General features: G+C 40.1%; 1 protein-coding gene, 1 long non-coding RNA gene and 2 pseudogenes across 2 annotated transcripts; 1 reads left to right on the plus strand and 3 right to left on the minus strand.

Moving 5' to 3' along the window:
• Positions 1-6,453, minus strand: part of LOC124965343 (DNA damage-binding protein 2-like) — an 18,988-nt pseudogene extending 12,535 nt beyond the window's left edge.
• Positions 6,454-15,661: 9,208 nt separating this feature from the next.
• On the minus strand, positions 15,662-72,495 carry LOC124965476 (uncharacterized). The gene is made up of 6 exons (XR_007105184.1): positions 72,095-72,495; positions 61,337-61,372; positions 60,308-60,385; positions 43,350-43,410; positions 40,024-40,088; positions 15,662-16,100 (listed from the first exon to the last, which is right to left on the minus strand). It is a non-coding gene; the product is annotated as an uncharacterized LOC124965476 (long non-coding RNA).
• A 1,459-nt stretch (positions 72,496-73,954) lies between these two features.
• Positions 73,955-75,148, plus strand: LOC124965344 (dnaJ homolog subfamily A member 1-like; annotated as a pseudogene).
• A 30,078-nt stretch (positions 75,149-105,226) lies between these two features.
• On the minus strand, positions 105,227-105,518 carry LOC124965665 (protein transport protein Sec61 subunit gamma-like). The gene has a single exon (XM_047526765.1). It carries the CDS (start codon positions 105,483-105,485, stop codon positions 105,279-105,281), a length of 207 nt encoding a protein of 68 aa, XP_047382721.1. The 5' UTR covers positions 105,486-105,518; the 3' UTR covers positions 105,227-105,278.
• Between the last annotated feature and the right edge of the window lie 38,661 nt (positions 105,519-144,179).

Genomic DNA, 144,179 nt, shown 5'->3' on the forward strand with positions numbered 1-144,179 from the left:
AACTATGTCATGAGCTAATACAATGTTTATTTCCTTAATATCTAAACTCTATGTGACCTAAGACTATTCTTATTATTTTCACGGTCAAAGCGATAGACAAGTAATCTCATGTGACCATCTCTACTAGGTCCATCTGGTTAATATCTAAATTGCTGAGTTAAGGGCTACAGGAGGGCAGCGGTCCCAATGGTTCTAGTGGCCAAGTTTTTTTACTGAATAGATTACCTTGTCTTATGTAGCTTTTTTTTTTTTTTCCAGAACAGGGCATTGTGCACCAACGTTTATTATAGGGGTGACCTATTCTTTGTAGGAAGGAAGGAATGTTGTGAAACCTTATTCTTCTACCCCACCACCATCGTTAGAATTTAACTAGCCTGTTGGAGACAAAGGCAGATCTATAACTATTTTCTCCAGAGGCTTTCAGGGACTCATTGCACGGTTGCAAAATTATTTTTGATTTTGTTAGTGGTAAAGACCCATTGTTTTTCAGATTGTAGGTAATATTTTCTGGAATTTTTGTTGTATTCCCCTCGTCCCCTTAAGCAATCCATTCAGACTGAAATGAGTAATATATTATCAGAAAGACACAGCAGAGAAAACACCATGCTCTGGAGCAAAACATCCGGCAATTCCTTTTAGGATGAGCCTTTGCAATCATCCTCCAGAGGATCTTTGTCAAGCACTGGATGGAATTCCAGACACCCCTGCAGCTCCCCCTTTTTTATTTTGTAAAGTGAAGAGGGCTTCTTGAATTTTTATTCTCTTGACTAGTCTGAGGATTACTTGGAGGATGACTGGAAGACAAAGAATTAAAATTAAAATACATACTCCAATCAAGCCATATTGTAATATTGTATTTAGGAATGTACTATTAAATATAGTTGTTTTTATATTATGAAACATTTGGGAGGCCAAATTATCTGCTGGAACAACCGAGAGATGAGCCTGACTTAACATTTTTATTTGTAGTTGTAAAGCATTGATATCTGGTGCTATATTAGTATTATTCCAAACTCCTTTAAGGTGAGTTTTAACTTGTTCCCAATTAGTATTATTATCAACCTTTAAGGGAGTAATACAAATCCATTTGTAGTTAGCATGACATCTAGTGGTCATTCTAGTTTGAATATTTTGAATCTCATTTCCCATAAAGAGAATAGCTTCTTCAAGAGCATTAATTCTTGTTTCTAATTTTTTATCAATTTGTTCTTGTGCTGCTAAAGCCACAGAGACATTATGAGATAAATCATTTACGTGTGAAGCAGTATGAATTTCCTGTACAAGCGCTGTGGTCGAGAGAGCTAAAGAAGTGATTATACTGATAAAAGCTGTTATTCCTAGGAACAAAGCTGCAACAAATCTTTTTGGTCTTAAAAGTTCATTAACTGTTTTTAAAATTTCAACACCTGGGTCATCATACCAAGATTGTGTAAGATTAACTGGCAATATAACATAATTAGGCTGATGTACAATTAAAAACACCTTTAAATCTTTAGACATGGTTGAATTAATACAATTAGTAAGAAGACAATCATGGCAATAAATGTTATAAGCTTCCTTATTTTTAGTGATATTGAAATTATTTATGGTAGACATAAGAATAGCATGAGGAGCATTTATACAAGCACGTACTGCAAAGTCATTAGGTTTACTTAACTTAGGTCTTTGTAATAATACTATATTAGTAGCTGCTAATAGTTTATACAACTCAGGAAAGTAAGAGAATTTACCATTTATAAGGTCACTCCGATAGATGGGTGTTACCCATCCAGGAGTAAACCATCTATGAATAGGCTCATTGGTAAGAAAAGGGTTAAAATTAAAATGTAACGTTTTATTCCATCTTATCTTTAACCAAAGTTTATAATCAAAATCAGGAGAAGACACAGAATAATCTGTAATAGTAGTAGCAGAGCCTTGTGGCTTAAACTGTAGTGCAGTATGATGAAAACCACATTCAAACCATTTTGGGAAATCTGTTTCTAAATTGAGTAGATTCCAAGAGCTGTCTTTACGACTGTTAAAGTCGTCACACAGTTTGAAAGGAGGCGGTAAAGCCACTGAAATATTTGTATCATTATAATTAGCATATCCAAGTGAGGTTATCTCTAGGGACCATATATCTCTTTCGTTGTCTTCTTCTCCTGGAGAATCAGTAATGTAAGTCCTATAACTTAAAGGGAGACATCCCAATGGCACATGTAGATTATCTGTACTAAAGCACATTGGTGTCTCTTCAGTAATTCCATGAAATGTAATTGTAGATGCTATTTTATGTGGTATTAAAGAATCTGAAATCCCTCCAAGTAATTGAGGCTCATTAGTAAATACTTTAATATTAGATCTACTCCAAGTAGTTGGATGCAGTAAGGGAGGATTTGGAAAATAGGTCCAGTAAGCTTTCCCTTCATTATCATAAGCATGAATAGGCAGTACCTGAGTCGAAATGAGAGCAATCAATGCAAAAAACAAAGCCTCTGGGGTTTTAGGTTTTCTGGAGCTGTTCACCATGTGTTCAGCAGTGGCAGTCAGGCGTTTCATTTGTCCCCTAGTCGGCAGGTTTGAGTTGCGAGTTGTGGATGATTGTGCAAGACGCAATCTTTTCATCTTGAATACTAGCCCGTCTTCGTCCGTTTGATTGGGTTGGTAAGGGATCCAATACTTTTTGTTCTTCCTCCTTCGAATAGGGCTCATTGTAGTGACGTATCAATTTGTCTGGAATCCACAAAGGTGTTTCAGCATCCTGTGGAAATACACAAGCATAGCCTCGACCGAATGTCAGCAAGACATCAGGTCCTCTCCATTTACCAGATAATAAATCTTTCCTTTTTACTAAACTTTGTTTTGACCTTTTACTTTCCCAATGTCTCATCATTGTAGTTATTTCCCTCCTTGTCAGTATTTAGATGATTTAAAACAAATAAAGCATGTTGTAAAATATGATGTGGAGAAGAGTATTTAAGCTCTCCCTCTTTTAACTTATTTATTTGTAGTTTTAATCTTTGATGGCTCCTTTCTACTATTGCTTGTCCTTGTGGGTTATAAGGAATTCCTGTAGAATGAGAAATATTAAATCTGGAACAGAAATCTTTAAATGGTTTTGATGTATAAGCAGGAGCATTATCAGTTTTTAATTTTTTAGGCATTCCTAAAACAGAAAAACAAAGGAATAAATGTTGAATCACATCCTTGTAGGCTTCCCCAGTTCTGGCTGAGGCCACAATAACATGAGAAAAGGTATCGACTGTAATGTGAACATAAGACAATTTTCCAAATTCTGATATATGAGTTACATCCATTTGCCATAAGACATTAGGTAAAAGTCCTCAAGGATTAACTCCCATCTGTGAAGGAGGAATAAATTTAGGACAAACATGACAATTTTTAACAATAGTTCTAGCTTCTTCTCTAGAAATATGGAATTGTTTTTGTAAGGCAGATGAATTTTGATGATGATTTTTGTGTGATATAATAGCTTCTTCTATAGCTGTTAAAATAAAATTTTTAGTTAAGTGATCAGCATGGGTATTCCCCTGAGCAAGGGGACCAGGTAATCCAGAATGTCCCCGAATATGACCTATAAAGAAATGTGAAGTTCTGTTATGAATTAGATATTGAAATTCTTGTAGCCTATGTATAATTTTAGATGAAAAGGAGAGCGTTGCTATTTCTATGGTTGGAAACAGTTTAACAATGTATAGTGAGTCTGTGTACAAGTTAAAGGGTTGAGCAACAGTCTTTTTTTTTTTTTTTTTTTTTTTTTTGCGGTACTGGGGATCGAACTCAGGGCCTTGTGCTTGCACTCTACCAGCTGAGCTATCTCCCCAGCCCTGAGCAACAGTCTTGAAAGCATAGACGACTGCTTCTAATTCAGCTCTTTGTGCAGAAGTTTCTTATGTCCATTGTACTGTGGGTTGAGAATTAATTATTGTAACTGCTTTTCCATTTGATGACCCATCTGTAAATATTAACATAGCATTGTTAATTGGAGTTGAGGAGCACCATTTAGAAAATATTATTTCTGTTTGAAGTAAAAAAATGTAGTAAAGGATTATTGGGCAAGTGGAAAGAAATTTTTCCTGTAAAATTTAGAAATGCAATAGCCCATTGATCATCAATTTGTAATAATTGGTCAAATTGTTCTCTTGTGTAAGGAATAATTATTTCATGCATTTCACAAGCAAACAATTCTTTACTTCTAAATCTGGCCTTTAATACCAAAGAAGCTACCATAGTAGGATAAGACATTAATATTTTCTTTCCTGATACTGGTAAGTGTATCCATTCAAGTGGATCATTTTGCCATAAACAACCTGTTGGAGTATGTTTCGTTTTTAGCACAATAAAACCCCAAGGCAAGTTATAATTAACTTGTTGCAAGTAATGTTTTTGAATTGCAGTTTCAACAACTTGCAAGGCTTGTTCTCCTTCTTTAGTTAATACTCTACTTGAGTTAGGATCTGAATCACCCTTTAGTATTTCAAACAAAGGTTTTAAATCGTTAGTTGAGAGTTTTAAATAAGGTATAATCCAATTTATATCTCCCAATAATTTTTGAAAATCATTTAATGTTAATAATTTGTCTTTTCGAATTTGTAACTTTTGAGAACTGACACAATCTGTTTTTATAGTTCTTCTTAGATAATTATAAGGAGGTTCCTGTTGAATTTTTTCAGGAGACACTATCAGATCCCACCTCTGTAAATCTTTAATTAAATCCTGTAATATTATTTGTAACAAATGGCTTTGAGAATGTGCAATCAATATATCATCCATATAATGAATCATATAGCAGTCTGGATACTTTTGTCTACAATTAAGTAAGGATTGATCTACAAACTTTTGACATAATGTAGGACTATTTTTCATTCCTTGAGGTAATACTTTCCATTGAAATCTTTGATAAGGCCTTTGTAAGTTAGGCAATGGTAAACTAAAAGCAAAACGCCATCTATCTAGTTTAGCTAAAGGAATAGTAAAGAAGCAATCTTGTAAATCAATGATTATAATATGATAGCCTTTAGGGACAGCCACAGGAGAAGGGAGGCCAGGCTGAAGTGCCCCCGTAGTCTCCACTGTATTATTAACTGCTCTTAGATCCTGCAGTAATCTCCATTTTCCTGATTTTTTCTTTATAACAAATATAGGTGTATTCCATGGACTATTAGATGGCTCTATATGTCCTAACTGTAATTGTTCCTGTACTAATTTTGTGGCTGCTTTGAGTTTTTCTTTTGATAAGGGCCACTGTTCCACCCATACTGGTTGGTTTTCCTTCCAGATAATTGGGTCAGCCTGCCTGGTACCAGAGGCCCCTATGAAAAAGCTGTACTTTCCTCCTGTTCATCAGTTAAAGTAATATTAAGTTGTTCCATTAAATCTCTTCCCCATAACGTAAAGGGGAGAGAAGGAACAACATATGGTTGAAAAGTCCCAGTTTTTTCTTTGTCTCTCCAATGTAACATAACAGAGCTTTTTGCCACATTGGAGGCTAATCCAAGCCCCATGAAAGTAGAAGGGGATTTAGTAGTTGGCCAGCTAGGAGGCCAATCATGAGCTGCAATACAAGTTATGTCCGCTCCTGTATCTAGCAGTCCTTTGAATCTTTTGCCATTTATTTCTATAGCTTTCATAGGTCTTTGTTCTGAATTTTTTTGTATACAGGCCACAGTATTAGTTGGTCCAAAACCCTCTTTCCTTTCTGGGGCTAGTACTTGATTTGGAAGTTTAAGATAGGGTATTAACAATAACTGAGCAATTCTCTGTTAAGGAAAAATCTGTACTGTCTTATATGGGGGATAGGCCATAATTTTTATTTCTCCTAAACAATCTGAATCTACTACACCAGGTATTACCTGGATTCCTGCTTTTGCTATAGAACTTCTTCCTATTATTAGGCCCATACGTCCCTCAGGCAAAGGGCCAAATATGCCTGTTGGGATTAAAGTAACCTCTGATTCTGGAGTAATAATTAAATGCTGAGAGGAAGGCAGATCTAATCCTGCACTTCCTGGGGTTCCTCTGGCCAGGTCATTAATTGTTGTCCTACAAATGGATTGGGGGATCCCCAATTGTTTGGAGGGACCTGGGGAAGGCCCCTCATCCCGTTTTTTGGATAAGATTTATTGGCTTGAAATCCTGGATAATTTTGCCTTGACTGTTTTATAGGAGGCATGTTTGAACCTCCTTGTCCTAGTCCATTAAGCAAATGGCCATCTTTATGAACTCTGGATCTACATGCACGAGTCCAATGAAATCCTTTTTGACATTTAGGACAAATTGTTTTAGGAGGAGTTACAGTTCCCCCGGCAGTATTCTCAGGGGCCACTGGAGCTGGCACAATTGGATTCTTAGGATTAGGACAATCCTTAGCAAAATGCCCAAGTTGTCCACAAGAAAAACAATTACCTTGAGGCCTGCCAGGACGACCAGCAGGCCTAGGAGCATTAACATTTTGATTAATACCTTTAAGATATTGTGAATAAGTTTTTCCTTGTAAGGCAGCAGCCATAGCCATTCCTTGAATACGAGCTGGGCTGCTGTCCATACAGGTTTTAATATAGTCTGAAAGAGAGCCAGTTCTTCTAATTGGTCTTAATAAGGCCTGGCATGTAGGATTAGCATTTTCAAAAGCCAATTGCTTCAGTAATATTTCAGCTGCTTCTGAATTAGTAATGATTTTAGAAATATTTTCCTCTAATTTTGCAAAGAAATCTTCATAAGGTTCCATGCTACCTTGTTTAATATTACTAAGAAAGGTTGTAGGAGCATCAGCAGAAGGCAATCGCCTCCATGCCAATTGAGCACATTTAGAAATTTCCTCTAAAACCTTTCTATGAAGTTTAATTTGTTCTGCAGGAGTAAGCCAATCCCCTGTTCCTGTTAACTGTCCTAAGGTTATTCTATCTCTTCTTCTGTCCATCTGTGACTGTACAGAGGCTTTTGCTAATTTTTTATATTCTGTCTTCCAAAGTAAATATTGCCCTGGTGTTAAACACAACTTTGTGGTTTGTTGCCAATCAAAAGGCGTCAGCCACTGTGAGCTCACATTCTCCACTAGCTGCAGAGTATAAGGGGAAGTAGGTCCTAAATCTTTTACAGCTGCTTTTAGTTCTTTTAACATTTTAAAAGAGAGAGGCTCCCAATGAGGCTCTCCTCCCTCATCTATAGCCCATACTATAGGGCAACAAATACTAACATCTCCCTGTTTTTGTGCCTCACTAACAGCACCTAGAAATCCTACCTTTTGGACTTTCCTTTTTATTTTATCTGAGGGTTTAGGAAGGGCCTGCACAACAGGAGCCACCAAAGGTGGATCCTCATTATGAAATCTGATAGTGGCTTCTTCCAAGTCCTCCTCATCAGACGTGGAGAGCTGATCAGGTAGACCTTTCTCCTCTTTCCAGTCTTCATCATCGTCTGATTCACTTTCACTTTCACTCTGAGTTTCCTCTGTATATTTTTTAACTGAGGCTGTCAGCAAAGCCTCCTTTTCTGACGTTTTGTCTGGTGATCTTACCCTTTTACTTAGCTGCTCACTTTCATGTCTAGTGTCTAAACAGTCCCTAAAAAGATTCCACAACGCAAAAGCATCGGCAGGGACTCTTTCATTGCCATATAATCTATGATGCGCATGCATAGCATCGCCTACCTTTTTCCAAGTTTTAACATCTAAAGTACCCTGTTCAGAAAACCAAGGGGCACATGAAATGAAAAAATCTTTTTAATTGAGCTGTTCCTACATGCGTTCCTCTTTTAGTTAATAAGTGCTTAGCAATATCAATAAATAATGCTCTTTCTTTGCTTTCACTACCTCCCATGGTAGCTGTTCTGTCTATCCCTGCCTCTCCTTTCTCGGCCTTCTCTACCGAGGGGTCCACAGCACCCCAGGCAGGATCCTAGCTGTCTCGAAAAGGAAAGAAATTAATATTAATAAATGGGGGGTTTACCAGAGTGCCCCACGTTGGGCGCCACTTGCCGGGGTCCAGCCCTAGCAGGAGTCCATGGGTTCCACACAGGTAAACGGGGCACAGGGAGACAGCATTGGCGATGGATGGAGAATGAAAGACACAGACTCTAGTTCTGGTGCAATCATTCCCACTTTATTCTGGGGAAGGCTGAGTTTATATACATTTTTCTTCAGGCTATAATGACAGTCTTGTGGTTAATATTAAAGAAGTTTCCAAAGCATAAGCAGAAAACAGCAACCTTACAGATTATCCTTACCTAATCACAATTGTTTTAAGAATATCTAACTACGTCAATGAGCTAATACAGTGTTTATTTCCTTAATATCTAAACTCTATGTGACCTAAGACTATTCTTATTATTCTCGCGGTCAAAGCGATAGACAAGTAATCTCATGTGACCATCTCTACTAGGTCCATCTGGTTAATATCTAAATTGCTGAGTTAAGGGCTACAGGAGGGCAGCGGTCCCAATGGTTCTAGTGGCCAAGTTTTTTTTTACTGAATAGATTACCTTGTCTTATGTAGCTCTTTTTTCCAGAACAGGGCATTGTGCACCAATGTTTATTATAGGGGTGACCTATTCTTTGTAGGAAGGAAGGAATGTGGTGAAACCTTATTCTTTTACCCCACCACCATCGTTAGAATTTAACCAGCCTGTTGGAGACAAAGGCAGATCTATAACTATTTTCTCCAGAGGCTTTCAGGGACTCATTGCACGGTTGCAAAATTATTTTTGACTTTGTTAGTGGTAAAGACCCATTGTTTTTCAGATTGTAGGTATTATTTTCTGGAATTTTTGTTGTATTCCCCTCATCCCCTTAAGCAATCCGTTCAGACTGAAATGAGTAATATATTATCAGAAAAACACAGCAGAAAAAACACCATGCTCCGGAGCAAAACATCCGGCAATTCCTTTTAGGATGAGCCTTTGCAATCATCCTCCAGAGGATCTTTGTCAAGCACTGGATGGAATTCCAGATGCCCCCGCATAAGCTGGTCTTCCATGGGGCTGTCTTTCATATGCTTTTCCAACATTTGCTGAGAGCCAAGAGCAGAGTGGAAGGTCCTCAGGCAAAGGGAGTGACTAAACACAAAAATGTTCCCCCCAAAATATTCTAGATTCAATTCATGGATAATTAAAGCAAAACACAGGAGTCATTCATTCTAGACCAAAATAACCTTTTTCTTGCTAAGGAACTTTAAAAAAAATTTTTTTTCAATATTTACTGTCTGAAAGAGTCTTATAAAGATTACACTTCTTGCATCCGGAACGTGCACAAACTCCACAGGTATAAATGTCTCGACAGTGAATGTGCTGCACGGCATGCTATAATCATAGTTGGCGAGGTAATTTATGTTGCTCAGGGACTGTAGTTTTTTAATAGATTGAACTGTTAGTTTTCAGGAGTTTTAATGAAATATTGAACCAGATGCCACTGATCTGCCATGGAAGTGGGACTGTGAGAAATGAGGAAGTGTTCCTTTGTGAACAGCTCGGATTTTGTGAGTGGGGGAATAACTGGGGGCTTAGTGAAAGAATCAGAGCTAAGAGAAAACATGGCAGGTTTGCTGTAAATGTGTTTGCTTCTAAGTCCCATGCTCATTTGAAATGGAAGGCTGGGTTTAGCCTGCGGCACTTTTAATTATCTAAAAAAATTGTCTAAATCTGGAGGTAGGTAAGTGAGGCTGAAGTTTCTCTGAGTCAAGTGTTAATACTCTGAAAATCACTATTTCCACTAGATTTGCTTTTGCTGTGTTCCCCGTCCAACAATATCACCAGGAAAAATGGTATCTGGATTGATCGACAAGATTTTTAAATTCTCTTTGGAATGAAATTCTTACAAATCACTTTGTGAACCCTGACAATAAGTCTGTTTTACTAAAAGTTAGGGCTAGTTCTCAAAAAACAATTAACATAGCAGTTCAATTTTTTTTTTCCCTATTAGGAAAGAGACTTTTAGAGAGCCACCTTCTCTTCTTTGTAAGTAGTTATTCCAACAGTAAATACTTTTAGCATCATCCTGTTTGTTTAGCTTAAGATTTTTAAACTTTGACTTTTTAAATGTACCTTTTGTTGTTCTTTTTAAGAAAACCTCTTGTTTTTGTCAATTCTGACCAGTACCCAAGAGCACTCAGCAGAGGGTCACATGCCAGAAGCAATGAGAAGGCTGCAGCATGGTTCTTTTCTGTACTTTATTTTTGCTCATAAAGCAAAACTTGTGGGAATACATTCCAGTGTATAAGGATTCGGGTCCATGAGAAGATTCTGTCTAGATAACTGAATCTCTACTGTCCCGTGAATTAGCTCTTAACTATGTGAAACTGAAAGTTGTCAGTTCTCACAAAATACTTTTGAATAGAAGTGGACAATCTTTCATTCAATAGCAGTAGTTGAAAGCCTTGCTTATTTAGCCCCATCTGGTCCTGGGCCAACCCTTTGCAGCTCATCATAGAAAAGAAAGGGGTTGAAAACCAAAGCAAGGGAGATAGTTCCTCTTGGCAAGTTCCTAGTGAAAACCCTGGTGTCTGCTCTGTGCCTTTTTATTTGTACCCATTTTATAGGACAGTAGTTAACTACAAGAGAACTGGTGGAAGGAGAATGTTAAGATGTTTCTGAAAGAAATACTAAGCTTATCCTAGTTTGGGAGAACAGGCCTTGGGCTGTGTCCAGGGTCCTGGTGTTTACTTCAGCAGCGTCACTAAGTCAGTCAGTAGCAAGTCCCGGGACACTCATGATTGATCAATTCAAACACTAAATTCCTTAGCACTGTTAATTTATGATTCCATCATTACCAGCTTTGATCTTTACAACAAATAAATAAGATAAACTAATGCATGGATTCCTTCTGGGAAAATTCTCATTCAATTATTTGATTTGTTCATTTCTATGACATGCACTCCAGCCTGTCAGATGGGCATCCTTAAATTAATAAAACTTATTTTTTCTTACATCACATTGTACACAATGGCTACAAATACAGTTTGAAATCTATTTTGTATTCTCCAAGACCTCTGACCTGGCCCTCAGCTACTCCTTTTACAGAAATAAGGACTGAATGTCACCCCTATATCATGCACATCATTTCATCACCTTAAAGGAAAAGCATGAATTTATAAAAGAAGGATTAATATTTTCAGACACTTACCCTCTGTCACAAAGATTTATGTGATGGATGAAAGATGACAAGTGGTACAAGTTAACGTGACTTTTCCTGTGTAACACTTCAAGTTTTGCCCTATTTGCCCTATAGACTGACCCACTCCCTGCAACACATTGGAGGTGTGGTCCTCCCAGCTTTGTTTTGTGGTCTGCTGCTATTCATAGCCCATTCACAGCTGTGTACCCAGTGCATTAGGAAATTCAACTTTGTGCAGGACAGAGCTGTTCCAAGACACAGCAGTGTGTTCCTCATAGTGTTCTGGAACCCTCTGCTTTAAAATCACCTGAGGTGCTTACAACAGTGACTGTTTCTTGGTCATACCTCCAGGCACAGTGGATCAGAATGTGGGGCAGAGAAGGTTGGCCCCACGAGTTCCCTGTGTGATAGTGTTCCTTAGAGAAGTGGTCCTTACAGATATTTAAGAACCACTGCCCAGAGGGTCGGGCCAGCCACAGACATTCCCACGTATTTCAGGATCCTAGCTGTGAGGAAGCTTCTGAACCATAGAATGTTGGCTTAAACACAAGGACAAAAATATTTCTACCTCGTCTCAGGAGAGCACATCTGAAGCAGAAGAAAGATTTCGAGGGAACCTAATTCTGTGGTGCTGATTCATTTCCACTGGTGCTCCGAGACCATCCCATAGCAAACACCTGTTGGTGTAGTCTTAAACAGAAGGCAGATGAACTAACTAATCCAGCACTGTTATTACTTGTACCAGACTGTGATGATGCATAAAACCAAGCTTGGCATGCCTGTGTGTGCACTTATTTATGTATTCACACACATACACACCCTTTTTCTTCATTTGTGATACATTTAATTTTCATTCCTTTTAATAAAGGGCTTTGTTCAGGTCAGGGATCAGGAGTGGTAGAGGCCTGGGGCTGTGACTCAGTGGCAGAGCACTTGGCTAGCACTCATGAGGCACTGAGTTTGATCTGCAGCACTGCATACAAAAATAACCAAATAAAATAAAGGCATGCTATCTACAACTACAATTAAAAGAAGTTTTAAAAAGTGGTAGAGAGAAAATTTGATTTATTAATTGAATATTGAGATACTTAATTCTTCAAGGACGTAAGCCCTGTGATGACAAATATCAGACTGAATCTCAAAAGTATTATAGTGTAGTAAGACACAAGCATATCCATAAAGACAACTTGAGGGTAAAATTATAAAACAGGGTAAGATGTACAGATAAAGGCTCTGATAACTCAGAAGGAAAACTTGCTTTTAGCTGGAAGAATCAGAAAAACCACAAGGAAGAAGGGAATCTGTGCTGAAATTCTCAGCTGTGAAAAATGCAAAACAGATGATATATGTGCCGTTCAAGTAAATATTATTGTTAATATTTCCATAATATTTTATTACACTTGAAATAAACAGAGCCCCCAGCTTTCTTCATTTCCTATTAGTGCCTGTGCTGAGTGACACAAACAGGCCAGGAGAGGAAAGTACTGTTTTCAAACAAAGAATATTGGTCCATTTATAAAGCAAATAAAAAGATTTAAGTGCAATTTTGGAAGTAAACCTAAAGACCAAAGTGAAGACACATGGATTTGTGATTTTACAACATAAGTGGGTAGAATTCTCACCATTTTATTTCCTGTGTGACAGTGAACAACGAAGATAATGATTATGACAATATCTTTATCAGGAATGGATGGGGTATCCCCTTGCAGGAGGGTGATGAGATTAAATAAAATAACATAAACACAGACATGTGGCCCAGGGAGAGTCTAGCTGCTGGCTTTGTTTCTGCCCATCCTGTGCACCACACTCAGTGCTTCATACTGAAATGAACTTGCCCTGTCTCTAATGACCCCAGCCACTAATACAAATCCCATCCACTTGTGGCCTTTCAGAGGGCCTGAAGTGCCACAGGACAGTTGCCAAGAAATCGCTCAAGATGCCAAATCAAGGGAAGAGGGGCGACAGGAGTGTCTGTTACTCTAGAACCTTCCCTCCTGTTAGCCCACCAACCCAATGGTTCCTTTACCCTTTTTTGCACACTACAATCACCTAAGGAAAGTTTGCAAACATGCCCCGGTTCATATCCAGTCTATTCCACAAATCTAGAAATCAGAATTGCTTTCTGCACCCAGATACCTTCTGGTGCCAGGGCAGAGTGGCAAGAAAGGAAAAGTAGGTTTAGGTCTTGCAGAACTCCTGCTATCCCACTTACATGGAAAGGTGACCACCTGACCATTCTCCATCTGGAAGCTCCCTGGAGGCCAGCTTCATGCTCTGCTAACTCTGCTGGATTTCTCAAGGACCAAGTGAACTTGCTAGACCTCAGTGTTGTGACAGGGCAAAAGGTATCTTTGCCAAGAGCAATCCAGCCCATGCCCACTGGAACATTGCTACTTATGTTACCACAGCACTGTACTAAGTTCTTTCAGGAAAATTGTTTTCCAACAGTGTAAACAGAGTACTGCCTGAGAGCCCCTAGATTACCTTCACCCTTGAGATCTTGAATTAAGTGCTTTTCAACTGAATCAGGACATTAGGAACCATGTTTTTCTTGCCTGTTAATTGGACAAACCAAACCATTTTGAAAAGTGCATTGAGAAATATTTTCCTGTGGATATTTCCCTCCATTTAAACAAGGTTCATAAAGAAAAAATGATTTTGCCCAAAACAGATGTGTAAAAATACGTGTTTGCAGATTTACTTTTCTATATTGTTGGTGTCCTATTTGTTACCATATTAGAGTCACCTAGTAATAAATTAAGAATCTATTTGTTAAAATAACATGGAATCAGGATGGAGGCTATCATTTCTATCAATAGCAGCACGCATAGTCTTTCCCACCAATCCAGAGTTCCCCAGCATTCTTGGAATTTAATCACCTTTGCTGTAGCTAAAGCTCCATCTTGTGGTTCTGGACAGTATTAGTTACTAGAAAGTGAACTGCTCTCAGCATCTCCCAGAATATCAGCATTCAAAATCCTTGTTGGTAATCCATGAAAGCCCTGTGTTCCCAAGGCATGATATAAGTGTTTTTAGAACTCTTCTGAATAAGTGGAAGAGAAAAATATATAAATAACAGGTAAAGAGGAGGTCAGGTGTAAGAGCTGATGAGAACTTTGGGAAATCTCTGTGGCTTCAGGAAGAACCTGTTCAATCTATTCCTGGTCCTACACAACCAATTAAATGGGTAGGCCAAGATAAAAGGCCACCTAGCCTTTTCTATGTGACAAGAAAACAGTAACATTAGATATGAGACCTTTCAGAATTGGCAACGATGCTTAAGACCTGAAGCTTGGCTGCCTCTGGGAAAAGAAATTTCACTAGGATATGTTAGATCACTGTTTTAATGTTTCTGTCAAACAGTGTAGGTCCGGGCGGGGATTGTAGCTCAGTGGTAGAGTGCTTGCCTAGCATGCATGAGGCACTGGGTTCAATCCATAGCACTACATATAAATAAATAAAGTAAAGGTCCATTGACAACTAAAAAAAAATTTTTAAAAGCAGTGTAGGTCAATGTCAGTGTTCCAGAATGTAATATTTATAGTTCTGCCTTTTGCCTGGCATTATCTTGCTTTTAGGGAGACAAACACTGCACTGTCTGCGAACATGCTCTATGGCCTTTGGATTTGATGTATTCTGGTTTGAATGACAGCTGGGTTTGTTAATTATGACTGCTCTGTATCTTGGAGGAAATCTAATAAAAAATTTTGTCAAATCATTTAAAAGAAATGGTATGGTGGTTTCTTGAAACACTTGGAATAAGCTTGAGACCTCTAGCAGAGAATGAATAGTTTGAGCTCTATAATCACTTTGTAGGTAGATATGAGAATGATTGAAATTTTTTATTAACTTTTTAAAAAAGTTCAATATTTGATATAGGTGTTTGGAAACCAAAGTGACTAAAAATGTTGAAGGCACTTAGAATTCTGGGATATCTTTAAAGAGGTTGTGTATAAAAATCAATACATGTTCATTACATAAAATTGAAACAATATAAAAAGATGATAAATTACTTCTATTTCTACTGCTATTAACATTTCATGTACTGCTTTCAGTTTTTTTTTTTTTTTTGCTTTCAGTTTTATTTTTTGTCATCTTATGTACTATGGTCCTGCCTTAGGCTAGATTACACTTTTTACAATTATCTGCAGCCAAACAAGGTCCAAAGCTATTAAATGGAAAATTCCAGGAATAAATAATTCCTAAGTTGTAAACTGCATGCCGTTCTGGATAATGTGGTGAACTCTTTCTCCAGCTGCTCAATCCCTGCCCAGGACATGAAGCATCCTTTGTCCAGGATGTTCACACTACCTGCCTGTTAGTCACTTTGATGCTATATGGATGACCAGGTCTAATGTCATAATATCAGTGCATTTGTACACATAACCTTTTTTGACCTAAAGGGCCCCAAAGTGCAAGAGTGTAGTGATGATAACAATTTAGATGTGCTAAAAAGAAGCCATTAAGTGTGTCCTTTAAATGAAAAGTGAGATTAAAACAAGATATTTTGAAAGAGAGATCAAATTCACATGATATTTAATTCAGTATAGTCATAATTATTTTATTTTATTAGTTATTGCTCTAGTTTGAGACCAGTGGTCTCTTCATGGGGACATTCCCTTTGCCAGCAGCCTTCTTCTCAGTCCAGGTCAACAGCCTCTGCTGCTTCTGTTTCATCTCTGGTCTTGTGGGTAAGCTTAAGCAGCTGGGTGGTTGTTTGGAAATCCACGTCCTGGCTGAACTGGTTAATTGCAGAGGCACTTTCAGCCTCTTATAGAGAACAGCCCTTTGATGCTGCAGGCAGATGTACTGGGGTCATTTTACAAAGTGGGTAAGGTCCCTTTTGGGCTACAACTCCTGCCAGTGCCAAAGTTCTATGCCTCTTCTTGAACAAAGGGTTCACCAGCTTCTTGGCTTCCTGCTTCTTGACCACAGTGGGGGCCAGGGCTACCTTCTTCCCCTTGGCCTTTTTTCCTTTCAGCATCTTGGGCAGCTGAAGAGAGGAGAAAGAATTGTGGGTAATAAATAAGCAGCCACAGATTACCTTGTTCTTTTTTTCTTTTATTGGCACATTATATATAATAGTGGGATTTGTTACCTGTGTCTGTGCACACAACATAACAACATAGTTGGCTCAACTGTTTCCCCTAGTACCTCTTTCCACCATTGCCCTGGTGACCTTCCTCTACCCCACTGGTCTCCCCTCTATTTTCATGAGATTTCAGCTCACTTCCCTTTCCCACTTTTTCCTCTCTAGCTGCCAAATATGAGAGAAAACATATAAACTTTGTTTTCTGAGTCTGCCTTGTTTCACTCAACATAATGCTCTCAAGTTCCATCCATTTTCCTGCAAATGCTATAATTTCATTCTTGATGGCTGAATAAACTCCACTGTGAATATATATACATCATATTTTCTATACCCATTTATCTGTTGATGGACACCGAGGTTGGTTCCATACCTTGGCCATTATGAATTGTGACTGTAAATTACTGCTATAGTAATATAATTATCTTCAATAAATACCGAGAAGTGGCTGGGTCATACTGGTTTTTAAAGCTCTCAAATTTCAAATTATTACTATAACAATAATGTTGTAACTATATCAATTATGATATTATTATTAGATATGTTGAGTTAATTATATATTATATTATGCTGTATGTATTGTAACAATTATGAATCTCAGGTAGTGAACTCAGGTTTGGAAGCATCTGAATGATTAGTTATCCAGGAAGCCTAGGCAAGGATCCTGCAGTCATGTAAATGAGCACTGCCCCAGGATGTGGCCAGCTCTCACTGTCACCTGGTCAGTGACTGTATCCCACATGGTGGGCCCTTCTGCATTTCTTCTCTCCTCAGTCAGAGGAGGGTGTGAAAGCCAGATGGCCACAGTGATTCAATGATTCCCATCTCCTGGAATCTGTCTAACCTTTGTGTAATCTCCACCCTCACTTTACCAAGATGGTCAGTGTGACCAATACAACAGAGCATACAATAAAGTGACTATGTCACTTTCCAGATCAGGTTATAAAGCACACTGTGACCCACCCCCTCACCCTGCAATTGGGTCACTAGCTCTGTGTGGAACCAGTTACAGTGTTTTGAGGACACTCAGTCAACCCTGTGGAGAGGCCAGTGAGCAGTGGAGGCCTGCCCACACCACTCAAGGGAGGGCTCAGTTGACTGCAGCTTGTGGCAGAATCAGCCAGCTACGCCACCCCTATTCCTGACCCTCAGGAACCTGTGTGAGAGAACATGTCTGTTACTTGTTATGGTTTGGATCCATAATGTCCCCAAAGTCTCTTGTGTTGAAGTCTTGTCCCCAGTGCAGCAACGTTCAGAGGTGGGGCTTTTGGAAAGTGATTGGATCATGAGGGCTCAGATCTCATCAATGGATTAATCGATTCTCAACTGAATGAACTGCTGGGAGGTGGTGGGACCTGCTGAAGGAAGTACGTCACTGGGGGTGAGACCAGGAAGGTATCTCTTGTCACCTGTTCCTACTCCTCTCTTTTAGCTTCCTGGCAGCCATGAGCTCAGCAGCTTTCCTCTGACATGCCTTTCTGTGATGCTGTTACTGCTTTGGAGCCTGCTGACTGAAACCTTGTTCTAAACAGCTAAATTTGGGGGTAAATGGACACAAAGCAATAGGTAACTAATATAAAGATATATTCATCAGTGAACGACTATGCCCTTCGCTCCCTCAGCCCCCACACTCTGTCCAGGTCACTTTGAGCATTCTCAGGCACACAACTCATAACCGAAAATGTGTCCTCCGCCCACTGAGGGCACTGAGAGCTCCTGTAGGTCTGGGGCCTTCCCCTGTCACGGGGTTTTCTCTATTAGCACAGAGTGTGCTCTCAGTAAATGCTCAGAAACTGTTTGCTTAGTAGATCTGGGTATTTGTTTCTTTCCCAGAGCCTGAAAAATTGTGCTTTGCTCATAGCAAGCACCCAGTAGATATTTGTTGATTAAGTAAACAACCTATAAAACTTACTGCCAATTCAAAATTATCACTCACCCCTTCGATATGACACTGATCAAACATTCTTCATCTGATAATCTGAGTATAAAAGTACTTTAAAAAATATACACTTCTTGTTATGCAAATTAATACTTATAGTTAATTAAAAATCAGAACAATTATAGGTGGAATTCTGTCACGTTCCTTCTGCCCGCAGAGAGAGACACGACACATCAGTTGTTCATCAGAGCTCTTTATTCTTCTCTCTTCCTCCTCTGATCATCCTCTGATGATTCTCTGATGATTTTACAAGGCAGTTACAGTCATATTTATATGAATCATGAGCCAATCAGGTTACAGAGGATGTGGGGAGAGCAAGATTACAATGTAGTATAAAGCGGGGTAAAAAGAGGGTACACGGAAGAACAAGATTTCAATTTAATGTATCAAGAGAGTTCATGATGGGCATGGGTCACTTCGTCCAATCAGAGCAATTCTTTTTGGTACTGGCTTAGTGCCGGGGCAACTTCCTTAAGCAGTGTTAGCAGTTTGTTGCAAACCAGGTTGCCCCGGCTCAGTGTCAGTGTGGAAGTCCTTGTCAGCTGTTTGTTGCAAACCAGGTTGCCCCGGCTCAGTGCCAGTGTGGAAGTCCTTGTCAGCTGTTTGTTGCAAACCAGGTTGCCCCGGCTTAGTGCCAGGTTCCGCACTGAAGTCCTTGATGTTGCAAACCAGGCCGCCCCGGCTCAGCGCCAGGTTGCCCCGGCTTAGTGCCAGACTGGAAGTCCTTGATGTTGCAATCCACTGTCTCGGCATTAGGGCCACACTGAAATCCTGAAAGCCAGGCTAGGATGGGGTCTGCAGGCCCCAACAGAATTCTATAATGAGAACTGTCTTTCATCTTTTCCAGGAAAATATAAACATTTTAATATACTTTATAAGGTAGAGTCACCTAAGCTAAGGTTCTCCAAATTACAATCATCAAGAAAGATTTGGCTTCTGTCCTTTAGAGGGCCATACAGGAGAGAAAACATGATTGCCATTTCTGAAGACTGTCACAGTGAAAAGTTCAAATGATGGTCATGTGTGTGCATGTGTGTGTGTGTGTGTGTGTGTGTGTGTGTACACCCACGTGTGGAGTGACAAGAGGCATGGGAAGGGTCCAATCAACTCACTTCAGTGTCTGCTGCCTGCCTGCTGTGTGCCAGATGCCCTGAAAGGTGCTGAGGTACAGAGGAGCAGATAGTGTGACAGATTCCACAGATACACACTAAGCCTGCTTCCTGCCAGGCCCTGTGCTGGTATTTGCAGAGTTCACTATGGAGACGGAGAAACAGACATGGATGCAAAACCATCCTGAGGTCACAGCCATTTGAGTAAGGAGCCTCTTCTGTGGGACGCTGAACTGTGTGACAGACCACTGAAAGAAACACTGTCCCAGAGGCTGGCTGTGACTCCTCACATGCTCACTCAACTGACAGTTGCTGTGCACTGGCTATCCAACACTGTCCCTGGCACACACAAGTGCACACTCAGAAGTGGTTCAAGACAAATCTGCCCACATGGAGCCCATGGTGTAGCCAGCAAGACAATGAGTCATGTCATTGGAACTTAGAGAATAAGTATGGGGGTCAAAGAGGTATTTGGGATCTCAAGAACAGGGTTTAAAAAAGCAATGAGTGCTGAAAGGCTGCAAGAAATGTCCCTGTTGAAGGAAGTGACAGGAGAGATTAGGTGTATACAGCCTGGAGCAGGCAAGTTTGAGATCACCTCTGAAGTAGTAGCAAGGCTGCCACAAGAAGGCTGCAGCGTGTTTCCACAGGGCAGGGTCAGCATCCCCTGAGCCAGCAAGGAAGCTGAGACATTGCTAGAGTGCAGCGGCAGGGGTGCCGGGGCCATGCCCATGTTGTTCCTCTGAGCTTAGCACCGAGCCTCGCACAAAGTAGGCGCTCACTCACTGGACAAGCACAGGGGGTGAAGAGTTTATAGAGTGGACTGGGGCCTGTGGAGATCCAAAGCAGCCTAGAAAAATAGGTCTGACTTTCACAATGTCACCTAGATTCTCCTCTCTGAGCAGGACACTGTTTTCAGAGCAGGGACTGCACTGTGGTTTGATATGCAATCCCTAACCTAAGTCAAGATTGGGTTTTCTATGCAGAATATCAGTCCTCATGGAGATGAAAAATATTGAGCATTAATGTCTTCATAACACCTCTCTAAGGATTGAGGCTCCCACGTGCACTTTGCTTGGCCCAACAGTTCCACCTGCGTCCCGCCTCATGACGAGGACATCTCACAGTCTTCTCATGAGGCTGGCAGGACAAGATGTTCCAGTGTTGGCCCACTGACACTTGGTGTTAGGTAACCTTTCTCAGAAAGAGTTAAGCTACTTATTTAGTTCCTTTGTTCATTTCTTCCTTCTTTTCCTGGCCCTTCCCACAAAGGATTTGGTTTCATGGGATGGGCCCAATGTTATCTCAGTGTTTCTTTTCTGTTTTCTTCTAGGAACACTGGAGACAGAAAAAGATGCAGTCCCAATCTCAGAACAACAGGTTCCTGCAGGCAGGCCAACCAGCAGTGATGAAGAGAACAATTTCTCATGAACTGGCTCAAGTAGGTGCTCACAGGAACTTTCTCAATCTCCATCTTCTCTATCACCACAGGTTGTGAGCAGGTCCCCTCCAGAACAACCCCAGTGCCAGGGGTTTATTCATTGGCCCCATTCCAATCTTAGTAACAGAAAAAAGCTAGAAGTTATTGCAAAGGCCACTTTTGTACAGGAAACCTGAGGCTGCCCAGGGAAGGCCAGGCCAGGTGGAGAGAGGCCATGCATGTGCCAGACTCAGGCCTGGCAGCAAAGGCAGGGCTGCAGAGGCAGCCCTGTCATCTGCCTGCAGGGACCTCTGAAGATCTAGCTGTGGCAAAGCCAGATGGCTTTCTGGGTCACTGGGTCATCTTGCATTTTGCAGGGAGGAGGGGCTCCGAGAGGATGATGAAGTTTCTCCCTGGTACCCTGGCTGAGCTCTTCCTCAGAGGAAGGCCCAGGACTCACTGACAGTCCCCATAGAGTCAGCAGAGGGACTCTGGGAATCCCCAAGGTGGGTTGGTGGCAGCAGTGATTCAACATAGTGATTATGGGAGATGGAGGAAGGAGGAGCCAAGAGAACTTGATGGGACAGCATGGAGACTATGGAGGGACAGCCAAGGATGGCAGAAGTTGCCCTAACCCTCCAACTGAGAAAGTAGTCATTTCTCCTCCCTGGAGAAGCTGAGTCCCAGAGTTGGGGCAGTACAAAAGGGGTTGGGTGTGCCACAAGGAACCAGTGCCTTACTGAGGTTGCAGGATAGCTCCCATGTGGGTGAGGTAAAGGGATCCCATCAGAGGGATGGGCTGGCTGTGAAATAAAAGCTAAGAAATTTGTATATCAGAAATAAAGACAAAAGGTAGGCATATTTTTGAAGCAGGGACATGACATTTTTTAAAATATATTTTTAGTTGTGGGTGGACACAATATCTTTATTTTTTTATGTTGTGCTGAAGATCAAACCCAGGGCCTCACGCATGCTCAGTGAGCACAATACCACAACCCCAGCTGGGGGGATGTGACAGCTGAGCTGTCCAGAAAGGTCTGGCTCTAACAAAGGACCCCAAGTTTGCTTTATTTATAGCGGTACAAATCAAAGGGGACCCATAGGAGCGTCTTCACATAAAACAGGATGGGGGGTAAGCAAGCCATTGACTCTAGTGGGTCACTCCCAAATCCATCCGATGCTTTTATTTGAACTTGAAGGGTGAGCTAACGCAGGATTACCACATGACTCAGGCATTCTTGAAGAGTCAATATCCAATTCTGAGTTCCTGAGGCCAGATATTCCTGGTTAATGGCTCAGACTAGGCTCGCTTCTCATACAAGTCATGGATGGCTTCCTGAAGAGGAGTCAGGAGGACTTGGTGACAGTATGGAGACTGTGGGAGGGGCAGGCAAGGATGGCAGAAGGGCCCTGCCTCCGGCCCAGGTGTCCCTCATAATCATGATAGTGATTACCTTCTGAGCATCTGTGCACTTGTCCCTGGCCCTAAACCTCCAAATGGGGAGGCAGTCATCTCTCCTCCCTGGGGAAACTGAGTCCCAGAGGGTGGGCAAAGGACAAAAGGGGTTGGGGGTACCATGAAGAGCCAGTGCCTCATTGGGGTCAGGGAGACTATAAGAAAGGGCCTCTCAGAGTAGAGAAGAGTTCTCCCAGATCCTAAGCATTCCAGCCTCTTCCCCCACTTCTCTTCATTGTCCCTATGGAGGGTGACAAGAGGAGACCTGCCCTCAAGACCTAGGTCTTCATCCAGGGTTTTCTCATGGAGCCTTGAGCAAGTCACTGAAGCTCTTGGGAGTTTCTGGATTTGTTTCCATTTCTGCAAAATGGGATAACTCTAGCCTGCTCCATGGCTGTCAGGACAGAGGAGCTCAGAGGGGCTTGGCTACCCACCCATCAGGCCTGGCCTAGTCTAGAACTTCAGTCTCACTGCAGAGTTGAAGATGCTGCAGGGGCCTAGCAGCCACTCTGGAAGCTGCCTCTGCCTGGTCCCACCTCATCCCTTTCTGCAGTGTAGTGGTGGTGGAGGTGGAAGCTTCCTGGGGTTAGTCACTGGTGACTGTTATTATTCATTGCACAGAGGCCTTTTGGAAATTCCTACAGGAAGGCATTCTATAGCACATTGGTTGGTGGCTTTCAAGAGCCACAGGGATCCGCATCAAGCAACTTGGGAAAGAAAAGCCCATGGTTAACCCTCACAAAGAGATGCATCAAATGCTGCACTGCAGAGCAGGGAGTGGGAGTGGGGGAACACCACACATACAGCTGTGTGTACTGAAGACACAGCAGGCAACTGGGCAATCCATGAGTTAGACACATAACAGAGACTTGCTTTGCCTTATGGCATGGAAAAGAAAAACAAAATACCAACAACACAAAGTCAGGTGTGATTCAGTCTGTACCAACAGCAAATGTGTACACAAGGAACACACAGGGGCTGGTTTCCAGCCAGGAGCCACCCACAACCACCAATGGGCTCTGGTCAAGACACTCCCTCCAGTGAGAGAGCCTGTCAGATATTCCTCCCCATCATTACTCTCTGGGTGTTAGCAGGTACCTCTGAGAAACCCAAGGGAACTTGTGACAGTGTCCTGTTCCACTTTAAATGCAGAAAATACCACTAAGGAATGAAATCCCAGCAATGCCCAAGAGAACCTCAGCATGGCTCATCCCAGTATGCCATTCCAGGGATGGAGAAGCTGCCTGTCTCCTCTAGGGCCACTTGCACTCAGAAAGGCTCCACCCTCAGTGGCCTCCTAGAGCCTCTTCTTACCTCAAACTATAGCCAGTTCATGGTTATGTCTGGCCCATGATTGGCACAGCACCACCTCAGATCCTCTATACATCAGTTGCTCTGATGCTTTGTTCTAGGTCATGGTAAATGATTTTGTAGGTAAATCAAGAGATGGAAGCATGACTGTGTAAAAGGCAGAGGCCAGATACCATTGTCTCAGGAGCCACAGCAGGCCCCAAGCTCCCCACAGCCAAGCTAGTCGATTCCCCAGACACAGATCAGGCTGGAGGAAGATCACCTGGCTACCACATGCACAGATACCCAGCACAGCTTGGCTTCTGACAAATAAGCCTTGACTCAAATCATTTGGTAGTGAGCTTTGCTCTGTGTTGGATAATGCCTGAGGGCCGTGTGGATGCCACTGTGTGGTCCCACTGAGTCAGGTCCAGTAAACGGAGAGGCAACTGGATAGTGTAGAAAGTCCCCCATCACCCCCAGAAAGCCTGAAGTTTTATGACCAGATATCCAAACACACTATTCAAAGGTCACCAGAGCGGCAGAGCCCAAGAACAGAACACAACACTGCTGCCTTGGGACCTTCCCTAAGCAGCTTCAGCCAGCAACTCCCAGGATGCAATAGCATAGACCATGAATGGACCTGATGATTTCACTTATGATCTATATGGCTGGCAAGTCATTTACCTTCTCTGGGTCTCAGTTTCCTCCTCTGTTGAGTGGGCATAATGCCTCTTTTAAGGGTTGAATTGTCCTCCAAAAAACATGTGCTGGAGTCCTAAACCCATGACTTCCAAGTGACCTTATGTGAAAACAAGGTCTTTAAAAAATATACAGATCAAGACATTAGGGCATCCATTCATGCAATAAGGGATTATTTGGGTTCAACCCGCAGAGAAAAAAATTGGGGCTCAACCCACATAGAGGGAAGATGACATAAAACACACATGGAGAGATGGCCAGGGGACTGGAGTGATGTCACCACAAGCCAAGGAAGCTGAGGATTGGTACTGACACCAGGAGTTGGAGGAGGCAGAGGGATCCACCATAGAACCTGCACATGGAACTTGACCAAGTCCATGACTTGATTTCAGACATCTGGCCTCTAGAACTGTGAGATGATAAAGTTCTAATATTTAAAGTTGCCCAGATTTTGGTACTCTGTGATGGCAGCCTAGAAAGTGACTATAGCACCTTCCCCAGGGTGACTGGAAGACTAAGGGAGACAAACGATGAGCATCTGACCTGCAGCCCTGTGCCAAACATGCATGGCCAGAGTCCCTCCTCACACAGGTGAGCTGGACCCAGCTGTGGCCCTGGCCAGTTGTGCAGCAGTGAGCTGGTTATTTAACCTCACCTAGCCAGTATCATCATCAGTAAGATCAGGACAATGCTACATACTTTACAAGTTTGTCATGAAGATAAATTGAATGGTGGCCCAAAAGGGGCACAATAATTGTTGCTTTTTTATATAGAGAGAAGACAAACAGATTGGAATCTCCTATTAAAAACAATTGACCTGCAATTCATTTCTAAATGGTTCTGCCAGATGGACAGCAGTAACAGAATTCTGCCATTACCCTGATCAGTTTGGACCACTGCCTTAATCCACGCATTGTGGAACCAGAGACTAGGAACGAACACAGAATAGCACAGTTCCTGTGTCACTTGGAGCCACCCAGAGGTCAATGGGCAATCTGGCAACAAGGATAAGAAACTAATAAAGGCATCTGCATAAACCTGTCCTGAGGACACATCTGGCCCGGGAAATGCTGAATTCATCCAACCATGGTGGCTGATGACCCCCTCAGGCTATCCAAGCCCTGAATAGACTCAATGACTTTGGGTGCTTCTTGTAGAAATAGTAGTACTGGTACCAGTTGCAAAATTGGGAGAAAAAGCCAAACGAGAACAAACTGAAATCAATACTTTTCAGTTGTGCAAAGGAACCTGTCACCAGTAGACAATATCCAAGTTAAGGGAAATATTGTTAGAGGAGTGCTGGAATTTTGAGCTCTACCCCTGATGTGCAGTCCTGCTTCTGTTTCCAAGCCTGTGAATGGTTAAGGAAGGGCTAAATCTAAAAAGAGCACATGTAAGCAGTCACTGGTATGGCCCTGAGTAAATGTCAGCCACATGGAACTAGAGACCTGGGGTACCAGCTGTGGATGGCAGCAGCAGGAGTTCCTGGGAGTGTGGGAGGGGGCTCTACCAGTGAGGTGGCCAGCACAACAGACCAGGTGAGGAACCATCTGCAAGAGGGTGGTGCCTCATTCAGCTTCTTGGCCAAGTTTTCCTTGAAGGCTCCCATGATCTGCTTGTGAAAGCCTTTAGGCCAAGTCTAACCCTAAACCCCTCCCCACCGATTATATCCTGAAGACTCACTGGGACAGGATAAGTCTCTGATCTACCCAGACCACACTAATTTTACCCACACTGCTGGCAATGCATCCTATTCTCTTGCTCAGCTCACTCACTCAACACTGTCACTGTCAAGGACAAAAAGGCAGAAGCCCAGTTCACCAATTTATTCCTTTAACAGTTGCTGGAAAATTTCTGAACCATGCAGATTCACATGGCAGTAGGGTGATGGTTGATGTCCTTGACACCTGATGGAGTCAAACTCTTCACCATACAAGCACATGAGTCCCCTCTTCCTTGGAACACATGCTCATCTTCTCTTTCTCCTCTGGTTCTGGCCCACCTGGCTCTCCCTTTGCTTTAGAGGCTTAAAAGGAGACTAAAATTTGGCTCCAGGTTTTGGGGAGTTGAAAGTAGCACCCATAGCTCAGGTACTAGAAAGCCAGGCCCGTATCCCACCAGCAGTACCTCCAGCTTCTGGAGAATTGAAAGACACGTCTATAGTCGTGTCACCAAAACCTGCTTCATGCGTGAGAACTCTCAGCTCTTCAGCAGCTGTCCAGGGATGCCTGACCCTGGTTCTGGCTTCTGGGGAGTTGAGAGAATCTCCCATAGCCCACTAGTGATAATTTCCAGTAGCTCTACTGCTGTGATTCCAGCATCTGGGAAATTGAGAGTTCCTGTAGCTGAGTCACTGGATCAGGGATACTTGGTAGGAGCCCACATGCTGTAACTTGTGTTTTTGGTCTTTTCCTTGCTCTTGGGCCACATCATCCGGGCTCTTTTCTCCTATAGGCTCATCCATTTTATCTTATAACCTTTCTTTCTAGCTCTGCATATGTAGGTTGATATTTTATTTGTTTGGCATATTTAATTCAGCATTTCTTGTAAATAGTTTCTGAGTAAATCTTAGGCTACAATCATAGGATTGTGAAGGCTGTTAACAGCTCCCCACTTTTTTTTTTTTTTTTGACTCCCCCTCTCTCTCTGCTACTTTTAATAATGTGATTTCTTCATCATGGTCATTTCATAAATCCATTATCTCAATCCTAGCTAGAATGTAATATTTACAAGTTAATTCATATGTTCATTTGAAACAAGAAAAAAATTTTTTGAAGGTGCCTCTAAACTATAAGCCCCTGTAAAACCATTTTTTTAATGTCCACAGGCGGAACTTGACTGATTTCTTTCAAACCTGACACCCTAAATAGATCCCTCTGAGGTCCAGCCTCTGGTATGGTAGGCTGCTCTTGTCCATAATCAGAGCCCATAGAATGAATGTTACCACTTTCTTTATATGGACACTTGTTCCAGGGATTGACACCCCTCCCCAGCACCACTCATTGTGGGACACCAAATTTACAGCGGTCTTCAATACAGGAAACACTGACAGCAATCCAAAAAAGTCCCTTTTAGGTTATCTATTTTATAACTGGAAAATATTTAAACTAGATGACCTAAAGAAAAATATATGTTTTTCTGCCATACTGCTTGGTCTCTGCTTGTGCTTGATGGTCAAGAGGGATGAGCTCCTAGTTTCAACACCCTTTACTACTAGATCCCTACTGCAAAAGACAAAGAAAATGAACAGAAGGCCCTTATATGCAGGCCTTTATAGCCTTCAGTCAGGATACAAAAAACGTTACAAAAATATGCCAGTTAGTCTCCTATGGCCACAATGGCAATGGGAATAGCCTGATTGTCCCCCCTTGGAAGACCTGGCCCCTCTTATTCTCACTGCAAAGTAATTCCTCTGTGAAGTGACAGGGTCCAAATGCCCACAGGGGTCCAGGAACCCAGACTATCATCATCAGAGTCATGTGGCATGGCAGTGTTGAGAGCAGGGTGGTATCTGTGCTGCTAACTGTCTCAAGGACGAACAGGACTGCTGGGCCCCTGTGCTTACCAAGGTTGTTAAGAGATATTTGTCCGAGGAATGTGCGGTTGCCTGGAGACCTTATCCATCAAGGATGGGAGCGGGGCCTAGCCCCGACTCATCTCCTGCATAGTTCACCCCTTCCCTCCTCCCTTCTTCCACTAGGACCGTTCAGTTCTGGCAGGACCCAATGAGAATCAAATAGATTGGCCAGACCCAACCAGAGGAGGACTAATGTTTAGCTGTTCAAATGTTAACCAATTAAAAGAACACTGTAAAACTGCTTGCCTTTCATTATAAAAACCCTGCTAACGAGGGCTCGGGGCCTCTCTTAGCGTCACTGGTAAAGGACGCAGAGGACCAGGTTCGAACTTGCTAATAAATGACTCTTTGCTGCTTGCATTGATCGTGGTCTCTGGTGGTCCTTGTGGGGTCTCGAGTCTTTGGGCACAACATATGGGGGCTCGTCCGGGATGCCCCAAGCCCACCCAGACACCTGATCATAGAGTCATAAGTGACACCTTCGGCCGGTGAGGAAGGCATTGCCGTGTATTTTCTGGTCTGGATTGCCTGCAGGTTCTGGTTCTGGGCTGGCATAGTCCAGGCGGACGCGCTATAGGACCCCAGCAGGGTCTCGGGAGATGTCCCCTCAACCCGTCGGGCGACCTTGTCGCATCTGGTGACTCTGTCACATCTGGGCAGCTTTTGCGCTGCATCTGGGCGACTCTGTCACATTTGGGTGACTCTCACATCTGGACAGCTTTTGTGCTGCATCTGGGCAGCTTTTGCACTGCATCTGGGCGACTCTGTCGCATTTGGGTGACTCTCACATCTGGACAGCTTTTGCGCTGCATCTGGGCAGCTTCTGTGCTGCATTCAGGCGACTTGTCGCATCTGGTTAACTCTTTGTCCCATTTGGGCATTGTGTTGCGTCTGGGCAACTCTTTGACACAATCGGAAATTGTTTTTGTTGACAAAGTACCAGCTAGCCAATTTTTGATTTAGCGCGCTACGTGTCTGTCTGTTTGTGTATTGTAATATAAGAGTAATATATTACTCTTGCCTTCTATTAAATTCTTCATTGTGTTAATTCGATCTTAGGCTTAGGGATACTCATTGCAGGGTACTTTACTGTCCTTCTCCTTGCTCCTGAGAGATTTGTTTACTCCAATCCCCCTAGGCAGAGAGCTCAGCAGCTCCATTCCTCAAAAGTAGTAAGAAATAATGTTTTGTGATTTTCTGCATTCAAACCTAACCTGATTTCTCAACCAGGAAGAAAAAGGGTTAAAAAGTCCTGGGTGATCCTCCCTCCCCCCTGCCTGGCCTTGCTGAAGCCTGCATTGGAATGTAGGCTGCAGCAGTCTCAGCGGGAAAGGGAGGTAACCTGAAGATAAGAAGAAAAGAAAAAAAAGGTGTCCGTTTTAAACTTCTGGGCTGCTACACAGAACTAACTCATTCTCTAGGATTCTTGTTTTGTTTTGTTTTTCTCTAATGCTGTATTTTTGAGCTCATAATTTTGATCCTGCATACCTAGGTTAATGATTTTTTTCTTTTTGATCAGTTCTATTTTTATTCAACTAGAGTTTTTGAATATCTGTTACATTGCAATGGAGATTCACCTATAAAGTTACAAGGCCTTTGATTTTGTATTATTTGTATGTCGTGCTAATGTCATGTTTTGTCTGTATCAAAACTGAGCGCTCCTAAAATTAAAATTTAAAAATGGATCCAAATACTTTTATTCATGTGATTTAAAAGGGTTCAATTTAAATTGGGTAAACTAATAAAAGTAAAATGTCTTTAGAAATAACTCGCAAGTCTCTAGGTGGTCAAACTAATGGAATGTTGATGTTAAACAATGTCTAATATCAATTGTTTCTAGGACTTTTCTTCAACAGGAAAAAGACAGCAAATACTGTTCAGGACACTTGTCTAATATCTTGGTTTTTACAGAATAAGTGAATTAGAGTTAACATGTATGGGATTACTCAAATGTGTTTGTTGGAGACATCTGATTAATTTGCAAAGTTAAAATGCTCATTGTTAAATAACATCAAGTACTTTTAACTCCTTAAATTACATGGGGTAACATACTTAAACATTATTGGTGTTTTCATAGGTTGGTAAATTAATAAGGGTTTAAAATTGCTTTGTGTCAATACTAAAAACAAGGTTATTAAGAGTTATGTTCTAACAGATAAAACTTCAACTCGGAGGGTGAGCGTTCCATCTGCTCCCTTACTACTTCCCCCTGCTCCCCCTCCAGTTCTGCAAAGCTCCAAGGAGCTCTTAGATTTGGATTTAGAGCTACCATCTCCCCTTTCACTGTGTTTCAGTTAGAGTACTATAAACCACAAAGTATTTTATCTTGTTAAATCGGAGTAATTTGTCTAAATTCAGAAATTTCATAAGAGTTGTTTCAGAATGTGGACAAAAAGGGGTCAACAGATAAGAAAGAGAAAATAAAAGGTTCTGGGTTTGGAAATATATTTAATAAAAAGGAAAAGAAAATGTTTCTGGGTAAGAAAGTGCCTGTGTGATGGAATACATGAGGGTCTAAGTAAGTGCTAAGAAAGTTTGTGTGTAAGTAAAGGGCAAGTTTCAACAAGTCTGTGTGTAACTAAGTTGGTTGTGTGTATGTGAGACAGCTAAAGCTATTTAAGGTTTTTCCTAAGGTGAAATACTAATGTTGTGATATAAGCCAAAGTTTAATCTATATGGTAAAATGACATGGTAAAATAACAAGGATTGTTTAGAAACACTAATTTACTCTTAACTTTGTGTCTATTAAGTTTTATTCTTTAAAACAATTAGTTTTAAAAATTGGGGTTTATACAATTATGGTTAAACAACTGTTAAGAGTATTGTACTATGTTACAGAGTCTAAATTTTTCTTTAAAAACTGAATTTAGTAAGATTAAAGTGTCAAGGTAATTGTGAAATGGTCACTCCTTGTATATTAAATGTATTCATATTTTCCAGGTATACAAGTTTTTAAAGCAGGAAATTTGTCAAGCTGCTATTCTCCAGAATAAACTTGTCTGTACTGGTAATATTAAACTTAAAGAGTACATTTTATTGGGGATTTATTTCTATCATTTAATTTTCTATTATGGGACATATTATCAGTAAGGTATATGTAAAATTGGTTACTTATTTCACTGAGATAAAAATGTAAATGTAAATGTATATCTAAGAGTTAGTGACAGCCTGATTTGTTTAAAGGTTCATATTGTAGAAGGTGAAAGCATTTTGCTACACAAAAGAAAAGTTAAAAGCTCTCTCAGCCTTTCTTTGATTGATTCCTGTTTTGGATATAATGTTAGACTGTGTTAACTAATGTTCATATGGACTCAGAAATCAATATATGTAAACTTCTTAAAATGACATTTAAGAAAGAGTATAATGCACTATAGCAAAAAATGGGACAACAATGACTGAGATTGGGGTTCCTGACTTCATGACTGTAGCATGCCTGGTGTCTGGGAGTGTTCCTGTGTAGGAGTGCAAGATGCCTAACTGCTGTGGCAGTAGCCTCCCTGGGGAGGCTCTGTACAGGAGTCCTATCAGCTCTTACATTGATATCAGGCACATAGCTCTTGGGCAGAAAGAAATTTGCTAGATAACCAGTGTTCATCAGTTCCCTTCTCTAGTTCCTGCTCACCTTACAGTAACTTTGGACAGTGGACTTCTTTGAGAGCTACACGGAGTTCCCAACATTGTACTTTGCAGTTGTGGGAAAAAGTTATGTAGATGGTCTAGTCTCTGTAACTCTCCTGAAAACAAAGAATAATGCTTACATAGTCTTTAACCTAATAATAAGACATGTATAAATGTTGCTAACATAACTCTTTAGATCTGCATTTCTACCAGAGAACAGAGCTCCATCTGATCTCAGCTTAATCTTCAAAATCTGTGTTTATAAACCTTTATTTTCTAATACTCCTTTGACCCTCACTGAACTTGAAAATTTAGTCATGCTGGTCATAGCAAAAGGGGCAAAAATTAGTTTTAGGATTAGAACATTTTACTTAAGACTTGTGAAGAGCCCTGCCTTACCTGAGATAAGGCTCTGCCTCACCCTCCTACATGTTAGAATGACTCCAAAGTAAGCCAGACTTCAACTCATTTAAAGTTGTGCTCAAAAGTTTGATGTTTGTTGTAAAGATTACTGTGATCTCAAACAGGGTATATAATGTAGAACTCAGCCAAAATTCAAGATAACTATTATACAAGCTAAATATGTTTTTACTCTTGCTAATTTCATTTTGTAAAACTGTTGCCTGTTACTATTTTGCAGAAGTAGCTGCTTCCAGAACATACAACCTAGGTAACTTGTGATAATAGGCCATCACCTTCAAAACAGATAGTATGTGGTAGTACTTTAATAAAAGGGTAAATGACTGTAAAGTTATGGACATTAAAGTTAAAGCCCAGTACTCTTACTGTATGACTGGTGAGACTGGCTTGCTGGATGATTAAGATCAAACTTAGAAATTGGAATTAAATACAGAGGCCAAGAAAAAAACAGTATCTTGCCCTCATGGTCAGCCTGAACCCAGGGAATAAGAGGACTTCTCTAAGGAGCGCTGCAACTCTGGGTCACACAACCTCCTGATCAAAGAGATTGTTGAGACTAGAGGATGAGAATCGCTCAGTGCATCTGCTGCAGAGGAGGGTCATGGAAAAAGGGAGACACCCCTAATGCTTTCAAGGAAAGCCACCTCATCAAGAAGACCCTGCCTAACCAATGGCACTAATGGAGCTAAGAAGCTGCTCTTAAGTTCTCTATGAGTGACTCCTGTGGAAACTCAGCTGACTCTTTAACAAGACAGGAACCAGGTCAATTTGACCAGCTTGGTCTTGGACACCCAGAAAAACAGTTAAAACCAAAATATAGCCATTCTTGAGCATTTAAAAGAAATAATAGTTAAAAGTAACTTAAGATGTACACTTGTGTTAACCCACTAAAATTAAGAGTGGAAGCTACAAAAGAAAGATTCTTAGGCAAATGTGCCTGATAACTATCAAGGGAAACTGCCAGAGTCAGAAGATTTTAGTCAGTTTAAGGCCTGCAGTCACAGGTAGGCTTTATCTATGTTTGCTCGTATGATTATCTATCCCTAAGTAACAGAAGTATAGAGATCTCTACTAAACACAGGTTATACCAATAAAGGGATATTTTACAAAAATCAGATGACATTAAGTAGCTTAACTATATTTTCTGGGGACCTCAATGACATTAAGAGTTAAATATTGTGTTTACATTCCTGATAACCTGGACAATGTTAAAGTCCCCAAATAAAGGCCTTGTCCTCTCCAGCCTTTGCTAGGCCTAGTTATGGGAACAATTTCTCAGTTCTTCCACCTCCTGGTGAGAGATTGACTTCTGTCATTTTCATGATACTCAGTGGCATGTTTCAGATGCTGCAACATTTACTTTGTACTAATCTCATTTCAGTACTCATGTCTTTTGTTTCTTCTATCATAGAAGCACCCACCCCCAGATGAGTTTACAACCTCCTCTTCCCCAACCAGACTTCTACCTTGGACCCCTCGATTGACCTGATTTTTAAAAAAAGGAACTCCAAACTGCTTGCCCCTCACTGCCCCCTTTCAGCTTCGAAGCAGCCAGAAAGATCGACGCTCCCTTTCTTTTCCTTACAGCAGTTAGGAGTTCCTAAAGCTAAAGGGGGGAATGAAGCCAGAATTAAGGACAGGTAGTTAGTGTAGAAATAGGGAATCGGGTCAATTTGAGGAAATGAAGCCATGAAGCCATCTGCCTTTGGAAGTTGGAGACTGCCCCTGGAAGAATGAAATGTCAAGGATCTCCGGAGCTCATTAATTACCAAATTTACCTGCCTTTAAAGACTGTAAGCAAGGAGGTCTATGTGCAGCTCTGGGAGAAGAATGTTGGTTTTATGCTAATCATTCTGGAGTAGTGAGGGAATCCATGGCAAAAGTCAGAGAAGGACTAACAAACAGAAAGAACGGGAAGCTAGTCAGAACTGGTTTGAATCCTGGTTCAATTTTTCCCCTTGGTTAACTACTCTGGTGTCCGCTACAGTGGGACCCCTAATATTGTTGTTACTAGCTTTAACTATAGGACCTTGTATAATCAATAAGTTAATTGCTTTTGTTAAAGATAGAATAAATACAGTACAGCTAATGGTGCTAAAGGCCCAATATCAGCCCATTAAGCAGCAAGAATTAGAACAATAGAGACCCAAGATTGGCTCTCTAAATGTTCTTGGAAAGGGGGGAATGTTGAGAGCAGGGTGGTATCTGTGCTGCTAACTGTCTCAAGGACAAACAGGACTGCTGGGCCCCTGTGCTTACCAAGGTTGTTAAGAGATATTTGTCCGAGGAATGTGCGGTTGCCTGGAGACCTTATCTGTCAAGGACGGGAGCAGGGCTTAGCCCCGACACATCTCCTGCATAGTTCACCCCTTCCCTCCTCCCTTCTTCCACTAGGACCGTTCAGTTCTGGCAGGACCCAATGAGAATCAAATAGATTGGCCAGACCCAACCAGAGGAGGACTAATGTTTAGCTGTTCAAATGTTAACCAATTAAAAGAACACTGTAAAACTGCTTGCCTTTCATTATAAAAACCCTGCTAACGAGGGCTCGGGGCCTCTCTTAGCGTCACTGGTAAAGGACGCAGAGGACCAGGTTCGAACTTGCTAATAAATGACTCTTTGCTGCTTGCATTGATCGTGGTCTCTGGTGGTCCTTGTGGGGTCTCGAGCCTTTGGGCACAACAGCAGGTGATTGACATGCCTACTTTAAGACATTTTTGGTTAACAATTTAAAAATAGTCCTCTACTTGCAATACAGGGATCACCTACAAATTTTGGTGATTTTTCTCTCTTCTGAATCTCTGCTTGTACTAAAGATATGGCTGGCCAGCCAAGGCTATATTTATCTTTGTTGGATGTTTGAGGAATGCAGTGGCTACTGTTTTCTGCATTTCACGTATGGTGACTCTTCCTGTTTTCTCTGACAATGAAGCAACTGAAAATGACTAATATCTTGATTTTCATGGGTAATCTACAACCATTAAAAATACATTCAATGTAAGATAAATATTTATAAAACTACTTATCATATAATTTAAAATCTGAAAACTATGAGAGAGGTAAAACAGTTGAGTCATTTGTAAGTTAAAATGTTTTTAAAATATCCTTGAATATATTCAACTAGAATGGTAAGGCATTTTCCTACATAAAACATTATGTTTTTCCCACCATTCCAAAGGAATTGAAGAAATAATTTTACAGGGAAGAGCCCAGATCAGTATGGAAGTGAACACCTTGTGGCTGATGAACACAAGTTCCAGGTCCCTGTGTGGGTGCCGAGGCTAAGTCTCCCAGGAAAGCCAACACCACTCCCAACTCAGCCGGCAGTTCTTTCCTGCCTGGGCCTAGCCAGAGGTTCCAGTCTGCTCTACAGAAGAGCCCCACCAGGTGCAGGCCAGGTGGTGGGCAAAGCCAGTGGACAGCAAGGAAGTGGTGACACTCAGTGACACCACCTTATTTCCTTGCACTGGACTAAACTGAACACTTAAGTCTGGCTCTGACTGGTGCATCCTCTGGCAGTGTCTCAGTGCCCACGCTGCAGTGGGTCGTCAGGAAGAGCTCAGTGGGCTCTCTCCCTAACAGTACTTGGCTACAGGGTCCTATTAGGTGTTCTTGTGCTGCACACTCTGGGAAGAGGTCCTGCACTTAGCCAAGCACAACTGGAAGTGATTTTCACTGCCATGAAGAGGTTCTGGAATGCTACAGCTACCCCGTTGAGGAAGCGCTCCAGGAGAAGTTGCTTGTTGGGCTGCAGGCAGCAGGACGCACAGTATTGGTAGGTGCTGCAGCAGCCATTAGTCAGGCAGCTATCACAGCAGTACTGCTTTGTGCTGGGGATGCTTGACATCACAGCAGCCACTGGTCAGCAGATCCTCCCTTTCACCTATGTATCCTAGGTCATCCATGATGAGGTGCTAATATTGAAACCATAATGAACAGCTTCACCTACCTTGAGGTAACACTAATATTGTGAAAATAGAAGGACATTTTATTTATTAGCTAAGCAGGGAGGAGTTTGTGCGCACTTAAACTCTACCAGTTGTACTGGGGTAAACCCCTCAAGATAAGTAGTGGTTAATATTAACCCATTATGTCAGTTGTCCTATGTATTAGTTTTTAGGTGTCTTATACCTTAAACTGAGCAACCAACTGACCACTTATGGTTAACTCTGATATAAATATTGTGTTTTTAGAGTGTTATTCTTTTGACAAAGGTCACTGATGAATGATGAGATCATTTGAAATATTTAAAAATTTATTGTGAAAATAACATAATCTACTACAAAAGTTACTTTTACTAAAATGTTCAATGGAAGACCAGTATGTACATAACAGACATGTAATATAAGAAATGCATTCATGAAAATATTTTCTTGAAGTAGTTTGTCATTTTATATCTAGGAATGTGCTATTTTTCAAATTATTGATGTTTAAAAATAACTGTCCCATAAGCAGAATACTGGGACTATGCATATTGCTTAGAAATGTGTCACACTGCTGCCTAGCAACTACTAACATGTTGTCCCTTGCGTTCTGTGGTGGCAGAAGTGCTCAAGAAAGATCTAACAATGATCTTTAGCACAGGAGTAAGGTGGTTCTCCAAATGCTTGAAGTGGTAGAGAATCTACTGTTCACCAGTTATGACTTGTTGACATATCTTCTAAAGACTGGTTTTGGGGAAGACACTGTCTGGAAGAGGCAAGATAGGCCACACAGGTATTATCTAAAGTGACAAGAATAATGTGAAAACAAAGGCATATGATTATATTTGATGCAAACAATGAAACTGTCTTTGTAAAATGGTAAGATTGTAAATGCTTCCTTGGTGTAACAAACTATGATACAGTGGAACAATCTGGCAATATCTCACCATGAATAAAAAGAGTGGAACCAATATGCTTCAATATTCTTACAAGTAGTGGGTACTTGTAATAATCTCAATGGTGCTGTGGATAAACATGATTGGTTGGTTTCCAAAGGGTATTAGCCTTTGTTCACTCATATAACTGGCAAGGTATTGTAACTGCAGAGATTGTTCACAAACTTCTGAACAAAAACAACTGTCTCGTAAATTGGTAGAATTTCAAAAGAGACATCTACTTAGGCTACCTAGAACAATGCAATGAGAAACCACTGGGAGGAGAAAGCGTAATACTCCCTGCTACTGTGCAAAATGATATCAGATTTGACAGGAGAAATCCTACTGTTATCAAACAGCAAGAAAGATGAAGGTGTCACAATAAGTCATGTCATGTAAAACTGACATGTTCTCAAACCTGTATTATAACCCTTTGAAATTTTTTGCTCCTTCCCACCAAAAAAATAAATGGTAACAAGTCATGGGGGTAATATTTTATATTATGCAATGTATGAAAGAATAGCAATTTGTCCTATGTATAAGATGGCTTATAAATGTAACTGACACTATATTGTCCTAGTGCCTTAGAGAACATTCTGTATTTTTAAAAATGTTTTATGTAGTTGTAGATGAACAGCATGTCTTTATTTTATTTATTTGTTTTATGTGGAGCTGAGGATTGAACCCAGTGCCTCACAAGTGTGAGGAAGTGCTCTGACCCTGAGCTGCAGCCCCAGCACCTGTATTTTTGTTCGTAATGATAATCGAGGATATATGAGATCTAGATTATGGGATCCATAGAAGGCAAATGCCAAATGCTATCTAGTCAGTCTCACCTGGCTTCTACTGCTTTCAGGGCTGTTAATTACCATTATCACTTCTGATTTGGGGGTCTTGCATAATGAACATAATTGTTGAGATTTATGTCTTCCAAACTTCACTACATCCGAGACAAGCTTATACTTTTCAACATTCCCAGACCAACAGCCAATCTTGCCCCCTTTGCAATTAGGCAGGGAGGGATTTTCCAACATCCATATGTCATCCTGAAGTTATAGGAAATCAGAGTCTTCCACCTCTTTCCCCTTACTTAGGATAAGCATAAAATCTCTCAGGGGGAATGAGACTGTAAGAGACAGAATAGGGGACAAAATGGCAATAAACTCTCAAACCTTAATTGATAGTGCTAACTCATCCATTTTCTGAACATGTATTCCATGAAGAGCCATGAAGTTTCCTTATGCACATGTAGTCCATTCATGACCTCACCTCCATGCCTTAAATCATTCTGCTGCTTTATCTCCCAAATATTCCCAAGCCATACCCTCAGGAAGGCGATTGAGACTAGGGTCTCTTTCATACTTGCTCTTTTGCAAAACTTGTCTTACTCATCAGCATACTGGGCAGCTGGCAAAATGGGCCTGGTTAGGTAATATCTGGGCATAAGGAGAATTCAATATCCAGTGACCAAGGCCAAGTGTTTAGTGAGCAGAGGGCAGGAACCCCACCTAGGTCTGTTTCATAATTTTCTTTTGTTTGTTTGTTTCTTGTTGGGTTTTTTTTTTGTTTGTTTGTTTTGTTTTTTTTTTTTGGTACTGGGGCTTAAACTCAGGGGCACCCAGCCACTAAGCCATATCTCCAGCCCTGTTTTGTATTTTATTTAGAGACAGGGTCTCAGTGCATTGCTTAGCACCCCACCATTGCTGAGGCTGGCTTTCAACTCACAATCCTCCTGCCTCAGCCTCCCAAGCTGCTGGAATTACAGACATGCACCACTGCGCCCGGTTTTTTGCTTCATGTTTTAAAGTCTGGTTCTTAACACATTTCAAAGAGGTACACGTGGAATACTAGAAACAAAACAACTTCAACATCATCAGTACAACTATAGACAAAATACAACTGGGTTTCAATACAATTTGTAGATAAAACCCAAATTTGTATTAGGTGTACTTGTGACAATAAAGGAATTAAGACATCAAATTATAACATAAGGGGAAGAAAACTCTCAAATTGTGATCAGTTCTATACTAACACATCTTACCCCAAATTGCTCTGCCTTCTAAATGTACATTTGGGGTACACATATCCTAGAGGAAAATACAGTTTACATCAATTGTGCTGGCACAGGTTTTCTGTATAAAGTCAATCATGAATCAAAGGAAAAATCTCTTGTTCAAAAAGAGGATCCAAAAGACATCTATGATGTTGAGGGCAGATGGCCAGCCGAGGGCCCAGGACAGCCCACAGGCACCACAAATAAGGTCATCTCCTCAAGTGCACAAAATGAGCATCCAAGTAGCCTTTCTGCAGAAACATGAGTGTCCTATATTCAATAACATGGTAGCAACTGGATACAGCAGAATGAGCATGTTTGAGCTTCAAAATCAGAGAGCAGTGTACCAGAATGAAAATCTAGCTTTACTATTTATCAGCTGATTCTGGTTAATTTAGATCTTCACTGACTCACCTATCACAAGAACTAAATAATGGGGTCTGTAAAATGAATTAAATGATGTTTATTTTGCAAAATCAGGCTCCCTCCTTCTGTTTCCCTCTTCTTCCTTTCATAATGATTGATATCCACAAACAGAGATCACATTGGACAGAAAATTGTGACAAATCATCAAATATCTACTTCGTAGTGATTTAATACACTAATATGATCCCCTTGGCACTTCTGTAATAAGCTGAGGTAATGCTTTTGAACCTCTCCTGACCTGCTGTGTCCCTAGGAAATAGCAGCAAAAATCAGTTCCCAAACAACAGTCAAAGCAAGCAACTCCACAATCCAGGGCAAATATGTATTCTGTTGCTGTTTCTCTATGAGGAAAGAGAAACATGCCTATCCTCCCACCCTCTTTAGCCAGGAAAAATCCCTCTGACTGAACTATAGGAGATACAAAGTTATCTTTGCACCTGCATGAACAACTAAATCAGATATATGGTGCTGGATTATGAAGCAAGACCAACAAACTATACAGAATAACCTCCTCTGTAAAGTCAGAGAATCAGTCACAATCAAAATACATGATAGTTTGTTTTTTCAAAGTAAAACATAGAAAATGACCTTTTTAAATATGGCATTTACAAAGCAACCACCAATAATCCATCATTTCCCATTTAAGATTATACCCTAAATTCCATCTTTTTGTACCTGACTTTGAATATTGGAGGTGGAAAAGCATATTCCCAAAATATCTCAGTTCAGAAACTCTTTATTTTCTATTGCTCTCAAAAGCAATAGAAAATATATACTATATTTCCCTTATACACTACATTATATGTTATCATGTCTGGGCAAAGGATAGGGTAAATGAAATGTTTCCATTCAGCAATTATTTGTTGCACCATAAAAATTCCACAAAATTAAATTTAAATTTCAAAAAATAAATGATTAAATTACAAAAAATGTAATGCCAAAGTAAAGCACAATTATACCTTTCATTCTGTGAAGATAGACAATCTTAATATTTGTTCTTTATCTCCATGAACTTGAATTTTCACTGTAATGATAAAAAGATGATTTACAGAAATTTGTAGTTTAGTGATACCAGCTAAATCATCATTCATTACACCAGCATTTTCCAAATAGAAAACTCCTGCAATTCTGTTTTCCAAGATTGATATATAGCAATGCTTAAAGGATGCCAAGATTCTTACTTGCTGCATCTAATATGTTTATTTAAATGATATAGTTACTAATTTGCAGGGCAAAACCCAATTTTACCATATGAAATGTTCCACTTCTTACAAGCAGAGTATTAACTGATGCCAACCTAAGAACACCAGTTGAAACAAATTACCCAGCAGTGAAGACTGGGGTGGTAAGATGAAGCACTTTAATCCTATGCTTCAAGGTAGGAGACATATTTCACGGCTTCGGTCCATTGGTCCATTTAAACACAATGACTCCATGTTCACTGTGAATAATTTCCAAGACAGCATTTGGATATACATCTATACATTGGTGAAACTATATGTTAGTCGATACATTTTGGCAACACTCACATTGAAGTTCTTATGTACACTCACGTAGAAATATTTCTCTAGAGAAAAGAGAAAAATGGCCCTTTTTTGACCAACACAGATAATCAAGGAACTGAAAAATGTGGAAATGATAAAATGTAATACAGATCTGTGACAAAGACAACAGCAGCTTTTGGAACTTTTAACTTTTAGAACTCTCTCTAGAGTAAATATTTGCTTATCTTGGTTATAAACAGAAATGACTAGGAAAAAAATGCATTTGTTCTAACAAGCCCTTCTGAAAACTGACAGGTCATGTGTCTGTGGGTGGACAGGGTGGGAAAGCAGAGCTTGGCTACTATCAGCCCAGCACAGTCCCATGTTCCCTTGAAGAGCTGTTTCTGACTCCACTGTCTGCTCCCACATCCTCAACCAATGACAGTGAAACATAACCACACAACTGCGACAAAACACTTTACAACAGCACAAGGATGGCTCTTTTCTCTAAAACAAGCCATGCATACAGGTCGACAAGCCATGCATACAGGTCGAGCGTCCCTGAGCCAAAACTTATATGCCCCCAAATCTAAATCCCACACCTGACCTCAAGTTGTAGTCAAAATGTAGGCACACTAAAAATAGTACTTAAAATGACCTTCAGGTTAAACTATGGTTAAGGTGTATATGAAACATAAATTAATTCCATGTTCAGAATTTGGATCCCACCTCCAAAGTGTCTCATTATGTTTATGAAAATATTATGAAATCCAAAACACTTCTGGTCCCAAGCATTTTGAATGAAGGACAATCAACCCACATTTTAAATAAGTAATAAGAATGAGAACCATGATTCCATATCTCCTTTTTATCTACTGCGTGGCAAAAATGAAGAAAAAGGTTTTTCATCTTTTTTTTCCTTTGTTCTTTTTTCAGTGCCAGAACCTTCCTTGTTAGGTAAGTTCTCTACCACCAAACTACAACCTAGCACATTTTTTTTCATCTTTTATATAAAATTTTCAGAGTATAAAAAATCTTATTTTTTTAGCGATTATATGATTAACAAAGTGGTTGGTATATTGTGGATATATATTTCATTGTTGAAAATCACTTCAAGAAAAGACAAGTCTACTTCCTAACCGAATCACTGGAATATTCCATGTAGAAAACTTGCAAATCAACCTTTCAATCTAATGCATCAGCTCATTGTTCCTCTATCTTTTTACTTATATATTTAAATTTTTAGTTATTGATGGACTTTTATTTTATTTATTTATTTATATGTGGTACTAAGAATCAAACCCAGTGTCTCACATATGCTAGGCAAGCGCTCTACCACAGAGTCACAACTCAGAGCCCGCCATTATTCTTTACCAATTTCATGTTGACAGGTGATAAAGTCAGAAGAATGAAGAGTCAAGAGGGAAGCAAAAGACTTGTTTTGAAGAATGCTTTTCCTTTCCTGGAACCCCACCAGCACTCTCTTCTCTGTGGACTGGAATTTTGAAGGAGGGCCTGCCTGCATCAGTCAAAGGCACTGCAGTCAAACTCCAGATACATCCAGTGCCACCAGTACAGTCTTGGTGGGCCAAATTCCAGGGAAGTACCTGCACATTTGCACTTATTTTGATGGGCAGCAATGTGAAAAATAAACTTTGCTGCCTTTTCATGGGCTAGTATAAGAAATTCATACTTTTTTTTATTCGCCATTTTTAAGACTTTAATATTGCATAATCAAATCTAAAACAAAAACACAACAGAAAACAAAACCCCTAAACCCCTCAGTGTGGGTTATGGAGTTGCAGATGGCCAAATGAAGGTATCACCTCAGACACCTCTGAAGGCGAGCAATACTGGTTTAGCTCCAGTGGTGGCCTAGACAGGGACATGGATGAAGGATGGAGACATGTCACTAACATTCAAGCCTTAGATGAGCGGCAATGCCACAGGTGAAGCAGCAATTCATTAAACACACACACACAGATGGTGGACAGTTAGTCAGAGCTGAGGGTGACCTACCAAGAGGAGTTAAGCTGAGGGCACTGCACCGGCATCATGGAAAACAACAGCATCCTCAGCACAGCTCAGCTGCACCAGTTCTCAGCTCCACCAGACCAGAGCCTATCCTTTCTTCCAGAGAGTTCTCTCACAACCTTATGTACCTCTGTACCTCTGAAGGGTATCCTTGGGTTGGTAATGGAAAGGGAAAGCAGTGAGCGCCGAACACAGTTAAAACGCCAAAAATGGTTAAAATGCAGCTGGTTTGGTCTCTCTTTCTGATGAGCAGAAAAAGGAGCTTCTTTTCAGGAAGGGGTTTCTGGACCACTTCTGGCAGGCAAAGGGGGCACCCACAGAACAGCTAGAAGGGGTGTGCCTACCCATAGTGCCATCCTGAACTGTCCCCAGGTGGTATGCCTTCACCTCCTGCCAATCTGGTTGTGAACACAGTGGGCTCTCTTTGAATACTACCACACAAAATAAAGATATGGAGACATGTATTTCAGCCACCATGTTAGTGATGGCAGTTTTGAGATCATGTCAAGTGATTTAAAAACAGAGGCGTAAAGGCTCCCAACTAGCTCTCATGAGAGCAACACAACACCTCGTGTGCAAATGCAGCCTCAAATAAGGAGATGCTGCTAAATTCTCCCTTGGAGGAAGAGCTGGTCATCTGATCTGACAATGAGCCAAGGAGCAGAAGGCAGGGGAGGTGGGCCAGCTCACACAGTTCATTTTAGTAGACAAGCATATGGACTGTTAAACATACACAGCACACTACTGGGGCATACTCTGCCACTTACCAGATCTGTAATCGAATTTTCTTTCCTCTTAGCGCTACGGTTTTGATTTTAAAATCAACACCTGGAAAAAAAAAATCAATATTAAGAAAAACAAGAAAGATGCAATTGGTCATTGAAAAAATCCTATTTGTTTTGGTATCATTACCACAAAAATAAAAGAAACAGCATCACAAAGTTCAAGGACAGGGCTGAAGTGCCCGAGGATCTGCAACTCTGGGTCACCCGCACATTTCACATACAACTGGCAAAGTCGACACCTGTTGCGTTTCTCCCTAGCATCTGTTGACAATATAATTTGTGACTACCACAATTCAGTATAAAAGTCATTTTAAAGTCACACTTAATAATTACATAAGCAAAAGATGCTATCTTGAGGAAATTTCCTAGAGGGAACACTGGAAAGAAACTTGATTTCAAACAGACTTCACCTGAATTTAGAAATTAACATATTAAAATTTTCAGCACTCACAAAATCTTTGGTGAATAGGACTTATTTATATATTACCCATAGAAAGCAGGAGAAATTGTTATTAAAATTTACTTATACAAATATATCAAGTTTAATTTTTATTCATCAGGCATCATCTTCCCTTTTGAATTTGGCCCATAAAGCTTTAGACACATTATTTAAAACCAAATTTTTATTTGTGTGTGTTACCTTATATGCCTTTTGGTTATAGAAAACAAATATTTCAAGATAATTTTTTTAAACAAAATTTTCACAACTAAGAAAAACAAAGGGGATGCTGACTGAATGTGAGCACTAGAAACAGATTCCCCACAGGTTCTACTTCTTGACTGCTTCCTCAGGGGATGACCACAGTCACTGACGGGGGAGGGGGGGCCCATGTGTCAGTGGTGTGGCAGTAGCAGCAAGCATGGGGACCCTGCCTGTCCCCTTGATCCTTCATCTGAGACATGAGGCGGAAGTAGTCCGATGAGTTCTGAGTGAAAAGAAAGCCATGTGACTGGTTTTATTAGTATCCACTATAGACACCAGTGCCAAACAAAGACATGTTTATAGCCCTGTGGGTGGAGGGGAGACCCTAGTCTGTATAATAAAGATAAGTTGCACAAATATGAAACATCACAAGAAAAGAAAGCTAGAAGCCTTGAATACATCTCAATTCTTAATTCCTCATACCAGACCCAATTTCAAATGTCAATGGACGAAAGCTGGTTAATTCAATTTCACTCTCATTTCTGGAGCCAATTTGCTTTCCAAACTCAAATGACACATCGCCTTGAATCTAGAAGTGGGTCTGTGTACAACAGAGTTCCTTAATCTTCACTACAAGGGAACAGCAAACCTTAAAGTGATGTCTCTCAGACCCAAGTAACAGCGAACAGACAACTGTTATGTTCTACTTTTAACAAAGGAACAGCTGAATGACAAACACTGCCTGTGTGATATTAACCTAAAGTTAAGATTTCTTTGCTGTACTGTTACTTTGCAATGGAATTTACAGATCAAATTCATATGATTGCAACTACTATTCTATTGCTCCTTTATTTCCCCATACTTCAAATGAGTTAAAATTTCAGTTGAGAGAACTATAACTTTTTAAAACCTTGTCACACTGGCTGCTACCTTACTGAAAACAACTGGCAGGTGACCCTCTTTGAGTTCTGCTTCCAATCAACCAACAGAATCCCTGGAGACCTCTAGAGGGGGTCCATGGGGTTTTGATTATGCCATTTTCTCTGTTAAGGGTTACCGAATCTGAACGTGTGGGACACTCTCAACCAACATGAACCACTTATCAATTTTCAGTAGTCCTACCTGAGGATTATTTTTGAAACCAAAAAGTATAAATAATAAAAATAAATGATAGGGAATTAACCTTCAAAATCAGGAAATAAACAAAGGTCATCTCAGAGTAAACAGAATTATGAAATCTGTTAGTGAGCGCAAATACTATGTAGCTTAAGTGAGTAGATTAAAGACAATAACATCATCACCAACAAAAGAAAAATACCCGGTGGCTAAGTCTAAAATTCCACAGAAGAAAACAGCACATTAAAATAGTCCTCTCTTAAATGCAATACTCAGTAACACATCAACCCACTCCTAATAATGTGTAATGACTAGAAACTTGATCTAAATATGGCATAGAAACGTATCTTTGTATCACAGCCAAACAGTTCTAAAACTCTTCTTACATCAAAAATATTTCAACGCTGCTTATTTGTAATATTTGCATGTCATAGAAACAGCCTCAAATATTTGACATCAGCTTTAGGAAAGGTCAGCACAGAGATAGCCCCTCACTGGGGAAGCAACTCCTAGGACATTTAGGGGGTCAAGGGTGTGGCTTAGTGGGAGTCCCTGGGTTCAGTCCCTAGCAGCACCCCCCAAATAAAAGACAAAAGCAAGGGACAAAAAGGGTATCACCTTCATTCCCATCTATAATCTTGCGGAAAACCACTGTCCCACAAGACTTTTGACTACCAGGGAAGCAAGTAGTTTTTGCCACCCTACCAGTCAATGGGAACAGTCCCTCGTCCCAAAAAGCTTAGACATACTGACCTAAATTAATACACCATGTGCTTGGCCATTAACTGCCTTTCTTTCCTGTTCCTTTTTAGGGCACCTCCTTGTCTGCCCACAAACCTTTTAAACCCTAGATTTCCCACTGAAACCCTTCTCCAACCACACCCACTCCATAAGCCCACACTCTTCATCTATGTTCCCAGCTTGTGGACCTGAACTCTTCTAGGTCTTACTGCATGGATCCTTCATTGGCCTCCCCCAAAGTATATGTGCACCCTGAGGATCAGGCATCTTTGGTCCCCTGAAATCTAGGACACTGCCTGGCATTCAACAGCAACCCAATCAATTGGATGACCCCCAACTCCTGTCCCACCACTGCCCTCTCCATCAAATGCTATATATGCATGGAAAAATGCTGAGTATTTCTGGAAAAATTAAGAAACTTCAGGACCGATCAATTTTTTTAAAAAGGCATGATCAGGAGACAGGGCGGGCATAGGTGGAACAGAAGAGTGAACACAGAAATGTTGTTGTGTAAAGACATTATTTCACTTCTCATATTTCTTTAAAGGGGCTGTCAATTTATAGGCTCATCTTCTCCCTATGTACCCTTATCCCAGTGGATTACTACCCCATCACTTAGACGGAGCAGTGGTCCACTAAGTAGATTATTCCAGTAGCAGAAGCTTACCCTTCTTTAAGGACACCAATTTTATGAAAGTCTTTCTTATATTTTGGTGAGGCTTCCAGAAAGGACCCAGGTTAAGATGTTATCATCCCTGTTATCAATGGACTTAGACTGCTGTATTTGAGTCAGTGTGACTTATCTTTGACCTTAATTTCCTTAAGCAATAGGATAATGGATACCTATCAAGCACTCTGTCTTGCATCCAACCCAGTCAATACTTCCAGCAGCCCAATTAGGTGGGCATTACACATCAACAGAGAGAGACAACAGTGCAGAGACTGTGCAAAGTAATCTGCCTATGGTTAAAGCAAATACTAGCGGAATAGTAAAATCAAGATTCAAGTTTATACCACTGCTCACAATGGAAGGCTCTTACAGTAAAAGTCAGATGGGTGAAAATGATGAAATGTGAAACGTTCTGCAAATGACCCATGATCATAATCGCTCATAAAGAGAAAGCTGTGCCTTCCTCTTAGTTGTCTTTCATAAATCTTGCAATAGCAGGAAGAACTGGTATACTTAGCGGTGATAGGACTTCTCAGTCACCCTCAAGACAAACATTTCCAAAAGCTTAGTTTCTTTTCTCTGGGCCATAAGAAGTTACAAAAATGAAAATAGCAAACACTTTTTTCCACATAATCCTTTTCAGCAAAAACAACACTATAGCCCACGTCTGTGAGTATATCTGAATGAACAGCCTCCCTCTTTTCTTCTAGGCCCATTTCCTGTCTCCCTCACCAAAGACCTGGAGTCTGCACCAGACGACAGACTTAACACTTTCAAACAACAGGATTCTCAGATTCAAGTAGGTCTTTACTCCAAGAGTGGCTGTGAAGTTACTGCCAATTTTCAGTAATCATTCTGTTGGTATAGTGGCCTTTCTTCCAAGGTTCTATCTTATATAATGTCATCCATTTGGGACATGATATTCCTTAAGGAGATGATTTCAAGCATTTTCAGTAAGTTGACAATGAGAAACTTAATTTAAAAATGAGTCAAGAGAGAAGTGAATCTAACATTAGAAAACAAGTGACCTGAACCTGAGGCCAGTGATATGCCCAAACTACACCACCTAGCAGAAGAATGCAGACTGAAAGTGCTCCTTCCAAAGGAAAAGGCAATGCCAACTTACTGCTACCAGACCTATCCTTCAATTCCTGTACCACCCTCAGCAAGTACCCCAATGAATGAAATCCACGGATTTATTTTTTCTCTGGTTTTTCCTACCTAAACTGTGTGTGAGGACTAAATGAAACACAAACTACTATTCAATGAAACAAACTAGTTTAGTATAATTGTAAAATATTTTGATCATCTCACAAGCAGGTACTATTAAAATAGTAAAACCACCATGCGTCATTTCAAATGCTAGACACGTCAAGATATCACATGTCCATCAAAGTTTAATAAAGATCCATCCCTCTTTCATTCTATGCTAGGCAAATATAGGCCACCTTTATCTGTCCCTGAGATGCAGGAGCATAAGGAGAGAGACAGCCTTGTACTTGACCTGAACACACAATGCACACACAGCACCGATGGACTGCATCAGGCAGGGTGAAGTTGGGAGCTCTGAGCACCTGTTTTACCCGGAGACCATCACATCTCAACAGTAACATTTTGCAGAAAGTATACATGTATGAGATAATTTCAGAGAAAGGTGTTTGTTGCCTTCATAAATAAATAGACGAAGAGCTAACTTGTTTTTGGTGCTATTCTAAGAGATTAATGTGCATTATCTCATTGCAGTGTGTTCTCTGAACCACTTCATGCGGTACAGGTTATGACTGTCCCCATTACATAGATGAAAAGATGGGAAGTTCTCTGATTTGGTAGGTTGCCCAAGGTTGGGGCCTTGATAAGTCTTCAGAGTGAAGACTGGAACCTGCTCTAAGGGTGCACTCGTCTCATTCACCATATAGATAAGAAAGGAGCGGAGAGAAGGCACAGGGGTATGGACACATATTTAACATTTCAAGAGAACTTTGCTTTGCTAATCAAGAATATACAGGTAGGTACTTTCTCTGACTGGCAAGGGTAGATTCAGTCTCTGCACCAGGTGGCCTTCTTCTCTCCTTGGCTAGAGAAAGATTCTATCTGAAAGGCCACCATCCATCATTTCCAGCTATTGATCAGAAAAAAAAAAAAAAAAAAAAAAGAAAGAAAGAAAGAAAGAAAGAAAGAAAGAAAGAAAGAAAGAAAGAAAATATTAAAAGAGGGGAAAGTTGTGTACGAGGGGTGGGAGACATATTCTCAGTGGATCATGAACAAGTTCTTCATATGCAAAAAATACTTATTTTAGTACCACTCAGAATGGGTCCATGACAACACGAGTGCTGGCAGGAAGACTGTATATTTGTATATTTTGCCGAGTTCATGAGTTTAACTTTTTGGGGGGTGGGGGTTTCAACCAGGGAATGAACTCAGGGGCTCTCAACCACTGAGCCACATCCCCAGACCTATTTTGTATTTTATTCGAGACGGAGTCTGAGTTGCTTAGTGCCTCGCTTTTGATGAGTCTGGATTTGAACTCTCAATCCTCCTGCCTCTGCCTCCCAAGCTGCTGGGATTACGGTTTGCCACCACCGTGCCCGGCAACTTTTGATATTTCATATTTACCTGCATACATCAGTATATGTCTTTAAAGGATAAAGTTTTGGAAAGGGGGGTTTCAGAGTTTCTACATTTACAGTATAAATTAGAAGAGGATGATAAATAATCTTTTCTGGGCCAGGTACCTAGGACACTGTATCCCCATTTATTCCTGTACAATGAGAGAGGAAAGCAATGTAAGCCTCACTCCCACCACCCCCTTTCATGAATGACCTGAGGTAAGTCACCTGCCTAAGGACACAGTGACAACTTCTGCAGGGGCTGGAAATGCAGCCTAGCCAGAGCACCTATGCTTCCCACCGACACCACCCAGGATGGGAAAGGGTATGATGGCCAAGGAGAAAGTTGCATGTGTTACTTTCAGAATGAAAGATTAGAAGTGAGATCATTCGTCCTTTGGTTTTTTGAGATTGGCTTATCTCACTTAGCATGATATTCTCCAATTTGTGGGAGGGGGGCAAGAATGGAGGAGGACGGACTATATAGACGGAAAAGAGGGGTGTGAGGGATGGGGGGAAGGGAAAAAATAACAGAATGAATCAAACATTACCTTATGTAAATTTATGATTACACAAATGGTATGCCTTTACTCCATGTATAAACAGAGGAACAACATGTATCCCATTTGTTTACAATAAAAAAAAATTTTAAAAAAGAAGTGAGTATTTGATTGTGGGTGTGTGATTCTTTAGCCAGTCAATAGGGTGTTGGGCTTGAGGAAGGGAGACAAAGCGAGTGAAAAACAGCACAGATCCTCACCCACAGGTCCCTGCACCTTCAACCCTCCAGGCCTGCAGCAACCAGGCTTCGGCACTAAGGGCTGGGAACAGGCCCTGCCTCTCACCTCCTTCCTCACACACCTGCCTGAGGTAGATTGTTTTGTTTTGTAGACAAAAAAAGGTATTGCCTAATGATTGCAAACCAAACAATGGAGTCCATCAGATTTGGGGAGAAACAGGAAAAAAGTTTTCTTTTGTTTTTTAAACATTGTTTTTAGATGTTGTCAGACCTTTGCTTTTTATTCATTTATTATATGTGATGCTTAGAATCAAACCCATTGCCTCACACACACTAGGCAAGTGCTCTATCACGGAGCCACAACCCCAGTCCACGAAAAAGTTTTCTATGGAATGTATAGTGTTTGTTGAGCTTGCGTTGTGCTTCCTGTATTTAAAGGATAAGGATTAAAAATCATCATCATCTCTGGAAAGCAGCGTGGAGACTCCTTAGAAAATTTGGAATGGAACCACCATTTGACCCAGCTATCCCACTCCTTGGCCTATACCCAAAGGGCTTAAAATCAGCATATTACAGAGATACAGCCACATCAATTTTCATAGCTGCTCAGTTCACAATAGCCAGATTGTGGAACCAACCTAGATGTCCTTCAATTGATGAATGGATAAAGAAACTGTGGTATATATATACAATGGAATATTACTAAGCCATAAAGAATGATAAAATTATGGCATTTGCAGGTAAATGGATGAAACTGGAGAATATCATGCTAAGTGAGATAAGCCAATCTCAAAAAACCAAAGGACGAATGATATCGCTAATAACTGGATGATGACACATAATGGGGGGTGGGAGGGGTTAGTGTTAGGGTTAGAGTTAGGGTTAGGGAGGGGGGCAAGAATGGAGGAAGGAAGGACTGTATAGAGGGAAAAGAGGGGTGGGAGGGGTGGGGGGGAAGGAAAAAAAATAACAATGAATCAAACAACATTACCCTATGTAAATTTGTGATTACACAAATGGTATGCCTTTACGCCATGTACAAATAGAGAAACAACATGTAAAAAAATAAATAAATAAATAAAGTAGCAAACCAGGGAAAATATACAGAAATAAAATGCATAGATCATAATATCTACATCATGAAAAAAAAATCATCATCATCATCATACTCAATTAAGGGTAGTATTTTCGGTCTGCACGTTTGGTTTTCAAAATACTTTCCAAATGTCAAACTGTGCAATGGAACAAAAGGAGAATGACCGGTTTCTTACTCTGTTGAACTACAAAGGTGTTCACCTCTTTTCCATAATTTCATCATGACTCTCTCCACGACTCACATTCCTTCTGGAAAGGGACAGGCCCGATAAGCTCTGCACCCTATAAAATGGCTAGCAGAATGGTGTCTTACATAAAAAATACACAAACCTCTTAAAAACATCTGAGTGACTACTGTACAAAGTCATGTTTTCTTAACTAGTTCAAACCAATGCTTACGTGGAACAATGTATCTGGCACACTAAGCTAGAGATTGCTTACCAACAGATTACTTCTGGCAGGTTCCACACACTGGAGAGAACGGCCATCTTTAAGAATGTGGATATCTACAAAGCATGAGGAAAACTCATCTCTTCACTTTGAAGTAGTGCCTTCACAGGAAGGCATAATGCTCTAGGAGGCAGGACTTCAGATTCCCATTCAACATAAACAAGTCACCCCAACTAAATCAACAATGTAGCTTTACAGTAAGTCTTCAAGTCAGGTAGTGTCAGTCCTCCAACATCGTTCTGTTCCTTCAACAACTGTGTTGGCTGTTCTGGGTCTTTTACCTCTCCATGTAAACTTTGGAGTCCATTTTTGTTACTATCCACAAAATGACTTAGAATTCTGGATTGAGATTGCATTGAATCTACAGAAGAAATTGGAAAGAACTATCATCTTAACCATATTGAGTCTTCTTGTGATAGTCCAGTTTCCATTACTGTATTGAAATACCTGAGGCTGGGTAAGTTATAAAGAGAAGAGGTTTATTTAGCTCATGCTTCAGGACATTCCACCTCATGGCACTGGCAAAAGTTCACCATTAATGGTAACCCTGTTAGATAGCATCAGAATCACAGGAGTGTGTGCAAAAGGAAGAGATCACATGACAGGAAAACAGAGCACAGAGAAGAGCCAGTAACAACCTCCCACTAGGCCCCACCTCTTAAAGGTCCCAACACTCTTAACATCTTCACTCAGGACACACATAAACCCTTAGAGGACAAAGCACCTCTAAACCATAGCACTTTGTACTCAAGAACATTTCACATCTCGTTTATTTAGTTCTTTGATTTCTTGCATTCTCTTAGTAGTTTTCCTCATATAGATCTTGATCATTTTTGTTAGATTTTTATTTGGGGAGGGGGAAGTGTGCTAATATAAAATGCTACGGTATTAATTCTCAAATTCTACTTGTTCATTGATGGCACATAGGAAGGTGACCCAGTTTTGTATATTAACCTCAGATCCTACACAATCTTGCTCTCATTCCTCCACCTCGTGAGCCACTGGGATTACAGCATCACCAGGTCCAGCCTAACATATGTTTAATACTCAACCCAAAATATGCCAGTGTGAACAGTGTCTATCTTAATTTTGAAATCCTAGAACACTGGCTTTCATTCTTTAGGCACAAGCCCATGGAGAGATAGGAGTTATTTCAAAGACTCATCAAAATTCATGGACAGTCCTGTGCTACACAGTGACATTGAAAGTCAATGGGCTGCATAGATGAGGCAGTCCCATAAAATTGTATCACCTAGTGATGTGGTAACAATCAGTTTGTATTAATACTCTATGATGTTAACACATCACTTAACAATGCTTTTCTCATTTCTCAAATCATCTCTGTTGTGCAGTGAGTCATGACTATACTTAACTGAACACCAAATAAAATATACAGTTCACAACAAGAATTTTTCAAAGTTGACAAAAAAGTGCCATGGCTAATAAAATTCTTAACAAACTTACTGAAGAATGTAAAAAGTAGTAAAGTACTTAAGTAGTTTCTTGTCATCAGTATTTATTGATGAATATTAAAAACCTAATACTCAATACAGAGTGGGGAGTATACTTCATACATCTCCAGTTTTTTTTTAAATGTTGCCTGTATGTCATCCAGAATAAGGATGTGTTTGAATTTGAGAACAAAGACTTAAAGCATCATTGGGAGAGATGGAACGAGAATAATTGGGAAAGCACATGAAATTAGTTCAAAAGCTCAGAAGACGGAGAACTTAAATCATCATTCAGGAGCCAAGGTGGGGCGGCGTACAATGGTGCAACTCTCTTATCCCCTTTACAATGGCAGGTGGGAGGAGTCACAGAAACTTCAGTTAAAAAGGTCAAATGTAGGGCTGGAGATGTAGCTCAGATGGTAAAGTGCTTGCCTGTCAAGCATAAGGCCCTGGGTTCAATCCCCAGCACCACACACACACACACACACACACACACACACACAAAAGCCAAATATAGAGTACAAATACATCTTGGTTAGATCACCTACCAAAATGCTTTGTGAGGCATTTACCTTTCTAAATTAACCTTGCATTTCTATAAAAATTCCACATTTTCTACATTTCACCAATACTGCAGTTTTTCAAATGTGCCTTACACATTTACTGGCTTCTTCTAGGCCAGCTCCTACAAAACTAAAGTTAAAAACAATAGTCTACATTAATTTAAAACCCACTGAAGGATGAACTTGTCAGCAATGTGTCTCATGGCAGAGCCGGAGGACAAATGGCTGCCAATTAGGAGAACAAAGTACAGCTTGGAGAAAGGAAACAACTCCTCCTCCTGTTTTCCTCTCTCCAGCAGAAGGGGGTGGCCATTGTAGGAGGAGCAGGGTGAAAAGGCACATCTGCCACCAGAACCAGTGGATTCCAGGAGAAAGATCTCAAGGATCATCCTCACTATGGATGCTGCTCACAAACCTGGTTTACTGTCACTCAGGATTGTAGGACAGGGTTCACCCCAGAGGATGACTATCTCTGTCCCTGTACGCTCTACAAGGAGCTGTGCCTGAGCAATGACTCTGTAGCATGGTCCTGAAATTCAGGTGTTGCCTGCAGAAATTTTTAAAACAACCCTTCACTTAAATATTAAAAAGATGGCAAAACTTACAAATACGGAAATTACATACAGACAAAAGAAAAAAAGACAATGACTTTCTGGTCATTCCTTTGTAATTAAGTGTGTGTTTAGACTTAATTAAGCTATGGGGTAGGAGCTGGAACCAAAAAGAACTTCTCTCACAGTAGGAATGAAATAGCTGTTGGTCAAACAATGTGCACATTATACCCAGTTGCCAAGATTCAGCTGAAGAAATCTAAATGAAGGCTGTCACCTTAAAGATAGATCGCTGTGAATTACCAAATAATGTTTTTAAAAGTTAAAACTTAAAGGAAAAAACACAGCAGATATCTAATTATTTCAGCTTGAATGTGCACCACTACAACAGGTGATAGAAACACAATATGAAAATAACTGGCAGAAATTCACAGGATTTCAGATAAGCCAGGTGTTTTAAGTTCATTAACTCTTTTAATTCTTATTAACAGCCCAGTGAGGAAATTACTATTATTATCTGTTAACTGGACAGAAGGAAACTAATGCAGTCACGTTAAGTTGTCCTAGGTCCTATGGCCTGAACACAGGAGACATATGCACTGACTTCCAACGTGCAGATAAAATCATCTTTATGAAACCATCACTGGCATCACTAGCTGAACCTCACTAGTTGCTCACGTCTCCACACTGTAAATGAAGCCTGGTTTACTTTGCTGGCTGGGAGTGCATAGTTGTTGGCCAAGGCAGAAGTGTTCTTCTGCCACTGCTGTTTTATGTTGGGTGACCCAGAGGTAAAGAAGCCATGGAATGCCTCCGTGGTTGGCAGGGTATCTGTAAAGGAACATGCACCAGGGCAAAGAAACATCTCTTCATCCAGTGGCTGGCAGTATCTCTCTTGGTGCATTCACATGTATATGACTATATGTATTCCATGCTGGAGAAATTTAAAATAGAGTTATATTGTATACACTCAAAAATTCATCTTTTGTACACTTACAATTTGGAAATGAAATCTTTAGAAAAGGTTGGAGTTCTTCTAAAACAAGTTGAAATTAACATGTGTTGCAACCTATAATCACTCCCAAATCATGGCACAAATATGTGACTCTGAAATGGTCATCATTATCATGACTTACAATAAAAAGGAGACCGATATTGTTATTTATTACAATAAAATTCATGGAATCCTAAATTAAATTGACATGTGAGAATAGAAATAAGTCTAATAACATTAAGATATTAAACAATTTTACTTTTGGAACTAAACAAAATTGAAAGCCTATTCTATTCTGGAAGGAGCAGGACTCCCTCAAATTTTCTAACAGTAGTACACTTTTTGATCAATTAAAAAGAAAATTTTCTCACCCTTAAATTTCAAAGAGTTCTCTGATTACTAATCATTCCTCTTCTTCAGTGGGAGACAGTGTTTTGTTCTCAGTCAATGCTATCTTACTAAGTTTGTAGGCTCACATTAAATGCCAGTGGCATAAGTCAGACTTTTTTGCTTCTTTTGCTTAGTGTTCATCCCGTCCTAGAACAGTACCCAGCACCTGGTTGGTACTCACCAAAGATCTGTTCTTATTAGTTTGACTACATTATTGATTATAATCTTTATTTTATAAAAATATGGTTATTCTTTGTGAGGGGGAGGCCCAGCAGCAGTCAGATTGAGGGATAATGATTGATGTGCAGTCGATGGCTCCGAGGGCTCCTGGCTTAGGACCTGCTGATGAGCACATCTAGCCTAGACTCAGGGTCTACCATTTTTCAAGTTGTTGAATGAATGAAACCTTGGCAGCTGAAACCACAGACTCATTTCACAGGTATGGACATTTGAACTTTCCTAAGTGATTGCTACTATGGTTTGAATGTGTTTTCCAAAAGTTCAAGTGTTGGAAACTAAGTCCCTGAATTCACATTAATGGTGTTTGGAGTGGGCCATTGCAAGGTAATAGGAGTAGGTAAGGTCGTGAGGGTGGGGTCCCTATGATGCCATTAGAGGTTTTATTAGAACACTGAGATTTAAGTTAGCTGGTTTGCTCTGTCTTACTATGTGATATCTTCAGAATGTATGATACAGCCAGAAGGCCCTTGTCACATGCTACCACCTTGATATTGGACTTATGTGAGAAATAAATGTATTGTTTTTACAAATTGCCTGGTTTATTATGGTATTTTGTTATAGCAGCAGAAAATGGAGAAGGAAAATGATGAAGAGGAATTACACACACACACACACACACACACACACACACACACACACAAACACCTACCTTTTGTATCTCAAATTTAACATTATTTATATAAGGGTCTTGGAGAAAAAACTTTGGGCCAATCTCAAGATAGATTTCATTATCATTATCACCCCCCCACCACCTTTCTGGGCATCTTACCTATTTCTCTCAGTTATCTTTTATACCCAGGAAAACTTCCTCGATGCCCTATGCCACCTCACCTCCACCGTAATCTATAGCTGGCTCTGTACCAGGAGGCTGAGCTCCCACTCTAAAACAGTTTGGGTTTGAATCTGGGCTCTTCCAAACACATGCTGCAGTGGGACCCCTAAACACATACACAGTCTGCCTGCCCAGATCCACCTGCACATAGATCCTGCCTGACAAAAACATCTTCCATCTGGGAGTCACTCATGACTCGTGTGAGCACCAAAATGTAATTTCCCAAACCAGCTAAAGATTTTTAAACGCTAAAATAAGGTCAGTCAGAGAAATAATAGATGCAGTATCTGGCATCCTTAGTAATATTTTGTTTAGTTTTATTTCTCAGATCAAGGCAATATGAATCCAGAGGGACTAGAATCAGTGATGGCACAAGAAATATAAAATTGGTATAACCCACAGTAGAGCAGAAATGAGAATAAAGTGACATTAGTGATAGCAGGTCCCCACTCACAGTCAGCTTATGTTGATAAATTCCATGTGTGCACATTAGCTTGAAATGGTTTCAAAAATGTCACTTTGCAGCAAGACCAAATTGGTATATTGTTGATCCTCTCTCAGACTATAAATACAAGTGCATGTCACATTGGAATGGTACTCCCATACCCCTCTTGAGGACGTTTGTTAAGCTTACTAGAAAACCTAGGAATGCCCCTGCCTCATAAAAATGGGGCAAGCCACTGGTATCAGTAGGCAAATAGGGACTCACTAAAACTGCATATTCTGGATCCTGATTTAAGCACTAATATTATTATAAAATCCACGCGAACTCTTGGATATATAGGATTAAGTATATGAGAATCTCATAAACATATAGGTTTTTAAAGACTATATTCCAAATTAAAAACACAACTCCTGGTTAATTTATGCAGGAGCAAATACAATGTGCTTCTTAAGGGACCCTAGTACCTGGCAGATGCACAAACATTAACCCTTTAGGAAGGGATGTCCTTTTGTGTAGGAGTCAGACCTCATTCACTGGGCAGCAGGGCTCCTTGAAAATATTCACCTCCTAATCTTGGAACCTGTGACTGTATGTTATATTCAATGGCAACACAGAATTAAGGGTAAGTTGGTACGCAGGTTGTAATGAACTAAGTTTAAGATAGGGAGTTCATCCTAAATTATCTGGCTGATACCGCAGCATAACATTTGAAGAGGAAGAACAGCAGTAGGTCAGAGCAATGGGGTGTGAACCTCTCAGTCCACACTTGCTGGTTCTGAAGATGTGGAAGGGGTCTCATGCTAAGAAATATGGGTGGTTTGTAGAAGAGGGAAAAGGCAAGAAAATGGATTCTCTTCTGCAGCTTCCAGAAAGGAATAAGCCCTGCTGACATCTTGATTTTAGCCTAGTGAGACCTGTGTCAGAATTCTGACCTCCAGAACTATAATTGTGTTATTTTAAGTCATTATGTTGTGGTACCTTGTTAAAGCAGCAATGGCATAACAGCAATATTCAGAATTTAATATTTTATCACTTATGGGCATTTCTATGGTCAAACAGCCTTTCTAAAATGCATATTTATTTATCAACAGCTCTTCTCAACACAAACATTTTCTTGCTAACTTATCCTAAGGAACTGCTAGTTCATTATCAAAAATCCATTTCCCCCAGGAAAAAAATAAAACCACACTTTAAAAATCTTTACTTCTGGGGCTGGGGAGATAGCTCAGTAGGTAGAGTGCTTGCCTTGCAAGCACAAGGCCCTGGGTTTGATCCCCAGCACCCCAAAAAAGAATAAAAATCTTTACTTCTATGATTCTGAAATAGTAATTTCATCTTTATAAGAGTCTTAAAGCACATTAAACTTACTTTAGTACTTGAGTACACTCATAGTGAAAGGTTCCTACTTATTAATAAAAATGTGAAAAGTACATAAATTGGCCTTCACATGGGATTCACTAATAGCATAATTACGTGTGTATGTGGGGGTTTGGGATGGGATAAAAATGATGGAGAGAAGAAGGGAAGACATTCTCCAAAATTAAAATGAAGTTTCAAAACTATCACTAAAGTTGTTGTAAGTTGGCAAAATTGAGAGTTTGTGTTTCCCTACATATTCACTAACACTTGCTGTCACTCACAAAAACACTTGACAATGAGATAGTGAAAAAATGGCATCCTATAATTTGTTGACTTGCATATATCTGATTATGTGAGAGGCTGAACTTTTCAAATGTTAATTATAGAATACATGTATATTATTACAGAATATGATGCTATGCTATAGTTTTCGGTTTACATTTTATATTCATTTTCCTATAGGATTGTTTGTCTTATCGATATCAACATATTCTTTATATTTAGGCCATTAGTACTTTGGAAAAGAATATTAGAAATATTTCCTGCTAATATTTATTTGTTTCAAACCTTGTTGATGTGTCTTTTCATGTGCAAAAGTTTTTAAATCTGAAGTATTCAAATTTATCAATTATGTCTGTTTTAGGGCTTCCCATTCCCAGAGGGCATGAAGATACTTCCTTAGGTATCACTACATGCAATAGCCTTTTTCATCCTAGTGAACAGACAAAGGGGACAAGTTAGAAGTTGGCATGTCATACACAGCAGATGCTTAAGCAGATACGGAGGATAAAGATGGTGGAAGTGGTTGATGTAGGTCTAAAACAAATGGTCATCTGGGCTCAATGATCACCTCTTATGGTCAGATTGTAGTTTCTAAACATCAATTTCCCCTTTAAGAAACCAGGGTTTCTTGGAGAAATGGCCAATTTCAGCTATGGGCAGACAATGCACAAAATGAATTAAGGACATTCTGCAGTCTGAGTCTCTCAAAAATTCAGTTATTCAAAACACAGATGACAGTTTGGGCTCCTGTTGGCTGAATGACAATACCCTAAACATCCAAACAATGGATAATATGTTAAATTTTATATATTATATTTAAATATTTAATATGTTAAATATTAAAACATATCAAATACATTAGAATCCCTGAGTTCATAATGACAGTACTGGAAATCTTACAAAGTCCTATGGCACTGATTCATTATGATACTGGTAAATATGAGGAAAGAATTTCAAACATTTATCCTATATGAACTGCATTTGAGGGTGATGAAACAGCTTAGTAGAGAATAGTACTTAATAAATGCATAATGGATTACAGAATTAAGATATCACCAGTTTGAAACTTCTAAAAAATAATGGATTTAAGTAAGTATCATAAGTAGCTTAAAGACCTATTAAGTGAAATGCTGATGTAGAACTTCATAAGAGATGGACGAGGTTGCAAAACCACAATCCACTAATCGATCTCAGCACTATGTGCTTCCTGATGCAAGGTAATAGAAAGTTCCAAAACCACCCATGAAAGTTTCCATCAAAAAAAAAAAAAAAAAAGAAAGAAAAAAAAAAGAAAAACCTGGAATCTGATTAAGCATCTAATTCTAACCCCAGTTACACTGGAAATAAAGATAACACAAAGACATGTCAAATGATACTACGAGAATATATCAGCCAAGATCAGAATGTGGAATTCTACAACCTAAATGATTTCTTCAACAAACAGGTCAAGGATGGGCCATACTATTCTGAAAATATTACAAACATGAAATCATACATGAGAGGTTAGATGACTTGCCCGGAGTCACAAACACATCAGGCATGAATTCAAAGACAAATGCAGGTCTCCATTATTTTTTATTAATTTTTTTTCTAGCACCCCACTCTTGACTAGTTCATAGTCAGAAAAAACTTTTGAATTTTCTGAGTTTCAGTGAAAATTCATAGAGAAATGAGTTGAGATTCATGCCACATGAAGCGACTGGCAAGATGTTTGAAATGTATAGCTCAAAAGGCAGCTATAAGGCTGATTTTTAAATATACTAATATACTTACTTTTAATTGTTTCATCCTGAATGAGGGTTCTCCTTTTCCTTATTGACTATCTTTCCCCTTTTCTTGTGATCACATGATCTAAAAAAAAGAGAAACTGAGCTTACCCATGTGGTAGTTAGATGATTCTTAGGAGCCAATGAAACAGACACAAAAGACATTTCCTGCAATATACAGCAGACTTTCAAATTATCTTTCTCTAACTCATTAGCATTTTAGAAAAATAAGGTTTCATCATTAAAAAGCCATCTGCTCATCTGGGAGCTGTCTGGAAAATAGTGCTGGAAACTTTTAGGGGAAGTATGTACCCAGCGGGTACTGCACTTTCTTTTGATTTCTGATGAAAAGATGAAGCCACCCCGTCCCCAATCCAAGGAATTCAAATATAATGATCTATTCAGTGTCTCATAATGGCGCTCTTCACTCACAAAGTTAAGAGAGAACATATGCTAGGTAGAAGGAATCTGAAAGTTCTCCTTGCATATACTATATATATCAAGAGATTTATGGTCCTGCTAAAATGTCTGCCCTCTCCACAGTTAAATGGCACAACAGCAGACGCATAATGGGATTCAAGATAAATCATAATCCCTGGATTGTGTGAAATGTTGTTTTAGCAGTATGAACAGGTAAGACTCCTGTGGGGACGGCACAGCAAAAATAAGCCCAAGTCATGTTCACTCAGATGCAAATTTTTTTTTCTATCATGGAACTTTGGAATGTTCTGGTGGCTAGGCAAAAGGATGTTGTGCTATGGAAGGATCTGTCTGCCTAGCACGACAAGGAGAATGCTCGGCAGCATTTCATTCTGCTTATGATGTCTGGAACAACAATGAGAGTTCGTTGAACAATACCTGAAATATCTGAGACTGATTTATATTAAAAAAGTTGAAAAACTTTTGCTTAACTATCCAATTCTAGGTTACTGACCAGAGGCCTCCTTAATATTTCATTTTGACAAGATAAAAGAACTACCTCTTAAAATTACTATCATATGGGCTGGGGATATAGCTCAGTTCATAGAGTGCTTACCTCATAAGCACAAGGCCCTGGGTTCAATCCCCAGCACTGCAAAAACAAAACAAAACAAAATTACTATCATATGCCTTTATAATGCATTCATAATTAGCCAACTACTTTTTTAGTAAAACAAATACGGCATGAGCTGCCTAGAGGGAAGATCTGGGGTCATTCTGCAGCAGGCCTTGGCACTGAAGCTGAGGTGTTTGTATGTTATTCCTGAACAAGAAAAGTCAAACTGAGGGTTTTCAAGATGGCAGACTAGAGGGTGGCTGCATTTCATGATGCTCCAGGACTCAGGATTCAAGAAGACAAGGTTTTGAGAGACTTGGAACCAACTCAAAGCCGCCGGGTGAGTCTCTCCCATTTGGGAGGCGTCCCAGATGAGGCGGTAGTCCTGGAACGCAGGGAACTTTGTGAAGTAGAGTTGCCCAACAAGACACCCCTCCCCCCGCTGGAGTGGTGAACCTGGACAACTGAGAGCATTGTAGAGGAGGCCACTCAGCACAGCGCTTGGAATTGGAGTCACTGCACCCGGGCTCCAGGCAGCTGCTCGGAGGAGGGGCCACACAGCCAGACGATTAGGTGCAGAACATGGTCCGGTCCCAGGACCTAGGTGGCTTCTTGGAGGAGGAGCCGCACAGAGAGACGTTTAGGGGTGAAGCAAAGGTTGCAGGACTGTGGGCAGCTTCCCTGAGGAGGGGCAGCCTAAGGAGACTCTTCGGTGCAGGGAGAGGCTCCCAGACCCAGGAGGTAGGTCCAGGCCCCTGAGAACGTTGCAGGGTAAGGAAGCCCAGTCCAGGTGGTACTTGTGGATTGAGGGGAACTTCTAGGAAAGGAGCTGACCAGTAAGACGTCCCCACCGGGTGAGTCTTCCCTGCTGGGCAAGGTTTTCCCACAAGGACGGTAAAACCAGAGACACAGGCCCAAACAGGTCTTGCCTCAGCCTGCAGCCTAGTTCCCCTTTGGATGATCATTGGTCAACAAGTGGAGGCACCTCTGCCCACTAGCAGGGAATATACCCCACCTGAAGGCCACCACCCTACAGAGGCAGCTTACTTGTGGAGCACTGCATTATCAACTTCCTCCAAGACAGGCTACTGAAGGCTAAGAGGGGATATACTAGAAATCTTCAGGGACACTTTAAGTCAATAGAGGAAATCTGCAATATCTCAGCGATCCAATGATACCTGAACAATATGAGAAAACAAGGGAAGAAAATGTCCCAAACAAACCTAGATATTACATCAATAAAATCCAATGACAGCATGGCAGAAGAAATGACAGAAAGGGAGTTCAGAATGTACATAATTAAAATGATCAGGGAAGCAAATGATGAGATGAAAGAACAAATGCAGGCATTGAATGATGAGATGAAAGAGCAAATGCATGCACTGAATGATTGTTCCAATCGAAAGTTAAAAGACCAAATACAGGGAGCAAAAGATCATTTCAATAAAGAGAGATATTGAAAAAAAAAAAAAAAGAAACAGAAATCCTTGAAATGAAGGAAACAATAAACCAAATTAAGAACTCCAGGGCTGGGAATATAGCGAAGTTGGTAGAGTGCTTGCCTTGCAAGCACAAGGCCCTGGGTTCAATCCCCAGCACCGCAAAAAAAAAAAAAAAAAAAAAAAAAGAACTCCATAGAAAGCATAATCAATAGGATAGAACACCTGGAAGACAGAACCTCAGATATTGAAGACAAACTATTTAATTTTGAAAACAAAATTAACCAAACAGAGAAGATGGTAAGAAATCATGAACAGAATCTACAAGAACTATGGGATATTTTGAAAAGGCCAAATTTAAGAATTATTGGGATTGAGGAAGGCTTAGAGAAACAAACCAAAGGAATGAACAATCTATTCAATGAAATAATATCAGAAAATTTTCCACATCTGAAGAATGAAATGGAAAATCAAGTACAAGAGGCTTATAGGACTCCAAATACACAATATTACACCAGACCCACCCCAAGGCACATTATAATGAAACTACCTAACATACAAAATAAAGACAGAATTTTAAAGTCTGCAAGAGAAAAGAATCAAATTACATTCAAGGGGAAACCAATATGGCTAAACCACACAGCGACACATCGAGGAAAGAAAATTTCAGACCAATATCCTTAATGAACACTGACGCAAAAATTCTCAATAAAATCGTAGGAAATTGCATACAAAAATATATTAAAAAGATAGTGCACCACGATTACGTGGGGTTTTATCCCAGGGATGCAAGGTTAGTTCAACATCCGGAAATCAATAAATGTAATTCACCATATCAATAGACTTAAAGTCAAGAATCACATGATTATTTCAATAGATGCAAGAAAAAGCATTTGATAAAATACAGCACCCCTTCATGCTCAAAACACTAGAAAAAATAGGGATAGTGGGAACATTCCTTAACATTGTAAAGGCCATCTATGCTAAGCCCATGGCTAATATCATTCTAAATGGTGAAAAACTGAAAGCATTCCCCCTAAAAACTGGAACAAGGCAGGGATGCCCTCTTTCACCACTTCTATTCAACATCATCCTTGAAACTCTAGCCAGAGCAATTAGACAAACCAAAGAAATTAAAGGGATATGAATAGGAAAAGAAGAACTCAAACTATCCCTGTTCACTGATGACATGATTATATATTTAGAGGAACTCAGAAATTCCACCAGAAACTTTTAGAACTCACAAGTGAATTCAGTAAAGTAGCAGATTACAAGATCAATGCTCATAAATCCAATGCATTTTTATACATAAGTGATGAATCTTCAGAAAGAGAAGTTAGGAAAACTACTCCATTCACAACAGCCTCGAAAAAAATAAAATATTTGGGAATCACAAAAGAGGTGAAAGACCTCTACAATGAGAACCACAGAACACTAAAGAAAGAAATTAAAGAAAACCTTAGAAGATGGAAAGATCTTCAATGTTCTTGGATAAGCTGAATTAATATTGTCAAAATGGCCATACTACCTAAAGTGCTATACAGATTGAATGCAATTCCAATGAAAATCCCAATGATGTACCTTACAGAAATAGAGCAGGCAATCATGAAACTCATCTGGAAAAATAAGAAACCCAGAATAGCTAAAGCAATCCTTCGCAGGAAAAGTGAAGCAGGGGTTATCACAATACCAGAACTTCAACTATACTACAAAGCAATAGTAACAAAAATGGCATGGTATTGGTACCAAAATAGACAGGTAGATCAATGGTACAGAATAGAGGACATGGACACAAACCCAAATAAATACAATTTTCTCATACTAGACAAAGGGGCCAAAAATATGCAATGGAGAAAAGATAGCCTCTTCAACAAATGGTGCTGGGATAATTGGAAATCCATATGCAACAGAATGAAAATAAACCCCTATCTCTCACCTGCACAAAACTCAACTCAAAATGGATCAAGGACCTTGAAATCAGACCAGAGACACTGCATATTATAGAAGAAAAAGTAGGTCCAAATCTTCAACATGTCAGCTTAGGATCAGACTTCCTCAACAGGACTCCCACAGCACAAGAAATAAAAGCAAAAATCAACAACTGGGATAGATTCAAACTAAATAGCTTTCTCTCAGCAAAGGAAACTATCATCAATGTGAAGAAAGAGCCTACAGAGTGGGGAAAATCTTTGCCACTCATACTTCAGATAGAGTATTAATCTCCAGAATGTATAAAAAACTCAAAAAACTCTACACCAAGAATACAAATAACCCACTCAACAAATAGGCTAAGGAAATGAATAGACATTTCACAGAAGAAGATCTACAATCAACAGATATATGAAAAAATGTTCAACATCTTTAGTAATAAGAGAAATACAAATCAAAACCACCCTAATATTCCATCTCACCCCAATTAGAATGACAGTTATAAAGAATACTAGCAACAATAGGTGTTGGCGAGGATGTGGGGAAAAAGGTACACTCATACATTGCTGGTGGGGCTGCAAATTAGTGCAGCCACTCTGGAAAGCAGTGTGGTGATTCCTTAGAAAACCTGGAATGGAACCACTATTTGACCCAGCTATCCCACTCCTTGGCCTATACCCAAAGGACTTAAAATCAGCATACTACAGAGATGCAGCCACAACAATGTTCATAGCTGCTCAATTCACAATAGCCAGAGTGTGGAACCAACCTAGATGCCCTTCAATTGATGAATGGATAAAGAAACTGTGGTGTATGTATGTATGTATATATATATATATATATACACACACACACACACACAATGGAATATTACTCAGCCATAAAGAATAATAAAATTATGGCATTTGCAGGCAAATGGATGAAATTGGAGAATATCATGCTAAGTGAGATAAGCCAATCTCAAAAATCCGAAGGAGGAATGATCTCCCTGATCTGTGAATGATGACACATAGTCGTGGGTGGGAAGGTGGTAAGAATGGAGGAAAGAGGAACTGTATACAGGGAAAGAGGGGTGAGAGGGGTAGGGGAAAGGAAAAAATAACAGAATGAATCAAACACTATTATCCTATGTAAAAGTATGACTACACAAATGGTATACTTCATGTAGAAACAGAGAAACAGTATGTATCCCATTTGTGTACTATAAAAATAAATTTAAAAAATAGAAAAGTCAAACTGAGCAGGAGAATAATATCACTAATATTTCTTTTTCCCCTACATCCTCCGACCTCTCTTAGCAACTCCTTGTCTTCTCTCAAATGAAAACTTATTTCACTGAGCAAACAGAAGAACCACAGGAGACCCTATCCCATACTTGGCTAGTTCTGGCTTTCTGTATAAAAGACACGGAAACTTTTTAAGACTTGGTTTCCTCACATGAACAATGTGGAGAACATATAATCTACTTTGTAATTATTAGGATTAATGGGATACAAGCAAAGCACAGATATTTGATAGGGGCTCAATAGGAAGAAAGATGTGAAAGAAGCCTTCTCTAACAGCTTAATGTCATTTGAACAACACTGCTTTTGTTTCTTAGATATCTGGATATCCAGAAAACATGCCCTTTACTCTTTTCCAGTATTTGTGCATTCAGACAGTGTCCTTTTTCCAAAAGGAACCCAAACAAACCCACCACTGCACCAAGTGGTTAGAGTTCAGGGCAAGGGATGCTAGCCCTCACCCCTGAGAAGCTCACAACCCTAGGACAGAGAGGCCTATGGTCAAAAATGACCACAGCATCAACCACAGCAAAAGAAAGCATGCTCTGCTACAGGATGTGTAAAGTGCCAGGGAACAGACAAAAGTGAGTGAATAAACTCTGGGCTACAGTTAGGATAAACTTTTCTTCATGTCCATTCCTAGCCTACTCTTCCATGGCAAACTCCTCCAAATGTACTTTGCAAAATACACTTGGTAATATCTGCAATTAGCTCAGTAGAGAAAAAGCAGAACAATATTTCAAGTTCAAGGTATGCTGAAAGCCTTGTTTTGAAAGGGCAATCGCTGGACTCATTTCACCTGCCTATTCTCACTTGGCTCACTGGGATCTTACCTCCTGAGGGCTCCATTGAGTGTGCTGATGAAGGAATGAACTGCCCTCACTCTGATGGTTCTCACCCATGATTATAAAAGAGCTATAGTGTTGAAACATCTATCAGCACAGAAATGCTTACTAGTCCAGAGAAATATCAGACATTGAACAAATTAATGATCTTGGGATAGGTAATTCAAGGATAATCAAAGGAAACACCCTAATTAAAAAGTGAATGAGCAACTATAGACACAGATGGCAAAACAGATACCTAACAGAGCAAGACTTGGCTCTTTTCCTCAAAGGTGCATCATTCAGGAGTAACTACAACTTTTTGAATACTCATTTAGAAGGCCCATCTCCTGAGTATGTTATTTTTTCTTGATTTTCTCTTGACAACTGCTTACACCGGTCCACATGGGGAACATTCCAAGCTGTCAAATGGACAGGATCAAACCTAAAATTCTTAGTCTTTCAAAATAGCAAAAGATAAGAGATTCTCTTTGTGAGCTCTGTGGCGGGGGAGGGGTGTTGAAAAGCAGGAATATCATAACTGTTCTAAGATATATAAAAGAAGTATGATGAATGGCCGGCATCACGTCATGTCTGTATGTTGGCATACAATTTAAAGATATTAAATTCAGAACCAATAGACAGTAAAGTCTCTGAAATCATCATTCACAGTTTCTCCATTTTCTTTCACTTATTTTTCATTCCCTCTCTAATCTTTTATGTCCCTCTACCCCCTTTAATTTTGTTTCTTTAATTTCATACTGAATGTTGCTGTTCTTCCTGGTAATGATCAACTGGTCATACTACGTCACACTTTCCCAGTGCTTCACAAGGTCAGCATTAGCAGATTAGAATTTGTATAAATACTGGGAATAAGAACAATCTTTCATGGAAGCAAGAATAACTTCCATTTGCTGTGAGCCTTCACGTCATGTTGTGTGAAGCAAGACTTCCATCAGGGCTCTTCCATGCCATCAGTGCTCATAGGGAGAAAACCCTGGCTATGATCATTTAGGAAGAATTTTTAATCTTGAGTCCTAAGAGCCAAAAATCACTACTCTTTCCAAGTCCAGGTTCTAAAAAGCCTCAGCAACTGAGAATGGACTTAATGTTTGCATAGCAGCAGGCACTGTGCCACGCAAGAACCACTAGGAACAATCCCCGGCATATGCTACTTCTCATTCTTTTCCTTTAAACCTGAACAGGCTCCTCAACCATCACTAAATCTTCACACACAGAACCATCAATGTGGAAGACAGAGAAAATGAGAACCAGAGCATTTTTCATTCCACTGAGCACCACACCACCCCTTTCCCAAGGCTCCCCATTTCCCCCACAAAAGTGCAAGAGTTAATCTGCTGCTTACTCAAAACCACCTACAGACGTTAATAGACGGTTACAAACTAATTGAGCGAGTCTGCAGCCCTGTCTCCTCATCCATCTTGCTTATTCAATTTAACTCTCTTAGTCTTCCATAAGGCACTGCTGCTCCAAACAGTCGCTTGCTGCAAGAAAGGCCCTGGAATAACAGGAAGCTAATAGGTTAACCCTTCCTCTAAATCTGTTTGGCACATTTAGAGCAGTATGTCACATTGTCAGTAATCTGCAATTTATCCCTGGGCTTGCAGTGGATGCTCATTTTATTTACCTCTCATAGTTAAAAGCGTAATTAATATTCCACTCTGTAACAAAGATCAGAGATTTGACAAACACTGCAATTTAAATTCTCCATTATAGTAAACATTAATAATCAAACATCTTCCACATGCTCCAATGCATAAAGGACACAAGGGCCTGTAGCTGTAATTTAACTTTTTAGTTTTTAATACCATAGCTAATTTCTGCTGTCAGTGTAATGAGGTGGAAAACATAAATCTTGCTGCTCACCCTGTGGGCATGGGCTGAGAGCCCAACACAAGACAGAGAAAAGAGCACACTGATTTCTTTTAAAACATATTTCGAGATGCAGCAAACAAACCATGCAAGCATAATCCATTAAGGGCAATGTGATACTACAGATCTCTGAAATCTTTTTAAAGGCTAAAAAAAATAGGTGCAAAATTAAAACATATCCAGAGAAACAAAAAAATTACTCTAGTATTTCCTGAAGGATAGGTGTAGATATAGAAGTCATACATGGAAATATAAGAATACTAACCACAACGTAAGGCCACACTCTCGTGTATTAAGACTCAGTGAAGAACGAGGCTAGTTAGTGTCAGGGAGCCCTTCCCAGGTGGGGCAAGGTGGTCAGCTTGCAGAAGGAATTATCAAAGAAACATTACCATAATTCTAATTCATGTCATTTTTCACCCAGCTTCATACATTTTATGTGACTGATTTAAATTGTCATGTAGAATGAGCTTAGGCAACTAAAATGACTTATTAAACAAGGAAGCTGGCTGGGAATTACCAGTAATGTAACAAATTTGTATACTGTGAAATTGATGTCTTTGGAAAGGACATAGGTGGAATATTTGTGTTTAAATCCCTCTCCCCCAGTGAGAAATGCCTGGATCTCAAAAGAGGATCTGGTTCTTCCTCCTTTTACTAATACAGAAAAACCCGGGGGCTGGGATGGTGGCTCAGCACTTGCCTAGCATGTGTGAGGCACTGGATTTGATTCCCAGCACCACACATAAATAAATGGAAATAAATGTTCACTGACAACTAAAAAAAATTTTTTAAAAATGAAAGAAAAAGCCACTGACTTGATGATTTCTGCCCAATACTTCATCAGTCACTGCCAACTTCAATATGCTTCAGTTATTTTGCATTCAGATCCCAGGAGGAAGTGTATGCTGCAGCAATTTCAGCTAAATCAAAGATAAACTGATTTAGAAAATGACAAGTCAAACTGTGGTATCTATACACAATGGAATATTACTCAGTCATAAAGAAGAATAAATTTATGGCATTTGCAGGTAAATGGATGAAGTTGGAAAATATCATGCTAAGTGAAATAGGCCAAGCCCAAAAAACCAAAGGCTGAATGTTTTCTCTGATAAGCGCATGACAATATATAACGAGGGGGAATGCCGGGGAGGAAGAGAAGAATGAAGGAACTTTGGATGGTGTAGAGGAAAAGAGGGTGGGGGACAGAAAGAGAGTACAATGAAACAGACAGTATTACCCTATGTATATATATGATTACATGAATGGTGTGAATCTACATTGTGTACAACTATAGAAATGAAAAGTTGTACCCCATTTGTGTACAATGAATCAAAATGCAGTCTGTAAAAACAAAAAAGATTTCAATAAAAAAAAAAAAGAAAATGACAAGCCAGCATCCCAACTTATATTAACGTCTGGCAACATCAAAGAGAGTATGTGTAAATATTATTAATCTTGCATGGTATTAAATGAAAGAGATGTATTTTTAAGGCACGTTTAAACATGGACAAAGAGTCAAACATTACACCACCTTGTTTCCAAAAGCATCACATTTCTGGGGGAAAATAAATCTGTTTCCTTCCATCCAGTGTGTGAGCAAGAACCCTCCTGACAGATTCTCCGGTGGGGACAATCTTGTATTCCCCAGCATCTCATCTCTGCTCCACTGGAGGAGTCACTGAATACTGAATCACTCTAGATGAGCATTAAAGTATATTGGTCAAGAGTATTTACTGTCAAAATCTTTGCCTTAAAAAAAAAAAATTCCATTTCTATGAAATGCCTGTAATTTCCCATAAAATGTAAAGACACACCCCCTGGAAATAATAGGTCACATATGCCACAGAGGTGATTTGTAAATCAGTTCGAAAACCAATTAAATCAAAACATATCTGGTATTTTAAAAACTGAGAATTTGCAAATTATATTGTGTGTATATATAAATATATAACAATGAATTCCACTAGTATGTATGATTAAAATGAACCAATAAAGAAATTTAAAAATTTTTTTTTGGAAAAGAGATTTTGGCTTTTAGTGAAAAACAACAAAAATTTTTTTAAAAACTCCAGATACACTCTGAACAATTGTCTATCATACTAGGTATATGGGAAAATGACTTTCAATGGACCAGGAATGAGGGAAAATGCATTTATAAGCATCTTCATGAAATCTGTGGAATGGAAGATCTTGAAAAGTTTCTAACAAGCAAAAAATGGTAAGTGACAAATATGGCATATTATTTATACTACAACTCCAAATGTTTCAAAATACTATTTTAAATACTATTTTAAGATATGCAATTAATGGGCTGTTTATAAGGAGTTTCATCCTTAACTTTGTTATGGGACAGAAATATAACTATTTTAAGGTAAAGAATGCAAGGGAACATGGATCTGATTGTCCTGAAATTTCACATTGACCATGCCCATAACACCATTAAGGTTTTGTCTTTGCAGGAGACATTGGGAGAACCAACCTTCAGAAGGGGTATGATGCATTCTTGATTTGGGGGTGCTGAGATGTTACCTAAAGCTACTGTCTACAGCAACACTGTTGCTTTATTTTTGCTGGTTTTTTTTTTTTTTTTTTTTTTTTTTTTTTTTTTTGCTGCTGCTGCCTGGACACTTAGCAAAAACAGGGACAATGGCAGTGATTGTTAACTCAAGGCAGAACAGAACACGCTTTGGAGTATTAAGATTCTTTGAGGGCTGGGGATATAGCTCAGTTGGTAGAGTGCTTGCCTTGCAAGCATGAGGCCCTGGGTTCAATCCCCAGCACCAAAAAAAAAAAAAAAAAAAAAAATTCTTTGAGGGAAACACATAACTGCAATCAGGTCCCAAAGTGATTCTGATACCTCACCCCAGGCAGCGACACAGTCAGGGTTAACACCTGGAGTTACACAGGCAGAGCTTTCTGCACTGCTTGATGTGGGAGGAGGTACCTGGTTCCAGTCCTCTTTATTTCACCATGTAGTACAGCGAAGTCAGTCATAAGATTCTGATCTATGTTCCCAACGACCCTGAATCCCCTAACTGTTCCACCTCCACTACCGTACCACCAGATGCAATCAATTCCAACAGTCTCACCACCAGAGCTACCTTCCTCTTGTGTTAATAAAATACTAAGATTGCAGCAATTTGGCCAAGAAAGCAAAACTTCTCTGTGAACTTCAGAAGTTACATTTGACGAGCTGCAGTTTACCTCAAGGACACGCAGTCTTTAAATTCCAGATAATAATGAAAATCTGTCTGGCTTAGGGAATGATATCAGACGCTTCCACGAATAACCCAGATTTCAACGAGAGACCCACCCGCCAGAGGCAAGGCTACCCGGGGTCCTACCGCTGGAGAAAGGCCCACAGGCGACCCGCCATAGCTCCCTTACCCACGGTGGCCTCGCAGAAGGTGTCGTCCCTGAAACGCTCCATCAGGCCGGTCTTTCCCACCCCGCGGTGGCCGCTGAGGATGACCTGGCTGTTTCCTCCGACGCATCTGGTCGCCGGACAGCGCCTGGGAACCCGCGCCCAGGCCGCCGTCGCCTGGGCCCGCTTCGGCAGCGCGGCGCTGGGATGAACGCGAGCTCATGGCTTGCACTCCGCCAGCCCCGCCTCCGGAGCCTCCTCCGCCTCTCTTGAGCGCGGGGCCTCAGTCTAAGCTCCGCGTCCGCCCACTCGAGCCGCCCCAGCGGCTCCCGGGCTCCGCTCTCCAGCTGCGCCGCCAGTTCGATCCCTGCAGACCGCGCCCAGCTCACCGCCGCGGGGAGAATAGGAACAGAATCTACGACTCCACAGCAGCGGCAACAGCGTCCCACAAGAAGGGGAGGAAAGGGAGGGGCGGGGCCGCGAGCGAGCACACGCGCGCCCCCTGCCGTCTGGAGGACTGCAGTCTTACAGCCCCGGGCTGCTCTGATGCCTTCAGGTTTTCTCCTTCCACCCCTTTGGTTCTTTTCCTGCTTCCTCTGGTTCTCCTGCTCTGTCTTCCCTGTTTCTTTCTGCCGGCTGTTTTGGCTTTTCTGTTTCATCCATCCTCTCTCTTTTCACTCCTTTCCATACTTTTACTGGGCACACTCCCAAACACCATGCACTGTTTTGTTTTGTTTTGTTTTGTTTTGTTTACCTCAAGGGCACTCAACCACTGAGCAAATGGTTTAAATACTTTCTACTAATGTTTCTTTTGAATATGGACACAAATATCCTCAACAAAACAATGGTAAATTGAAACAGGGCACGAAAATAATTACACACCATCACCAAGTGGGATTTATCCAAAGGATGCAACGTTGGTTCAACATTTGAAAATCAGTGAATACAATATATCAATGGAATTAAAAACAAAAATCATGTGATCATTTCATTAGGTACAGAAAAGGCATCTGACAAAATCCAGTACCCTTTCATGATAAAAATACTTAACTGGAAAGAAAAGGAAACATTCCTAACATTATAAAGATCATACATAAAAAGTCCACCTTTTGGGGGGGGGGTGCTAGGGATCAAACCCAGGGCCTTGTGCTTGCAAGGCAAGCACTCTACCTACTGAGCTATCTCCCCAGCCCCTCCCACCTTGAACATCATACTTAATATTGAAAGACTGAATGCTTTTCCCCAAGGTCAGGAACAAGCCCAGGATATCTGTTCTCAACTTCTAGCCAGGGCAATTAGGCAAGAAAAAGAAATACAAGGCAACCATATTAGAAAGGCAGATGTAAAACCATCTTATATTAACAGATGATATCATCTTGTATATAGAAAATACTCAGTAATCCACTGCAAAAAACTATTACGGGTCTTGGGTTCTGGCTCAGTGGTAGAGGGGGCTTGCCTAGCCCGTGTGAGGCACTGGGTTCATTCTCAACACCACATAGATAAATAAAGGGATTGTGTCCATCTACAACTACATCTACAACTTTAAAATCTATTCCAAACCACAAATGAGTTTTTTGTGGTTGTTGGATATATATCAATTATTGTACAAATGTGTATTGTATTTTTATACACTTGAAATGAACAATATGAAAATGAAATTAAGAAATCAATTCCACTTACAATAGCATTATAAAGAATAAAATATTTAGGAATAAGTTTTTAAAAGACAGGCAAAATTTATACTATGAAAACTATAAAATGGGGAACTACCCAGAACGCTTAGAGAGAGTCAGAGGAGCGGCAGCTGCCGGAGCTGCACACGGTCACAGGTTCCTTCCCACTCCCCCTCTCAGGCCCAGCCTGCTCAATGACTGTAGAAAATGGTGAAAGAAACCACTTACTATGATGTTATGGGGGCCAAACTCAATGCCACCCAGGAAGAATTGAAAAAGGCTTATGGAAAATTGGCCTTGAAGTACCACCCTGATAAGAATCCAAATGAACAAGAAAGGTTTAAACAGATTTCTCAAGCTCATGAAGTTCTCTCTGATGCCAAGAAAAGGGAGTTATATGACAAAGGAGGAGAATAGGCAATTAAGGAGGGTGGAGCAGGTGGTGGTTTTGGCTCCCCCATGGACACCTTTGATATGCTTTTTGGAGGAGGAGGAAGGAGAGAAAGGAGAGGTAAAACGTGCATCAGCTCTCAGTAATGTCAGAAGATTTATATAATGGTGCAACAAGAAAACTGCCTCTGCAAAAGAATGTGATTTGTGACAAATGTGATGGCAGTGGTGGCAAGAAAGGTGCAGTAGGGTGCTGTCCCAACTGCCAGTGTACTGGGATGCAAATAAGAATTCATCACATAGGATCTGGAATGGTTAAGCAAATTCAGTCTGTGTGCATGGAGTGCCAGGGCCAAGGCATACATATCAGTCCTAAAGACAGATGTAAAAGCTACAATGGAAGGAAAATAGTTTGAGAGAAGAAGATTCTAGAAGTTCATATTGACAAAGGCATGAAAGATGGACAGAAGATAACATTCCACGGTGAAGGAGACCAAGAGCCAGGACTGGAACCAGGAGATATTATCATTGTGTTAGATCAGAAGGACCATGCTACTCTTACTCGAGGAGAAGACCTTTTCATGTGTATGGACAAATAGCTGATGGAAGTATTATGTGTCTTCTAGAAGCCAATATCCACTCTTGATAATCGAACCATAGTCATCACCTCTCATCCAGGTCAGATTGTCAAGCATGGAGATATAAAGTATGTGCTAAACGAAGGTAAGCCAATTTATCCTAGACCATATGAAAAGGGTCGCCTAATCATTGAGTTTAAGGTAAACTTTCCTGAAAATGGCTTTCTCTCTCCTGACAAACTCTTTGCTGGAAAAACTCCTACCTGAGAGGAAGGAAGTAGAAGAGACAGATGAAATGGATCAGGTAGAAATGCTGGACTTTGATCGAAGTCAGGAAAGATGGCACCATTATAGTGGAGAAGCATACGAAGATGATGAACTTCATTCCAGAACTGTGTTCAATGTTAAACCTTTTAATGGGGCCAGTGAATAACATTCACTGCAGGCATTTTATATGCAGTAGTGAATGAGTGAAGGACTATAATAATATGCTCACTACTTGCTATTGATTTTGTCTTAATATTCAATTATAGTAGTGTTTTAAAAGTTAAATGAAGAATAAGTGCAAATATGAAAGTTAAAAAAGAAAACTATAAAAATCTATTTAAAGAAATTAACAATGATCTAAATAATTCAAAATTTCTTGTTTTTGAATCACAAGGCTTAAGATTTTTAAGATGGCATGCTCCCCAATTGACATACAAATTTGATATAACCCCAATCAGAATTCTGACTGATATTTTATAGAAATTGACAAGCTGATTCTAAAATTCACATAGAAATGCAAAGTACTCAGAATAGCAAAAACTATCTTGAAAAAGAACAAACTAGGAGGACTCATGCTTCCTGATTTCATATCTTATTAGAAAGCAACATTCATCAAGCAAGTGTATTCTAACACATAGATCATTGGAATAGCTATAAGAACCAAGAAATAAACACACACACATCTATTATCAACTGATTTTCTACAAGGGTGCCAAGACCATCCAATGGAGAAAGAATAGTCTTTTCAGCAAACAGTATTGGGAAAACTGAATATTCACATGAAAAAGAATGAATTTGGACCCTCACTTTCTACCATGTACAAATATTGATTCAAGTCGGGCATAGTGGTACATGACTGTAATCCCAGTAGCTCACAAGACTCTCAGGAGGTTGAGGCAGGAGGATAGTGAGTTCAAAGCCAGCCTCAGTATCAGTCTCAGTATCAGTGAGGTGCTAAGCAACTCAGTAGACCCGGTCTCTAAATAAAATACAAAATAGGGCTGAGGACGTGGCTCAGTGGTTGAGTGCCCTGAGTTCCTTCTCCAGTACCAAAAAAAAAAAAAAAAAAAAAAAAAAAAAAAAAAAAAAGGTAAGAGCTAAGATGGTAAAACACCTGGAAGAAAAAGTAGGGGCAAATTTTTATGACTTTGGATTCTCAGATATGACACCAACAGCATGAGCAACAAAGGAAAAACAGATCAATTGGATGTCATCAAAAATTAGACATTTGTGCTTCAAAGGACATTATCAAGAAAGTGAAATGACAACCAACAAATGAAGTCAAACACTTGCAAAGTACATATCTGCATCCAGAATATATGAAGAACTTTGACCATTCATAAAAAGACAACCCAATTTTAAAATGGGTAAAGAATCTGAATAGACATTTCGTCAAAGGAAGAATCATGGCCAAAAAGCACATAGAAACATGTTCAGCATCACTGTTCAGCAGGAAAAGGCAAATCAAGATTATGAGATACCTACTTCATACCCTCTAGGATGACTAGTAACAAAATGTCAGATGGCTAACGGTGACAAGGGTGTGGAGAAAGTGAAACGCTAGTGCACTGCTGGTGAGAGTGTAAATTGGCACAGCCACTTTGAAAGCAGTCCAGAAGTTCTTTAAACTGTTAAACATTACTCTGTACAACCTAGCAATTTCATTCCTAGGTGCATACCAAAAAAATTGTCCAAATACAAACTTTTATACAAATGTCTATGTCAGCATTATTCATCATAATCCCAAATTGGAAACAACCCAGTGTCCAACATTTGGACAAAAGCCTAGAGTGAGTACACACAGTGTGGCAAATCCACACACACTGGGATATTATTGGCCAAAGAACCAACTGACGTACTGTCGTGCTGTGGCCCTATGCTAAAGGAAAGGACACACAGACACAAAAGATCATGTGTTATATGATTCCATTCACATGAAATGTTCAGTGTGGGAAGCCATCCTTAGCAGAATCAGACTAGATTGAGCCATGGGACACAGAGACCTGGCTTCTAGGAACTGTTGGGAAGCATGTGGTGCTGCATGGGAGTGGTTCCTTCTCTCCTTCTGAAATTTTCCCCCAAGAGAATGGCTTCCCTAACTCCACCCTATCCTGTCTGTCACAGAAAAAGCTCCTCTCAGTCCTGGCCCCCTTTACCTGTTTATTATAAATAAAGGAGAGTTGGTGGACTCCATGTTGTTGTAAGAGGTCAGAGCTGGTATGGGCAGACCCATCACACCCTGTCTTTCATAAAAATAGTATTGACTCTTATGTGTTTATTGAGTAGATAAGTTTTATGGGTAATAGATAGGAAAACCGCCAACATCCTCCTCTGGCAGGTAACCGTTTTCTCCTCCACACGGGACATGGCAGAGAGGACCTCCGTAGTTCAGAACGTGGAAATCTGCAGAGATAGAGAAGTAGATCAGGGTTGCCTAGGACTGGGTGTTGGATAGAGTGGAATAGAGGGCAGAGAGCTGAAGAATAGAGATTGCCTTTCTGAGGTGATCACAATGTTCTAAAACTGACCATATTGATGGTTATACACATCTGCGAATGTTCTAAAAACCATTGAATTATATATTTTGAATGAATTAATTATATAGACTTTGAATTACATCTCAACAAAGCCATATTATTTTTAAAAGTCTACCATGATCCTAACACAGCACTAAACACTTTACACAACAACATATTATTTTCATATCCACCTTTTCCACATGTGGAAACACTGAGGTTTACAATGTTTAAGTAGCTATGCCAAGATCACACTGTGATGATGTGGCAGAGCTGGCACTAGAGTAGGAAAACAAATTCCCAACTTAGCAGCAACTAATACTTCTTAGATTCTATTTTGTATTAAGCTGATGGCTTTTCCACAAATTATGCATTTACTTCTTGAATTACCAGCTGTGATGTAAATAGTACTTTCTCACTGGGGTCGTGGCTCAGTGGTAGAGCACTTGCCTGGCATATGTGAGGCACTGGGTTCGATTCTCAGCACCACATATAAATAAGTGAATAAAAATAAAGGTATTTCAATATCTAAATTTTTTAAAAATATTACTATCTCCCATTTAGAAGTAAGGAAACTGATATTCACAGAAACTGTGTATGGTAACATATCAAATGATTCTGGTCACTAAAACTCCTGTGCTTACTCACCTCAACTCAAGCTAAAGTTCACCTGTTGCACAAAGGTTAACAGAATGTAGCTGAGATCCAAGCACACAGGTACTTTGTGTATAATAGATTAATTGGAAATTTAGTGATACATTAAAGAAGGAATGCCTTCAAGCTTGGACAAAAAGGTATATGCAACTGAAACAATCTTCTCCTGTATCACTTTTTTTTTTTTTTCCTGTACCAGGGATTGAACCCAGGGGTACTTAACCACTGAGCCACATTCACAGCCCTTTTTAGGTTTTATTTTGAGACAGGGTTTTGCTAAGTTGCTTAGGGCCATGCTAAGTTGCTGAACTGGCTTTGAACATGCAATCCTTCTGCCTTGGCCACCCGAGCCTCTGGAATTATAGGCATGAGCATCTGGCTACTTCATTTTTTAATGATTCTTGGTCTCAGCTTAGTAGACCAAGCAATGCTAAGACTACCTTCCTAAAAGCCAACATTTTTGAAGCACTAATTTGATTCCTGTCAAGAGTAATGCATTGTGAGCTGGCATGTCTTCACCACTTATTTATTTAACTGAATTGCAGATCAGCTTAAATAGTCCATTCATGGTGAAATAACCTCTTTCAGAATGGCAATTTTATAAACTGTGTCAGTACTTTTATAGTGAATAAAATGGTTAACAAGAAGATTTGCCTTTGGAAATTTCTGAAATTCAGGCCTATGGAGGCAGAACACATCTGCCCTCAGGATCCCTCAGTTCACTCCCTGGAAGCTTTCTGGAGTTTTCTTAAGAAAGACTCAAAGGGCAGTAAACTAGCCCTGTGGGTAGGAGAAAAAGGAAGGAGTTAGGAAGTAAGAGAGTTTTTTTTCTGAGAGGAGGAACAGTTACCCAGAGGGTTCCTCCCTCTTAGTCTGCTCTCTCCTCCCCAATCCTGCATAGCATCCTCAGGAAGGAGGATGACAGAATTCGAATCTGAGAGCAGAGAAGCCACATATTCTATTTAATTCTTCCTAAAGTTAGTCCTGGGTGAGAACTCCAATTTCCCAGGCTTGTGTTCAAGGTATGGAACACATATTTCTTTGTAAAAAAAAAAAAAAAAAAAAAGTCATTACGTGTTGATATCTTTAATGACTCCCTGTCAGAAAAATCTTTTTGTGAAACCATGGTTAACCTACAAGAGTAGATTTCATTGTAGCAGTTTTTCCTTTTATGCAAAAATATTTTCTTATATCACATTGCCTCAGCAACATCCCTATTCTTTTTAAGATTCTTGTAAGGGTGATCTGGGAGAAGAGAGGAAAACCTGGGGAGAGTATTATCAGGGAAGTCGTGGGTCACTTGGCATTTTCCCAGGAAAAGTAGTCCTCCAATTGCTGTTTTGTCAGATTTCTAACCTTAGACAATCCATGAATTCCAACTTATGCAAATCTAAGAAAAAAAAAAAAAAACCTTTAAGAACCTGGAAAAAAATTCAATCAGTTAAAGTTTACCAAAACACAAAGGCCCAGGTTGTCTGCCACTCCTAGTGTGTTGGTAATGGAGCAGAGATTTTTTTTCTAGAACAGACAATGCTTCTTGCAGTGCAAATGCCCTCTCATGGGGGTCTGCTTTAAGACTGCCTCTCAGGGTACCTTTTACTAATATGTCTTTTGTGGCTTTCAGCTTCATCTGAAATGTGGAGCAACTTTTCCTTTTTCAGAGGAAAGAAGGGCAGGAAGCATTCATGTATTCAATACTCTGAGACTAGACAGGAACCAGTCTTGTGAGAAAAGGAATGCCTATGAATTCTAATAGCCAAAGAGAAAGCTCCTTGACTTGCTCCCTCTCCCTCCCAGCTCTGTCTCAGATTTCTGGAAGTGTTTTAACATAGCTTATCTAGACAGCAGCTGACACAGCCCAATGATTCACTTTGGGTTGACAAAGTGATATCTTGAGGATAATAGTCTCTTTAGTCTGTGGTAGTAGAATTGTTACTCACCCTTTCTCCAATTAAAAAAAAAGAACCAACTTAGAAATAAATATGGATTTGCAAGTTGTTAGTAAAATAAGCTTCCAAAGCAGTTTCTTTTCTTCACAATCTGAAGTAGATAAACACAACTTGATGAGACTGTGACATGACTTCCAGCTAACTGCTATCATCTTCCAAAATTGACATGGCTCTGGCTTCCCTGTTTTGGGGTTAGACAGTGATTAGTGTGAAGGTGAGAAGAACTTTCTAGACCTTCTTCCCACCCATCCTGACATCATTGACCTTGTGTCCCCTCCAGGGGATTTCCACCAGATGTCCTGGCCTCTCCTACCTCCATGCCATTCCATCATTCCCATGGACAGCATTGTTCTATTTTCCCGGAGAATTTAAGAGAAAGTTGAGCCTGCTCCACTCAGACCCTTCTGGAATTACCTTGGGGTCCAGAGATGGTCCCATTCTGCTCAGCCTTCCTGGACAATCTGCCTCCCCAGGAAAGGTAGAGTGGATGGGAAGAACTTGTGGTTGGCAAGTACTGGAGTGATTTTGATTCTAAAGTATTATTTAGGTTAAGAAGTCATACATCTAAGCTTTGACCTTCCATACATTTTTGTGTGCGTGACAATGCTGATTTTAAGAATATCTCCTTTTGTCATAGCTAAATTGACAGAGACAGAATAATAGCAACTGACAAAAGGTTATGAGGAAGGAACAATGGGACTTACTGTTTAATGGGGATAGTTTCAGATTTGCACTATGAGAAGAGCTCTGGAAATATATGGCCGTGGTAGTTGCACAACAAAATAAACACACTTAATGCTGAGCCTAGAGTTAAAAATGGCTCAGATAGAAATCTCTGTGTTTGACCATAAGGATTTCTAAATGCAGAAAATGATTCCCATATCCATGTTCCCCAGGGTTGGACAGCTTCTGTTTGATCATAAGATTAACTATTAGTTTCAATGACTTCAAAGAGCCAAAGCTGGGAACGTTATAAAGGAGACTTCTGACAGGGTCTTTGGTTCCCTGAGGGGATGTCCCCTCAGAATAAAGTTCCTGGCCTGTCTCTACTCTCTTATTCCTTGCCTGGAGGGGAAAGGTGACCTGCCCTGGAGGTAAACTCACTGACTCCCTCCACACCAGCTGCTTGGAGGAGGCAGCCATGGAGGAAGACTTTCACCCTCCACAGATGATTTGGGTTGTCAGGATCTTCCCAGAAAGGCTTAGGTTAGTTTAATTCTAGAGTGAAGCATTGAGAAATCAATTTGATTTTGCATTAAGTTATGTTCTTCCATCTAATTGTATCCATTCATCCATTCCACAAATATTTATTAAGAAGTAACTGTTACCCTAAAAATGTAGCTAATACATTTCTTTGTACCAAGATCATGTATTTGGACTAGAGCAAATCAACTACTGAGTCCACATAATTATCCAAGAACCCTATGCATTAACTTTCTTGAATTCTCTTACACTTAAGATAAGTAGTAGTCTGTAAGCTAGAAATTTTTTAAAGAATATAAGGCAGAAATTTGGTTATACAGGAAAATTCATTATTAAAGGTGTATCTAAAATTTTAAAAAAGTAACTGTTATGATCCAGGTACTATTTTCTTGGGACAGAGAAATAAAACTATTCTTTTATCTTGATATGTACAGATGCTGGGTCTTAATTCTTCATTGGGGGAAGGAAAAGAGAAACCTTTGGAATTAATAATTTTTATTCTAGTTAACACAATATGGAGTCTATATCAGATTCTCATTATATCCCAAACTGAAGTAAGCACTACCCCATCACCTCCCTTCCTAAATTCTGGAAAATGCCAGAAATGTAAAAATTTAGGAAGGAAGGATAAAGAATAACAACAAAAAAGTATAACCTAAAATTAGGACCATCGGATACACTATGCTCAGAGTTTAGACTAACAGAAATCATCATAAAATGGGGAAGATTAGCCATCTGCAGAAATCATTCTGGGAAATAAGCCACACAAGAGATGATTCACTAGCATATTGCTAGCAATTTGAGGGTGCTTTCTAAGTCTCACCAAGGGGTCTAGTATGGTTCCCTAAAAGGGAAGTCATCAATTTGAATGTAACTCCAGGAAGATTAGCAGTAATTTAAGACATTGCAAACTGTCATTAGGAAATGACAGAGGTGTTAGATGACATAAAGAATACAGAAAATGAGGGTTGGGGTTGTAGCTCAGTGGCACTGGGTTCAATTCTCAACATGACATATAAATAGATAAAGGTCCATTGACAACTAAAAAAATATTTTAAAAAAAGAACATAGAAAATGAGTAGTAGAGAATTTGTCAGTGTGTCCTCACTCCTCTAGGTAAAGAAACACTCTGATTCTAAAGACTGCCACAGGATAACTTAGAAATAACCACGGGACCAAGAAAAAATTATCCTACTGCGTAGTTGGATAGGCCATAATTTCAAATGAATCTGTCTGTTCTTAGTCTATGTCCCCTTATCAATCTTCTGATCTAACTGCTGTCCAAGCATCAGCCCTCATCTGAATGACCCAGTAGGCATGCACAATGACCACTAGAGTCAACCTGTTGGGTAAAAATCCCCAGGATAAATTAATGAATGTGTGTACTTATTTCCACACCATTGTTAGTGAGTTGGGTCAAGTGATTGAGCCTCTAGAATCTGCTCGTATGTCACTAATAAAGTGATGCACATTCTACGACTTGTCATGTATTTGATGTGCTGCTCTCATCCAGGTTCAGGTACTCCAAGCCATGCAACATATACAACTAGTTTGTCCCTCTTTCTCATTCTTACTTTTTTTAATCCCTGCAATGTCATTCATTTCCCATTACTCAGGCTCAAAATCTTACAAAATGTTCTTTGAATGCTTTATGTACATCACACACTGATTCTGTGCTGTGCTGTGATTTGGAAACTTAACCTTCATGTTTGGAAACTTAATTCCAATGCAACAGTGTGGTGGTGGACTCTTCAAGAGATAATTAGGGGACTGGAGTTGTGGCTCAGTGGTAGAGCATTTGGCTGCCATGTGTGAGGCCCTGGATTCGGGATACTCAGCACCACATACAAATAAATAAAATAAAAGATGCATTGACAACTAAAAAAAAGAGGTAATTAGGTCAAGAGGGCTCTACCCTCACGAGTGGATTATTGCCATTATGGTGGGTGTGTTCAGTTATAAAAGGGGTGAGTTCAGCCTCCCTTTTCTCACTCAAGTATTCTCTCATGCCCTTCCACCTTTTGCCAATGGGATGCACATCAAGAAGTCCTCACCAGATACTTGTCCCTCCAACTTGGACTTCCCGGCCTTCACAACTTTGAAAAATAAATTTATTTTCATTATAAGTCACCCCATCTCAGATTTTCTGTAGAGCAGCACAAAATGGACCAAGACAGAAGTCTAATCAAGTCCAATAGACGTTTCCTTCTTATCTCTCCTCCACCTGAGCCTATGCCCTGAAGACACCACAAGGTACTAATTCATATGATTACCTATATTCACTCCTACGTTCACTTAAATCATTTCCTAAGTCTCCTACTTTCCAGAAAGTAATACAGGAGACACTCCCAGGGAACTTTGTAGAACCAGGAAACAACAAGACAAGAAATTAATTATTAATTTAGAATTCCCCAGATCTTGGGATTATACTGAAAGATTTAGATCTATGAGCATGACTCTCCAACTAGACGAGAATAAAATAATCTCCATGCTGGAAATAAGGGAAATGAAGACAGTGCTTGTCAGAGAAAAAGAAATAGATTTAAATGTGAGTGTGAGGATCTCGTGCCCTGCCTTCTGCCCCCTCAGGATAAGCCCAGTGGGAAGACATAACAGATCCCTTTATTTAAATTTAGGGACTCATGAAAAGAAAGGTCTTCTGATGGGTGAGGCTGGAAGACATCTGACAGCAAAACCTGGAGACACGCACACATTCACATACACATTATCTCTCTCTCTCTCTCTCTCTCTCTTTCTCTTTCTCTCTCTCTCTCTCTCTCTCTCTGTCTCACACACACACACACACACACACACACACACACACCAACTGCCATCATTTAGAAGAAGCTGCAGATACAACTGATGGTGTAGCTCATATTCAAGTGACAGCTAGAAACAATTCACCTAGTGGACTGGAGATTCGTAGGGAGTATCTGAAGGCTTCCATGATCCTCCAGTTGGGGACCAGCATTGTCTAAGCGAAGGGAGTGCCAGGACAGTCAGCATGAGGAAACTTCTCAAATGAGGATTTCATGTGGACAGTCATGACTCCTGGTGACCACTATCCCATACGTACATAAATGACAAATGTGATGAGTAATCTTGGGAACAGTCTCCACCATATGCAGAGAAGGCTAAAGTCAACATAGACCACCTTCACCTTTCTTCTCCACCCCATCTGAACTGATGGAATTCAAGATTCTGAGAAGCACAGAATTAGACTTATTTTACCTAAAAGTGACTCAAGTGCATTTCCTGTAGGAAACAGAATTGAAACCTAGCACCAGAAATTTAAATCAATTCTGGGACATGTTCTGTTTCTGTTGTTGTCCTCTTGAGTAGGACCTTTAAAATTTCTACCTGCTGTCCTCATCTGACCAAAATATCTTTTTAATAGCTCCCTGTGTCCAACTTACACATTCCTGCCAAATTAATCTTACAAAAATGCCTACTTTGGGGAGGGGATTCCAAGATGGCGGACTAGAAGGAGGCTGCATTCCTTGTCGTTCCATAACTCTGGTTTCAAGCAGAGGATATCTGTTTCTTGGTAAGGCAGTTTTTTTCTGGTTATTGATCCCCTGCTGTTTACCCCATTTGACTACTGTGATCACCTGCAGTCTGCCAGCATATGGACGCGTTTTTTGAGTGCAGATTGCTCACTGTCAGGCACCTATCATCCACCATTTGCCTGCGTCTCGCCTGTCCATCGCCTGCCTTACACCTATCCATCTCCCAACGCACTAGGTTCACCTCCTGATCCCCGACAACAGTTAGCAAACTGATCGCCGACCGCCAGTGGAGCGCCAGCTGCCTGTTGTCGCCTGGAAGTTTACTGTTACAGTACCTGCAGGTTTGATTACATGTGGCTGCCACCATTTTGAGACAACAGCCAGGCCCCGTAGGACCCCTAGTCGGACTGACTGAGCCCTGTCACCAGGATCCCTCAGCCCAACTGATCACTCCCTGCCTCTGGGGCCCTCACATCGACTGACTGCTCCCTGCCGCCAGGAACCCCAGACCAACTGACTGTGCCCTATCACCCGGACCCCAGACCGACAGATTGCATCCGGGCTCCAGGATTCCGCAACCACACCAAACACACCCGACCTCCAGGACCCCTGCCTGACCAACCACATCCAGCCTCCAGGACCTCCTGCTGACCACCGCCACACCCTGAGCTGCAGCTCCCCATTTGCCAACACATTTCCAAGCCAGAGCGGCTATCTTGGATAATCCTGGAAGCCGCAGCTCCCATCTTTAGGTGGGGCAAAACCCATCCTGAGACGACTGCTGGAGGCTTGAAGCTCATTGTCAGGTACCTCTCGTGCATCAGGCTACTGAACACTGGGAGGTTTCACTACCATATGACTGCTATACTGTAGATTTTCTTTTTTCTCCTTATTGAAAAAAACTAAGTTTTTATTTCTTTACTTTTCTTGCTCTCTTTTCCGTTTGTTTAACTGTTCCCTCAGAGTCTCTTTCTCCCTTTGTTGCATGCTAACATCCAATTTCTTTTGATTACACTCTCACACTTTCTATTATCTAGAACTTCTGTATATTCTTTTCTTATCCCATTAACAGCCACATTCTACATCCCTCTGCATTCTCTTTGTCCTCCACTTGAAACTGCAGACCTTATGCTAAGTGAGATAAACCAATCTCAAAAATCCAAAGGATGAATAATCTCGCTGATAAGCGAATGATGACACATAATGGGGGGTAAGAAGGGGGCAAGAATGGAGGAAGGAGGGACTGTATAGAGGGAAAAGAGAGGTGGAAGGGGTGGGGGGGAGGAAAAAAATAATAGAATGAATCAAACATCTTTACCCTATGTAAATGTATGATTACACAAATGGTATGCGGTTATTCCATGTACAAACAGAAACAACATGTATCCCATTTGTTTACAATAAAAATAAATTTTAAAAAATGCCTACTCTAACAATGCATTCAATGGCTCCCTGTTCCTCTCAGAATAAAGTCCAAACGTCTCATCCTGAAGCATTGTGAAAGGTCCTACAGTATCTACTCCCCAACTAGTTTTGAACATTTTACCTTCTGCCATCTTCAATATGAGTCATCAATTTCCAGAAAGCCAGGCCTCTGACTTCCAGTCTGTATGCCTTTGTTCATCTTCTCTAATCATCTTCACCATATCTAAAATGTTCTTCTGCTAAATGTTTCTGTTAAATGTTTCTTAACCCACCTGTCATTCAACAGCTGTGTTTTAAGTCCATCCTTGCTAGTTTCTAGACATACCTCTCCATTTCCCTGCTTCTGTATCATAGTACAAGTAGCAATTAATTAAGAGAGATGAGTGGAAAGGCAGATTATCTCAAGATAGGACTGTCTGACTGGCAGAGAGGCACATGACTCTAATCCTGGAGATTTAGGAGACTCAGGCTCACAAATTCAAGGCCAGCCTCAGTAACTTTGTGAGGCCCTGTGTTAAAGTAAAGAGTAGAAAAGTCTGGGGATGTGGTTCAGTAATATAGCACTACTGGGTTCAATCCCTAGTATTGCTACTTCCCCCACCAAAAAGAGATGGGATTCCAAGGGAGCTTCCTGAACAGTATGTACATGTTGCTGGGTGGACAAGATTTAGGCATACAAAGAAGGAAGGGAGGATAGAAGGAGTCTACAAGGAAGAGATAAAATTATGAGCAAAGAAATCACCCACGTGTTTGGAATTGCTGAATGGTTGAAGAAGGCACAAGCTAAGTCCCCATTTTCTTAACTCCTAAATATTTTAAATTTTTATTATCTGTACCTCTAACTTTTCTATGTGATTGACACCTATATCTATACCATATCATCTCTGTGTATGTACCACTTAAGTTACATATCAGCTTACTAATTGATATGCTTCACATATATGACTTAATTGTCCATAGATAAAAATCTGACATGAGTGAGGGTGGCACATCTTAAAGATCACAGACAACTCCTGATGAAGCAGCAACAACTTTATTAACAATAATACTTGAAAAGGTGGATTCTGGAGATGGGCACTGACTTCTCTGTGAAACTAAATGCCATTTATTTCTCAAATAGAGTTGCTAAAAGATTAAATATATAAGGTAACAGGTGTATAGATGTCAAGAGTCAACAATTACAGAATCAGGATATAATAAGAGCAACAAAAGAGAAAGTAACAAACATAGAAGAGAGAACAAGATGATCCAAAATGGAGACAACTGGTATACCTGCTACAGAGAACTAAAACAAAACCAAGAGATGGTTCAACCATCACCTGTTGAACACAGGCCTCACACATGCTAGGCAAGCACTCTACCACTGAGTTATCCCCCCAGCCCTAAGATTTTTTTTTTTTTTTTTTTTTGGCACTGGGTGTTGAACCCAGGGTCATTTAACCACTGAGTCACATGCCCAGCCCTTTCTTTTTGCCTCTGTGACAAACCAGTCCCGTGCTTTTCATCTTCCTCCCACTCTCCCTGGTTCCATGTACACACAAATTTGCTATGGTTTGAATATGATTTGTCTCTGATACTCAGTTGAGGTTTAATCCCCATTGTGAGATAGTAAGAGGGGAGAAACTTAATCAAACATGGTGTTTATAGGGGTTGGGTTTAGGTAAGGTCTCTTGCCATATGATGCCCTGTGCTATCTCAGGGCTCTGCCAGCAAGACCATCACCAGATGCAGTCCTGTGATCTTATACTCCAGAAGCATGAGATAAAATAAATTTATTTTCAACTTGACCAGTCTGTGGTATAGCGGTGCCAGGAAGAGGACCAAGACAACATTCAAAAAGAGAGTGAAGACAGGAAATGAAATTGTGGATGGAAAGTTTTGTTTGCTCCTCTTCTATCTGATGTTAGGAGTTTGGGGGTGGAGTTCAGTGGTAAAACTGAGCATCATGAGACCCTAGGTTCACCCAGCACCACAAAAATATATAAATACCCCCAATGAGTAAGATGTGTGTTTGAACCTAGGGATATGCATGTCTCCCAGCCAAGTATCTCTCTGCTGCCCCACAGCTCACATAGGTCTCTAGAATAAAGAAACACGGAAGCAGGCCAGGTGGGAGTGAGGGGCACTGTTCACTTAAAGCTTTGCTTAATCAGAGATCAACATGATAAATAATCACGTTTGCTCAATGCCTCAGAGTTTACACAGAGCTTTCACATTTAATACCATTTCTACAAGCCAGGAAGTGGAAAGGAACTAATTTTACCCACACAGTTGGGATTCATACTGAATTGGACTTCAAATTCAAGTCCATCCTTCTCCCCTTCCTCCCTCCCCCAAACATACTTTTTTAATCAATAGAAGATAACACCTCATTGTGGAATTGTATACGGGGTGCTTATTTCCACTTTTCATTTATTATCTCAGAGTACATTTTCATGATCCCAACATACATCTAAAAATGGGAAGTTGTCATCTCAGCAAGAGAACACCACAGTTCATATTATGTTGTCTTGGGGATATTTAAATAATCCTTTCCCTCTATGCTCTCTGGCAGGTGAAGTGATACTTTTCATGGCTTAAGGAACTTCCTACACATGGTTAACCTCCAAATTCAACATAACATTTAGGATAAGAGGGATGGGTTTTGGTCAGATCAGTTTTCATTTTTTAATTTACTTACTTTAATGAGTTTGGGATCAAAATCAGAAATAGTTACTATTGCCAAAGTCTTTATCACTACATAGGTACAGCCAGGAGTTCTCCACACAAACTAGGCTAAAGTTCTCCCTGGCCTGGACCTTAGAGAACCCAAGTATCACAAACCTGCAAAAATATTTATTTAGGAACACATGGTCACCTCAGTCACTAGGGGTCTGGCGCTTTAGGTTGACAGAGCATAAAACATGACCCAAATATTGGCTCTATGCAGGCCCCAGAAAACACTTCACCCCAACTATACCCCATGTCCTTGAAACAAAAGGTAGCTGTACCCAGCACCCGGAAGGCTTGCAGGACATGATGCTGATGACAGGGAACATGGTCACTCCTCGGTGCATGAAGGATGTTACGGAGGAGGACACTGATTTGAAGTGAAAATAATGAAACTGTCAAATCCTTCCTTTTGGATAGCAAGCAGATCTTACAGTCATAGATAATGAGTGTTGTTTCCCAAGTAATACCAAATACCCATTTCCTTGTTTCATTTTATGATCTAATCTACGGTTCCGAAGGAATTCACACATTAGTATATATTTGTGTGTAGTTGAATATGGTCATTGAGGAGTATTTTATGAAGTTAAATAATGAGCACCACTGTTAAAATGGTAGTTATGTGACTAACACAAGAAACATGATATTGGTTCTTTATATTGGCATCTGGGTGGACTCAGTGCTTAGAATTGCTGATAGGCTTACGTTTTATTTCAACATTAATAAGTTATAACTAAAATTTCAAACATGAAACAGTTTAAGGTTTAAAAATATTTATTAGAGCTGGGGATATAGCTCAGTTGGTTGAGTGCTTGCCTCGCAAGCACAAGACCCTGGGTTCAAATCCCTAGTACCGCAAATAAATAAATAAAAATAAAAATATTTATTTAAGCTCGGCATGGTGGTGCATGCCTGTAATCCTAGCAACTCTGGAGGCCTAGGCAGGAGGGCGGCAAATTCAAGACCAGCCTCAATCACTTAGCAAATCCTTAAGTAACTTAGCAAGAACCTGCCTCAAAAAAAAAAAAAAAAAAAAAAAAAAAAAAAAAAAAAAAAAAAATTTACCCCTGCATTCAATCTCAGTATGAAATATATATATATATATATTTAAATGTTGAAATTCAGTTATAATTTGTATTTTGAGTGTGAATTCTAATAGATCAATTCGTATCATCTGAAAGAAGATAAATTTCAGCTGTACAAAGTAATTTCAATATTCTGGATTTAAAAAGTTGACATTTTTGATGAAAATATATGCTCAGATTTTGTGTAATTTGAATACACTAACCTTTTAGATCACAGTTGTGGTGATGAAAATGTTCTCTATCTGGGCTTTCCAGTACAATAGCCACTGGTCATATGTTCTTCCTGAGCACTGGAAATCCAGCTGGTACCACTAGGTGACAAAGCTGAAAGTAGCTAGGTGCTACCATGTAGAAATGCATAGCTTTAGATCCTTGCTGTTAATAGAACACACATTATGGGAAAATCTTGATTATAACCTAATTGGTGATATTACTAAAATAAAGGAATACGCCCATCTTCTGGAATATATATGCCAAAATACATGAATTATTTATGGGTTACTTATCCATATACCCAGTTGCTTAACAGAAACTCTAGATATGCAAAATAATGTATTTTGCCAACTTTGATGTTTGGTTGACTTTTTGTTACATAAACACTATAGTAAGGGCTGGGGGTGCCCTTCATGCTGGTCAGTACTGCACATGCTCAAGGTCCTGGGTTCAATACCTAGCAACTCTCTCCCCTCAAAACCAAAAACAAATCCCCAAAACTATGTTTATAAAAACTATGTATTTTTGATTCTTATCAAGATATAAGAAGATATATAGTAGTCTGCTAGCTTGATAAAATTTAGACATATGGTAAGTAGGTCTTTCTTCCCTAACTCTTCTCCAAGCCCCCCTATATTAGGGACTTGCTTGACAGGATTGCTAACTCTGACCAATCACAGTGTAAATGTCACTACTGTCCCCAAATACCCTGGGGTGATGTATACTTAGATCGAAATGAGAAATCTCTACTGCTGAAAATACAAGCCAAAGCAAACGCCCCATTTGGAGCACCCTTAGGTGGGCCCTTCCTCAGAGTGCATCCGTTTTCAATAGAGGCCTTCCCTTTGGGCTAAAAGGCTGCTTTGACCACTTACCTTTAAGAAGGAGTGAAAAAAAAATAGTAGTAGTTCTGAATTGTAAGGGAAGTTGCTGCTGGGTAAACCCCATTATCCTCTGAAATGTGAATGGTAGGTTCTTAAGGCTTTCAGTCTACCATTGCCATGAAGAGCAGAGAACAATTGACCTTCAGACCCTCCCCTGAGTTTTAAGAAACAGTAGGAAGGGACAGAATTTTTCAGGGGTTACTAGGGAAGTCCTGTGGTAGCAGCAATGGAATTCCCAAACCCTGAAGATTCCCAGGGGATCAAGCCCAGTTGCCCTCAGCACTCATTAACACACCCTATATTGATTTCTTTTATTCCCTAGTAAGTAAATAATCACTCCCACAATTTAAAAAATCATTTGTACTTAAGGTCGGCTTCTGAGGGAGCCCAGGCTAAGACAACCTCTGGCACTTAGCACAGTGCCTGGCAAACACTATAGCCTTAATAGATATTTACTGAAAGAATTAACATACTTTGCAAATGAAACATCAACCTCTTTGCCCAACTTAAAGAAGTTACTCAGAAGCAAAGTGTCTAGACTGACTTTTACTTCCTATCTGGATCCTCACTTGTGTAAAACTCTATTGGAAAATCCACTACCATTTTAAACAAGCAAATTTGTGTTCTCTTATAGGACACAATTTCACCAAAATGGAAAGCCCAGGTGGCTGACTGAATCATCCTGGCTTGTTGATCCTTTTTGAAATGTGAGACTCCCCTTGTCAGACTTCAAAATTTCATTTTGCAATTAAAGATAAGGTTCAACAGGTACATATTTGGATAAAATAGCATGGTGATGTGAGGTCATATTAAGATGAAAATTATTAATATGGAGACTTATTTTAAACAGCAGGTCTGACAAGGACCTAGTAAGTGAAATTCAGGAAGAAAGTGCTGGTTGCCATATCAAAGGCAAAAGTCCTGGGATTTCCAAATTCACCGGGGGAGGATGACACCTGTAAGGTATCCTTGTCTGCTGGTTCTGGGGTTCTCTGTAGACCTGGTCAACACGAACGTGGGTCAATATATTTATTAGATCCTCAAAGTACCATAAAGCAGGAGAGGCTGAGTGGAGGATGCCTCTTAAAGGAAGCAGTCCTGGAGAGTTCCTGGCACCTTGGAGTCCAGAGGGACTTGATTCCGTGCCAAGTTAGAACATTCTGATATTCAAACAATTATTATGATTTCCAATTTAACCTCTTCCCAAGACCCCTTTGGCTTGCAGTGGGTACACCAGGCGTCTACAGCGGTCTTGTGTTGGTTCAAAGTGCTTATTCTGAGGGAGATGGAACATTAAAAAATAAATAAAGTGTTTAAAATTTACACTTTACTAAAGCAGTGGAAATTCTTACAATTCTCAATGAGTCATCTGAGACACAAAATGGCAAATTAAAATATTTCGAGACATTTCTTGATTCACTCCCCATCTTTCTTTCTCTGCCTTTGCCCAGCACTTTGCACCAGATACAGAAATCACGGTTTATGTTCAAACGCTGGTTTCGGTGTCACCGCCGCCTTCCATGACAGCCCGCGGCTCGCACACCAGACGCCAAGACACCATGCAGCATAGAAGCGCGCCCTGCTTCCCCCGTGCGGGGGTGCGGGGCAGCGGCGCGTGTGCCCCGCGGGGCCGCCCGGGCGCAAGCTGGAGCGCGGTGGGCTGCAACTGTTTCCTCTGGCGTCTGCCAGCTTCTCTCCGTCGACCGCATGGAGAAGCCAGAGCACTCAGTAACCTCCAGGATCATCTCGCTCGCCTTTCCTGAAGCCGCCGGGGAGCGCAGCCCCTGCGACTCGGTTGCAGCTCGCCCTGTAGGGTGACACTGCCGTTCTGCGCCAGGGACAGAGCCCGTTTGGCCGCGCCCGCGGAGCTACAGGCCCCTGGTCCCGCCCGGCGGCTCTCAAACCACTGGCGGCTCCGGAGTGGGACAAATTTCTGGCGAGGCGCAGCCTCTTCCACAGCCACGCTCCCGAAGCCAGCCACCGAAACAGAACAGCCGTCGGGGCGAGGAGGGACCCCGAGAGGGTAACACCCGCACTTGGGTGGTGGTCGCGAGGCCATCCCGGTTTGAGCTCCCAGAGGCGCCGCGGCCGCCGAGCGCCTGGGCACCGGTAGGTGGGGTGCCGGCGCTCTTGCCCTCTAGCGGGCCGCAGCGGCGCGGGGTGGCCGTGAGGTGGGCGCTCCCTTCAGCCGGCTGCGGGGCATCGCCAGTCAGTCTAGAGCAAGAGCCCCGCGTGCAGTCTGCGCGGGTTCGTCCTTCGGTGCGCTGCCGCCCCGGGCTGATTTGGGGCTGCCAGCAGAGAGGCGGCGGGTAGGACGCGTGCCGCCAAGGCCGGCGCCGGCGGGTCGGGTCCCAAGCTGCGGAAGGGGAGCGGCGGCGGGCGCAGGTGTCGGAACCCAGCGAGGATTTTGGCTTCGCGGACGCGCCCTCCGCTCCCTCTCGCAGCAGTGCCAGACACAGAGCCGGGTCAGGAGCAGGGCAAGAGGACCCGGGGCGCGGGGAGCCGCTGGAGTTCGGACTTCTGCAACTATTGGCATTTTGGGGTTTGATTCAAAGCTTTGCGTCTCTCCTCTCTGTGTGGAAACCCCAGCTCGGGTCCACCCTCCGCCTTTGCGCGCCCACCCTCCCCAGCCGCCGGGGAGCGGCCGGGCGCGCACTCAGCACCATGAGCAGACTTGGGACTTGCCTGGCGACTTTGGCCGGACTTTTGCTAACTGCTACAGGGGAGACGTTTTCAGGTAAGCGCAGCTACCCCTGGAGCGGAGGGGCCAGAGCGCGGTGTCTGGGACGCCGGAACCTCCCCGGTAGGAGAGCTCGAGGAGGGTGTGCGGACCGGCCAGGGGGCGCGGCGGGTCAGGCTCCGCGTCTGCAGCACCTGAAGGGAGGGCTGGCGGCCAGCTCCCGGGCTGGAGGAGCGGGCCCGCCTCTAGGACTAGTACCGGACCCGGGACCCGCCGGGCCTCTCTCCGCGGCGTTTAATTTTTCCTTGGCTGATAATTGCAGGTCCTGCAGAGATTTTAATTTAATGATGCACGGCTGTCTGATTGGATGCAGATTTTGGCTTGCATTTTTACTAGTGAAAAATGGGTAACACTGGGGCTGGGGAGATAGCTCAGTCGGTAGAGTGCTTGCCTTGTAAGCACAAGGCCCTGAGTTCGATCCCCAGAAAATGGGTAACACTTGCCAGTTTGGGCGCCTAATAACTCACTAGCATTAGAAGCCAAGTTCGAAGGCCTTAGTGATCTTTTCTCTGTATTAAGATCTGTAACTCTGCCTGGATTTGTTTAAACTTAAGCTGTGTCATGTATCATTGGGATGAATTTTTAAATTGTATGCAAAGAGATGGAAACAAATTTTTATAAGGCTCATTTAAACCATGGGCACCTTATCACTATAAAGGATTTCAGACTTAGTGGTACTGACCTATGCCCTTGTTAAGACTAATGTAAATGATCAGTCAAACCCAAATAAGCTTTTACTAAAATTTAACCTGTTTTTTCTTTTGGAGGAAATGAATCATTTGGAATGAATGAATTCTTTTGGAATCAGTTGTTTGAACTCTACCAGTAACTGAAGTGTTTCTTCTTTTTTTATTTGGCAAGTCATAGTTATCCTGGTATGTTAGTGCATAAAAGGGAATTGAAGGGATATATCTAAGTGATTGCTTAGCAATGATGAGATTTAAAAAATTTGAATTTGGCAGATTTCATGTGTGCAAGGGTCAGTGATATTGCAGTTCATTACACTTTTTGCCCTTCACTTTGCATTTTAGTTCATACTGGTTCAATGCACTTCATGCTTTGCAAAAGTCACGTTTCATTATTTTGTATGTTTGGGAAAGTTAATTCGATGCTGAGTGACAGTGACATTTCTTTTTAGGGTTCTTCTGGAAAGGGCAATACTTGGCTGCTTTTCATCTGATGTAGGAATAGATTTTAGAAACAAAGGAGCTAGATTGTCTGCTCCTTGAGAGCAAAATTAATTTTTTTCTTTCTTGGTTCCCCATATAACACTTAACACAGGACCCTAGCTCTCACAGGCACTCACTATTTAATACATTACTAATGCGAACCTGGATCATTTGCAAACTTTCAGGATGTGTGTGAATTGACTGGCATAAAAGAAGGAGAGGAGTGATTGTTAAAAGTTAGATTTGGGAACTGGGGAGATAGCTCAGTCAGTAAAGTGCTTGCTTTGAAAGCACAAGGCCCTGGGTTTGATCCCCAGCACCCCCCCCCCCCAAAAAAAAAGTTAGATTTGGCTTACATTTTCCCTGTGGAGCTTCTCTTGAGATCACCTAATAGACTAAACCATGGAGTTTATGTACTCAGGGATTTTTTTTGCTTAATAACTGAAGATTTATGCATAAGACACTTTGCTGTGCCCTTCAGCAGTGCTGTCCTGGCTTCCTTTGGAATGGGTTTGAAATTAAGATTGCTAGTGACTCATTTCTAGAGGTGGACTAGACATCTTTTGGATACCAGACATCAAAAACAGTGCTAAACTCATTGAACGATAAAAGAATTAAGATTTTGACCCAGGAGGACTTTATCAACTGTAAACCTTTCCTTAAAAATGTTTACAACATCTAACTTGTTAGGTAAAATAGTCCAAGCCTTTGTTCCCAAGGCTTTGAATATTAATTAAAAATAACTTTTGTACAAAGCATGTAGGACCTCAGGAAGAAAGTTAAGTCATTCACTTTTTCTTAAACTTCCCTTTTTCATGGTAAGAATCCAGAGAGTTGGCCAGTTATTTCATTTTGACCCATTTCTTAAAAGTGAAGTTGTGGGCTGGGGTTGTGGCTCAGTGGTAGAGAGCTTGCCTAGTATGTGTGTGGGGCACTGGCTTTGATCCTCAGCATCACATAAAATAAATAAATAACATTTAATGTATTGTGCCCATCTACAACTAAAAATATTTTGAAAAAGTGAAGTTGTAATATATGTTATATGATGAAGTGTTTAGTTTTACCTTGTAAGTGGTAGGACACATCGCTTGGGAGTGATGTGTTAAGTTCTGTTAAACTTTAGTTTGCAGAAATAGAAATACAGGTTTGGGGACTGGGGTTGTGGCTCAGTGGTGGAGTACTTGCCTTGTATATGTGAGGTCCTGGGTTTGATCTTTAGCACCATATAAAAATAAATAAAATAAAGGTATATATTTTAAAAAGCAGTGAAATGTTAAAAAAAAAAAGACAAATCCAGACTTGGCCCTTTGTTCCAACTACCATATTTGGAATACATTAAACCTTAAACCTTAGCATAACTGTGAATTTGGGACTGGTGAATTTTGAACTGGAGAAATTTATTTATTTATTTAGAGAAATTTAGGTTTTGAAGTAATCGTTCCAGGGTGTTTGTGGGGAAACTGCTGCAATCTGAATAAAATCTGCATAACTTTTTTTTTTTCCCTTCAGTGTTGGGGATGGAACTCAGGGCCTCTTAGATGCTAGGCAAGTGCTCTACCACTGAGCTACCTCCCCAGACAGTGCATAAAGTCTGGAGCTCAGTTAGTAGCTTTGTACCAGTGTTGATGTCTTAGTTCTGGTAACTCTGCTCTGCTTATGTAAGATGTTAACACTGGGGAAGCTGTGCAAGTGGTGTATTTGAACTCTTTATACTGTTTTTGCAATGCTTTTATAAGCCTGAAATTATTTCAAAACAGACTTTGTGGAGTCCATTAAAAGAGTGGAGATAGATTTGTTTAGCATTCTGATTTAATTTTTTGTTTTTCAGATAACTAGTCATGATATTTTACTTTTTTTTTTTTTTTTTTTTGCGGTGCTGGGGACTGAACTCAGGGACTTGTACTTGCGTTGCAAGCACTCTACCGACTGAGCTATCTCCCCAGCCCCAATATTTTACATTTTTGTGGTGCTTTCATTTTGATCGGAAGAAAATACTTCAAGTTTAAATCAGCGACCCTGAAAGGAATATGCCAGGAAATTACTATGACATGCTTAGTGCTATGTGTTCATAAGGAAGAATTGCTTGAACACAGTAAATTGTTCTGATCTAAAAAATTATAGATTTTAGTATGGGATTATTTTACAGGTTTTCACATAAGAAGTTCCTGCATGTAATGATATGTAGATAAGTGTGTATGTAACTTGAATAATTCTGAATGAACTTTCCTCAAACAAGCGCTTGAATCATGTCCTCAGATTATTTAAACCTTGTACAGATGAAGCATATATCTGGGAAAAGTTGGTTTTGGAATTTAGGCATTTCTGGGATAGTTCTATAAGTCAGTGACTTTAAATTTTTCATAGAGCACAATACATTCTTATATACTGTTAGGCTGTGATCTATTTTGATGGAGGAACTATGCTTTGGAATAAGTATGGTTTCCTTTCAGGTATATTTTTGGAGATTTCGTTGTTTCCTAGAATGAACATGGATTATTTAATATTCTGGAACATAGTTTCCAGTTAGGAGGTCAAACATTTTATTGTTTCCAACATTTCTCTAAATGTAAACTTTTTTTTTTTTAGGGTGGTATCTATCATGCATTTTACTTTAATTCTAAGATTCCTGTCTTTGAAAACCAATTTTCCCACAAACTTTCTTACTGCTTCACATCTCAGTGTGCTTATCTTTCTCTGACTATAACCTAGAAATGTGTCCACAGGCTTAAGGATAGTTTAATTATGAAGCCAGGGATAGTTTAATTATGAATATCTAACATACTAATGAAATGTTTTTTTAAGGGGGGGTACCAGAAATTGAACGCAGGGTCACTCAACGAACCATTGAGCTCTATTTTGAATTTTATTTAGAGACAGGGTCTCACTGAGTTGCTTAGATCCTCACTATTTTGCTGAGGCTGGCTTTGAACTCAAGATCCTCCTGTCTCAGTTTGCAGAGCTACTGGGATTGCAGGCATGTGCCACTGTACCTGGCCTAATGAAATATTTTAAAAAGATATGAAATACTTTAGAAAAGGATGCAGCTTCTCAGTTCCTAAAGTATTGTGGTGGTTTGTGGTTTAGTCATCAGAAAGCCTTAGTTTATGCTATAACTATGAAAAACCCAGCAGAGATAAATAAATAGGTCTGCGTTGGGTGGGGAGGAGGAAAGATTTAGTCACCAGCTTCCTAGTCCGTAATCCATCCCTCCCCCAGTTGGAGGGAGTGAGGGGGGCAACTGGCAAGGCCAGGGCATAATTAAGGGGATAGGTGTGGGTGAGAAGAAAAGAAGAAAACAGGATGATGAGAAAGAATTGTATATTTCAGTGGGACAAGCTTTGCAGATACTAGCAGGTGAGGGACTCTGCTCTTATGCCCTCTTTGGTGACAATTATGTAGGTACATCCATGCCCCGTCTATTTCCTGCCACTCCGACATTTGACACGGTCTGTTGGAATAAAGGACTCAACACTTGACAGGGTTCTGTTGATCATCCTCCCTCTTGGGGGCCATAGGTGTGGCATGTCACCATGTATAGTTGCTTTTTAATATTAATCATCAATATATCATTAGAAACTTATTGGAAAACATTGGGAAGGTTTTACTGTATTAGGACACAAAATAGTGCACAATGAAAATTTAGCAGTAATTTAGCAGTAATAGATAAAATATATGAAAATAAACAATTGTAGCTGTGCTCAAGTTAAAAGGAGCCTGTGATTGCTTTAGTGTAATAGTAGATGGATAAAGAGGCATTCCTCTGAGCTTTGATGTGGTGTTTAGCCCTTGTTACTTTCCTAGTTTTAATAGTTGATTCTAGAGATACTTTACATAATAAAAACATTTAGGTTAGTCTTAAATATAATTTGTGCTTTTCCTATGTTTAGTCTGATTCTTTGAGAATCAGAGTAAGATGTAGTCTGCCATTATATGAAATTAGAATAGACTAAGTATTAACTTTAAGTTGATTTCTTTGCCCTTTAATAATAGTAAAAGCTTTTCACTGTTAAACACGAAGTTCATGGCAGGGGTAGTTTCTCAGAAAATCTAGTAATGTGTTTGTTCTGAAGGTTAAAGGCTGGCAGATCATGGTGCCCTCAGTTTAGCTGGGAGACAAGCTTGTTTTAGTTTACCTGGGAGACAAGGTTGTTTTAATCTAGCTGGGAAGTAAGGTTGTTTTAATCTAGCTGGGAAATAAGGTTGTTTTGGTCTGGACTGTCATACAGAGAAAATGTGTACTTTGAGAAGAAGCATAGATTGTACTTTTGAAGGTTTTTCTTATTCTAAACTAACCATAAAATGATATAATCATTAGTAAGGAAAAATATCTATAAAAAGGCTGGCAGAAAAAATAAAGACAGATTCAGCCTCAGAACACTTGGTGTCTCTTTGTGATGTTTCTCCACCGCGCCGATGCCTCCCATCCACTGAGGACCCCCGACCCCTGCTAGGGCTGTACCCCGGCAGATCCAGTACCTTAGCAGCTTTTGGTGGCTCTGAGGAAGGCCTGGGGAACTCTGCTAGCGTTGATGGGGAACTGGGTTTGCACCTGTGCATCTCAAAACAGTGTGCACAGGATCACCTTCCAGATGTTGTTGCCCAGGGCCAGGCATGGTGATTCTGATGTCCTGTCACCTTAGAGCATGGTCCAATAGCATCCCCTTGGTGTGTGTCCGTGCTTTGAAGAGCTGTTGTTCTAAAAGTGGAATTCATAAAGTGGGTTGCTTGGGCCAGCAACAGCAGCATCATTCAGGAGGCTGTGAAACCTGCAGACTCTCTGGTCTTGAGTCAAACTGTAGATTGAGGTCCTAGCAATTTGTAAAAACAAGGCCTCCAGGGGATTCTGATGGGCATGGAAATGTGAGAGGCACTGTTGTAAAGGAACCTGTTAATTATGACTCCCTAGGGTCAAAAGAGAATGTGCGTTCATTCACTATTGCCCTCTTGAGGAGCGAGCACTGCCAAAATCCTGGACTTGGCCATGTGATTGTGCTGTGACTGTTAGTGAGACCCCTAGTGTGATACCTCGAACAGTAGTCTTCCCTGAGGAAGATATTGATCCAACCTTTGTGAAACTTACACTACAAAAAGTTTCCTATAGTGAGTGTAAAATTCTAGTTAAAATTTGATGTCATGTTCATTGGAAATTTCTCTAAGTTGATATTTGGCATACAAGACTTCTTTCTTTTTTGAGCCCAGGGGTGCTTAACCACTGAGCCACATCCCTACTCTTTCTTATTTTTTATTTTGAGACAGGGTCTTGCTAAGTTGCTGAGACTGTCTTTGAACTTGTGATCCTATGGTCTCATCCTCCAGAGCCTCTAGGATTCCAGGCATGCGCCACTGTGCCCAACTAGAAGGTAGTTTTTGGCTTGTTGTAATAACATTGTAACCAAATGTGCTTATTAAAATAACCGCTTTAGTTCAAGTTAATATTCGTTTCTCACCTACTGTTAATGGTGTGGAAATAGGCAAAGATAAGGAAGACGTACTTAACACACTTTGAAAAGTTGTCCATCTTTTAAGAATTTTGAGATTGATTCAAATGTAAAGAAACAGGGACTTTCTTAGGAAAGAATGGAAAAATTAATTTATGTAAGAGTTGGAGTTTTAACATGGAAATGTGAAACTTTCCCTTTGGAAATACACTCTCAACTTCCAGATTAAAAAAAAACAAAGGGTTTCCACTTTTTGTCAAAATACTATGTGCAACCTGAATTAGAGCCCGGTTTTGTTAGCCACAAAATATAGGTATGGCATCTCTGCCACTTAACATTCTGGGTAAATAAAAGTGATTGTGTTGTTTTTTTAACAGATTACCTGAAATGTATTCAGCCAGGCAGACTTTGAGAGAGAAATAGTTTCAGAGTGCTTGACACAGGCCAGCTAGCCTCCTGCTGTCATCCAAAGCTGATCACTAGGTGTAGCTGCATCCCTAAACCTACCTGCCTGAGCCAGTAAAGGTGGCCTTTTCTGTGAAAGGCATCCTGAACTTGATTCATTTACAGCTAAAGAAGGGGATGCCAGTGGACTTCAACTGTTTGTATGTGGATCTCTAACTCCTTATTGTAAAATTAAATTCTTTAGTGAAAGCTGTAGTTCCGTTAGTCCTTACTATGATATAGTTTGTCATAATTCAGCACTCACCCAAGTACAACTTTAGATTCCTCTGCAATAACCTTACTCATTTTTTCTTTCCTTTTCTGGTTGTGTGATATGTTGCTGCTAGTTTATAAGACAGATATAGAACTGGAATAGGTAGTATTTATTTGCTGACCAAGTAAGAGTTCATGTTCACCTTTGGGTTCTTCTTGTGGCAGACCAGTAAAAGCAGTGGAGTGAATGGCTCTGTAAAGGTGTGGAACGTCTTTAGGAAATGGCTTATATATACTGCACTGACATCTGTAAGAGATTACTTTTATGACACTGAGGATTTAAGTATATAATTCAAGAAATCATTAGAATTTTCATAGAAATCTGATTCAGTCATTTTTTTGCCTGCTTTAACCCTGAAGACTAATGAGACATTAAACATTTTTAAATGGAGCTCAAATGTTGGGCCCTGTCTTGGAAGCAAGGCAAGGTGGAGAACCCCATGGAAGCAGGCTGTAGTTTACCAGGACTGGGGCTCTGGGAAGGGAAACGACCTCACATGCTGAAAGACTGAAGCTTGAGGACACACAGGAGCAACTGAAGAGAGTGGAGAACTCAGAGACTTGTCACAACTGCTAAGGTTTCAGAATCTCCCCAGCAGGAACAGGCCACTGTTTAACAATGATTCATCTCAACGTGCAACAGCCTAAGCTGAAGCAAAGCGTATACTTTTTATGGGCCGAAAAGCATAAAAGCTTATAGAGAGAGCATCAGTTTGTCTTCCGATGAGTGAATATTCCTTTTAATCTTTGGCTCCTATTCAATATGCAGAAAGCAGATTTATTGCTGGGGGTCAGATTGCAGATTTATTGTGGGTTCCTGTGGAAATCAGAGGCCTCCTGCATCTCCCTTGCTTCCTGCTGTGGGATCACAGTGTATTCACATGTGGGCCTGGGACAGGGGGAAAAAGGAATTTGACCACACCCTCTGGAAAGTCTGTTTTATTGGAGCCTCATATTTGAACTTTCTTCTTAGTTTTGAACAACTTGAGGAAATTTACCTCATCTAGTAATCACATATTTGAAATGGAAACCTCATATTCTGTCTAGATACATGATTCTAAAGATTTCCTTTAAAAATAAGTATCCATGATGTACAAAGTCAAATTACTGAACAGTGTTTAGCATGTGGTACTCAGTAACTATTTGTTGAATGAATAAGTATGATTGGATGAAGTTCCCTTGGAGAAGATAACAAATTACTTAAGCTTACTACTATTTATTTGTTTTCTCCTTTTATCCATTGTGACTTTTTAAAAGCATTTTCAGTAACCTGAATAATAGAACCAGGTGTGGGCTTAGTGTCCAGTGCAGTTTGCAGTTTATGGGTAATAGAGATTTGGTTGCTAAATTTAGTTTTTTTTTCTTTTCCGGTACTGGGGATCGAACTCAGGGCCTCGTGCTTGCAAGGCAAGCACTCTACCAGCTGAGCTATCTCCCCAACCCTTGGTTGCTAAATTTAAAGGGAAATGTGTTAATTAAATATATAAGGCTATAATTTATCTCATATAAGAAAACTATAAGTCAGTTATTGCTATAAGGTAGAATTTTAATATAATATTGATCACTAAAATATGAATTTTAGTGTGCAGTAGAATTTATCAAGATTCTACTGTAGGAGGATTTGATTTAGTCATCGGGATATTAAAAGAACTGTGATATCACCATAAGAGGGTTCCATTGCAGAGAATAATATATACTGTCCGCTGCCTTTTATTTCAGATATAGAATGAAATTAATTACACCTACACAGCTCAGATGGCAGCCTGATAACATCGGGCTCATCTTTATTGTAGCAGGCATGCTCTCCTTGCTTTTCATTCAGTGGGTACCTCCCAGGTGATAAAACTTAATAAAAGGGGCGACTCTGACAACAATCTCATAAACTGTGTTTTCTACTTCCTTGACTTTCGAAGCTTGACCGCTGAGTATGGTATGAAATTTCCACAGTGAGTCAGGACCTGGGCATCCGTTGGCATTATGTCGTGTGTTTACTTCAGGGGTGGAAAGGTGTGACACATTTCTGTGCTCACCACTGGGGCCATGGAAGATACTTCCATAGCAAAAGATGTGTTAGTAGAAGAGCCTCACACATTTATTCTCTTAAAGTTTGAGGGGACAAGAGAGTCTTTGGCAATGAAGACCCAGGGAAAACTGCCTGTTTTGCTAAGGAATGGACGACTGTAGAAATGCATATGGATGGAAGGTCTGATCTAATGGGTGCTGAGGGGACATGCAGCAGGGCCTGTCCAGATTCTTCTTGGCCTGTGTGACATTCCTTCCTGCAGGTGGGTGGCAGGACCCCTCAGAATGATGGTGGAGAAGGGAGAGAGTGACCTTTCTAGATTTGGGGAGAGAGGTTCCAGTTTCTGTGGCCCACATTAACAAAGAGAAATTCCAGTTTCTCTGACTCACTTTGAGGGAGAAAGGCAGGAGGCAGGAGAAGGTCAGAGAGACCCCACTTCCACTTCTGAAGTCTAGGCCTTCAGTGTCTTTAAAGAACTCAGCAGACCAAAGTGCCAGATTTTGAGGGTATCCTGTTCTGAACACAGATAACATGTTATGGGAGTTTTCCCCCTGCCTCACTGTCAGTTGCCATTTACATCTTTGTGGGTTTTTAAAGAGCCTCTCCCTTTCTTTCAAGCAATGCTCAAGGGGCAGGGAGCCCTGAGAAACTGACTGTTGGGGATCCTTTGTTATTGACCCTTGGTAGGTTGTGGGAGTGGCCTCCTTAGGTAGAGAGAGACAGGAAGCTGTGGGGGTCCAGGTGGTAAGGTCAGCCATGGGGACCCTGGGGCACAGAGAAAAGGCAGAATCTCCTCATCTGATCACTTCTTGGTTTAGAATTTTTCCACCTCTGAGTAATTGTGTGGCCTTGGTGTGTTATTTTATTTTTCTGAGCTTCAGTCATCTTTTCTGGAAAAACACCTTTCAGGTATAATGTAAATACAGAAGGAGGGAACCAGTGCTGACATCAGGGGCTTCTTGAGGTGACTGGCTGTGTGTACGTAACAGCCGTTCCATGCAGGTTGTAGGTTTAACTGCATGAACTCATTTTCTATAAATCAAAAAGGGTTAATATTGGCAATATTTTATATGGTTCAAACTCCTGTACCCTTTTCTCTAGGTCCAAGACTTTGATGATTGGGGTGTAAGTGACATGTGTGCATGAATGTGTAGTTACATACATATATGTTATAAGCATGTGGCTGGTATTATGTTTTACAAAAAAACACTTGTAAACAACTCCCCAAATTAGCAAAATAATGACCTGTGAATTTGTACCATGGAAAGCCACCACTGCTCAGTGCTGTGGAAGGCAGTGTTGGACACTGGCATTTGGTCCACCTGAAACATTTGGTTATTGGGGATGTAAGGGTATCCCAGGATGAGCCTGCAAGGAGCTCACAGGAAAACACAGGTCAGGGTTGGGGTTGTAACTCAGTGGAAGAACACTTGCCTAGCATGTGTGATGCACTGGGTTCAATCTCAGCACTATATAAAAATAAATAAAAGTATTGTGCCCGTCCACAACTAAAAATATTCAAAGGAAAATAATGCCTAATCATGTTAGCAAAAAAACACAAAAAAACAAAAAAACAAAAAAACAAACAAAAAAAACAGGTTACCTGACCCTTCTTTTTCTAAATAAAAATCGTATGGAAATTAAAGAGGGAGGCAGGTTGCAACTCCCTTTCCAGGAATGGCTTGTCAAGGGAGCTTGAAGTCCAATCTGGAAAGAAGCCTCTAGAATACTGAAGGGAAGGATCATCCAGGATCATCTTCATAGCCCAGGGGTTTGCAGCATTTGCCTGGATACTAGGAGCTGCCTACAAGGCATGCAGGTGTTATTTGGGTACTATTCAGAGAGAAGAGACAGATCAAATCGTTAGATGTTCTTAAATATTTTGTTCTTAAAATGGGATTCTTCTGAAGTGGGTGAGGTTTTTTTTATTTTGAAATTATTTAAATTTAGCAATAGAAAATGTCAGAAGAAAAAAGTAAACAGGGAAACTTTGACTTCATGAGCATCTCAAACCCTCACTTGTTCACTAATCCATAAGATGAAAAGTTTTGTCAGAAAGCATTCAGCCGCCCACAATGATGTTATTAATAGGGATATGGATCAATTTCACAAAGAAACCAATGAATCCCATTATAGCAAATCCTATTGCTGTGTCCATGGCAATCTTGTAGAATTCTTTTCTATCAGGTTTGGTGCATCTTTTAACAAGATGAATTGAGTCCTTCAGAAACTGCCAACTTGGCTCAACAAACTGCATTACCTGATCCATGATTTTCCCTCGGGTCAGCCCCCTGCCTTACTCGCCCAGCTGCCCGGATGCCGCTTGGGATGCTCTGAAGTGGGTGAGTTTTTGAGGGTAGCAGTCATTTACTTGGATAGATGTAGAAGGGGAGGGCCTAGGATCCTGGAGGGAGGACAGAATTTTAAATAGTTTTCACTTAGTTTTTAAACTAGAAGATGGCATTGTTGGTGACTTGGCTCCTTTTCCTTCTGTCCCCAGGCAGACATATTTTCTGCTGTATTAAAAGATGTCTATGCACAGGATTGGAATTTGGGAGAAGTTGGAAAAGTGTGCATGGTCTTGTGAAGGGTTCCTGAGTTAAAATATTGACTGTGCTTTTATTCCTATGCCTGAGATCAAGGTCCTGGGCTTTCTTTTTCTCCTTTCTTTTCCTTCCTCCTTCTCTGTGTCCTATAATGGTTGAACTTTAAAAGAAAGTGATGAACCCAACAGGTACACACATCCCACTGTACCATTGCTGCTGTCTAATGGTGGAATTATCAGAGGACAGGTCACTTGTCCTCACCCTCTCCTCTGTGGCATGTGGACGGCACCACAAGTGCTAGTCCAGATGGAGGGAGTTGGTAATGAGAGACCTGCTCAGGCTCTGCTTTGTTGTTAGTCAGCACAGCAGTCCTTAAACATAGCAGTGCAACATAACAGGAGAGCAACTGGTGTTCTGAACAGTTCAACATTTTCAGGCACTGTCTGAAGTGCCTTTCAAATAACATGTTGCCTGACTCAGTATTTAGTACTCATGACAATGTCAGTTACCCCCACTTTACATGTCTGGAAATAAACTCAAAGGTTAGGCAAATTGACCAATATCATGTACATAGTAGGAGGCAAAGCTGAGTTTTTCAACTTCACTAACATGATTCTGAAGCCACTAAATTATGCAGCAGGTTGAACATTCTGAATGCCAAAACCTGAAATCTGAAATTAGAAATGCTCCAAAATCCAAAACTTACTGAGCACCGACATCATGCCACAAGTGCAAGATTTTATACCTGATCTCATGTGGTGGGTTGTAATCAAGATGTGGACATGTGAAAAAATAGTGTATAAAACTACCTTCAGGCAACATGTTTAAGATCCACATGAAGCAGAAGTGAATTTTGTGTTTATACTTTGTTCTCATCCCTAAGATATCTTATTACATATATGCAGATATTCTAAAATCTAAAAAATTTCAAAATTAACACTTTTTTTTTTGGTTTCAAGCATTTTGAGTATAGGATACTCACCCTGAAAGTTGTACTTTGTCTGGATCTGACAGTTAGCATTATGATGCATACATGGTGAGCTTAACCTGCTCTTGTTTTTAGATTCTAGACCTCTTTGCATGTTTCCCTTTTGATTGGTTAGGCCAGAGTCCAGTGGATAGATGACTCAGCTGCAAGGAGCATTGTCACCTGAATAGCAGGACTAAGGACTGGGACATCAGCTCTCAGGATACTTATAAAGTTGGGCTCTTCAGTTTGGAGGATGACTTTCAAACAGTCAGTGTGTGGGTTTGCTCATTCTGTAGACTGTAGTGAACCTAACAACATCAACAGAAATAACTGTGATTGTCAGGAGGAAAATGGAGTAGCTAACCTTGCTGTGTGGAATCTTGCCTGGAGCTGATGGTCAATGCTAAGATCTGAGGTCTTTGGGAAGTGGCACTGGGTAGGCTTCTGACTTTCATGCTTCTGTATTCTGTAAAAGAATTTTGTAAAACTAGGCACTTACTGGTACGTTGATAAGTTCACATCTGAAATTTTTATCCTGTTCATACAGTTCAGAAGGAAAAAATATATGCTCTATGGTAAATATTGCATCTTAAAATAAAACGTTTAAAAAGATCTTTTAAAGATATCTTTCAGACAGAAAAACTGGGTACCCAAGGAGTAGATACCGTTCCATCGTCCACTTAAAAATACATGAATAAGCTTTTATTTTTATTTTACCTCCTTAATTTTTCTTCTTGAACTGGTATTTTCCTTTTATTTTTCTAAAGAATTGTATCATATTATAATATGTTTAAACTTGAAATCTTCTAATTATTATTTACCAAACTTCTGTGCAGCTAATGTATGTATAAAATGAAATTTTTAATTTCATCAAAGCACAAAGCTTTAAGTGCTAAATTTTATCCAGTTGATGATCACTTCAATTAGCATACAATTGAATTATTGTTAAAATGTGTTGGAGAGCGGGCTGGAGTTGTGGCTCAGTGGTAGAGCACTTGCCTAGTATGTGTGAGGCACTGGGTTTGATTCTCAGCACCACATATAAATAAATAAAATAAAGGTACATTGACAAACCATAAAAATAGTTTTAAAAGATGTGTTGGAGAAGTACTTCAGAAATCAGTTGGTCTCTGAAGAAATTAGTTCTTGTGTCTGTAGATTGGTGTTATTTGCTGCTAGAATTAAACTGAATGAATTGCCAATTCTGTTTCCTTGTTCATTTTTATAAATATGTGCCAAGCAGCATTGTTTTTTATAAATAGAACTGTAAGTGTTTTTGCTATGGCAGTGTTACTTCTTAGAGTACTGTTCACATTGCATGTCAAAATTCACACTTGATTTGGCATCAAAAATCAGTTTTAGTGATTTATAAGTTGACATTTGATTAGGTTGATTCTCAAAGTTACTGAAAACACAAAGTTGGAAACTAACTTTGTCTCTAACGTATTCCTTGTCCAGTCATGCACCCTCTTCTTATTTTCTGGGAAGCTGTCCAAGAGCTTTGCCAAGATACACCAATTACTGTTAATTACACTTGTTATTTTTGGAACTTAAAGGCACCTTGTTTAACACAGGCATATCTAGAAATGTTTGTGAAAACAGAAATGATGTTAATTTCTTTGTATGTTCGTCAATGTGTGTTTTAAATATACATATAAAAAGTATATTTATAATGGTATTGTTTATATTGTTATATCATATATGTAAAGAAAAATTCAGGCTACTCAGTAAGAAATATCTATCATATGATCTGATTAGCAAAGGAGTCTTCATCAAAGCTCTCGGTCAAATTAGCTTCACTTTCTATCAGAAAAAGTTGATTCCAATTTCAAATAAGTTTTAGTTTTCTTTTTGAGGGAAAATTTTTAAAATGTTAAAAAGAAATGATAGATTACTTCAAGTGGTTAAGCCAACTTAAAAATGATGTAGATTTAAAAGAATTATATTTGTGGTAAGTTATAAAACCATGACAAATCTATTCTGCTTCTCATTAATTTATCTGAATACAATAAAATTAACACCTAAACTTTTAAGTTATTATAAAGTGAGAATTAAAATTAAAAAGCATAGTAGCTGGGGCTGGGGAGATTGCTCAGTCGGTAGAGTGATTGCCTTGCAAGCACAAGGCCCTGGGTTTGATCCCCAGCACCCAAAAAAAAAAAAAAAAAAAAAAAAAAAAAAAAGCATAGTAGCTGGTTCATGGTGGTGCATACCTATAATACCAGTGGCTTGGGATGCTGAGGCAGGAGGATTGCAAGTTCAAAGCCAACCTCAGCAATTTAACGAAGCCTTAAGCAACTCAGTAAGACCCAATCTCTAAATAAAATTTATATATATATATATATATATATATATATATATATATATATAAAATTCAATGCCTCACACATATATATGAAAAAGATCCAGTGATGTGGCTCAGTGGTTAAGAGCCTCTGGGTTCAATCCCCAGTAAACTCTCTCCCCCCAAAAAACATAGTTTTTCTGTTAAATATGTATTACTTCTAAGAGTAATTAAATAAGAATCAAGTACATATTTTCAGAAATATCTACATTAATTTCCAAAGACTTCATGATTCAACTTTTTTTCTTCTTTTTTATTGGTAGCAGGGTTTGAACTCAGGGACACTTAACCACTAAACCACATCCCCAACCCTTCTTACTTATTTTATTTTAAATTTTGAGACAGGGTTTCACTAAGTTATCTAGGACCTCACTAAATTGCCAAGACTGGCTTTGAGCTAGGGATCCTCCTGCCTCAGTCTCCTGAGCTGCTTGGATTACAGGAGCAGCTGGGATTATGATTCAACTTCATATGTAATTCATATGTATTTAATCAAAGAGAGTAGGTATATGCTGCAAAAAGCAAATTGTCACTGTGGCTTGCATATTTTTGTTATCAGGTAGAAAATACTAAATGGTGAGGATTTACTGAAAATGATTGGAAAAATGACTACATGAGTGAATATTTCGTCAAATAGACTTGAGCTTTCTTATTGTATAATGAACACTGAGTGTACACAAAATCTCCTATATTTTTATTTGTGAGTTTTTGGTATAATCTGAAAAATGTAGAAAGCATTATGTAGAAAGACTCACCATCAGGAATCTGCACACTCATAGGTAGAAGTTTCCTTTCTTTCCAGCCTATGTCTTGTTCAAGTATGAGTATATATGCTCACCCAAAAGAATCATGACATTTAGATAGGCTTAATTTCTGGTGTTTAATATTTACCAGTCATCTTCACATTAATGTCACAGTTTTTCTGCCATGAACCTTTGACCACGGTCATGTAAGGAAGATGTGTGGTTGTTACATTGTATAAGATTGTATCTAACTTTAGGACATCCATTGAGGGCTAAATAGTCCATCTCTAGTACAGTGTTTTACCTTTCAGTCAAATGACCCTTTAGGACATGACTGAGAGAGTGTCTGGTGTTGGGTTGGTGGATAAAGAAGGCTTCCTTGAGGGCAATGGCTCACTCTGCTTCTTGGATGGAAACATGGAAGAGGTGAGAACTTTTGAGAAAGGGCACATGGGAATGAAGAAATACTGGTGTCCCTTGATCCATCATTGCTGTGTACTCCTGAATTTTTCTACACCCACACAGTATGGCCCCATGGGGACTTTTGCACTTACACTGGACATGATGGAACAGGCCCTGTGACTGTGGGAGCTGTAGCCTGGATCATTCTAGATGGAGACCTTAGTGTTGGATGGTGTGACCTCCAAGAGACAGAAGTCAAGGTGAACTCTGCTTTACAGTAACTCAGTTCTGGTCTAGATCTATGACTTTGGCGAATATTTTATGCCTTTTTGACTCAACTACCGTTCTGAAATCAAAACAGGTAATTGCAATTTAAAAATAATTTAGATGTCAGACTTTGCTTATAAGTTAGCAAAGTCAGTTCTAAGTATCTATGGGAGATTGGTTCCAGGACCCCCTGAGGATAACTAACCAAAGTTGGCATATGCTGAAGTATCTTAAGTGAAAGAACCCAATATTTACATATAACCCTGTGCACATCCTCCCATATATTTTATTTTATTTTTAAAAATTTTTTTAGTTGTAGATGGACACAATACCTTCATTTTATTTATTAATTTATTTTTATTTAGTGCTGAGCATCAAATCCAGTGCGTCACACACGCTAGGCAAGTGCTCTACCACTGAGCCACAATCCCAGCCCCCATATGTTTTAAATCATTGCTAGGTGACCTATAATACCTAATACAGTATATTATAGTATAAATGTGGTATTTATAAGGGAATAATGAGAAGAAAAAAAGGGTCTGTACTGAATATTTTTGACCTGGGGTTGAATGTACCCATGGGTAAAGAACCCACAGATACTGAGGGCTGACTGTAATTAAATGAACTCTCAACAATGGTGTAAATTCTTCATTGGACAGGAAAGAATTCTGCAACACCTGGAGTTTCTCATTATGTAACTAAATCTTCTGGAGAGTTGACAGTTTCAAGCTGAATTCTCATGTTGTTCCAGGAAGCAACATTCTGAGAGAACAACAACACACATAGAGCTATAGAGATACTTACAATGTCCTTGTGCCACTTGTTATTTGGGATTTGTCTCTGCTGTTTGGGCTTTGTGCTGTCTTTCTGCTGTTTCTCTCTGGGAAGTGGTGTTGTCTCATTTCCTGGACCTTGAGCACTGGTTAAGTGGTTTGTGCAGCCTCCAGAAAGCCAGAGCTCAGGTTGCTGAGCTCTGAAGAGCAGAGGCAGAGCTTCTGTGTGGCACTGCTGAGGGAGATGAGGAAGCACTAGTGTCCAGTCCAGGTGGTCAAGTTCAGTTGTCTTTCCGGAAATGTAAATTTAGTGTCTAGTGAGTATTTTAGTAATTTCTGTATATAAGGATATTTTGATACATTTGAAATGTACCGAAGATGATAAGCTGGTGGTCATTGAGAACAATCCTGTATCAGTGGATTCCCACAGTCCCCTTCAAGGGTACACCCCCAGTGACCTAAGGCCTCCTGCTGGGCTCCACCTCTGAAAGTTCTCCCTCCTCCCTGTCAGTCACGGGCTGGGGACCAGGTCTTCAACATGTGGGCCTCTGGGGACCATGTATCCAGACCATAGCATTGGGAGAAGACAGAGGGTCCTTTTCTTGGGGGTCTTCTATAATGGGGGAGAAAGCCTCTGACGGCCTTTTCCAGGTTTGTGAGTGGTGAGAAAGGTGTTGCTGTGGCTTCCACCATAACCTGGATTTGAGAATTGTCTGGACCTGTACAGTTTCCTCCTGTTCCTTTGAGCTTTTCGAGGTTCTTGTAATGCCGTAAAAACATTTCACATTGTTTCCCAGTCAGCCAGTGTACAGGATGCTTCCTCAAATAAAATCCGTGGCAAGGAAAGTGTGCAGGCCGCAGCTTAGTTAGTAATTGCTGGTGTGGAGCACCCTCTGACTTTGCTTTTTCCCCCTTAATTGGTTGAGTATTAATAAACTCATGGTTTGTTTCAAGGGCACAGCTAGTTTTTAATGATCTTACAGAAATTTCAGGAAGAATGCTAAAGAATTAACATAATAAATCATTATTGCTTGCAGGGTTTTTGTTGTTAAGATAGTAAAATGTTAAAAAGCAAGCCAGTTGAGCAGAAAGTAATTGCCCTGACAAGCGCCACACAGGCAGCGTTCACAGCCCTTCCCTCCGTGTCAGTTAGATTTGTGGCCCACATAAATGCTTCCTCACATTATGGAAATGTACTTTTCCTATCAACACAGTAGAATGAAACTCCAGGCTTCTAATTAATCTTGGCTGATGTTTGATTTCAAACCCACGTTAAAGGCAAGAGGAGGTGGAGTTTCCCCTTCCCCATGTACATGACCACGGGTAAATCTCTCCATTTATGTTACATTGCATCTGTGTGTCTTGTGACTGCCACATGTCAGTCGTTAATGCATTAGCAGTCAGTTACATCCACTTTCTACCTGGTGGCTCCCTGCTTGAGAAAACGGCATTGCAGAAATTTTACTTTGCAAGCCTTTAACCTTGAACCTCTGGATTAATGACATAAGAGCTTATTCAGATATAATGCTTTACAGATTTTTAACTTGCCTCTCTCTACTCTGCCTATGGTGGGTCTCAACAGCTTGGTGGGGAAGGCCACACACCCACAGTTTACCACGGTGGAGACTTAGATGCAGTAAACCTATGTGGCTTTGCAGGGAGTAAGTGGTGGAGCTGGGATTTGAACTTAGAATTTCTTAGAGATTTGATTCCAGAAACTTTCCTAAGTGGATTAGAGTTCTCGAGGATAGACTTAAGTAACTGTTTCTCTCTACTCTCCCTGTCTTCTTCCCCAGTCTAGTTCCTACAGATTTTAGGGAAACTGTAGATACAATCAATTGGCCAAAGGAAAAAAAAATCAAATTTATACAGAAAATAGTGATGTCAGTTCCATTTAGCTTATCTGAAGTGGGTGATGAAATGATAAGAACTCTACTAAAATCACAGTGAAAAAGAAAGGCATATATACCAATAGATATTAGTTTTTATCTTCCTGGCAATCCCGTGACAAGGGATGTGCAGGAAACATTACATGAGAAAAGTTTTTCTGGTTACTGCTCTGAGGTTTCCACCCAATGCTTTATGGTATGAATGATGTTCTTCTGATTAACAGTTTTGTGGTAGCAAATGTGTGTAACTTTTTTTAAGTTTTAAACTGATCTTCAAATTAAAGGAATAACTTGGAACAGTTCTGTCAAAGCAATTCTGTGGGAGGCAGAGATGATCTATAGCTGATTTGATTTAGGAACCAATGGGCATACCCAGCAGGGTTGAAAGTAGCCTCTTTCTTAAATAATCATCCTCCAAGTCCACTTCTCTGCACGGAATCTTGACAGTTGGGCCAGCAGTGGTAAGGACTTGTACAGTGTGGAATCCTAGGGTCTTTGCAGCTAAGGGTGACTTAGAACCACCATGATGCTCAATTCTTTCTCTAATGGCTCATTGAGTGGCATCTGCCGGGCTGGATGTAGGCAGAAGCCAGACTACTCTTCGAGGCTCAGACAGGGCTTGGTTTTGATCCCAGAGCTCCCGCTATTGATGATGACAGGGATGGTTTTTTAATGGAGTGTTTCAGAGAAGGTATTACCCAGGGAGCTACCATGTTATAGGAAAACCTGGGGAAGGCCCAAAATCTGAGCCACCTTCCTTATGTGCCTCTGAGGAGGAATTGGTAGCAAAATGCACCTCTAAGTAATGAAACAGGTTGACCGAGGGTAGAATGTTTTTTTTGTTGTTGGCTATTTAAGTGTAGGGGAATGTCTTTCAGACAGTGATTTTGTTCTGGCATAATGTTCAGCTGTTTTGGGAGGGGGCAATAACTAAGAGGATAGTTGTTTGGAAACATCTTGTGATCATGCTGTCCTAGGAGGCTTAGCATTGCAAGAGAAACTCTGCATGTGAAATGCATGCCATCCTGCGGTGAAGTCTCTCTCAGTGGTGGCGGAAGACTTCCATAGTAACGTTATTACTCTATCTGCATTTTAATGTATACTGTCAGTAATAGATAAGATCTTCATATCGATTATATAATGAATACTTGGGGTCTCATTTTGGGATCTTTGCTCTTCCCTGTTCATCTGTGAATATCTGAATGTGTTCATGCTTTCTATACTAAAGCCATTGAGGCTTCACTATCAAGATAATAATTTTAAAAATGCAGGTGGCTTTTGTTTTTCTCTAGTGTCAAAACATTATTTTGTCCTCAAACAATAATCCCCTGAAATTGGTAATGGCTTGCATATTTTATAGACAGAGACATGCACTGGGATCTGGAGTGGCTGGTCAATAGCAGAACCTGGGATGTGGACACTGACCAGCCTTCAGGGACCAGGCCCAGTATTCTTTCCATGGCACTGAGTTCCTCCCCATCTGGAACAGTATTTGCACTTTTGAACATCCTTTGCCCAGCGAGGCTGGAGCAATAAGAGCAGTGTGTTTCTTTGAATGCAGCTAATCTAACTCATGAGGGAATTTGGGACCTTGGGCTTTAATAAGCTCTGTCTGGGTCTTCTTTCTCTGAGAACATCATGGCTTTTACTTACCTGATATTTTTAGTTTGTGAATCCTACACATTGGGGATAGAAGAGTGAACCAAACAGTTCAGGTCCCTGTCCTCAAGGGTTTGCATTTCAGTGGAAGAGACACAGAAATATACATGTAATGACACACGCAGAGGGGTACTACTAATAGAGTGACATCATGCCCTGACAACATGTACAATTGGAAGACTTGAGCTAAGTCTTCCCAGAGGAAGTAAAAATAAAAATAAATTCTATATATGAGGTGGGAATGCTTGTAAAAAAAGAAGAAATGACTGATAAGTTTGCTCAGTAAAACTGATTTGCCATTTTTAGAAAGCAACCTAATTTCTCTCTGATTTTGAGGTACACACTCGTTTCTTGTGTTCTTTTTTTCCATCCATTGACTTTTGTGCTAATATTTCTTGGTACCACAGCAGAATGTGTCAAAGAAAATCTCAGAGGAAAAGCTCCCCCATATATCTGTTTGATAAAGAATAGAATAAATATTCAAGTGTTAAATGTCAAATGTGACTTTCATTTTTTTAAAGAATTAAAGATATCGAAATGAAGATTCAAAAAAATGAATCAAGCATATTGAAATATAATAAATTAAAATTTGAGTCACATTTTTTCTAATTATATTTCCTTTTTTACAGTTCTGGTTGTTGAGAACTTTTCCACTAAATATATAACCGAATTGGAAGTAAAAATAAAAATAAATTCTATATATGAGGTGGGAATGCTTGTAAAAAAAGAAGAAATGACTGATAAGTTTGCTCAGTAAAACTGATTTGCCATTTTTAGAAGGCAACCTAATTTCTCTCTGATTTTGAGGTACACACTCGTTTCTTGTGTTCTTTTTTTCCATCCATTGACTTTTCCTACAAGTGTTGCATCTCCTCTGCAAATAGGTGCACCTCAACCAACCCAGTGGAGATTTCACATCACAGAGGCACCTTATAATTAATTTTTAAAAATGAGTGGGCTGGAGTTGTGACTCAGTGGCAGAGTGCTTGCCTAGCATGTGTGAGGCACCGGGTTCAATTCTCAGCATCACATATAAATAAATAAAATAGAGGTCCATTGACAACTAAAAAAAAAAATTAAACCTGATCACTTTGTACCTAGCTTGTTGAGAATGGCGTGTGTATGTACATACCAGATACTTATTTCTTCAATAAGGGAATGAGCATCGCAGATTAGGGCATGGAAGTAGCTTTCCTTACCCTGAAAAATCAGTAGCCAAAATTTCATTATGTACATAACTATTTCAAAAGGATTTTGTACTTATATTTTTAATTTACATCTTCTGGAAATGTTTTAGTAGAAACATTGCTTTAAGTTTACTTGTTACTTTTTTTGCCTTATAATTTTTTTTTACATTTTGCAATTTTCTCTTTAACTCTTTTTAGATAAAAATGTTTATTTTTTGCTAAATTGGGAGAAAGTGAAAATATAATGAAGAAAAATGTTTATAATCTTGCCACCTAATGCTATGACTAGTAGTTCAATATATTTCCTTCCAGTTTGTTTTTAATTTGTGTATTTTAATGACTTAGAGGGCCATGGTCGTAGCTCAGAAGCAGAGCTCTTACCTAGCATGCTCAGGGGCCTGAGTTTGATCTCCTGCGCACACACACAAGAATCACAGTTATCAATTTTTCTTTCCTTAACCTTAAATTGTGATCATAACCTTAAATAATCCTAAATTATACTTTTGTAAGTCTTTAAAATGTAGGAAGCCATTTGATAACCTGATTTCTGTGGCTACAGAAATACTCTTTGCATAGAAGTGCATGTTTCTTTTATGCTACTTTCTCTTAGTCTAGATATTGTTTCCAAGCTATGGCTATTATGGTAAATGCTCCATTGTGCTGTGATTAATGACTTTACCCACACATTAACTTCCTGCACGTTCCTGATAATTTACATAGGAGAAATCATCATAAGTGTTTTAACAGTTGAACATCTCTAATTGAAATCCCAAATCCTCCAGAACTCTGAAGGTCATGTTGATGCTTAGAAAGTTTTAGATGTTCAGATTAGGGACGCTCGACTTGTAAGGTCTACGCAAATATTCCAGAATCCCCAAAATTCAAAAATCGGAAACACCTGTGGTCCTAAGCATTTTGGATAAGGAATATCAACCTGCTGTGTGTTTTCCCTCAAGCTGCCCTCTAGAAAAGTTGTATTCTTTTATATTCAGATCTCAAGATGGACCAGAAACATTTCAATTTGTGCCCAGTTTGTCCATAAAAAGTTTTTCTTTAGAAACACAATGAAAAAGTCTTGGTAAGGTTTTTGGCCATTTGTGTTTATTGACCTGACGTTCACATTTTTTTTTTTCCTACTGGAGTTATCATGAGATTTATGGTTTTGTTAAAACTGTAATAATGTTACCAACTCCTTTCCTTCTTTTCAAAGCATTTCTCCATACTTTGTTGGAAACATTTATCTCTTAACTCATAGCATGTTCATGACAGAGAGAAGCTTCACTCTGTGTGTGTGTGTGTGTGTGTGTGTGTGTGTGTGTGTGTGGTGGGAGTGAAAGGAGAGGGAGGAACTGCTTCTGTGATCAGCAGCAGGGGATCTGATGGAGAGGTCCAGAGTGGGCTGGAACCATGCTGTGCACGTCTCTCCTGCCCTGTCTCAGACTTGGGCGCTCATCATTTGTTTATCTGTCCTATTAATGTTATAAGTAGAAGACACTCTTCCCATTTTTATAGGGAAAATATAGATGGGATGGAATTAAACACAGGTAACTTAACTACTGTGGCAACCTGAGTCAGCAATCCTTTTTTTTTTTTTTAAATCTTTTTTTTTTTTTTTTGTAGCAAAATCTGTCCCCTTCCCAAATGTGTCCACTCAGCTGCACTGAGCTGGTTAGACGGGAAGGGAGGAGAACCACAGTGTGGGTATGGAACCTCCAGAGGACGAACACTGACTTTGGGTACCTACTATGGCCTGTTGTTATGGTCAGCTTTTTTGCTTCTGTGACTGAGCTCTGACCAGAACAATTGTAGAGGAGGAAAAGTTTATTTGGGGGCATATGGTTTCAGAGGTTCTAGTCTATAGAAGGCTGGCTCATTCCTCAGGGCTGGAGGTGAGGCTGAACATCATGGCAGAAGAGTGTGGCAGAGGGAGGCAGCTCACATGATGCTCAGAAAGCAGATGTTTTAGTCACTGCTGTGACTAAAAGGGTCTAACCAGCGCAATTACAGAGGAGGAGAGGTTTATTTGAGGGCTCACACAGAGGTCTTATTTCATAGAAATCTGGCACCATTCCTTGGGTCTCCAGGTGAGGCAGAATATCATGGAGGAAGAGCATGGTAGAGGGAAGCAGCTCGCATCATCCAGAAGCAGAGAGAGTCTCCACTCTCCAGATACAAAATATAGACCTGAAAGCCACACCCTCCCACTTCATGTAATCCCATTAGGTATGAATTCACTGATTGGGTTAAGACTCTTACAACCTAATCATTTCTCCTCTGAACCTTCCTTCATTGTCTCACATGTGAGCTTTTGGGGGAAACCTCACGTCCAAACCATCACAGCAGAGATAGAGATCTCCACTTGCCAAATACAAATATATACCCCAAATCCACACCCCAATACCCTTCTCCTCCAGCCACACCCTACCACTTCAGTTATCACTCAGTTAAGTCCTAGCAGGGGATTAATTCAGTGATTGGGTTAAGAGTCTCACAACCCAATAATTTCGCCTCTGAACCTTCTTGCATGTGAGCTTTTGGGAGACACCTCATCAATACCATAATACCTGTATTCAGGTTTTTATGTAAAGTGCTAGTTCAGGTGTTTGTAAGCATTAAACTTTCTGCAAAGATTTGAGAACCCGCACTATTTAAAAAAGAATGGGCTGGTCACAGTGGCACACCCCTATAAATCTCAGTGATTGGGGAAGCTGAGGCAGGAGGATTACAAATTTGAGGCCAGCCTCAGCAACTTAGCGAGGCCCTAAACAACTTAGTGAGACCCCACCTCTCAAAATTAAAAAAAAAAAAAATGGCGGGGAGGCGTGCCTCAGAGTTTAAGCACCCCTCAGTTCAATCCCCTGTATGCCTTCCAGCCCCTAGAAAAGAGAATGGAAATTTATAAAGAGAATAAAAATGTAACTGATAGGGAAAAAGATGCTTCCCTAATACTGCCCAGGTAGGGACAGTTTAAGATCATGTTACAGAACATTGGTAAATAAATCATCTTAGCATTAATGAACAATGGACTGTCCCAGGCCTGCAACAGTGCATTTTAAAAATGCATTACATCTCTAAAAATGGGATATTTTGCATTGTCATAAATGGCTTAGATAGAGTCCTTTGAAATTATATTTTTGGGCGTATTTTACATTAGATTCTTGAATAAAACAAAGAAGTTGTTTTTTTAAAAAAAATCTTAAGATTAACAAGAGGAAATTCTTTTTATCGTAATCCAAATATGTATTGCTTGGTATTTCTTCTTTCAAACTAGGAATTACCAAGGGAATCTTTGGTTTCCTCACAATCACAATGTTTATTGACAACAGTCAGTAATTACTCTTTTAGTAAGCAGTGTGGCTCCAAATTATGATCCTGTATTTATATAAGTGAAATCTGAGTTAAAAGTGCTTATGGTTGGCGACCCCGCCTGACCCCTGCAAATAGGTCGGTGCCATCACTTCTTGGTCGTAGTCGCGGAGCAAGCTGGCAGGCAAGTCAGGCCGCTTGCATAGTGGAGGTAGCAAGCGGTCACCCAATCCGCCTGCCTTGCAGAGCATGGCTGTGGGTAGCCAACCTGCCCAACCACCAGGCCAAATACAGACACAACCACTGAACGACCCTGCCCAACCACCACACGGAGGTTTGTCACCATCAAGGAGTTAGCCAGAGGCTTCTTTATAGTCTGGTGCAGGAATTTTGAATTTCTCCTGAGGACGTGGCCATCATCACTGGAAGGGCAACTCCCTTCCTTAGACACCTACAGGAGGCTAGAGGACCTTTGACAAGACCCAGGAGCCAAGAAGAGGAGGTATTGAAAGACTCGGGACCAAATGAGAGCCGCCAGGGAATATACCCCACCTGAAGGCCATCACCCGTAGAAGGCCAGCTTCTTAATGGAGCACCGCATTATCAAGTTCCTCCAAGACTTTAGGCTATTGAAGGCTAAGAGGTGAGTTATTGGAAATCTACAGAGACAATATTAGTCAATAGAGGAAATCTGCAATATCCCAGAGTTTCACTACTAGAGGGGTAGATACCTGAATATGAGAAAACAAGGGAAGAAAATGTCCCAAACAAACCTACATGATATAGCAATAAAATTCAATGACAGCATGGCAGAAGAAATGTCAGAAAGGAAGTTCAGAATGTACATAATCAAAACGATCAGGGAAGCAAACGAGGAGATGAGAGAGCAAATGCAGGCATTGAAGGATGAGATGAAAGGGCAAATGCAGGCATTGAATAATTGTACCAATCAACTGTTAAAAGAAGAAATACAGGAAGCAAAAGATCATTTCAATAAAGAGTTAGAGATATTGAAAAAAAACTAAACAGAAATACTTGAAATGAAGGAAAAAATAAACGAAATTAAAAACTCCATAGAAAGCATAACCAATAGAATAGAACACCTGAAAGACAGAACCTCAGATATTGAAGACAAAATATTTAATCTTGAAAACAAAGTTGACCAAACAGAGAAGATGGTAAGAAATCTTAACAGAATCTACAAGAAATATGGGATATCATGAAAGGACAAATTTAAGAATTATTGGGATTGAGGAAGGCTTAGTGAAACAAACCAAAGGAATGAACAATCTATTCAATGAAATAATATCAGAAAATTTCCCAAATCTGAAGAATGAAATGGAAAATCAAGTACAAGAGACTTAGAGGACTCCAAATATACCAAATTATAATAGACCCATACCAAGGCACATTATAATGAAAATACCTAACATACAAAATAGTCAGAATTTTAAAACCTGTGAGAGAAAAAAATCAAATTACATTCAGAGGGAAACCAATACGGATCTCAGCACATTTTTCAATCCAGACCCTAAAAGCTAGAAGGGCCTGGAACAACATTTTTCAAGCTCTGAAAGAAAAAGAATGCCAACCAAGAATCTTATACCCAGCAAAACTTACCTTCAGATTTGATGATGAAATAAAATCCTTCCATGATGAACAAAAGCTAAAAGAATTTACAAAAAGAAAGCCAGCATTACATAACATTCTCAGCAAAATATTCCTTGAGGAAGAGATGAAAAACAACGAAATAAATCAGCAAAGGAGGAACTACCCTAAAGGAACAACCAAATAAAGGAGAAATCAAGTCGTGTCAAAAAAAAAAAAAATTAGCCAAATGACCGGGAATACAAATCATATCTTAATAATAACCCTGAATGTTAATGGTCTGAACTCATCAATTAAAAGGTATAGGTTGTCAGATTATTTAAAAAGAAAGATACAACAATTTGCTGCTTGCAAGAGACTCATCTCATAGAAAGAGATTCTCACAGACTAAAGGTGAAAGGATGGGGAAAACATACCAGGCACATGGACTCAGCAAAAAAGCTGGAGTATCCATCCTCATTTCAGATAATGTGGACTTCAAGCCAAAGTTAGTCAGAAGGGATAAAGAAGGACATTTCATACTGCTTAAGGGAAGCATAAATCAGCAAGACATAACAATCATAAATATCTATGCCCCTAACAGTGGCTCATCAATATATGTCAAACAAATCCTTCTCAATTCCAGAAATCAAACAGACCACAACACAATAATACTAGGTGATTTTAACACGCCTCTTTCACCACTGGACAGATCCTCCAAACAAAAATTGAACAAAGAAACCATAGTGCTCAAAAACACAATCAATAATTTAGACTTAATGGACATTTATAGAATATACCATCCAACAATGAGTGAATACACTTTCTTCTCAGCAGCACATGGATCCTTCTCTAAAATAGACCATATATTATGCCACAAAGCTACTGTTAGCAAATACAAGAAGATAGAGATAGTACCTTGTATTCTATCAGATCATAATAGATTGAAATTAGAAAGACATCACAGAGTAAAAAACAGAAACTACTCCAAAACCTGGAGTTTAAATAATGTGCTATTGTATGATGAATGAATAACAGAAGACATAGGAAGGAAATTAATAAATTCTTAGAGGTAAATGACAACAAAGAAACAACATACTAAAATATCTGGGACATTATGAAAGCAGTTCTTGGAGGAATATTCAATTCATGGATCACATTCAATAAAAGAAGAAAAAATCAACAAATAAACAACGTAACACTATGACTCAAAGCCCTAGAAAAAGAAGAACAGACCAACACCAAAAGTAGTAGAAGACAGGAAATAGTTAAACTCAGAGCTGAAATCTACGAAATTGAAACAAGAAACAATCGAAAAAATTGACAAAATAGTTGGTTCTTTGAAAAAATAAACGAAATTGATAAACCCTTAGCCACACTAACAAAGAGAAGAATAGAGAAAACACAAATTACTAAAGTTCGGAATGAACAAGGAAATATCACAACAGACATAATTGAAATACAAAACATAATTAGAAGCTATTTTGAAAATCTATGTAGAAAATTTCGAAGACATCAACAGGTTTCTAGAGACAGGCATTTCCTAAACTGAACGAGGAGGAAATACACAATTTAAATAGATCAATTTCAAGTAATGAAATAGAAGAAGTCATCAAAAGCGTACCAACAAAGAAATGTCCGGGACCAGATGAGTTCTCAGGTGAGTTCTACAAAATCTTTAAAGAAGAGCTCATTCCAATACTTCTCAAAGTATTTCATGAACTAAAAGAGGAGGGAACCCTCCCAAACTCATTCTGTGAAGCCAATATCACCCTGATACCTAAACCACACAGCGACACATCAAGGAAAGAAAATTTCAGACCAATATCCTTAATGAACATCGATGCAAAAATTCTAAACAAAATTTTAGCAAATCGCATACAAAAATATATTAAAAAGATAGTGCACCATGATCAATTAGGTTTTATCCCAGGAATGCAAGGTTGGTTCAACATCCAGAAATCAACAATGTAATTCACCATATCAATAGACTTAAAGTCAAGAATCACATGATTATTGCGATAGATGCAGAAAAAGCATTTGATAAAATACAGCACGCTTCATGCTCAAAACTCTGGAAACAATAGGGATAGTGGGAACATTCCTTAACATTGTAAAGGCCATCTATGCTAAGCTCATGGCCAATATCATTCTAAATGGTGAAAAACTGAAAGCATTCCCCCTAAGAACTGGAACAAGGCAGGGATGCCCTCTTTCACCACTTCTATTCAATATCGTCCTTGAAACTCTAGGCAGAGCATTTAGACAGACCAAGGAAATTAAAGGGATACGAATAGGAAAAGAAGAACTCAAACTATCCCTATTTGCTGATAACATGATTATATATTTAGAGGAACCAGAAAATTCTGCCAGAAAGCTTTTAGAACTCATAAGTGAATTCAGTAAAGTAGCAGGATATAAGATTAATGCTCATAAATCCAATGCATTCTTATACATAAGTGATGAATCTTCAGAAAGAGATGTTAGGAAAACTACCCCATTCACAAAGCTTCGAAAAAAATAAAATACTTGGGACTCAATCTCACAAAAGAGGTGAAAGACCTCTATAATGAGAACTACAGAACACTAAAGAAAGACATTAAAGAAAACCTTAGAAGATGGAAAGATCTCCCATGTTCTTGGATAGGAAGAACTAATATTGTCAAAATGGCCATACTACCAAAAGTGCTATACAGATTCAATGCAATTCCAACTAACATCCCAATGATGGAGGCGGGCCAAGATGGCGGACTAGAGGGCGGCTGCATTTCATGTTGCTCCAGGACGCAAGATTCAAAAGAGGAGATAGGGAGAGACTTGGGACCAACTCAGAGCCGCCGGGTGAGTCTCTCCCGTTGGGGAGGCATCCCAGATGGGGCGGTAGCCCCGGAACGCAGGGAATTTGTAAAGTGGAGTTGCTCGGCGAGACGCCCCTCCCCCCACTGGAGCGGTAAACACGGACAACTGGGATCATCGTAGAGGAGGCGGCTCAGCACAGCGCTTGGACTCCAGCAACCACTGGGGCTCTGGGCAGCTGCCTGAGGAGGAGCTGCGTGGCGAGCTGTTTAGACCCAGAACGACCGCTTCTGAACACCGGGGGGTTGCCCGGAGGAAGAGGAGAAGCTCGGCGGGTCACTTGGTCTAGGAGTGACTGCATCAGAGCCACAGGCAGTTGCCAGAGGAGGAGCTGCATGGTGAACTGTCTGAGCTCAGAGCCAGCGCTCCTGAACACAGGGAGGTTGCCCGGAGGAAGAGGAGGAGCGCGGCGGGTTGCTTGACCTAAGAGTGACTGCATCAGAGCCACAGGCAGTTGCCAGAGGAGCTGCGTGGCGAGCTGTTTGATCTCAGAACAACTGCTCCAGAACACTGGTGGCCTGCCTGGAGGAGGAGAGCGGTGGGACGCTTGGTCTAGGAGTGACTGCATCAGAGCCACAGGTGGTTGCCAGAGGAGGAGCCGAGTGGTGAGTTGATTGGACTAAAAGCGACCGCTCCTGAACACCTGTGGCCTGCCTGGAGAAGGAGCGTGGTGAGTCACCTGGTCTCGGAGCCACCGCTCCTGAACACCCAGGGGGCTACCACAAGGAGGAGGAGGAGGAACAGGGCAGGTCACTTGGACTTGGAGTGACTGCCTAGGGCTACGGGTGGTTGGCGGGAGGAGGAGACCCGAAGTAAGTTGTTTGGACTCCTAGTGACTGTGTCGGAAACCGGGCGGCTGTCCGGAGGAGGAGGTGTGTGGCGGGTCTCTGGGTCTTGGAGCTATTGTACGGGGCTCCAGGTGGTGGCTCAGAGGAGGGGCTGCATAGCCAGGCGATTGGTGCAGAGCAGGGTCCCAGGAGCTAGGTGGCTTCTTGCTGGAAGAGCTGCATAGAGACACGCCTAGGGGCGGAGTGAAGTTTCCAGGGCGGCGGGCAGATTCTCTGGGAGAGGCAGCCTAAGGAGACTCGCCTGCGAAGGGTGAGGCTCCCAGGCCCAGGACGTAGGTCCGGGCCCCTGGGATCGTTGCAGAGGAAGACAGCCCAGCCCAGGTGGTAGTTGTAGATTGAGGGGAACCTCTAGGAGGGCAACTGACCAGCGAGACGTCCCCACCGAGTGAGTCTTCCCGGCCGGGGAAGGTTTTCCCACAGGGACGGTAAAACCAGAGACACAGGCACAAACAGGCCTTGCCTCAGCCCGCAGTCTAGTTCCCCATTGGATGACCATTGGTCAACAAGTGGAGGCACCTCTGCCCACTAGCAGGGAATATACGCCACCTGAATGTCACCACCCCTAGAGAGGCAGCTTCTTCGTGGAGCTCTGCATTATCAACCTCCTCCAAGACTTCAGGCTACTGAAGGATAAGAGGGGATATACTAGCAATCTTCAGGGACATTATAAGTTGATAGAGGAAATCTGCAACATCTTAATGACCCACTGATCCCTGAACAATATGAGAAAACAAGGGAAGAAAATGCCCCAAACAAATCTAGATGTTACATCAATAAAATCCAACGACAGCATGGCAGAAGAAATGACAGAAAGGGAGTTCAGAATGTACATAATTAAAATGATTAGGGAAGCAAACGATGAGATGAAAGAGCAAATGCAGGCATTGAACGATCGCACCAATCGACAGTTAACAGAGCAAATTCAGGAAGCAAAAGATCATTTCAATAAAGAGTTAGAGATATTGAAAAAAAACCAAACAGAAATCCTTGAAATGAAGGAAACAATAAACCAAATTAAGAACTCCATAGAAAGCATAACCAATAGGATAGAACACCTGGAAGACAGAACTTCAGATATTGAAGACAAAATATTTAACCTCGAAAACAAAGTTGAACAAACAGAGAAGATGGTGAGAAATCATGAACAGAATCTCCAAGAACTATGGGATATCATGAAAAGGCCAAATTTGAGAATTATTGGGATTAAGGAAGGCTTAGAGAAACAAACCAAAGGAATGAACAATCTATTTGAAGAAATAATATCAGAAAATTTCCCAAATCTGAAGAATGAAATGGAAAATCAAGTCCAAGAGGCTTATAGGACTCCAAATACACAAAATTACAACAGACCCACACCAAGGCACATTATAATGAAAATACCTAACATACAAAATAAAGACAGAATTTTAAAGGCTGTGAGAGAAAAGAACCAAATTACATTCAGGGGGAAGCCAATATGGATATCAGCAGATTTTTCAATCCAGACCCTAAAAGCTAGAAGGGCCTGGAACAACATTTTTCAAGCTCTGAAAGAAAATGGATGCCAACCAAGAATCTTATACCCAGCAAAACTTACCTTCAAATTTGACAATGAAATAAAATCATTCCATGATAAACAAAAGCTAAAAGAATTTACAAAAAGAAAGCCAGCATTACAGAACATTCTCAGCAAAATATTTCATGAGGAAGAGATAAAAAACAAAGAAGCAAATCACCAAAGGGAGGAAATATCCTAAAGGAACTGTCAAATAAAGGAGGAACCAAGATGTGTCAAAAATTTTAAATATGAACCAAATGACTGGGAATACAAATCATATCTCAATAATAACCCTGAATGTTAATGGCCTGAATTCATCAATCAAAAGACATAGACTGGCAGATTGGATTAAAAAGAAAGATCCAACAATATGTTGCCTGTAAGAGACTCACCTCATAGAAAGAGATACCCATAGACTAAAGGTGAAAGGATGGGGAAAAACATACCATGCACATGGACTCAGCAAAAAAGCTGGAGTATCCATCCTCATTTCAGATAATGTGGACTTCAAGCCAATGTTAGTCAGAAGGGATAAAGAAGGACATTTCATACTGCTTAAGGGAAGCATAAATCAGCAAGACATAACAATCATAAACATCTATGCCCCAAACAGTGGCTCATCCATGTATGTTAAACAAATCCTTCTCAATTTTAGAAACCAAATAGACCATAACACAATAATACTAGGTGATTTTAACACGCCTCTTTCACCACTGGACAGATCTTCCAAACAAAAATTGAACAAAGAAACCATGGATCTCAATAACACAATCAATAATTTAGGCTTAACAGACATTTATAGAATATACCATCCAACCAAGAGCGAATACACTTTCTTCTCAGCAGCACATGGATCCTTCTCTAAAATAGACCATATATTATGCCACAAAGCTACTGTTAGCAAATACAAGAAGATAGAGACACTACCTTGTATTCTATCAGACCATAATGGATTGAAGTTACAAATTAATGAAAGAGTAAAAAACAGAAACTACTCCAACACCTGGAGATTAAACAATATGCTACTATATGATGAATGGATAACAGAAGATATTAGGAAGGAAATTAAAAAATTCTTAGAGGTAAACGAGAACAAAGAAACATCATATCAAAATCTCTGGGACACTATGAAAGCAGTACTTAGAGGAAGATTTATTTCATGGAGCGCATTTAATAAAAGAAGTAAAACTCAAAAAATAAATGACCTAACACTACAGCTCAAAGCCCTAGAAAAAGAAGAACAGAGTAACACCAAAAGTAGTAGAAGACAGGAAATAGTTAATATCAGAGCTGAAATCAACGAAATTGAAACGAAAGAAACAATACAAAAAATTGACAAAATAAATAGTTGGTTCTTCGAAAAAATACACAAAATTGATAAACCTTTAGCCACACTAACAAAGAGAAGACGAGAGAAAACCCAAATCACTAAAATTCGGAATGAACAAGGAAATATCACGACAGTCACGACTGAAATACAAAACATAATTAGAAGCTATTTTGAAAATCTATACTCCAACAAAATGGAAAATTTCGAAGACATCAACAGGTTTCTAGAGACATATGAATTGCCTAAACTGAATGAGGAGGACATACACAATTTAAATAGACCAATTTCAAGTAATGAAATAGAAGAAGTCATCAAAAGCTTTCCAACAAGGAAAAGTCCAGGACCAGATGGGTTCTCAGCCGAGTTCTACAAAACTTTTAAAGAAGAGCTCATTCCAATACTTCTCAAAGTATTCCAGAAAATAGAAGAGGAGGGAACTCTCCCAAACTCATTCTATGAAGCCAATATTACCCTGATTCCTAAACCAGACAGAGACACATCAAGGAAAGAAAATTTCAGACCAATATCCTTAATGAACATCGACGCAAAAATTCTAAACAAAATTTTAGCAAATCGCATACAAAAACATATTAAAAAGATAGTGCACCATGGTTAAGTGGGTTTCATCCCAGGGATGCAAGGTTGGTTCAACATCAGGAAATCAATAAATGTAATTCACCATATCAATAGACTTAAAGTCAAGAATCACATGATTATTTCGATAGATGCAGAAAAAGCATTTGATAAAATACAGCACCCCTTCATGCTCAAAACACTAGAAAAAATAGGGATAGTGGGAACATTCCTTAACATTGTAAAGGCCATCTACGCTAAACCCATGGCTAATATCATTCTAAATGGTGAAAAACTGAAAGCATTCCCTCTAAAAACTGGAACAAGGCAGGGATGCCCTCTTCACCACTTCTATTCAATATTACTTCTATTCAATATTGTCCTTGAAACTCTAGCCAGAGCAATTAGACAGACCAAGGAAATTAAAGGAATACGAATAGGAAAAGAAGAATTCAAACTATCTCTATTTGCTGATGATATTATGGTATACTTAGAGGAACCAGGAAATTCCACCAGAAAACTTTTAGATCTCATAAGTGAATTCAGTAAAGTAGCGGGATATAAGATCAATGCACATAAATCTAAGGCATTTTTATACATAAGCGATGAATCTTCAGAAAGAGAAATTAGGAAAACTACCCCATTCACAATAGCTTCGAAAAAAATAAAGTATTTGGGAATCAATCTCACAAAAGAGGTGAAAGACCTCTACAATGAGAACTACAGAACACTAAAGAAAGAAATTCAAGAAAACCTTAGAAGATGGAAAGATCTCCTATGTTCTTGGATAGGAAGAATTAATATTGTCAAAATGGCCATACTACCAAAAGTGCTATACAGATTCAATCCAATTCCAGTTAAAATCCCAATGATGTACCTTACAGAAATAGAGCAAGCAATTATGAAATTCATCTGGAAGAATAAAAAACCCAGAATAGCTAAAGCAATCCTTGGCAGAAAGAGTGAAGCAGGGGGTATCGCAATACCAGATCTTCAACTCTACTACAAAGCAATAGTAACAAAAACGGCATGGTATTGGTACCAAAATAGAAAGGTGGATCAATGGTACAGAATAGAGGACACAGACACAAACCCAAATAAATACAATTTTCTCATACTAGACAAAGGTGCCAAAAATATGTAATGGAGAAAAGATAGCCTCTTCAACAAATGGTGCTGGGAGAATTGGCAATCCATATGCAACAGAATGAAACTAAACCCATATCTCTCACCATGCACGAAACTAAACTCAAAATGGATCAAGGACCTCGGAATCAGACCAGAGACCTTGCATCTTATAGAAGAAAAAGTAGGTCCAGAGCTTCAACATGTCGGCTTAGGACCAGACTTCCTCAACAGGACTCCCATAGCACAAGAAATAAAAGCAAGAATCAATAACTGGGATAGATTCAAACTAAAAAGCTTTCTCTCAGCAAAGGAAACTATCAGCAATGCGAAGAAAGAGCCTACAGAGTGGGAGAAAATATTTGCCAATCATACTTCAGATAGAGCGCTAATCTCCAGAATCTGTAAAGAACTCAAAAAACTCTACACCAAGAATGTAAATAATCCAATTGACAAATGGGCTAAAGAAATCAATAGACACTTCAGAGAAGAAGACCTACAAGCAATCAACAAACATATGAAAAAGTGTTCAACATCTTTAGTAATAAGAGAAATACAAATCAAAACCACCCTAAGATTCCATCTTACCCCAATTTGAATGGCAACTATCAAGAATACAAGCAACAATAGGTGTTAGAGAGGATGTGGGGAAAAAGGTACATTCATACATTGCTGGTGGGGCTGCAAATTAGTGCAGCCACTCTGGAAAGCATTGTGGAGATTCCATAGAAAACTTGGAATGGAAACACCATTTGACCCAGCTATCCCACTCCTCGGCCTATATCCAAAGGAGTTAAAGGACTTAATATCAGCATACTACAGAGATACAGCCACAACAATGTTCATAGCTGCTCAATTCACCATAGCCAGATTGTGGAACCAACCTAGATGCCCCTCAATTGATGAATGGATACAGAAACTGTGATATATATATATATATATATATATATATATATATATATATATATATATAAGTCCATTGTGTGTGTATATATACTCAGCCATAAAGAATAATAAAATTATGGCATTTGCAGGCAAATGGATGCAGTTGGAGAATATCATGCTAAGTGAGATAAGCCAATCTCAAAAAAGCATAGGATGAATGATCTCAGTGATAAGTGGGATGATGACACATATACGGGGTGGGAAGGGGTCAGGAATGGAGGAAGGAGAGACTGTATAGAGGGTTAAGAGGCGTGGGAGGAGTGGGGGGAGAAAAAAAATAACAGAATGAATCAAAAACTATTACCCTATGTAAATGTATAATTACACAAATGGTATGCCTCTACTTCATATACAAACAGAAACAAGATGTATCCCATTTGTCAACAATAAAAATGAATTTAAATAAAGTGCTTATGGTTGTATTTGAAGTTATACCTGCTTTTGTACAGATGAACAGAAAGCATGATTCTGAAGTTAAGAGAAACACATTTGGTATTCATTAAATTCTCCCTACTGCTCATGTCTACAGGTGTTTATTGATCATCTACCATATATGCTCAATTCAGTGCTCAGTTCTTTGGGATGGGGGAGGAGGCAGAATATAGGTATTGTGAGTGAATTTTCCAGAAGCAAGTAACATTATATTTAAAATAGTGCTAATCTGATGTCCTTTTGTAATAGGGTTTCCAAACAGAGTGGAGCTTTGTTCTATTAATAGTATTGTGGATGTCAGCAGTTTAATTGGGAGAAGGATTAGTACGTATTCATCTTTTAACTCATGTTATATTTTTTCTGCTAAACATTGCTTTTTTTGTGGGGAGGGGGGTCTGGCTCTTTGACCTGAGAATTTAGTTCATATATACATGTATGTTTTTCTTTTTTCTTTTTAAAATTACAGAGGAGTAAGCAAGGCTCTGTGTGTCCTTGGTATAGTAGCCAATTTAAGATGATTTACACCCACTAACTTAGCAGTAAAGTCTCATTTCTAAAGGATACCCTTGAATTGTTAGAACTTCACAAATGTTAAAGCACTAATATAAAGTTTTAGACCACATAAAGATACTAATCTCATAATTTTTGCCATTTCCAAGCACACTGTGGCCTTCCGGAATGTGAGCAATTTAATTAAGTATTTATAGTTTCTTGGTGTCAACACTTTTTAAGTTCTTATTTTGAGTCAGGGTTTTGCTAAGTTGCTTGGGCCTTGCTAAGTTGCTGAGGCTGGCCTTGACCTCATGGTCCTCCTGCCTCAGCCTCCTGAGCTGCTGGGATTACAGACATGTGCCATCACATGTGGCTTCTTTGAATCTTTGATAATTATTTTGTTCACAAGATTCCTGAACTTCATTTAAGTTGAAAAATATAGCGTTAGAGATAGAGTTAAATAAGCTCATATATTATGTGAATTTATCTCATGTGTTTGGAATAACATGTTTCTTTACTTTGGTCTCATTTTTCAATAAGAGAAGAAAGAAGTGTGAACTAATGTGCACTCTGTGTGCACATGCCTGTGTCTAGGTGACATATTTTCATGCTTCAGTTGACTTTTGCTCTCTGTTCTGAGTAAAAGTCCACAATGTATATGCACCCTATTGCTAAGGTGCTGGTTGCATCTTCAGGTGGATTTTTATGGACAAATGATCCTTCCTGTGCTTGGAAACTCTTCACTGACTCCCTTTGTACTGCATCAAAGAATTTGTGTCTTGGTCCTAGGATTTCCTTAGGCAAATTTCTTTTTAGGCATTCATTGCACTTTCCAGTGTTTTCTCATTCTTTTTTAACTACCTTGGTCAGGCCTCTCTCTCAACTGCTCCTCAGATTCACTCTGATCTAACTACCTGGTAATTTGGTTCACAATGAACCCCATATTTCAAATGTCTCCATTTTTATAAATCCCAGCTTACTGTTTGGACCAGGTCATAGCTCCTCAGTGAATAGGGGAGAAACTAGCGTGAAATCTTGAAGTCTAGCCAGGTCTGAACTCCTGTACACAATTTAAGCCCTGATTCTATTTTGTCTTAATCACTTTTCCTACAGTCGACACTTGATAAATAATGCTTACCCTGTTGCAGACCTATCTCCCTTTTTTCTTTAAAGAAATTGGAAACACTCTAAAAGTTGGGACCATCTTGTCCATGCAGCTAATGATCAGTAAATAAATGCTTGGTTAATTCTAATGCCATGAAGAAGTGACCCTGTTGGATTTGTCTCCTGTTGTCAGCCCCAATAGGTCTAACTCATAATTTTAAAAATTTGAACAGGTAAATTATAATGTTGCTTAGATGGAAAAAAAACTGGTTGAATGGAAATTTGTATTTCCCCTGGTAACATTTATTGCTTTTATTTGGGCTGCAAGATAGTTACTGGAGAAGACGTTCATGATTCAGTGGGTGATTGCTGATTTGGCTCATTTAGGCAGTGGGGTCTGCAGATGGTGAATACATTGCAGATAGGAAAATACTTTTTTCTCTACCCCCTCTTTTGAATAGTTGAGGGTAGGAAGCAGAACCAGAAAACACGTGTTAAATAGAATTCAAATCAAGCCTCCTAGTTGTGCAAATGGAAATTTATGTAAACCACCAGCTCAGCATAAAACAGCACAAACACAGGCCAAACTTGTGTTGCCATAGGAATAAAGGACACAGAGGGTGAAGTGCCTGTGGTCCATGGGAAGCAGTAGTTAGGGGACTTCAGGAACTGAAGGAATATTAAAGAACCCAGGAATGTTTATATTTGAGGTGATTAGAGTTTCCTGTGAGCTTAGGCATAGGGAGTGAATGATAAATGATCATAAAAAGAACAAAATGTCTTCTTGTTATGAAAGGATGTCTTTTTCTTTAGAGAAAATTGGATCACTTTTATGCAACTGATCCAGTTAATAATCTGTTATTGGCACCAGCCAAATCATCTTGATGAATTTTCTTGCCTTCTCCTGCCTAATGTGAAACACTAGTTCACTGTGCCTCTCAGTTTTCATTAGGACATTGTCAGCTGCTGTGGAGAAACAGGTAATGAGTCTGACGTGGGATCAATGTGCTATCAACGTCTGCACAGCTGTTACATTTACCTGTAATGTGGTTTCTTAAAGCAGGGGTTAGTGTAGAGAGGCCCACCTCCAGGGAACTCATAAACAAGCTTCATTCAAACAATTATTTTTACAAGTTTCATCCAGTTTTAAAGAAGGGTGATCAGTGTGTAACGCTTTCCCTCTTCCTGGTGAGACTGGAGTTGAGGATTTACCTCCCCTCCCTTGTTTTCCATCCTCTTTCACACCCACAATATTATAAGAAGGCCAAACAAGTTTCTGGTTTCTGTGGTTTAAATTTTTTTTTTTTTTTTTTTTATTTATTTTTTTTACGTTTACATAGGGTAATGATGTTTATTATATTTTTCCCCTCCCCCCCACCCCTCCCACCCCTCTTTTCCCTCTACACAGTCCTTCTTTCCTTCATTCTTACTGCTCTCCTTAGCCTAACTCTAAACCTAACCCTAAACCTAATGCTAGCCCCTCCCACCCCCCATTATATGTCCTCATCCGCTTATCAGCGAGATCATTTGTCCTTTAGTTTTTTGAGATTGGCTTATCTCACTTAGCATGATATTCTCCAATTTCGACCATTTGCCTACAAATGCCATAATTTTATCATTCTTCATTGCGGAGTAATATTCCATTGTATAAATATGCCACAGTTTCTTTATCCATTCATCAACTGAAGGGCATCTAGGTTGGTTCCACAATCTGGCTATGGTGAATTGAGCAGCAATGAACATTGATGTGGCTGTATCTCTGTAGTATGCTGATTTTAAGTCCTTTGGGTATAGGCCAAGGAGTGGGATAGCTGGGTCAAATGGTGTTTCCATTCCAAGCTTTCTGAGGAATCTCCACACTGCTTTCCAGAGTGGTTGCACTAATTTGCAACCCCACCAGCAATGTATGAGTGTTCCTTTTTCACCACATCCTCGCCAACACCTATTGTTGCTTGTATTCTTGATAATCGCCATTCTAATTGGGGTGAGATGAAATCTTAGGGTGGTTTTGATTTGCATTTCCCTTATTACTAGGGATGTTGAACATTTTTTCATATATCTGTTGATTACTTGTACATCTTCTTCTGTGAAGTGTCTGTTCATTTCCTTAGCCCATTTGTTGATTGGATTATTTGTATTCTTCGTGTAGAGTTTTTTGAGTTCTTTATAGATTCTGGAAATTAGCGCTCTATCTGAGGTATGGTTGGCAAAGATATTCTCCCACTCTGTAGGCTCTCTCTTCACATTTCTGATAGTTTCCTTTGCTGAGAGAAAGCTTTTTAGTTTGAATCTATCCCAGTTGTTTATTCTTGCTTTTATTTCTTGTGCTATGGGAGTCCTGTTAAGGAAATCTGATCCTGAGCCAACAAGTTGAAGATTTGGACCTACTTTTTCTTCTATAAGATGCAGGGTCTCTGGTCTGATTCCGAGGTCCTTGATCCATTTTGAGTTGAGTTTTGTGTAGGGTGAGAGATAGGGGTTTAGTTTCATTCTATTGCATATAGTTTTCCAGTTTTCCCAGCACCATTTGTTGAAGAGGCTATCTTTTCTCCATTGCATATTGTTGGAACCTTTGTCTAGTATGAGAAAATTGTATTTATTTGGGTTTGTGTCCATGTCCTCTATTCTGTACCATTGATCTACCTGTCTATTTTGGTACCAATACCATGCCGTTTTTGTTACTATTGCTTTGTAGTAGAGTTGAAGATCTGGTATTGCAATACCCCCTGCTTCACTCTTGCTACTGAGGATTGCTTTAGCTATTCTAGGTTTTTTATTCTTCCAGATGAATTTCATAATTGCTTGCTCTATTTCTGCAAGGTACATCATTGGGATTTTAATTGGAATTGCATTGAATCTGTATAGAACTTTAGGTAGTATAGCCATTTTGACGATATTAATTCTGCCTATCCAGGAACATGGGAGATCTTTCCATCTTCTAAGGTTTTCTTGAATTTCTTTCTTTAGTGTTCTGTAGTTCTCATTGTAGAGGTCTTTCACCTCTTTTGTGAGATTGATTCCCAAGTATTTTATTTTTTTCGATGCTATTGTGAATGGAGTAGTTTTCCTAATTTCTCTTTCTGAAGATTCATCACTTATGTATAAAAATGCATTGGATTTATGAGCATTGATCTTGTAACCTGCTACTTTACTGAATTCACTTATGAGTTCTAAAAGTTTTCTGGTGGAATTTCCAGGTTCCTCTAAATATATAATCATGTCATCAGCGAACAGGGATAGTTTGAGTTCTTCTTTTCCTATTCGTATCCCTTTAATTTCTTTGGTTTGTCTGATTGCTCTGGCTAGAGTCTCAAGGACGATGTTGAATAGAAGCGGTGAAAGAGGGCATCCCTGCCTTGTTCCAGTTTTTAGGGGAACGCTTTCAGTTTTTCACCATTTAGAATGATATTAGCCATGGGCTTAGCGTAGATGGCCTTTATAATGTTTAGGAATGTTCCCATTACCCCCAATTTTTTCTAGTGTTTTGAGCATGAAGGGATGCTGTATTTTATCAAATGCTTTTTCTGCATCTATTGAAATAATCATGTGATTCTTAACTTTAAGTCTGTTGATATGGTGAATGACATTTATTGATTTCCGAATGTTGAACCAACCTTGCATCCCTGGGATAAAACCCACTTGATCGTGGTGCACTATCTTTTTAATATATATTTGTATGCGATTTGCTAAAATTTTGTTGAGAATTTTTGCATCGATGTTCATTAAGGATATTGGTATGAAATTTTCTTTCCTTGATGTGTCTCTGTCTGGTTTAGGTATCAGGGTGATATTGGCTTCATAGAACGAGTTTGGTAGGGTTCCCTCCTCTTCTATTTCATGGAATAGTTTGAGGAGTATTGGAATGAGCTCTTCTTTAAAGGTTTTATAGAACTCGGCTGAGAACCCATCTGGTCCTGGACTTTTCTTTGTTGGTAGGCTTTTGATGACCTCTTCTATTTCATTGCTTGAAATTGGTTTATTTAAGTTGTGTATGTCCTCCTCGTTCAGTTTAGGTAGTTCATATGTCTCTAGAAATTTGTTGATGTCTTCAAGGTTTTCTGTTTTATTGGAGTATAGATTTTCGAAATAGCTTCTAATTATGTTTTGTATTTCACTCGTGTCTGTTGTGATGTTTCCTTGTTCATTCCGAATTTTAGTAATTTGAGTTTTCTCCCTCTTTCTCTTTGTTAGTGTGGCTAAGGGTTTATCAATTTTATTTATTTTTTCAAAGAACCAACTATTTATTTTATTAATTTTTCCGATTGTTTCTTTTGTTTCGATTTCGTTGATTTCGGCTCTGATTTTAACTATTTCCTGTCTTCTACTACTTTTGGTATTGGTCTGCTCTTCTTTTTCTAGTGCTTTGAGCTGTAGTGTTAACTCGTTTATTTGTTGATTTCTACTTCTTTTTTTGAATGCACCCCATGAAATAAATCTTCCTCTAAGTACTGCTTTCATAGTGTCCCAGAGATTTTGATATGATGTGTGTTTGTTCTCGTTTACTTCTAAGAATTTTTTTATTTCCCTCCTGATGTCTTCTGTATCCATTCATCATATAATAGTGTATTACTTAGTCTCCAGGTATTGGAGAAGTTTCTGTTTTTTATTCTGTCATTTATTTCTAATTTCAATCCATTATGATCTGATAGAGGACAAGGTAGTATCTCTATCTTCTTGTATTTACTAACAGTAGCTTTGTGGCATAAAATATGGTCTATTTTAGAGAAGGATCCATGTGCTGCTGAGAAGAAAGTGTATTCATTCTTTGTTGGATGGTATATTCTATATATGTCCGTTAAGTCTAAATTGCTGATTGTGTTGTTGAGATCTATAGTTTCTTTATTCAATTTTTGTTTGGACGATCTATCCAGTGGTGAGAGAGGTGTGTTAAAATCGCCTAGTATTATTGTGTTGTGGTCTATTTGATTTCTGGAATTGAGAAGGATTTGTTTGACGTACGTGGATGAGCCAATGTTCGGGCATAGATATTTATGATTGTTATGTCTTGCTGATTTATGCTTCCCTTAAGCAGCATGTAATGTCCTTCTTTATCCCTTCTGACTAGTTTTGGTTTGAAGTCCACATTATCTGAGATGAGGATGGATACTCCAGCTTTTTTGCTGTGTCCGTGTGCATGGTATGTTTTTCCCCATCCTTTCACCTTTAGTCTATGGGTGTCTCTTTCTATGAGATGTGTCTCTTGCAGGCAGCATATTGTTGGATTTTTCTTTTTAATCCAATCTGCCAGTCTGTGTCTTTTGATTGATGAATTCAGGCCATTAACATTCAGGGTTATTATTGTGATATGATTTGTATTCCCAGTCAATTGACTCATATTTGTTTTTGACATGATTTGGTTTCTCCTTTATTTGGCTATTCCTTTAGGCTAGCGCCTCCTGTTGCTGATTTGCATCGTTGTTTTTCATCTCTTCCTCATGGAATATTTTGCTGAGAATGTTCTGTAATGCTGGCTTTCTTTTTGTAAATTCCTTTAGCTTTTGTTTATCATGGAAGGATCTTATTTCATCGTCAAATTTGAAGGTAAGTTTTGCTGGGTATAAGATTCTTGGTTGGCATCCATTTCTTTCAGGGCTTGGTATATGTTGTTCCAGGCCCTTCTAGCTTTTAGGGTCTGGATTGAAAAATCTGCTGATATTCTTATTGGTTTCCCTCTGAATGTAATTTGATTCTTTTCTCTCGCGGCCTTTAAAATTCTGTCTTTATTTTGTATGTTAGGTATTTTCATAATAATGTGCCTTGGTGTGGGTCTGTTGTAATTTTGTATGTTTGGAGTTCTATAAGCCTCTTGTACTTGGTTTTCCATTTCGTTCTTCAGATTTGGGAAATTTTCTGTTATTATTTCATTGAATAGATTGTTCATTCCTTTGGTTTGTTTCTCTAAGCCTTCCTCAATCCCAATAATTCTCAAATTTGGCCTTTTCATGATATCCCATAGTTCTTGGAGATTCTGTTCATGATTTCTTACCATCTTCTCTGTTTGTTCCACTTTGTTTTCAAGGTTAAATATTTTGTCTTCAATGTCTGAGGTTCTGTCTTCCAGGTGTTCTATCCTATTGGTTATGCTTTCTATGGAGTTTTTAACTTGGTTTATTGTTTCCTTCATTTCAAGGATTTCAGTTTGGTTTTTTTTCAGTATCTCTAACTCTTTATTGAAATGATCTCTTGCTTCCCGTATTTGGTCTTTTAACTGTTGATTGGTGCGATCATTTAATGCCTGCATTTGCTCTTTCATCTCCTCCTTCAATGCCTGCATTTGCTCTTTCATCTCCTCATTAGCTTCCCTGATCGTTTTAATTACGTACATTCTGAACTCCCTTTCTGACATTTCTTCTGCTGTGCTGTCATTGGGTTTTATTGAAGTAGTATCTAGGTTTGTTTGGGACATTTTCTTCCCTTGTTTTCTCATAATGGTCAGTTGTCAGTGGGACCCTGAGATATTGCAGTTTTCCACTATTGGCTTATAGTGTCCCAGTAGATTTCCAGTGTATCACCTCCCAGCCTTCAGTAGCGTGATGTCTTGGAGGAATCTGATAAAGCAGCTCATTCGAAGAATACTGCCCCTAGCCCCCTACTGGTTCCACGTTTTGGAACTGGCTCTGTGCGGAAATGCTCTCACTGTGGGCCTGCACCGTGCAGCTGGCCGTGTGGGAAGAGCCCACTGCCGGAGTGTGGAAGACTACCTTGGGAAGACTCAAGCTGCCCTGCCCGGCTCTGCTAAGCCACCTCTATCTGGGCCTGCCACCCGGGCTGAGCTTTACCCAGTGGGCAGACTCACCCGTGGCTCCACTTCAGTCCGAGTCTCTCAATGCCTCCCCTTCTTAACTCCTGGGTTCTGGAGCGACCGGGGGTGCAGTCTCCCTCTAGGCCGCCATCTTGGATCGCCCCGTGAAGAGAGCCCGCAGCCGGAGTGGGCAGAGCCGCCTGAAGAGGTCTCCGGCTGCCCTGTCCTTATCCCTGAGGCTGATTGCAGAACGAGGCTCTCCGCTGGTTCTTTGCAGGAGTACACTGCACTGCAGCAGCCCCGGGACTCGGAGCGTGCTCTGTTCAGACAGGCTCTCACTAGCGGGCCAGTTCCGTTCCGAGAACCTGGAGAAGCTGGCTGTGTGGGCGGGGCCCACCGCCGGAGTGCGCAGGACTGCCTGTGGATGACTGTAGCTGCCCTGCCCGGCTCCGATAAGCCACCTCTATCTGGGCCTGCCACCCGGGCCGAGCTTTACCCAGTGGGCAGACTCACCCGTGGCTCCACTTCAGTCCGAGTCTCTCAATGCCTCCCCTTCTTAACTCCTGGGTTCTGGAGCGACCGGGGGTGCAGTCTCCCTCTAGGCCGCCATCTTGGATCGCCCCGTGGAGAGAGCCCGCAGCCGGAGTGGGCAGAGCCGCCTGAAGAGGTCTCCGGCTGCCCTGACCTTATCCCTGAGGCTGACTGCAGATCGAGCCTCTCCGCTGGTTCTTTGCAGGAGTACACTGCACTGCAGGGGCTCCGGAACTCGGAGCGTGCTCTGTTCAGACAGGCTCTCACTAGCGGGCCAGTTCCGTTCCGAGAACCTGGAGAAGCTGGCTGTGTGGGCGGGGCCCACCGCCGGAGTGCGCAGGACTGCCTGTGGATGACTCTAGCTGCCCTGCCCGGCTCCGATAAGCCACCTCTATCTGGGCCTGCCACCCGGGCCGAGCTTTACCCAGTGGGCAGACTCACCCGTGGCTCCACTTCAGTCCGAGTCTCTCAATGCCTCCCCTTCTTAACTCCTGGGTTCTGGAGCGACCGGGGGTGCAGTCTCCCTCTAGGCCGCCATCTTGGATCGCCCCCTGTGGTTTAAATTTTTAAGCCCATGTTCCAAGAAGTTAAAATTGGGAACTTTTGGGAATGTTATCTTCAAAATCGTTTGTTATTTAACCCTGGTAAATTTTCAATGTGGGGAACTGGCTTGATCTTGCTAAAGTAATAAAAGACTTAATCATTTAAATATAATTGTTTTAAATTACACCTTTAATGTAACACAAGGCAGAATCCAGGGGTGAAAACAGTCCCCATGATCTTATTCCTAATGAGAGCATTGTCTTCATTAGTATATTTCTGTTCTGAATTTTTTTTCCTTTTAAGCAGCATGTCTTTGCCTGCCCTCTGCCCCTCGGTTTTGTTCTTAGTGTAGTGATCAGATATTCAGAAGCAGAATGTGGACTAGAGGGGTGGATCCCTGCCCCTGGGGATTATCTGTGATTACCCTTTGCAGGTGGTGCAGGGATGCTGGCGTGGTGGTCAGGACCAGGGGTGGCCCAGGTGGAGATCATCATTCTGCGTGGTGAATACCCCGGAAGATTGTATATCCTGGGGCAATGACTTTCAGAAATTTCTGCTCTTATAGAATAATCCTGTAAAAATTTTCACTGTGTGTCTAATTGCTGTGTGTCTATTGATAATTGTTTTAAATGAATTTTCTTTCTTCACCTTGTAGCTGCAGGACCTACTTGGCAAAGGTGCTCCTCATTGTCCAACCAAGTAGCCACACCAGCCTTAGTCTCTTTCAGCCGAGGTTGGCCTTCCTTTTGCAAACCTAAGATGCATGTAACTGGGTGTCCCTCTTGCAGCACTCTCACATCTGCCATTTGAATTCTGAAGAAGAAAATGAGGTGTGGGGCTGATTAGGAGTTTTCTGCCCCTTTCCTGGTATCTCACAAGTTCTCTTTCCTTTGCACTCTGCCAAAAGTCCTGCAGAAGGGATGATGCACTTCCATGTTTTTGCATGGAGTGGAAATTGATGGGGACTGACAGTATCATGATGCTCTGGATAGATGGGGGCTGTGTGGGGTGTGGGTGGGGGAGACAGTGAGAGAAGGTGTGAGCGGGTGGCAAGAAGGCTGAAGGCAAGCTACAGACAGCCATATTCATGTAAATTTTATTACATCACTGTTATGATAGTTTTATCATCATCATTATTATTGCTAATTTTCTTACTGTGCCTAATTTATAAAGTTAACTTTATCATAGGTGTGTATGTTTAGGAAGAACTTAGTATATACAGGATTCTGTACTATCTGATGTTTCAGACATCCACTGGGGTCTTGGAATGTCTCCCCTATGGGTAAAGGGGGGATTCCTGCACTTCAAGATGACTTCATTTTCCTAGAGTTGATCTTTATTCATAAAGCTCATCCTTTATTTCAGTAGCCTAATAAAAATGCAGCTTATTAAAGAAAGACATAGACTGGCAAAGTCTCTGTCAGGAAAGAGACATGACAGAGTTAAGTTACAGCACAAATTAAAAGCCACCTCCACCATCATTAAAACTAAGAGAGGGCTGGGAGATAGCTCAGTTGGTAGAGTGCTTGCCTCACATGCATAAGGCCCTGGGTTCAATCCCCAGCACCACAAACAAAACAAAAACAAAACAAAACTAACCAGAGGGACTGGGCTCAGTGGTAGAGCACTTGCCTAGCAGATTAAAAAAAAAAAGAAAAGGTCCATTGACAACCAAAGAAAATACTAAAATAAAGACACAACTAAGAGGGACATGATGGTTCCCCAGAGGGTTAAAGGCAACCATTCTAGAGGGGATGTCTCCAAGTTTGGTGTGGCTGTTTTTTTTGTAACATATAGTACTTTTTATTGGTTCTTTTTAGTTATACATAGCCATAAAATTTTTTTTGACTTAATTATAACAGCATGGAATATAATTTGTTCTAATTCAGTCCACAGCAATTCTTTCCCTTCAGCCATCCCTGTTTCCTTCCTTCTACTCTATTGATCTTTGTTATAAATTTATAGTTTTTTAAATTTTTAAAAATTTTTAATACTTTTTTTAGTATCTTTTTAAAATTTTTATTTTAGCAAACTGCATTTTGAGTCATTGTGCACAAATGGGGTACAACTTTTCATTTCTATGGTTGTACACAATGTAGACTCACACCATTCATGGAATCATACATATACATAGGGTAATGCTATGTGTTTCATTCTACTATCTTTTCTTCCCCCACTCCCTCCCACCCCATTTTCCCCTATACTATCCAAAGTTCCTCCATTCTTCTCTTGCCCCAAGCCCCACCAGTATGTATCATCATCTACTTATCAGAGAAAACATTCAGCTTTTGGTTTTTTGGGCTTGGCTTATTTCTTTTAGCATGATATTCTCCAACTCCATCCATTTACAAGCAAATGTCATGATTTTATTCTTTATGACTCAGTAATATTCCATTGTGTATATATACCACAGTTTCTTTATCCATTCATCAATTGAAGGGCATCTAGGTTGGTTTCACAATCTAGCTATTGTGAATTGAGTAGTTATAAACATTGATGTGGCTGCATCACTATAGTATGCTGATTTTAAGACCTCTGGGTATAAACAGGAGTTGGATAGCTGGGTGAAAAGGTGGGTCCATTCCAAGCTTTCTGAGGATTCTCCACACTGCTTTCCAGAGTAGCTACACCAACTCCACCAGCATTGTATGAGTGTTCCTTTTTCCCTCACATCCACACCACCAGTTATTATTGCTTGTGTTCTTGATAATAGCCATTCTAATTGGAGTTAGATGAAACCTTAGGGTGGTTTTGATTTGCATTTCTCTAATTGCTAGAGAAATATATTTTCATATATTTGTTTTTCACCTGTATATCTTCTTCTGTGAAATGTCTGCCCAGTTCCTTTGTCCATTTATTGATTGGGTTCTTTGTATTTTGGGTGTAAAGTTTTTTAAGTTCCTTTATAAATTTTGAAGATTAGTGCTTTGTCTGAGGCGTGTGTGGAAAAGATTTTCTCCCACTCTGTAGGTTCTCTTTTCACATTATTGATTGTTTCCTTTGCTGAGAATCCATCCCATTTATTGATTCTTGCTTTTATATCTTGCCCTCTGGTGGTCTTGTTAAGGAAGTCTGGTCCTAAACCAACACGATAAAGATCCGGATCTACTTTTTCTTCTCTTTGGTGAAAGGTCTCAGGTCTAATTCCTAGATCCTTGATCAATTTTGAGTTGAGTTTTGGACAGGGTGAAAGATAGGGATTTAATTTCATTTTACTGCATATGGATTTCCAGTTTTGCCAGCAGCATTTGATGAAGAGTCTATCTTTTCTCCATTGTATGTTTTTGGCACCTCTGTCTAGCATGAGATAATTACTTATGTGGGTTTGCTTCTGTGTCTTATATTCTGTATCATTGGTTTATCTGTCTATTTTGGTGTCAATACATGGGAGATCTTTCCATTTTCTAAGGTCTTCCTCAATTTCTTTCTTTAATATTCTGTAGTTTTCATTGTAGAGTTCTTTCGCCTCTTCTGTTAGAATTGATTCCCAAGTATTTTATTTTTTTTGAGGTTATTGTGAATGGATTTGTTTTCCTCATTTCTCTTTCAGATGATTCATTGCTTATGAATAGACATGCATTAGATTTATGTGGGTTGATTTTATATCATGCTATTTTGCTGAATTCATTTATTAGGTCTAGAAGTTTTCTGGTAGAGTTTTTTAGATTCCCTAAATTTAGGATCATGCATTGGCAAATTGTCAGGGGCGGGCTCTGAGGCCCCAGAGCCGCACTGTGACCTGATCGCTAAGATGGCACCTGGCAGCTTGCCAAACATAGCTGCACTCGTAAACAAGTTTTAGGAAGTAACTCTGGTTGGCTGTTGTACGTGAGGCGATCCTGGTATCTGCCTGGAGACTGTTCCTTGATAGGCTGACTTTCCTGGTAGTCTACTCTCTGATAGGCTGATGTTCTCAATATAAGTCTGAGACTTGTGGAATAAAGCGGCTTTTTTGGTTCCTGTGCTCAAGAAGAGCGTATGTGTTGTGATTGTTCCCATGGGCGGTGAGCGATCATAAGTGGTGCCGAGACCCGGGAATGAAAATTTTACAAGGATAAGTAAGAAAACAAGATAAGATATTCTAAAATTTTAACAAGTTAAACTGGTTATAAAAAGGTCAAAAATAAACAAGTGAAAGGCAGCCTTGACGTTCGCGGTACGCGACTATCCGGACTAAGCGGAAAGCAGTCCAAAAAGGAAAGTAAAACAGTGGACTAAGCGGAAAGCGGTCC

The sequence above is a fragment of the Sciurus carolinensis genome, chromosome 15 (assembly GCF_902686445.1).
Source record: "Sciurus carolinensis chromosome 15, mSciCar1.2, whole genome shotgun sequence".
In the NCBI taxonomy this organism is placed as follows: domain Eukaryota; kingdom Metazoa; phylum Chordata; class Mammalia; order Rodentia; family Sciuridae; genus Sciurus; species Sciurus carolinensis.

What these genes read in the sequence shown, in the direction of transcription:
- LOC124965665 (XM_047526765.1), bottom strand. Translation starts at nt 105,485, where the DNA reads ATGGATCAGGTAATGCAGTTTGTTGAGCCAAGTTGGCAGTTTCTGAAG.